The following is a 144179-nucleotide window of genomic DNA, read 5'->3' as shown; positions in this document are numbered from 1 at the left end:
ATGAACAATGTTCAAATGTATGAAATATATAGGCTATGAGGGAACTATTTAGTGCTGTGTAGTCCACAATTCATCCTTGGCAAGACACTATTCAAACACAAAAATGCTACAACCAAACTCACTGCTCAATTGTAAAGTGAGTTGATTAGTATATCTGCCAACTGTATATCCTGTCCTCTATTTTTAATTCCACCACCTGGATGTGGATGTAGATCAGGTGTGAGCCCCATCGCATGGTGATTTTGCGCAACAGAGCTGGTTGCAACAATCTTGCACACCATTTCGGAGGAGTAAACTCGCCCCAAAATTGTCAAGACATCTGAATAGATACTTAAGCGGCACAAAACTACTTTCAGTAATGGCTTTTGTACATATGTGTGTCATACATTACCTCGGTTGAGGTTGTAGTTGGACGTCTGTATGATGTGAGGAGATGGACAGAGAGAGATAGCATACCTGGCATACACCTGCCACCAAGGCATATGATTTTTCTTAAAAGGGGGTTCTCTTCTTAATGTAATACATCATGTCTTTATACATGCAATATCTGCCTACGTAATATGTGCCTATTGTGCTGTAATGAGTGAGCATGTTTGAGATGCAGTAAACCAGATCCATATGTACAGCTAGTTTGAGATGTCCCTACTTTCCAATGAGCCACATGGCTCTGAAATCACCGATAATCAAATGAGGTCCAAGAGGTAAATGACAGAAGATTGAGATGTTGTGTGTGCTTCCAGGAAAGGCAGCACACACATCAGTGAAGCAACACTTGGCATTGCATATGGCTTGCATGTTGACAGAGTGCCATTGGTGTCAGTTTTGACAAATGTTTGCTGTGTAGTGAGGTCGCTGAAGTGGCGCAGGGCTGTAGCATTGGCACCAACCACACAAGGAATGTGGGTAAAGGCATAACATTCATTTGCCACCCTTTGTCTTTCCTCTAGTGACTGTGACATGCTGGTACAGTTGTGCATTCTTATACTAATGCATCTCAGTATCTGATGCAAGCATCAAGATTGGCTTGTCTTTTAGATGCCTACCGTGTCAGAGCTAACCATTTGGAAAGATCCAGTGGCCATGAAATGAAGTACAGCCAGTATTTTGACATAGACGATGAAAGGCCGTGGGGGTGGGCTGTAGGTAAATCACGCACCTGATCGAGTCTTCAACTTCAGATGAGAAGCGGTATCTGGCAATGATTGCTTCCCTATACAACTAAAAGATGTTGGTCCTTTGCCTTTAAACTCCCTCTCTCTCCTTCTCAAATTATTTTTCCACCAAATCAGGGCAGAGCATTAGGTAATGCCAAACCATGTGAGGTGTAAATATGAGAAACATTGGAATTAAACCAGGAAGATATAAGTAAGCTTGGCCACCCTCACTCTGATCCACCCTCCTAATCTGGCATAGTCTCTCACAAGGCGGATGGAAGCATTTCTCTAGGAGTGTGCACATACTAGGGGACACTGACGCATTCTAATGATGCTCTGCTCTGCTTTCCCACCATGTAAAAACATATAAATGAACTCATGTTGACGACAAGGGTGCTTTCTTGTGAATTAAAACAAAGTAGTGTTATTGAACATTTTTGACAAGTGTGCATGCACATTTTTCTGTCAGGCCAGAATTTTGCATGCATGAATGTTATGCATTGGCATTATTCAGGAACATTTTGACGGTTATCTATTTTCTGGAGTACACCCAGAGTTTATGAATCCATTACATTTATACAGTGAATTAAGAACATTAGAAAATATTTAATAACATTCTAGCCTGGGTGAAATGTTCTAATAGCCATAAAACCCTTCTGCGATTGCTATATCAGTTGTTGAAGGCCCTCTCCTTCGTCATAGAACCCCCCCCGCCAGGAGAAAACAGTGCTCTGCTTAGCAGAGCCCAGCATTTCTTTGCACCGGATGGCATTGCTGCATTACCAAACAGCTGTCGGACTGGGTTGGTCCCCTGCCGCTAGGTACCACCTGATTAGTAAAGGTGATAAATACCCGCAAATTAATCAGAAGCATCAGGAAAAATCTGAACTCTCACTTGAATTTTGGGATCCCAAAAATGATTTCCCATTCCAGTGGCAATTGCTGGATTTAGGTGTGGTATGCCAGCTGCATCTGGGTATTCCAGTCCTCCAACATCGCAGAGTAAATCCATTTAACTCACAGTTAGACCTGATCAACATTTTAATTATACTGACTTGAAATGTCCAAATTTTGCATTAAAAAAAACTTGTGAGTTACCTCTAGCAAACTGGTTTGTACAGAAACTGTCTTACCGACAGGCATTTCCTGCTGGTTCCAGTCTCCTACAGGTAGCTCATAAAATGGTTTTTAGAGTGTTTTGAGCTTTTGGCTCCCTGCATTTTTGGTGCATGATCCTATAATCACACCTTAATATAAAATGTGTGTTTTAAAAATGCTTGGTGGTAAAGTTATGTTTTATTGGCTTAATTCGAATCTGACTACCTATATGTATAAAAAAAAGATTTTCCAACTAATTATGTTGAGTTGTGATAGGATATCAGGGCCAGACTGAGAACCAAAAGCGGCCCTGACAAAGTGCTCAGCCGGCCCCTTGGGGGTGCAACCAAGCGCTTTGCTGGGGCCGATTTTCGGCCGATTTTGTTACAGGGACGATTTTGCAGCTATTCTGCAAAAACGGCCCTGTAACAAAAACGGCCCCCAGGGCCCAAAACAGGCCCCCACCCCTGCGGCGCACCAGGGGATTGCCCGGTGCCCTCAATGGCCAGTCCGGGCCTGCAGGATATATGAATGTAAGACCAAGATGCATTTTTTTGTGTTTGAATAAAAGGTTTTACAAGAATTCCCAATCTATTATCATCATACATCTCTTGGACGCGTTGCTTTCTTTCTGGAACATTTATTGCATGTGGAATATACATTAAATGCTTATCGTTCGGATTTCTTCGTGTGAACCTACAGAATTTCTGTGGGAGTTGTCTTTGGAATGGAGGAATTGTTTGTTTCCTGTACTAATTAATAGCAAGTGATAAAATGAGGCGACCAAGGGAATCTGGTTGGTAATAATTAAAGAACTGTTAAAGAAAACGAAATGCTGTTGCAGGTTAATACTTCCCGTTGCCAATGATATAATGGAGAAATCTTCACGTTCTAATTGCAGGCAGACATTAACAAACTGGCCTGTACTCTAATCTGCTGATGGGAACTGGATTTTGTTTTTCTTCAAATAGCATAGCATATACATGACATAATTCCTGAAGATATGTTTACAAGAATCTTCAATTTAGAGAAACTTATATATTAGGGAAAATTAAAATTGATGAAGAGAAAAATCCTACCTTAACCTACCGGACAATACCTCATTCTCCATACCTTTGTACTCACAGAAAATACTATTTTCCGCAGTTCTTTTAAAGTAAATAACCATGTATACTGCCTCCAACCTGCACGAGGCCTTGAAATAAAAATTGCATATTCTGTGGCATGGATTAAAAAAAAAAAACAGACCTGAATTAATGAACATTCTGACAGTGACCAGCTGGAGCCGTGCAATGAAATGAAGTTGTGCTAAGACTTCGCTTGAAAAAAATGATAGAAATTGAACTAAGAGGGAAGAAGAACATTGCAAATGACACGAGTGAATCTATAGGTAATTATGCCTGTAATTTAATCTTTGAGGCATGCTAATTAACCAATGCAAATAACACATTTGGGTTTTGCTGTTCTGCCAAAAAATAAAAACCGGAATTTGATATTTCACAACCTAGACAAAGAGGCCATAAAAGTGCTGCTCAATGAGCAATTAATCTTAAAAAATGGATCTGGTCCAGACTTTGTATAAAGTGTGCTTCATTCTGTTATTTGCTAGAAAAGATAGGGGAGCACACTCCTCCACTGTTTTTCCTTTGCTGCATATTCACCATGTTAAATTAAATATGAGTTTCTGGAACACTAAATAAACCTCATGATGGCTCGTACGTAGGACAGCGGCCTCTCAGTTAATTTTCTGCTAAAATGAAAGTAACATTTCTTTATGCCTGGTGTATAGCAGGATGGCATTGTCTAAATGAAGAGAAAAGACATATGCGAAGTTAATGGTCCTTATAGGAGGACTTTTTCCTTAGTTGTGCTTAATGATTTCTCATGTGTAACCTTGGAAGAAGTGGCCATCATGAGTGGACAGCATGCTCTAATCACATTGTCACTAATTCTGCAGATATCTATTGATTTTTGGGGGCGATAATCTTCTCCTAGAAAATAGCAGAGTTAATTTTGTGAAAAATAATGTTTGCAAAATTATTCGTATCAGCCAAATTAGCAATATAACATAAAGCGTAGGGTAACTGTTGGACATTTGATGAACATGTATGGGTTCTAGTAAGCCTTCGTCAGAAATGCAGCTCCATTTCGAAGAAGAATTTGCCTGCCATTTCTGTCAAAGGCAATTGAAGGGCAAAATCATAGAAGAACGCCAGCTGGACTAAAAATAGCAAATACGTCAAAATTGACACTTCGACGATGTTGGCAAAAATGTCTCTGGTACGATTCCAACCCATCTTTTTTGTCCACTTAAACCTACCTACATTCCCTTGGGCATCGGGTTGTAAGATATGGTTGCCAGCAATTAATTCATATTACCATTGGCACAATTGACTTTATTTCTAAGGTCCTATGATGCTTTTTATGATATTCGAGATAGAAATAAATATTTCTATCCTGCAAGGAGGCGAAGAGGGCTTACTCCTCAAGAGAAACTCAATGATGACCTCGCCCAAGAAGTGATAAGGCCTCAACGACTTATGTTTGTTTTCTATAACAGCAGTGTGGACGTATGGAGGGATGAGTTTGCAGATAAGGACAGGGATGGGGGATCATTGGGCCCTGATGTACCATTGGATGGCAGAGATATTCATTTACAAAAATGTTTCTGTATTTTGTGTATTTAGGAAAGAACAAATGTACTATCAAAACACAGGAGTTAACAAAAGAGTGTATGGTGTGGAATTCCTGTTCTTCATTTATTGAGTCCTGGGTTAGGGAGGCCAGGAAGAATTGATTTGAGATAATTATTCCTTTAAAATGTGTCTTCTTGCGTTATGTTATCTTTGTGGTGTTTTTATAGTGCTCTAATACCCATGAGGGTATCCAGACGCTCTGGAGCAGGTGTGTGAGGCCAGCCCTTGGGGCTTACCTAAAAACACCAGGCCATCAGCTTCTTGCAAAAGTAAAGTACAGAGGGGGAGGTTCTGATGCGTTGTGGAATGTCGATTCAGGCTTTAGGGGTCAGGTACTAGATAGCAGAGCCCCTTGCGAGGCTTTTGTGCATGAGTGGGGTGTGTGCTAGTGAGAGGCTGGCAGAGTGAAGGTACCTGGAAGGTTGGTGGAAGTGAATGCAACTGTTCAGGTAGTCAGGGCCAATGTGTGGAGAGCTTTATAAATGTGGACGAGCAGTGTGAACTGTGAAGGCTTGTGTTTGCGAGCTGGATGGCAATCCCTATATGCAGGGTGTTTCCATATTATAGTCTGCTGGTTCAGCAGGATGTGGGGTGGGCCCAAGTTATGTGCACCACTGAATGGAGTGGCAAGACGTTCTTCACAAATATTAACACCTACTTCTTGAACAAGTTAAATTTAAGGAAATTTAATTTCATCCAGGGTGCCACTTCTGTCACTTTTGTGGTGAAGTTCCATGGTGTTGGATTTTTTTTCAGAGAAGGACAGCATCAGATGTATGTCATTGTCAAAAGTGAGGATGTTTATAATGTGAGCTTGTATGATGTTGGCCAGTGGGCTCATGTAGATGTTGAAGAGCTTTGGGATGAGAGAGAGCCCTTCAGGACTCTAGAAATAAAATTGCATGCTTCAGAGATATAAGGGGGCAAGTTGAAGGGTAGTGTTGTTCCAGTGAGGAAGGTGCAGATGCATATGCAGGAGAGTACCTGAATACCTGCTTCCTGAAGTCACTGGATTAGATTGGGATTGGATTGGATACTGTGTCCAAGATTGCTGATAAGTCTAGAAGGATAAGGGTTGTGTTACCCTCCTGTTGAGGATCATCCAGATGTTATCCATTGCTGCGACAAGGGTAGTTTCTGTGCTGTCTTTGGGTATGTATCCTGATAGTGTGGTGTCTAGAAGGTGGTGCTTGGCAAAGTGTTTGGAGAGACACTTGTTTATGGCTTCTCCCAGGACTTTAGCTGGGCAGGGATGGAAGTATAACAGTTGATAATTGGAGTATTTGGTCAGGTCAGTCATGGGTTTTTTAAGGAGGGCGATGACAGTGGTGTGTTTTCATGATTCTGGAAAGGTTCTTGTATTGGTAGAGGTCTTGAAAATAGGGGTTGAGGGCCTAACTTATTGGGATTGCTCCTTTGTTGAAGGAGTGGTGGGGCGGGGGTCCACTGGGGCCTTGGAGCGAATGGCCCAAAGTGAATGGTCTTCCTGATTGTTGTGGGTTTCTTCTGCGCTAATGGTGTCCCATGTGGTGATTGTGTTGACTTCCTTTGTCTCCTTGGAAGACTTCTGGAGAGGGCCTGGGGGTCCAGTTGCTGGGTTGAAGTTACTGAATATGGTTACGATTTTTCTGCAAAAGACGTTTGAGTCGTTGTTGCACAGACATTGTGAAGGGTTGACGTTTCTAGTGATGTCTGTGGTTGGGGTGAAGTATTTGACAATTGTGAAGATATCTTTGCTGTTGCTGGTGTTTATTCATTTAAGTGAGGCCTTCTTCTTGGTTTCTTGCATGAGCTGGTGGTACCTCCTCTGGGGGGCTTTGAAAGCATCTTTTCGACTTCTCCGTTGCCAATTCTCCATTTCCATTCCAGTTGTTTGCAGTGTCACTTGGTCATTTTGAGCCTCTATGCACCAGCTGCTTTTTGTTCTTTTTTTTTGCAGTGTTGCTTCATTTCATGAAGGCTATAGTTTTTGTCAAGTTGGTGAAGAGATTGATGTCACATGCCACAATACTGGTTGATTCTGGTTTGTTTACCTGTAGGGCAGTCATCCAGTCTGCCTCTGTTACATTGTTCCAGTGTCAGCGTGCTTGGCTCGGCCCACTGTGGGGGTTCTCCTGGGTTGGCCCACTGTGGTCAGTCCACTATGAGGTCTATTCTGGGTTGATGGATGTTGACTGTAAAACTGAATATGGCATAGTCTGTCTAGGTGACAGGTCTTGGGGGTTGATTGCAATGTTGTCAAAAGTTGTGAAGACAGGGACGATGATGTGTCCCGCGAGATGGGTGGGCACTGTGACGCATGTGGACTGACCCAGGATCCTAAGTTTGTCAAGATGGGTGGTTGAATTTAGGTCTCCTATGAGGATGAAAGCGCTGGTGTTGGGGACCAGGGGGTGCTGAAGTCCATCATGTTGTTTGCAAAGTTTGCTTGGGGCCCTGAGAGGCTGTGGGATAGGATCCTACCCAGGGTGATATTTGCTGTAATCTGTAATTGGAAGTTGAGGTTTACATTGTTCCAGCTTCAGCAGAGGCGGAGCAGATGAAGGTGTCTTTGTAGATGATGACTATTCCTCAACCTGGCCTGTTTAGGCAGTCTTGGATGGAGATTTTGTATCCATCAGGGATGGCTGGGGTGATGCCTGGTGTTGAAGCTGTAGTCAACCATGTTTATGCAAGGAAGATTAGGTCCAGGGGGTCATTTTCCAGTAGGTCCTAGATCTCCATTGTGTGCTTGCTGAGTGATTGGGTGTTGAGGAGCATGCATTCTGTTGATTTTTGGGGGGTTTGTTTGTTGATAGGTATTTGAGTGTGTGTGTGGGTGAAGTGGGTGTGGGATGCTCTTTGCTGGTTTTGCAGGGTATGCTAGTGAAGCAGCAGATGGAGCTGGTGAAGGCCCCTTTTGGGTTCTGTGGTGTGGCGCACAAGCAGAGGGTGATGGAGCATTCAGGGTTCAAGGCATGAGAAAGAGCACTGGGGTAGTGGTCGGTCAGGGAAGACCAGGGTTTCTGGTGATGGGTGCATTCCAGGCTTGGGTGGGCACAGACAGGTTTGCCTTTTAAATGCCTGGGCATATTAATTTGTTCATCTGTGCTGTGGCCATCATTAAATAGGTTCTGCAAGGGAGGAGAAGCAGAAGCAATGCAAGCAATGGCACAAAAGCCACAGAGATATAGAGACCAGAGAGAGAGAGCAAGAGGCAGAGAGGGGAGGAAGGTGACTTCAAGGGCTGGAACTGGGTCTGTGAGCGCACTGATTGGTCGGAGGTCTGGTAACAGGTAAGTCTGGGGTACACTGGACCTATGCACCAGCTTAATGGCTCATCCTTGCTGTGGCCACTATTAAGTAGGTCCTGAGGGGAAGGAGCACAGGGATGGTGGTTGAAGCTGAGGAGGAGCCCAACAGCAGTGAAGGAGAGAGCCGCAAAGGAGCAGGTAAAGATTGGGGGGAGGGGAATGGTGGTGTAGAGAGGGCAGGAAAGGTGTGTAGAGAAACTGGAGACATGGCAAAGGTCAAAAACGGAGCACAGGAAATGGTACAAAGAGGCAAAACGAGCAAGAGGCCCTGGAACCTAGTTTGCAAGGTTCTTGACAAGTTGGAGGACTATTCACAGGTAAGTCTAAGAAGGCTGGACCTATGCACCTGCTTAATCCCGCATATTTAAGGGCAACTTGTTTAGCTGTGGATCCTGATTTGAAGGAGGGTGTTTCTCTTATTTGAAGGTATGGTTTTGTGTTCAGAGGTCAGATGAAACTAGGGTGGGTTGCAGGTGCTACATCGCCATGGAACACAGAGACTGTGACAGCCTTATTTATAGTTGTTTGGGTCAGTTCACATCAGTTAAGAGTAGGGATAATAGAAACCAAATGTCTGGATAGGGGCAAATTTAAGCTGGTCAATGTCAGAAAGGCTTAGGATTTGGTCTATCAAGTGATGGAAGCAACTATTATGAGTTAGTGAAGAGACCAACCGTGGGAAAAACCTATAAGGTATTAGGTCTAGGCAAAGCCCCTTGTTTTATGGGAAGGCCAGACCTGTTTCACTTACCATTTTGATGTATTTTATTATAGTTATGATGTTGTTTACCAAATATCCACTAGTACGGTTCTGTTGAAACATACCTACATGTGAAGAGTTGTGATTTTAAGAAGATGAATATGTATTGTATGGCCCACCATTTCTCCCTGTTGGTCGAGTTGCATTAAACATAGAATGATATGGTACCACAATATTGAAGGCAGAATATTGCATGACTAAAGTATGGTGTTCTGAATATAATTTTAAAAAGTTGCCAATTGGAGGTAATAATTGAAACTTTACACCAAGTTGGGCAATATGTTTGTAAACTATATGTAATACTCAATATTTTTTTCACACATTATTTCTAACCACTATGTTCTGACATACAACCACATAGAAGAATCTAGAACCGGATTCCTAACTAGACATACAACTGCATATGTAGTCAGTAGAACTGAAAAATATGCCAGAGATTAGCCCCAGAATTTGACACAATATGCCACACTATGACTCCGGAATGGACGCAGTATGACAAAGGGGCCCACCAGAACTCAGCGTCATACACCAGATGCAGGTTACAAAACTGAACACAATACTAAATATATAGTCCCGAATCTTTATAAAATATTACAGATTTTGCTCTGAGGGGGCTTCAAATCAGATACAATATATTAGATATGGACTCCAGAAAAACATTTCAGATAAAGCATCAATAACTAAACAAGACACATAAGGAGAGATTTTATTGAGTTTTCAGATGTGTGCTCCTTTAATGTACCTACAAAAATAATCTAACCTTGGTCATGTAGAGTTATCCATGGTTAGCTGTTGATTAGACATGCAAAACCACGATTTGACCATGAACTCTAAAGTATGTAAACTTTCAGAAGAATTAGCAGTAAAAATAGCTGACATTCTTTTACAGAGAATGCAAGGATAGAGGTCTGCTGTCTCTTGTAGACCGTAAGTCTGACATTCGTAGACTGATAGGTAGAACTGGCAGATCAAAGCAATGTCTTCACTGTAGAATTCAGAAGTGGCACAAATATTACAGATGATGCATCAAAACCAGATGCACCTCAAGTGAGCTTACCAAAGCTTTGTCTGAGATTTTCAGATATATGTCATTCCAATATAGATCAAAAACAGCCAAACCATGGCCATCTGTGGTTGAATGTTGATCAGTCATGGGTGACTGTGATTCGCACACGAGCTTAAAAGTTTAAGAGAAATGAGCAATAAAAATAAGTATGCATTCTGAAAATGTCAGTTCAGGTACAGTTGCTTGCTGTCACTTGCAGACCTTCACCCTTGTATTAGTTTGATAGGTTGAACTGGTAAGGTGGCAAACATACACAGGGGATGCACTGGAGTCAGCACAAGTTGCAAGATTCCATCATGAGATATGACATTGTGCATGTTCTTAGGATGCTCAACTCACTGTTCTTCTCATTTGGGTACTTTTAGAGTGGCTCACTGTCTTGTCCCACTCCTTCCTCCTTCTTAGCACATTTACATGTTTTATTTTGCTCCATTTGTTTGCAGCTGACATTTTTAAAACATGTTATTCGTTTTGTGCTAGGTGTGACCTTTTTTTGTTTTTTAATTGTACTTATTTTTATTTGATGTTAATGATTTCAGACTTGGTTAAGCATGCTTTAACCCGAACTGTCTCCTGGTGTAGAAGGTTGGAGCTGATCAGCAGGAAAAACTGAAAAGTTGCAGAAGAGGGCCTCTGAAAGCTTGTTGTAGCCTTGTATCCCATATAGGAAGTCAGCCAATTGATCGTTGGAGTCTCTTCCGGGTTGCTGTGTTCGAGGCAAGCAAGACCAATCTTCCTTCAAGCTTCAGAGAACAGGGAAGTCCTTCTTCTGAGTCTCGACAGGTCCAGTAATATTGTGTGTGTGGGGGAAACTCCTTTTTCTAACCCTAAATGTTGGTATGGTCAGTTCTTTGGCACCCATCTGTCTAGTGAAATAAGGCAGGCAGACAGTCCCAGGTGTGGGTTGTATTTGTCAGTGGCAGGGGGCATCTAAAGTCAGGAAGGACCTGGGCACAGTCCTCAGGCTAAACTTTGAAGCACAGGAAGGGGCTGGTTAGAAACTCCCAGGCCATCCTGCTCGGGAGACAACACCCTCTTCATACCAAAGGCCATTTTCCCTCTGTTCCGGAAGGAAAACACATCAAAACACAGGGGAGCCATTGAAAATCATGTGACTCTGACCACTGGCAGAAAAGCACATTTTGTTTGGGCAGGAAAATGGCAGCTTTCTAAAAGTGGAATTTTCAAAATAGTAGTTTAAAATCCAACTTTACTATTATAAAGAGCATTTAAAATAAAAATGTAAAAGTGGAAGCTGCGCCAATACTGAATTTATCACTCATTACCTCAGTTCTAAAGCAGTATGCGGTGAGGCAGAAGGCAACTTCTTCCACAGACCCATCCTTCTACTTGGAAGACAGGAGATTTGTGAGAGGCTCACTCTCCTCCACCTCACAATAATCTGTCACCAAAAGCATAGTGATTTTGGACTTCTCAAAGTGGGGCTTGAAGTGGTTCACATGTATGACACTTACGTTCCTAAATACTTTGATGTCCATCAGGTATGTGACCTCCACTCCTTCACCTCATATGGCCAGGTCCACTGGTTCTTTAAGGCCCGCAGCTCCACAGACTTCATCTCCCATGCCTTCTTACCAGGATGATACTCCACCAGAGTGGCCTTCTGGTCGTAGCAGTGTTTCCTATATTCCTGGCAGACCCACTGGTTCTCAGTGGCCTCTTTCCAGAACCCCATTATCTGAGCCAGGTGGGCCAACATGTAGCTCACTAAATCTTGAGGGGGTTTCTTGCGAGAATGCTCCTGCCTTCCTTTGCAAGACTGAGAGGTCCACACACAGGGCAGCCAAACAGAAGTTCAAAGGAACTAAACCCCCCTCCCTTCTGTATAGCAAGAAGACGTCCCACTTTCACTTCATGAGTTCTGGTAGGCCCATAATGATTTGTATTCAAAATAGGGGGATGGTAGGGCTTTTTCCACTCGCAGGGGAGTGGGAGGTCCAGCATAAACAGGAGCCCCTGTCAAAGTATCAATGATGTGATGTTATGCTGTTCCTCAAGAAGGGGGAGTTAGTGAGTCAACCTGAGGCTGGAAACAACTGAGTCCCAGAGTGATCTACAGTTGGAAATCCATTTGTTGGATTTTAATGCCCTCACACACCCTCTCAGGTGTCATGCTTCATCATATTGGCTGCTCCTCGTTGGGTCGCTGGAAGCCAATCGGCTGACTGGCAATCTCTATCTGATATGAAGTAAGAATGGGTTAAGATCACCCTACATGGTGCGCTCATGGCAGCATACTTTAGGGCAAACATTTCACCAAACGGGCTCATAGTAAAAAAACTTCCCCAGAATTTTTAGGGAGGATGGTCAGTTCAAGGTTGAATGGTCACAAATTTTGTGGAAATGCACCCGTGATCTCCTAATCTTGATCAATAATACAGCCAAGAGACTAGCCGATGAACTACTAACTCGGATTCAAATTGCCAAATGTGCCTTTAAAAATGCACTACCCGGCCCGAGCTTTAAATCTAAACTTACTGATCTCAACAGCGGAACATAAGTAGTACCTTATGAAACAGAAAGTCGTGAAATTACAAGAGGACATCAAACGCTTCAACAAAGAGAACGTATACCCTTACCTGAAGACGGACTATGTCCCACCAGGCACGGGCTACCTATAAGATTCTAGTGCAACTTCCTAGAGGAGAGGCTCCGCCAGTAACAGTGACTCTAGTACAGAAAACTGGAGACCCAATCAACAGAGGGGGAGAGGTGGTAGACAGGGCTACAACACATACCCACCGCCCCACTACCAAGAGCAGGCATTTTGGCAATATCCAATGTTCCCTCAGGTCCCACTCCAGTTTGGACCTCAGTGCCCACTTCAGTTTGGACCCCAAGGCATGAGCCAGCCTTTTTTAGGCAGAGGCTGGGGCAGAGGGCGCGGGCGAAAAAGAGGCAACCAACAGGAGAAAAGAGTGCAATGGGATGAAACTCAGGCACAGGGATGGAAACCAGGGGACGGACCATCAAGAAATGAATCTAGTGGTAAATTTGTCACCATGCCAACTTACTGACACTGACGAAAATGTTCTTCAGAAGGGAATAGGATTTGTCCCTACACCCAAGATTGACAACTTCCTACAGACATGTGAACAGCACCAGTTTTTTCGCAGGATACGCCTCAAAGCGTTCTTCGAGGGCAAGGACTGTGAATCTATTGGGGACTCAGGTCTACACAACCCATCCACCTTTGCCCCACACAGCGGGATGGTCCCGAATGAAGTGCTGACCTATGAACAGGCAGTACTTAAAGATGTGAAAGCCTTGACTGGATTGAAACTTTACAGCAATATCCCAAGAAAGGAGATGCTGGCACTTGAATCCCCAGCCAACGACCCCACCATTACAGTGAAACAAGGTGGTGCCACGGTCATTATGGCTACAACAGACTATGAGATGGAATGCCATACACCCATCCCTATAAACCCCACTGAACGCCTGACTAGAAAAATCACGGGACTAGTTTATTCGACTGAGAGTCAAGGGTGGTTAAGCAAGATGGAAGCTCCCTTCCTCATGAAAAAAGAACCTAAGACCCCCTATTTCTACATACTTCCAAGGATCCATAAGGGGGTCTCACCAGTGCTGGGCCGCCCCATAGTTTCTGGTATAGACTCTGTCCTAGAACCGCTCTCACAATTCTGTGACCATTTTCTACAAACGTTGGTCAAACTGGTTCCTTTATATATACAGGACACCACGGACATTCTAGGACTACTGGACCAGTTCCAAGACACTGACCAGATCTGCTTCCTCATCACCCTAGATGTGGAGGCACTCTACACCAACATCCCACAGAGGGCCACTCTAGAGGTGATTGAGGAGGTATTGAACAATACCCTCTGGGAGTCACCTACCCCACCAGCCTTCATAATGGAATGCGCCACACTGGCCCTGACCGAGTATGTCTTCGAGTTCAGGGGCCAACTTTACTATCATTCACAAGGTACTTCCACCGGGAGTACCTTCGCACCCAGTGTGGCCTGCCTTCTACATGGCAGCATTCGAGGGTCAGCACATTTTCCATGATTCCAACCCATATCGCAATAACATCCGGTTGTGGAAGCGCTTTGTGGATGACAACCTGATCTTTTGGACAGGCGAGAGCAAGTCATATGGGGAATTCTTTAGGTGGATCAACAGCCTCAATCCTTACCTAAATTTCACAATCACAGCATCCCCATCTCAGATAGCTTTCTGGATCTTACAATCAAAATTGATGGCGGCAATCTTTCAACCACTATGTAGAAGAAAAACACTGACCGCAATAGACTCTTACATTTTAATAGCTATCACCTCAAAGCACTGAGAGACAACTTGCCATTTGGATAGTTTTTAAGGGTGAGGAGAAATTGTAGTACCATTGAGGAATACAAAACTGAGTCTACTACACTCTCGAGTAACTTAACCAATAGAGGCTATCCCCACAGGAGCAACTCACTCGCTAGAAAACGAGCCTGCAATAATCACAGAGAAATCCTCCTGGGAGACAACGCATGTGAGCAAACTAACACTGAGCTGATGACTCGTGTAACCACCTTCACATCAGCCTCCAACAAACTGAAAAAGGTACTGAAGAAACATTGGCACATCCTTAATACAGGATTCATGAGCTTTGAACAACCACGTTTTGCATTAAAGCGCTCAAAAAATATCAAAGATATTCTCATCCAAACCAGACCAAAAAAAACCTACGAACCAACAGACGACCCTGTGGCAACTACCTGTGGTCAAAGTGCAGCATGTGTGCCTTTACCACAGTGCACAAAACTATCACACTGAATAACTCCTTTATCTGGGTGATGAGAGGGCATACTAATTGCAATACAGCAAACTGTGTTTACCTCTTGACCTGCATGTGACCTCTACTATCTGGGCCTGACAACCCGCCCAATTTAACTACGCATTTCAGAGCATCGGAGCAACTTTAGATGCAAAAAGACCAATACCAAGATGTGTACCCATTATCTTGAAAAAAATCACTCTCCTGACTCCATGAAATGGCTGGTCCTAGAAGCTAATCCTAGAACATCCAAACAAAACCTTTTCACCAAGGAACAAAGATGAATACACCGCTTATCCTCAGACAGCACTGGCCTCAACAAAGAAATACCTTGGAGTTCCATTAGGACCTGACATGGACTCCTCAATGGTTTTTCTCAAACTCTCTGTAGTTAGCTCCCACGTGCTCTATTCCCCAATACTCTGGGAGAACCTCCCGATGTCTCTTCTAGTCGAATTTCAACTACCATGATTGTCATTGAGTGAACTTACACTGTACATGCCAGAGTAAGCCTCATGGGACAAGGGTTTCTTAATTTGCATACTCGCTCCCCTGTTAAATATCATAAATATTATGACATCAAAACTATACAGTCTGGTGTCAGATTACAATCACTCCCCCGCTTGTTAAATGTTAAGTATTATAAATCAGCAACATTTACCAGCAGGGTCGACCACGCAGGAGTATCTGCAGGACCCAGGTCAACATCATGTACATAGCCCATGTTCATCTACAACTTGAACTGGTAGTACATTCAATGCACATGGACACTCTACGTTAAATCAGAAACGTAGTGTTTACACCTTAACAACAACCCATGCTTGTCCAAAACTTCATTAGAAGTGTAATCAATATACATGGACATAAAGTCGACACACATTCAGCACTGATTACACCACTCCATGATGGCTGCCATCTGCGCCATACTAGCCTGTGAAACTTCCCGCAATTGACACTGCCCCGATCACGTGATGCTCCTTTGTTGTTCAAAACCATGGCCGCCCGCTACCCACTACCTCCTGGACCCGGTGGAGTGGGTAGGTCGTGAAGAGCAACGCAGGGCAGCAAAACATTAGTAATTTGACAACACGCTCCCATTTGAGTGACTTCTGCCGCCTCCTGCCGGGTGCGTTTACCGGCTGCTCTCTTACCTTGATGACCAGCCTGCTGAGTCACTATGAGTCAGCCAGTGCCGTTGCTGGTTAACTGGCACAAGCGGCCGCCCCACACGGGGTCTATTCACCACCGCAGCGCACATTGTAGTACGCCGCTGTTACATGCACCCCCAGGCTACTGGCACCAGTGGTCGCCTCATCAGGGGTCTTCTCACCTCAACAGCGTGCTTGTTACATTGCCACTGATACACATACCCCTAGGCTACACTGCTAGAGCTACACTACAATAGCCGTTTACATAACCAGCATGATCCTGCCTCCGCCAAACCAGCCCTTGCAGGCTTAGTTACGCTGCAAGAGCACTAATTGAGACCAACATGATCTGGCACCCACCGCATCCTGCCCTTGCATACTTCAGTCCACGGCCCCACATGGAGTATTACACTCCGGTTAGTTGTTATTAACCCGTGGGGCGACAAGTGGCCATCTCTATATCTACTGGCACCTTGGTGCGCACACAGAGCTTATTTCTGCAGCTCCAACAGCATCATGTAATAGCATACTTAGGACTCATCGCCCAATGTTTTGAGGACTTAGTAAAGGGTAGAATCCAACACACCACCACACCACTGTCTAGGTCTTTTACCCTCTTCAATGCTAATGACAAGGGTAACTCGTCATGCACTATGCACTGCCCATTTATTTCAATGGAAATCTCATTAGATGGGCCTGATTCCAATAGCGTCCAAGTGGTTAATAACTACATGACATTGGGTTTGCATTGCGCAGGGTGACCCTCTTGAATAGATCTTAAATGGGTTAATGGGCTACAACAGAACGGAGACCTTAAGCTTTTGGTACCAGACACTGCGACAGCAATACCACAATCATCACCATGTATAGCCCTCATATCAAGTTGTTTATCTTTAGTTACCTACTGACTGTTGATTACCTTCATCCCTTCGTGCACAGTCCAACACACATAGGAGGAAAGCCTGATGTGTTGACCATCGGGTACTGTTGAAGCCTGGATACTAGACACGATTAGGTGATTCCAGCCCGTTTTTCTGCTGCAACTTTGAGTTTCCACAGGGGCGTATAACCACCATAGCTCACTGTGGGAGTTCACCATTTGTTTTTACTTAATTTATTGTCCTCAAGCGCAAGTGCGCTCACCAAAACTTATAGACCTGAGTTTGAAGTCACCACATAGGCTATGTCTATTACTGTCTATTCATGTACATACCTGAAATGTAATTCTTCCTTTCCCTCCAACTATAGGCAGTTCCAGATCATTACAGGTATATTGACACATTAGACACTTTTTCTGTTGTGGTTAAAATGAATCACCTATAGTTTTATAGTGTAGATAGTTCCTGTTTTCCGGGTCCTGAAGAATCGCGAGTAAATTAACACAAGTGTGAGAAACATGTTGACCTTTTTCTTTCACAAACAGACACACAAATAGGAGACATTATACTCCAATGAGTGCTGTGTTCACTGTTTTTAATTAGGGTAGGAGACCCCCAGAATAAAATAATCTACGTCAGGTACTCCCAGCCCTATTTTAACTCACCAACACATCTACACTCCTCTGGCCCTACACCCTCACTTCACCATATGGCTCTTGGATAAAAGACCTCCGACAAAGTGCCCCTTTTTAGGTGAGCCCGTTGGGTATTGCACCGCCGACGCAACGTGGAGCAGCCTATATGATGAAGCATGACACCTGAAAGGGTGTGTGAGGGCATTAAAATCCAACATATGGATTTCCAACTGTAGGTCACTCTGGGACTCAGTTGTTTCCAGCCTCCGGTTGACTCACTAACTCCCCCTTCTCGAGGAACACCATAACATCACTTCATTGAGGCCCATAATTATGCCTTTCAGGGTCTTGTTGAACCTTTCATAAAGCCCATTGGACAAGAAGTGGTATGGTGTGGAGAACAGATAGGTTGCCATATGCTCATCCCATGTGGACTTCATGTTGACAGTTGGTGCCCCTGTCCGACACAACCTCCTTGGGGAGACCCACACAAGTAAAGATCCCTATCAGTGCTCTGCCCATTGCAGGCAAAGTCCTTATAGGAATTACCTCATTATGGCAATGTGTTATGGTCCAAAAAGACCAGGATTAATCTGTTGCTCAGGCCCAACAATGTCTATGTCCACCCTCTCAAAGGGTATTCCCACTATGAGGAATGGAAACGGGGGGTCTTGCACTTTGTACCTGACTATCTACTAGTGTGGCAGGTCATGCAAGATTTCCAGAAGGCAAGAGACTGTATCCTCATTGGGGACCAGTAAAAGTGGGTGACCTGTCAGTCAAACATGTTGGCCAGTCACAGATGTCCTGTCAAGAGGATATAATGAGCCATCCTCAGTAGGAAGGCCCTGTACCACTAGGGGTCCAGCAGCACATGGGCTGCTGCAGGCTAAGAGACATTAGGCCCACTACACAGGAGACCATTGTCCCAGTAAATTTCACTTGTCACCACTTGGCAGGGTTTCCATAACTAAAATGGTTGATTTGCCACAATTGTTATTTCAAGCCAAACCTTTGATGAAAAAATATATTTTCTTCACAGAATTGAACAGTTTGTTTTCAAGTTTGGGAGGGAAAGAGAAAAAGGTTGGTGTTTGATAAAATGATGCTTCCAATGCCAAATGGGGGAATGGGAGCACCTAACCTGGAGACATACTATTTTGTAGCACAATTATTGTGCTCATATGCTGATTGGGTGACCCACATTGAAGAGGTGCAAGGGAGATGGAGACTTGCATGGCAGAGATGTCAGAGTTCACATCACTAATGGGGGATGGTAAAATAATCAAGAAACACCCAAAGGAAATTCAAGTACTTCGACACAACTAGCAAAAATATACAGTTAATTTAGGGATTAGGAATGTCTATGCTCCCGAGATCCCATTGTGGATCTTTTGAATCATTATGACAAGAAACTCGAGTGTGACGTGGGTGTGTCTACTGTGGGTGATTTGCTCTCAGGCTGGTGGGGTAATGAAGTCCTTTGATGCTATCTGCGAGAAAACAGGCCTTAACTCTGGAAAGTTTATGGCACATGCAGCCATGGGGGCGACATCTAAATCAACCGAGTCTAGTGATGAACATGAGCCAATGAACTGTAATATGTCCTCAAGCCTTCTTACCCTAGATAATTGCACACATGCCGTAATATTTGTTAATCCTGCCTTGTCCCCTGCCTTTCATGCAAAGAGTACAAGGGTATGACAGATATGGGAGGGACTGCTGTGTTTGAAATTCACAGATGGGAGATCATCTTAGAATATATTTATAATATGTCCAGGAATGCCTGATTTAGATTCAAGCTGGTCGACATTGTTCACCAAAACTACTAAATTGTATATCGGAGCCACAGATTCCTGCCTTAGATGCTTGCAGTCACAAGCACACTTTTATCACATGATTTGGGACTGCATGGACATAAGGGCTTATTGGAGGGAGTATCAGTGGTAATTAAAGAGACCTCATGATATAAAATCCCACAGGAACAGATGCATTGTTTATTAGGCCCGAACAGGTGGGCTAAATCTACTAAACAGAAGGGTACATTCATGGATTTGGAGCTAATAACTGCTAAATAAAATACAGTAATGTCTTGGAATGCACATATTAATACAGAGTTCGGAAGGTGGTTGCAGGATGTTATCAAGCGGATACGGGCTAAATGGAATCAATGTTCTTCTTGAGAGAAATGTTAATATGTCATTGTGCCACCCACAGATGTATGGGATTCAATTGTATTAGTATTAGAAGCTGCATCTGATTATCAGTCTCCTTGAAGGAGTACAATTGCAGATGCAAGATCTTATGGTTTTATAGTGATGTTAGGATCGGAGATGTAATGATGGGGTAAACCTGATAATTTTGTAATCCATGCTAGGCTATTTGTGGGGTTTAATATTATAAGCTAAGGAAACGTGAAACCCTATCTCTCTTCTGTAGGCTCCCCACTGAACTGTTTAACTGGTTATCCTCTTTTCTAACTGACAGATGCCAAGCAGTTTCCTGCCCCCCTCTTTACTCTCAAATAAAAAAAAAATGAATCGTGAAGTTCCTCAAGGTTCTTCCCTCAGTTCCACTTTATTCATGCTGTACATTCAATTATTTACTATCCTGGTTTTTAAGTTTTCTATGTTGTCCTAGACACATGTAACACAAATTGTTGTGTCTTTTCAAAATGTTCTGTGCACTTTTGAGGATAACTTTTGCTCTAGCTTTTAAGGTGTCACTCTGTGGACGCAATACAATCATCTTAAACCTACTGTTGAGAAGATAGAGGTAATTATACAGCAAAGGCCCCCTGTCATATTGACTTTAATGGGTGGCCTCTAGATCTTGAAATGCACCGTGCCTGTACCACATGCAAAAAATATAGGTGTAATCATTGAAAGCAGTTACTCCCTTGGCCAGCAGTTTAATAGGGACTCTTGTTCCGGCTGGTCCTACTTGAAAACTCTGCACTACACTTCCTCTAGCCTACAGGATGACAACCATCCAAGTCGTCATCGTGTCTAGGTTAGAGGACTGCAACTTGTATTGAGCTTTACTGTGAACCGCCTTATCACCTTCAATTGATCCAGAATTCTGCTGTCAGGCTCTTACTCTGTCTTACACCTCACGCCTTGGTATTGTAAAAATATCCTCTTCTTTGGCTTCCAGTGGAGAACAAAGTTATCTTTAAGACTCTTTGTATTTGTCATAAAGCTCTCTATAATTTGGGCACCATTTTCCAACAATGTGTTCTTTCAGTCTCAGAGGAGAGTGTTACACTCACCCACTGCCCATCAAGACCACCCTATGCATATATGAAAAATGCACTAGAAGGTAGACCGTTATGCTTCCTTGCAGCCACCCTCAGGAATGCTCTGCCTCTGCACATTCAGCAGAAGTAGCATCTCTTCTTTTCAGAAAATACCTCCTCATGTCAGTTTTTGGTACTCAATATTTGATTGTTCTGTTTCTCATTGTCTCATTACATCAGACGCCTCCCAATTTCTAATTAAAGAACGTACCTCAGGATTATCACTGCACTCTCCAAATACTATTCATTCATTCATACATTTGGCCCTTCATTCAATTCAATTCAGTTCTTTGTACTACTGTATCATAAAAGGTACATTAAAAAAAAGCATTTTCATCCAAAGGCATTTTCCATAGTGATACAACTTCTTACTGATATAATTTTACAATACTAATTATGGAGGGATGGTAACGAACAAAGTTTTACAATAAATACAATAAATAGTAAAAAGGCACGTATAAAAACTAAAATCATTCAATTTACATTAGATTTACAAAACATTCAGCAGTTATCATCCCCAAGACATAGTTTAAACCCAGCATCCCACATTATTCCCTAGTATCTTTCTTAGGTCTATTTTCAGATTCGCATACATGTTCTAGAACTTCTCTCCTGCCTTTATCCTAATGAAAATTACTGCTAACAAAAATCTACTTACAGCAAAGACAAATACTTGTCAGGTATCTGTTTTTAGTATCCTTTCTGCCTCTTGATGCGATCTCACACCTATATTTCTACACAATGGTTTTATCCATCTTTTCCTTGCCATCCCATAAGCTGGGCAAAAGAAAAGAACATGAGTAATGTCTTCCCTTGTACCCCCTGAGCGCAAAGTACATAAATCGTTACCATCCTTTGTCCATCTTGCCACACATGATTTTAACATTAATATACTATATCTATACTTCAGGTATAATGATTTGGCCAAAGGGGGGTTTACCTAATTTAAAAAGGATTCAAATCTTGGGCAAGCTTTGAACAGAAGAAATTCACTAGTCAGTGATCCATTTACTCTGTCATTCAGTCTATTTTTTTCCATATAAGCCCAGAAAGATGTTTTTAAAATTTTCCTTGAGCTTGATGTCAATGCGAATGGATTTTTCCAAAAATGCGCAAGACCGATCGTCGTCAACCATGTTCTAACATGGTAAAACCATGTGAGCCAATTTGTTTTTGTTCACCTCGAACTCCCTTTTACATGCTGGTCCCCACAACTCTACGCCATATATGGCAGCAGATTGCGCTTTAAACCTAAAAACCTCAAGCGCAGGAAGGACTGCCTTATTGTGACTATTACCATGTTTTTTAGAATTGGTAATGTATTTTGCGTGAGCAAGAGCTTACTCTTTTCAATCTGGGTTTTCCAGGACATTTTTGAATCAATAGAGACACCCAAATACGTAAAATTATAGACATGTTCTATTCTTTGTCAATTTAAAACCATATTACCATTAAAAGACCTATGGGGGTTTATAGCCATATACTTGGTTTTATTGGTGTTGATCTCTAGGCCTTTTTAACTACAGTAAGTTTGAAAGGTATTAAGCAAACATTGCAAACCCTTTGGTGTTTGTGATACTAAGATGGTATCATCCGCAAATAAAAGAGCAGGTATTGTCTCACCTCCCAATTTTGGGGCATCATTACTACAGCCTTTTAAGAAACTGGGGATGTCATTTACAAATAGGGAGAACAAAGTTGGTGCTAAAACACATCCTTGACGGACGCCCCTCTTTATTGGTATTGCACCAGTTTGTTCACCATCTGGTCTCCACCTCACCTTTGCATAATTGTTATGATGTAGTTTAATTAATGTAAAATCCACAGGTGATGGACAGAATGCAGAACAATGTCATACATTCACCCCAGTACAGAGATCTCGGTCCAAATCCATTGTTTTTTTGCACTCCACACCACCCCAGTTCAGACATGGCCATATGCAAATCAGTCTGACCCTGTGCCTCATGGGAAAAGTCCAGCCCGTACTGCCAAGCCATGCCTTCCCTGGACCGGAAACAAGCTTCCGAGGACCGGTTTCTGGCATTCCAGCCTTCTTCAGCCCGGCTTGCTTGAATCCAGTGGTGTGGAGTGCATTAGACTCACGCCTGAGCATACCCATCCCACTCGGGGTGACAAATGCAAAAACCACAGGTGATGGACAGAATGCAGAACAATGTCATACATTCACCCCAGTACAGAGATCTGGGTCCAAATCCATCGATTTTCTGCACTCCACACCACCCCAGTTAAGACATGGCCATATGCAAATCAGTCTGACCCTGTGCCTCATGGGAACAGTCCAGCCCGAACTGCCATGCCATGCCTTCCCTGGACCCGAAACAAGCTTCCGAGGACCTGTTTCTGGCATTCCAGCCTTCTTCAGCCCGGCTTGCTTGAATCCAGTGGTGTGGAGTGCATGGAACTCACGTCTGAGCATACCATCCCACTCAGGGTGACAAATGCAAAAACCACAGGTGATGGACAGAATGCAGAACAATGTCATACATTCACCCCAGTACAGAGATCTGGGCCCAAATCCATCGTTTTTATGCACTCTACACCACCCCAGTTCAGACATGGCCATATGCAAATCAGTCTGACCCTGTGCCTCATGGGAAAAGTCCAGCCCGGACTGCCAAGCCATGCCTTCCCTGGACCGGAAACAAGCTTCCGAGGACCGGTTTCTGGCATTCCATCCTTCTTCAGCCCGGCTTGCTTGAATCCAGTGGTGTGCAGTGCATGGGACTCACGTCTGAGCATACCTATCCCACTCGGGGTGACAAATGCAAAAACCACAGGTGATGGACAGAATGCAGAACAATGTCATACATTCACCCCAGTACAGAGATCTGGGCCCAAATCCATCGTTTTTTTTGCACTCCACACCACCCCAGTTCAGACATGGCCATATGCAAATCAGTCTGACCCTGTGCCTCATGGGAACAGTCCAGCCCGAACTGCCAAGCCATGCCTTCCCTGGACCGGAAACAAGCTTCCGAGGACCGGTTTCTGGCATTCCAGCCTTCTTCAGCCCGGCTTGCTTGAATCCAGTGGTGTGGAGTGCATGGGACTCACGTCTGAGCATACCATCCCACTCGGGGTGACAAATGCAAAAACCACAGGTGATGGACAGAATGCAGAACAATGTCATACATTCACCCCAGTACAGAGATCTGGGCCCAAATCCATCGTTTTTTTTGCACTCCACACCACCCCAGTTCAGACATGGCCATATGCAAATCAGTCTGACCCTGTGCCTCATGGGAACAGTCCAGCCCGAACTGCCAAGCCATGCCTTCCCTGGACCGGAAACATGCTTCCGAGCACCGGTTACTGGCATTCCAGCCCTCTTCAGCCCGACTTGCTTGAATCCAGTGGTGTGGAGTGCATGGGACTCACGTCTGAGCATACCCATCCCACTCGGGATGACAAATGCAAAAACCACAGGTGATCGACAAAATGCAGAACAATGTCATACATTCACCCCAGTACAGAGATCTGGGCCCAAATCCATCGTTTTTTTGCACTCCACACCACCCCAGTTCAGACATGGCCATATGCAAATCAGTCTGACCCTGTGCCTCATGGGAGCAGTCCAGCCCGAACTGCCAAGCCATGCCTTCCCTGGACCGGAAACAAGCTTCCGAGGACCGGTTTCTGGCATTCCAGCCTTCTTCAGCCCGGCTTGCTTGAATCCAGTGGTGTGGAGTGCATGGGACTCACGTCTGAGCATACCATCCCACTCGGGGTGACAAATGCAAAAACTACAGGTGATGGACAGAATGCAGAACAATGTCATACATTCACCCCAGGACAAGAGATCTGGGCCCAAATCCATCGTTTTTTTGCACTCCACACCACCCCAGTTCAGACATGGCCATATGCAAATCAGTCTGACCCTGTGCCTCATGGGAAAAGTCCAGCCCGAACTGCCAAGCCATGCCTTCCCTGGACCGGAAACAAGCTTCCGAGCACCGGTTTCTGGCATTCCAGCCTTCTTCAGCCCGACTTGCTTGAATCCAGTGGTGTGGAGTGCATGGGACTCACGTCTGAGCATAACCATCCCACTCGGGGTGACAAATGCAAAAACCACAGGTGATGGACAGAATGTAGAACATTGTCATACATTCACCCCAGGACAAGAGATCTGGGCCCAAATCCATCGTTTTTTGCACTCCACACCACCCCAGTTCAGACATGGCCATATGCAAATCAGTCTGACCCTGTGCCTCATGGGAACAGTCCAGCCCGAACTGCCAAGCCATGCCTTCCCTGGACCGGAAACAAGCTTCCGAGCACCGGTTTCTGGCATTCCAGCCATCTTCAGCCCGACTTGCTTGAATCCAGTGGTGTGGAGTGCATGGGACTCACGTCTGAGCATATCATCCCGCTCGGGGTGACAAATGCAAAAACCACAGGTGATGGACAGAATGAAGAACAATGTCATACATTCACCCCAGTACAGAGATCTGGGCCCAAATCCATTGTTTTTTGCACTCCACACCACCCCAGTTCAGACATGGCCATATGCAAATCAGTCTGACCCTGTGCCTCATGGGAACAGTCCAGACCGAACTGCCAAGCCATGCCTTCCCTGGACCAGAAACAAGCTTCCGAGGACCGGTTTTTGGCATTCCAGCCTTCTTCCGCCCGGCTTGCTTGAATCCAGTGGTGTGGAGTGCATGGGACTCACGTCTGAGCATACACATCCCACTCGGGGTGACACATGCAAAAACCACAGGTGATGGACAGAATGCAGAACAATGTCATACATTCACCCTAGTACAGAGATATGGGCCCAAATCCATCGTTTTTTTGCACTCCACACCACCCAGTTCAGACATGGCTATATGCAAATCAGTCTGACCCTGTGCCTCATGGGAACAGTCCAGACCGAACTGCCAAGCCATGCCTTCCCTGGACCGGAAACAAGTTTCCGAGGACCGGTTTCTGGCATTCCAGCCTTCTTCCGCCAGGCTTGCTTGAATCCAGTGGTGTGGAGTGCATGGGACTCACGTCTGAACACACCCATCCCACTCGGGGTGACAAATGCAAAAACCACAGGTGATCGACAAAATGCAGAACAATGTCATACATTCACCCCAGTACAGAGATCTGGGCCCAAATCCATCGTTTTTTTGCACTCCACACCACCCCAGTTCAGACATGGCCATATACAAATCAGTCTGACCCTGTGCCTCATGGGAGCAGTCCAGCCCGAACTGCCAAGCCATGCCTTCCCTGGACCGGAAACAAGCTTCCGAGGACCGGTTTCTGGCATTCCAGCCTTCTTCAGCCCGGCTTTCTTTAATCCAGTGGTGTGGAGTGCATGGGACTCACGTCTGAGCATACCATCCCACTCGGGGTGACAAATGCAAAAACCACAGGTGATGGACAGAATGCAGAACAATGTCATACATTCACCCCAGGACAAGAGATCTGGGCCCAAATCCATCGTTTTTTTGCACTCCACACCACCCCAGTTCAGACATGGCCATATGCAAATCAGTCTGACCCTGTGCCTCATGGGAAAAGTCCAGCCCGAACTGCCAAGCCATGCCTTCCCTGGACCGGAAACAAGCTTCCGAGCACCGGTTTCTGGCATTCCAGCCTTCTTCAGCCCGACTTGCTTGAATCCAGTGGTGTGGAGTGCATGGGACTTACGACTGAGCATACCCATCCCACTCGGGGTGACAAATGCAAAAACCACAGGTGATGGACAGAATGAAGAACAATGTCATACATTCACCCCAGTACAGAGATCTGGGCCCAAATCCTTCGTTTTTTTTGCACTCAACACCACCCCAGTTCAGACATGGCCATATGCAAATCAGTCTGACCCTGTGCCTCATGGGAGCAGTTCAGCCCGAACTGCCAAGCCATGCCTTCCCTGGATCGGAAACAAGCTTCCGAGGACCGGTAACTGGCATTCCAGCCTTCTTCAGCCCGGCTTGCTTGAATCCAGTGGTGTGGAGTGCATGGGACTCACGTCTGAGTATACCATCCCACTCGGGGTGACAAATGCAAAAACCACTGGTGATGGACAGAATGCAGAACAATGTCATACATTCACCCCAGGACAAGAGATTTGGGCCCAAATCCATTGTTTTTTGCACTCCACACCACCCCAGTTCAGACATGGCCATATGCAAATCAGTCTGACCCTGTGCCTCATGGGAACAGTCCAGCCCGAACTGCCAAGCCATGCCTTCCCTGGACCGGAAACAAGCTTCCGAGCACCGGTTTCTGGCATTCCAGCCTTCTTCAGCCCGACTTGCTTGAATCCAGTGGTGTGGAGTGCATGGGACTCACGTCTGAGCATACCTATCCCACTCGGGGTGACAAATGCAAAAACCACAGGTGATGGACAGAATGCAGAACAATGTCATACATTCACCCCAGTACAGAGATCTGGGCCTAAATCCATCGTTTTTTTGCACTCCACACCACCCCAGTTCAGACATGGCCATATGCAAATCAGTCTGACCCTGTGCCTCATGGGAACAGTCCAGCCCGAACTGCCAAGCCATGCCTTCCCTGGATCGGAAACAAGCTTCCGAGGACCGGTTTCTGGCATTCCAGCCTTCTTCAGCCCGGCTTGCTTGAATCCAGTGGTGTGGAGTGCATGGGACTCACGTCTGAGCATACCATCTCACTCGGGGCGACAAATGCAAAAACCACAGGTGATGGACAGAATGCAGAACAATGTCATACATTCACCCCAGTACAGAGATCTGGGCCCAAATCCATCGTTTTTTTGGCACTCCACACCACCCCAGTTTAGACATGGCCATATGCAAATCAGTCTGACCCTGTGCCTCATGGGAACAGTCCAGCCCGAACTGCCAAGCCATGCCTTCCCTGGACCGGAAACATGCTTCCGAGCACCAGTTTCTGGCATTCCAGCCCTCTTCAGCCCGACTTGCTTGAATCCAGTGGTGTGGAGTGCATGGGACTCACGTCTGAGCATACCCATCCCACTCGGGGTGACAAATGCAAAAACCACAGGTGATGGACAGAATGCAGAACAATGTCATACATTCACCCTAGTACAGAGATCTGGGCCCAAATCCATCGTTTTTTTGCACTCCACACCACCCCAGTTCAGACATGGCTATATGCAAATCAGTCTGACCCTGTGCCTCATGGGAACAGTCCAGACCGAACTGTCAAGCCATGCCTTCCCTGGACCGGAAACAAGTTTCCGAGGACCGGTTTCTGGCATTCCAGCCTTCTTCCGCCTGGCTTGCTTGAATCCAGTGGTGTGGAGTGCATGGGACTCACGTCTGAACATACCCATCCCACTCGGGGTGACAAATGCAAAAACCACAGGTGATCGACAAAATGCAGAACAATGTCATACATTCACCCCAGTACAGAGATCTGGGCCCAAATCCATCGTTTTTTTGCTCTCCACACCACCCCAGTTCAGACATGGCCATATGCAAATCAGTCTGACCCTGTGCCTCATGGGAGCAGTCCAGCCCGAACTGCCAAGCCATGCCTTCCCTGGACCGGAAACAAGCTTCCGAGGACCGGTTTCTGGCATTCCAGCCTTCTTCAGCCCGGCTTGCTTGAATCCAGTGGTGTGGAGTGCATGGGACTCACGTCTGAGCATACCATCCCACTCGGGGTGACAAATGCAAAAACCACAGGTGATGGACAAAATGCAGAACAATGTCATACATTCACCCCAGGACAAGAGATCTGGGCCCAAATCCATCGTTTTTTTGCACTCCACACCACCCCAGTTCAGACATGGCCATATGCAAATCAGTCTGACCCTGTGCCTCATGGGAAAAGTCCAGCCCGAACTGCCAAGCCATGCCTTCCCTGGACCGGAAACAAGCTTCCGAGCACCGGTTTCTGGCATTACAGCCTTCTTCAGCCCGACTTGCTTGAATCCAGTGGTGTGGAGTGCATGGGACTCACGTCTGAGCATACCCATCCCACTCGGGGTGACAAATGCAAAAACCAAAGGTGATGGACAGAATGTAAAACAATGTCATACATTCACCCCAGGACAAGAGATCTGGGCCCAAATCCATCGTTTTTTTGCACTCCACACCACCCCAGTTCAGACATGGCTATATGCAAATCAGTCTGACCCTGTGCCTCATGGGAACAGTCCAGACCGAACTGCCAAGCCATGCCTTCCCTGGACCAGAAACAAGCTTCCGAGCACCGGTTTCTGGCATTCCAGCCTTCTTCAGCCCGACTTGCTTGAATCCAGTGGTGTGGAGTGCATGGGACTCACGTCTGAGGATATCATCCCACTCGGGGTGACAAATGCAAAAACCACAGGTGATGGACAGAATGAAGAACAATGTCATACATTCACCCCAGTACAGTGATCTGGGCCCAAATCCATCGTTTTTTTGCACTCCACACCACCCCAGTTCAGACATGGCCATATGCAAATCAGTCTGACCCTGTGCCTCATGGGAACAGTCCAGCCCGAACTGCCAAGCCATGCCTTCCCTGGACCGGAAACAAGCTTCCGAGCACCGGTTTCTGGCATTACAGCCTTCTTCAGCCCGACTTGCTTGAATCCAGTGGTGTGGAGTGCATGGGACTCACGTCTGAGCATACCCATCCCACTCGGGGTGACAAATGCAAAAACCAAAGGTGATGGACAGAATGTAAAACAATGTCATACATTCACCCTAGTACAGAGATCTGGGCCCAAATCCATCGTTTTTTTGCACTCCACACCACCCCAGTTCAGACATGGCTATATGCAAATCAGTCTGACCCTGTGCCTCATGGGAACAGTCCAGACCGAACTGCCAAGCCATGCCTTCCCTGGACCAGAAACAAGCTTCCGAGCACCGGTTTCTGGCATTCCAGCCTTCTTCAGCCCGACTTGCTTGAATCCAGTGGTGTGGAGTGCATGGGACTCACGTCTGAGGATATCATCCCACTCGGGGTGACAAATGCAAAAACCACAGGTGATGGACAGAATGAAGAACAATGTCATACATTCACCCCAGTACAGTGATCTGGGCCCAAATCCATCGTTTTTTTGCACTCCACACCACCCCAGTTCAGACATGGCCATATGCAAATCAGTCTGACCCTGTGCCTCATGGGAACAGTCCAGCCCGAACTGCCAAGCCATGCCTTCCCTGGACCGGAAACAAGCTTCCGAGCACCGGTTTCTGGCATTCCAGCCTTCTTCAGCCCGACTTGCTTGAATCCAGTGGTGTGGAGTGCATGGGACTCACGTCTGAGCATACCCATCCCACTCGGGGTGACAAATGCAAAAACCACAGGTGATGGACAGAATGCAGAACAATGTCATACATTCACCCTAGTACAGAGATCTGGGCCCAAATCCATCGTTTTTTTTTGGACTCCACACCACCCCAGTTCAGACATGGCTATATGCAAATCAGTCTGACCCTGTGCCTCATGGGAACAGTCCAGACCGAACTGCCAAGCCATGCCTTCCCTGGACCGGAAACAAGCTTCCGAGGACCGGTTTTTGGTATTCCAGCCTTCTTCCGCCCGGCTTGCTTGAATCCAGTGGTGTGGAGTGCATGTGACTCACATCTGAACATACCCATCCCTCTCGGGGTGACAAATGCAAAAACCACAGGTGATGGACAGAATGAAGAACAATGTCATACATTCACCCCAGTACAGAGATCTGGGCCTAAATCCATCGTTTTTTTGCACTCCACACCACCCCAGTTCAGACATGGCCATATGCAAATCAGTCTGACCCTGTGCCTCATGGGAGCAGTCCAGCCCGAACTGCCAAGCCATGCCTTCCCTGGATAAGAAACAAGCTTCCGAGGACCGGTTTCTGGCATTCCAGCCTTCTTCAGCCCGGCTTGCTTGAATCCAGTGGTGTGGAGTGCATGGGACTCACGTCTGAGCATACCATCCCACTCGGGGTGACAAATGCAAAAACCACAGGTGATGGACAGAATGCAGAACAATGTCATACATTCACCCAAGGACAAGAGATCTGGGCCCAAATCCATCGTTTTTTGCACTCCACACCACCCCAGTTCAGACATGGCCATATGCAAATCAGTCTGACCCTGTGCCTCATGGGAACAGTCCAGCCCGAACTGCCAAGCCATGCCTTCCCTGGACCGGAAACAAGCTTCCGAGCACCGGTTTCTGGCATTCCAGCCTTCTTCAGCCCGACTTGCTTGAATCCAGTGGTGTGGAGTGTATGGGACTCACGTCTGAGTATATCATCCCACTCGGGGTGACAAATGCAAAAACCACAGGTGATGGACAGAATGAAGAACAATGTCATACATTCACTCCAGTACAGAGATCTGGGCCCAAATCCATCGTTTTTTTGCACTCCACACCACCCCAGTTCAGACATGGCCATATGCAAATCAGTCTGACCCTGTGCCTCATGGGAACAGTCCAGCCCGAACTGCCAAGCCATGCCTTCCCTGGACCGGAAACAAGCTTCCGAGGACCGGTTTCTGGCATTCCAGCCTTCTTCAGCCCGGCTTGCTTGAATCCAGTGGTGTGGAGTGCATGGGACTCACGTCTGAGCATACCATCCCACTCAGGGTGACAAATGCAAAAACCACAGGTGATGGACAGAATGCAGAACAATGTCATACATTCACCCCAGTACATAGATCTGGGCCCAAATCCATCGTTTTTTTGCACTCCACACCACCCCAGTTCAGACATGGCCATATGCAAATCAGTCTGACCCTGTGCCTCATGGGAACAGTCTAGCCCGAACTGCCAAGCCATGCCTTTCCTGGACCGGAAACAAGCTTCCGAGCACCGGTTTCTGGCAATTCCAGCCTTCTTCAGCCCGACTTGCTTGAATCCAGTGGTGTGGAGTGCATGGGACTCACGTCTGAGCATACCCATCCCACTCGGGGTGACAAATGCAAAAACCACAGGTGATGGACAGAATGCAGAACAATGTCATACATTCACCCTAGTACAGAGATCTGGGCCCAAATCCATCGTTTTTTTGGACTCCACACCACCCCAGTTCAGACATGGCTATATGCAAATCAGTCTGACCCTGTGCCTCATGGGAACAGTCCAGACCGAACTGCCAAGCCATGCCTTCCCTGGACCGGAAACAAGCTTCCGAGGACCGGTTTTTGGCATTCCAGCCTTCTTCCGCCCGGCTTGCTTGAATCCAGTGGTGTGGAGTGCATGTGACTCACGTCTGAACATACCCATCCCACTCGGGGTGACAAATGCAAAAACCACAGGTTATGGACAAAATGCAGAACAATGTCATACATTCACCCCAGTACAGAGATCTGGGCCCAAATCCATCGTTTTTTTGCACTACACACTACCCCAGTTCAGACATGGCCATATGCAAATCAGTCTGACCCTGTGCCTCATGGGAGCAGTCCAGCCCGAACTGCCAAGCCATGCCTTCCTTGGACCGGAAACAAGCTTCCGAGGACCGGTTTCTGGCATTCCAGCCTTCTTCAGCCCGGCTTGCTTGAATCCAGTGGTGTGGAGTGCATGGGACTCACTGCTGAGCATACCCATCCCACTCGGGGTGACAAATTAATTAATTAATAGCTCCAGGAGGTTGGCCGGTAGTCCCTGACTATGAAGAGCTTCCCATAATAAATGTCTCGGGATAACATCAAATGCTGCTCTTAAGTCAACAAATGCCACATATAAGTGGCCCTTCTTTAAGTTAACGTATTTCCAGCACATGCAAGCGAATCTGAACACCTGATCTATAGTGCTGGTTTTGGCTCTGAATCCTGCCTGAAATTTACTTAAAATCTGCTCGTCATCAATCCAGAGATTAATGCGATTTAAATGTGTCTTGCGTATATTTATTGTAAAATATCAATTAGACTTATCGGGCGGTAGTTCCCAGGATCACTCCTATCGCCCTTTTTAAAATTACAAATAATTTCCGCACCCCTCCAAGTTTCAGGAATTTCTGCTCCGGCTGCTATAGAGTTAAATAGGTAGTTGATGTAAGGGTCAAGTCAAGTCAAGTCATAAAATTTGTATAGCGCACTACATACCCAGAGGGTTTCAAGGCGCTTAGGAAGGGGAGGAGGATTATTTGTCAAATATCCACGTTTTAAGCTGCTTTCTGAACGCTAGGTGGTTCTGGGTGAGGCGAAGGTAAGCGGGGAGTGAGTTCCATGTTTTAGCAGCCAGGTATGAAAAGGATCTGCCTCCCATGGTGGTCTTGTTGATGCGAGGTACAGTGGCGAAGGCTTGGCTGGAAGAACGTAGTTGGCGGGAGGGGGTGTAGAAGGACAGACGAGAGTTGAGGCAATCTGGTCCGATGTCGTAGAGTGATTTGTGTGCGTGGGTAAGCAGTCGGAAAGTTATCCTCTTATTGACGGGTAGCCAGTGGAGGTCTTTAAGGTGCCCAGAGATGTGTTCGTTGCGTGGGATGTCTAATATGAGCCTGGCTGAGGCGTTTTGGATTCGTTGGAGTTTCTTCTGGAGTTTAGCGGTGGTACCTGCGTAGAGGGTGTTTCCGTAGTCCAGTCGGCTCGTGACCAGAGCGTGGGTGACTGTTTTCCTTGTTTCGGAGGGGATCCAGCGAAATGTTTTTCTGAGCATGCGAAGAATGTTGAAGCAGGAAGAGGATACGGCGCTGACTTGTCTGTTCATTGAGAGTGAAGAATCCAGGATGACGCCAAGGTTCCGTGCGTGGTCTGTCGGGATGGGTGCTTTTCCGAGGGCTTCCGGCCACCAGGAGTCGTCCCAGGCAGAGGGGGATGTACCTAAGATGAGGACTTCTGTTTTGTCTGAGTTCAGTTTCAGACGGCTTTGTTTCATCCATTCGGCGACTTCTTTCATTTCTTCGCGTAGGTTAGTTTTGGCGGTGTTGGGGTCATTGGTGAGAGAAAGGATCAGTTGAGTGTCATCCGCGTAAGAGATGATGTTGAGGTTGTGTTGGCGTGCGATGGCCGCGAGGGGGCTCATGTATACGTTGAAGAGGGTGGGACTGAGTGAGGATCCTTGAGGTACGCCGCAGATGACTTCAGAGGCCTCGGACTTGAATGGAGGGAGGCGGACTCTCTGAGTTCTTCCGGTGAGGAACGAGGTGATCCATTCAAGTGCTTTTCCTTGAATTCCGATGTTATTGAGGCGTTGTAGAAGGGTGCTGTGGCAGACTGTGTCGAATGCTGCAGAGAGGTCGAGGAGGATGAGGGCGACTGTGTCTCCATTGTCCAGTAGAGTTCGAATGTCGTCTGTTGCTGCGATGAGGGCGGTCTCAGTGCTGTGTTTTGCTCGGAAGCCAGATTGTGAGGGGTCGAGGGATTTGTTGGCTTCGAGGAAGGCGGCGAGTTGGTTGTTGACGGCTTTCTCGATGACTTTGGCCGGGAATGGAAGAAGCGAGATGGGGCGGTAATTTTTGAGTTCGGTGGGGTCCGCTGTTGGTTTTTTCAGAAGGGCGGTGAGTTCAGCGTGTTTCCAGTCTTCTGGGAAGGTAGCGGAGTTGAAGGAGCAGTTGATGACGTCTCGGAGGTGCGGTGCTATGACGGAGTCTGCTTTGTTGAAGATGTGGTGAGGGCATGGGTCTGTGGGGGATCCAGAATGGATGGAATTCATCAGGCGGATGGTTTCCTCAGTGGAGATTGGGTTCCAGGCGTTAAGGGTGTTTACGGGGGGAAGATGGTCAGCAGATGGTAGGGTGGGTTGGTTTCCGGGTTGGTTGTCAAAGCTGTTGTGGATGTCTGCAATCTTGTTGTGGAAGAATGAGGCTAGGGAGTCGCAGAGGGCTTGAGAGGGGGTGATGTCGTTGGAGTTGGCCGAGGGGTTGGAAAATTCCTTGACGATGTTGAAAAGTTCCTTGCTGTTGTGGGCGTTGTTGTCAAGTCGATCCTTGAATGCTGTTTTCTTGGCTTTTCGGATCAGTTGGTGGTGAGTGCGGGTGGCGCTTTTGAAGGCGTCCTTGGTGCTGGTGGATGGGTCTTTTTTCCAGGCCTTTTCAAGGGAGCGGCAGAGTTTCTTGGACTTCTTAAGGTCATCGTTGAACCATGAGGCCTTCTTGCTGCCAGGTTTGCTTTGACGTTTTTTCAGTGGTGCTAAGGTGTCGGCGGTGTTGGATAACCATAGGGTGAGGTTGGCGGCGGCTTCGTTGGCGTTAGAAGAGAGGGCTGGGGAGTTTCGAAGGAGCGATGCGGAGATTTGGTCCGTGGTGATTTTGTTCCAGTTTCTTTGCAGGGTAGGTTGGGAGTGGTTGATGGGTTTCGGCTTGTTGTAGGTGAAGTGAACGCAGCTGTGGTCGGTCCATAGGAGATCCGTAGTGTGGCTGAAGGAGACATGATTGCTGGAAGTGAAGATGGGGTCGAGTGTGTGACCTGCGATGTGGGTGGGGGAAGTGACTAGTTGTTTAAGTCCGAGGTTGGTGAGGTTGTCCACGAGGGTGGCGGTGTTGTGGTCGTTTATCTTTTCAAGGTGAAAGTTGAGGTCTCCCAGAAGAATATAGTCTTTGGAGGGGAGCGCGTGTGGAGAGATGAAGTCCGTGATGTCTTCACTGAATTTTGCGCGGGGTCCTGGTGGTCTGTAGAGGAGAGTGCCTCTGAGTGTGGTTTTGGGGTCGATGTGGATCTGGAAGTGAAGGTGTTCGGAGTTGGTGAGGTTGGTGTCAGAGCTGGTTGAGATGCGGATAGATTTCTTATGGACGATGGCGATTCCTCCTCCTGTGTGGCTGGTACGGTCTTTGCGAGTGATTTTATAGTCTTCAGGGATGGCAATGGTGATGTCTGGTGCGGAGGAAGAGTTCATCCATGTTTCCGTTAGGAAGGCGACGTCTGGAGAGAAGGTGTCTAGTAGGTTCCATAGGTCAATGGCGTGCCTGTGCACCGATCGGGTGTTGAGAAGGATGCATTGTAGGTGGTTGGGGTCGGGAATCTGTGGTGTAGTCGTAGCGGAGATGTTGTCGGTGCCGCTGAATTTGCAGGAGTAGCAGGAGAAAGGTCCATGGGTGTGTCCGGGAGCGGCTTGGACGCAGTTGGGGGCGCGACCGGGGTTAAGGGCTAGGAGGGTGGCGGCATCGTAGGTAACGCGGGGGGGCTGGGTAGCGCGAGGGGCAGGGGGTCTGGCGCTGGGCGCGGTCCAGGCGCGGACGGGCGTAGACGGGCTTACCTTTGGCGCACCTTCGGCGCGGGTTGGGCGCGGTGGCTGCGCGTGAACGCTGCGCGCGGGAACTCCTGTCAAATATGGATGGTGGAGGGGGAGGGGCGAGGGCGTCTCAGCTGGGAGGCGGGGCGGGCTACGGAGGACAACAATCACCAAAATGGAGGCGGAGGGGTCTGAGCGCCGATAGCGCTTGGGGGAGAACGCAAATGCTGGGATAAACTTGGCAAATTATAGACAATGCAGATAACGCTGGCAAATTAACATGAAAGATAGGCAAAGCGGCGGACAAAACACACAGCTGGCAGTAGTTATGGGCAAAGCGCTGCTAGTACGATACCACGGTCTCAGGGGAGCGACCACTCTGCTGGGAAGCGGAGATCGAGTCACGGCGCTTCCAGGTGCTGGAGCGCTGTTTGTTGTCTGTGGGAGGGCGTCTCAGCTGGGAGGCGGGGCGGGCTACGGAGGACAACCATCACCAAAATGGAGGCGGAGGGGTCTGAGCGCCGATAGCGCTTGGGGGAGAACGCAAATGCTGGGATAAACTTGGCAAATTATAGACAATGCAGATAACGCTGGCAAATTAACATGAAAGATAGGCCCAATACGCTAGTATCATCTTTATATAGATCTCCCGGGATCTTATCTAGTCATGGGGCTTTGCTAGCTTTGACTGATTTAATGGTCATAATTGTTTCTTGTAGGGTAAATTTGATTTTACCTACACTCAAGTTTAGTACTAGTCCATCACTTTCAAAACTACCTATTTCCGGAGCTGAATATAATTTAGTAAACTGATCTATCCAAGTTGTTTCATACAAGTAAACTTCCCTGGAGTCCCTTTCTTTCCTATTTCCATTAGCAACAATATTCCAGAAAGTCCTATGGTCCCTATTTTTCGCTGCCTCCAACATTCCTGTCCATATTTATTCATCCCAGGTTGATTTAGCATACTCTAATGCTTTCTTGTATCTAGTCCTGGCTTCTCTAACTATCTGACCTTTATGCTTAATAGATTGTACTAGTTCAGTTTTGGAAATACGACAATCTTTGTTATACCATGCTTTTCCATTCGATATTTGGCTCTCATTTTCTTTCACTTTTTTGGCTGTTCTTGTTGTCATTCGGACAATTGCCTTAGAGTAGCTCTTATGTAATTCCATAAATTTATCCCTATTCTCATGTTCCAAGCTATATGGACCGAAGGTATCCGCCAGAGTGTCATAAATTTGTGCCAACATCTCACCACTCTCCAAAATATGCGCTATTTGATTAGAAGGAATGCTCATGCTGTTCAGTGGACTGAAATATTTACAACAAGGGGTGGTGAGGGACAGAGTCTCTGAATTAAGCAGAAAGCTCTCACCCAGTCAAGAGATCAGGGCTAGATCCAACACCGTTTTTTAGCTCACTGCACCATCCCAGTTTCAGAACCTGGCTGTATGCAAATTAGTCTGTTCCTGTCCCAGTGCATGATGGGAACAGGGCAAACCAAACTACAAAAGCCAATTCTTACACTGGGAAGGAAACAAGCTCCCAGGGACCGGTTTCTGGCATTACAGCCGTCTTCGGCCCGGTTTGCTTGAATCCTGATGGTGCAATGAGCAAGGGTCTCACATCTGAGAATACCCTTCCACGCTTAGGGTGGACAAAAATATTTACAAGGGGTGGTGAGGGACAGAGTCTCTGAATTAAGCAGAAAGCTCTCACCCAGTCAAGATATCAGGGCTAGATCCAACACCGTTTTTTAGCTCACTGCACCATCCCAGTTTCAGAACCTGGCTGTATGCAAATTAGTCTGTTCCTGTCCCAGTGCATGATGGGAACAGGGCAAACCAAACTACAAAAGCCAATTCTTACACTGGGAAGGAAACAAGCTCCCGGGGACCGGTTTCTGGCATTACAGCCGTCTTCGGCCCGGTTTGCTTGAATCCTGATGGTGCAATGAGCAAGGGTCTCACATCTGAGAATACCCTTCCACGCTTAGGGTGGACAAAAATATTTACAACAAGGGGTGGTGAGGGACAGAGTCTCTGAATTAAGCAGAAAGCTCTCACCCAGTCAAGAGATCAGGGCTAGATCCAACACCGACATGAGTCCCTTTCTCACTGCTCCATCAGGATTCAAGCAAGCCGGGCCGAAGAAGGCTGAAATGCCAGAAACCGGTCCCCGGTAGCTTGTCTCCTTTCTGGTGAAGAATTGGCTTGGTAGTTTAGTCTGCCCTGTTCCCATGATGCACTGGGCCAGGGACAGACTGATTTGCATATAGCCAGGTTCTGAGCTGGGATGGGGCAGTGAGATGAATAACGGTGATGGATCAAGCCCTGATCTTTGGACTGGGTAAGAGTGGTCTGTTTAACTCAGACACTCTGTTCATCACCACCCCCTTTTCTAAATCGTTCAGTGGACTGGGCATCAACCCACCGTATAAAACAAGTGTAAGCGGGCGATGATCACTCTCCATCCTTGAATCAATTGCAAAATCAGCAGCATATGGCCATATGTCATAGGATAACATTATATAATCTATTTTGGTTTGGGTGTGGCCTCTACTGAATGTGGGATGTTTTCCCACATCTGAGGGAAGACGGCCATTACATGCCCTTAAGCCATGTGTCACAGTTAGTCTCAATATTTGCAGGGCTAGAGCAGCGCAGGGGACACATTTTGTACTTGATAGAACAGGGATTTTGTTGGCTTCTTCTTCTAGGATCATATCGAGCCCATTAATGGGTTAGAAATTACAGTTAAGTTTTCCACAGATTACTATTCCTACACCTAAGTCTACTGAGTTTAATATAATATGCAGCTGCCCTATTGTCTTTGACTCCTTTGACCCAGGCCCTGGTCGATTATAAGCATTATAAATGTGCATTATCCTATTTGCCCTAGTCGTTATTATTATACCTAGGATGTCTAGGGAGTCAGTCACTATTTGTTTTATACTAATTCTTAGGCTGACTTTCACCCAGATTACTAGGCCACCAGAGGGTCTTCCTCTTATTGACGGTACAGCTGGTAAAAAAAACTTTTATAACCCACTCTATGTAGGGTCTTAGTTGACCAAGTTTCCTGTAGTGTACATATATCGCTTGTATCGATAAAACTATTCAACTCAGGGTTCCTGGTATTCCTTTTTAGCCCTGCTATATTCCATGAAATAATTTTTAAATTTGCTCGCTCTTTATTATTTGGAACTCTCGTGGAATCTTCAAAAGTTTTTTGGTTACTGCTATTTAATATTAAAAGATTGTGTACATTTTCACGACTGTTTATGTCCTCCCCACCCCTGTTATCCATAATCCCTGGTAGTTCATTACCCGACATCGTCAACTCCCTAGCATTTGCTGTAGATACACCTGTCCCTTGCAGTCAATCTACTTCTTCAAGTAGGGATAATCCCTGGAATCTATTATGTGTTTCTGGGACACTGGATTTGTTTATTACTTTGTTCATTCCTTGTTCTAGGGGTTTGTAGAAGTATCCCAATGGTAGAGCGCATATATTTGTTTTCCACGTTAGGGTTGCATCATGTGCTCGCAAAAGGGAATTGATTGCATGGGGGTATCTAAAGTTCACAACAATGCAGTCTCCCTGTATGTTTTTCTGCAAGCTTCCCACCCACCCTACCCTGCTTACCTTCAGGATTTCGTTTGATTTATTGGGCGGAAATTTTTTGTGTTTGGGCAACCAATCTACCACCTTATTCTTAAAATGTTGCCAGGTTTCTTTTTCGTCCCTTCTTAATACCGGGACACCAACTAAGACTAGGACATATGGGCACGTAGCAGGGGGCAAATTTAAAATATCTAAATTAGGGATAAGATCTGTCTCATTCGAGCTATATGTCCTTTCCCTCTGGGTGGGGGGTTCTGAATTAGATGTAATACTGTTGTGATTAACATGGCCCCTCTCCCCACATTCATATGCCCCTGCAGCTTCTTCCCCATTGCATACGTGTACCCTACCTAAACGTCCTGGTCTTTTTGTATCGGGTATTGTTCCCCACCATAATAAGCCATGTTGGCCCTTTTTGTTGCTTTCAGATCGACTATAAGTTTTTCACCTTCTGCAATAAGACCATTGCCTTCTAGTTATGATCTTACTTAGGTGGTGCACCATATCACTTAATTGGGCAATCTCAGTGTCCAAATCCCTTAGTTTACTATCCATGCAGTCATTTATTTGTATCTGAATGGAAGCCAGGGCAGTTTTAAAAATATCGGCCACTGTTTGCTCAATGGCACCTATTACCTCTTGGTCCCTACTAACACCAATTTGATCGATAATATCTGTTTGTACCCCTATTGTTCTCATACTGGTACCTTTCTTTCCTAGTGCAGTAGGGTGCCCATTACAGAGACTCCCTGTTTCCCCTGCTTTTCCTTTCTTTGGCTGATTTTTCTTTCCCTTCTGTGTTTTTTCGCTTTTTTCTCCACTTGGTGGGCCCACTATCCCTGTCGTTTTTTGTACTCTTAGTCTTCTTGCAATCCCTGGGCTTGACTGTGCATTTTCCCTCAGTTGTCCCATTGTACCGTTTGCTGGGTTATTAACAGGTTACAAATAGCTTGCTGAGTTTCAGTGCCAGAGCTAGGACCCTGAGGATTTGCTTGGGATTGCCCTCCTGTTGCTATGTATGTGGGTAATTTGGAGGGGTCTAGCGAAAGTCTCCTTTGTGCGATTTCTATCTCGCGGGTCAGAACAATCTCTGCCCGCGTGATAAATTTGTCCAAGGTCCCAGCGGTTCCCTTCCTTTTGCTTGTCGTAGTAGACATAGCTATTGTAATTTATTTCACAGACAAAAAAACAGCAGAAATACACTACTGCTATTATATATACTCGTGTGAATACCCTCCAACCGAGTTATGCTATTGCCAACTAATTCTTAGAAAAGGTAGAGCCCTTTACATTTAACATACACAACAATCTGTCTCTACAGCAATGATTGTCCAGTAGCATTCAATTGTCCCAAGTATATATCAAGACTACCTTATTCTAAGCGAAGACTAAGAGAGAAGGCCTGGCCTCATCTGACCTCGGACAGCCGCAGACGGCCCCGCCCTTGTCCCGGGCTTCTCCCGGCGCCCGCCCGTGCGCGTCCCTCGCAGCGAGTACCGCAAGCTCCTTTATCCCGGCTGATTGGCAAATTCAGGGCAGGTGAGGGAGGTGACAAGGCTCCTGGGATCGCTAGTCCTTCGGGAGCAGCAGAGATTCCAGCACCACAACACGCGTAGCGGGACCCGCACAGCGGGTACCACGAGCTCCTTCATCCCGGCTGATTGGCAAATTCAGGGCAGGTGAGGGCGGTGACAAGGCTCCTGGGATCGGTAGTCCTTCGGGAGCAGCAAAGATTCCAGCACCACTACACGCGAAGCGGGACCCGCGCACCGGGTACCGTGAGCTCCTTTATCCCGGCTGTTTGGCAAATTCAGGGCAGGTGAGGGCGGTGACAAGGCTCCTGGGATCGGTAGTCCTTTGGGAGCATCAGAGATTCCATCACCACAACACGCGAAGTGGGACCCGCGAAGCGGGACCCGCGCAGTGGGTACTGTGAGCTCCTTTTTTCTGGCTGATTGGCAAATTCAGGGCAGGTGAGGGTGGTGACAAGGCTCCTGGGATCGGTAGTCCTTCGGGAGCTGCAGAGATTCCAGCACCGCAACACGCGAAGCGGTACCATCTTTGGTATCGCTTTCTTTGCCCAAAGTTGGAAGGGTATGCCCAGACATGGGTCCCTTGCTCACTTTGCCACTGGATTCAAGATAGCCTTGCTGATGAGGGTTATGAACCCAAACCGGTCCCAGGATGCTTGTTACCGGTCCAGGGAAGATATGGCTTGGCAGTTCGGGCTGGAGTGTTCCCATGAGGCACAGGGTCAGACTGATTTGCATATAGCCATGTCTGAACAGGGGTGGTGGAGTGAGCTAAAGAATGATGATGGATTAAACCCAGATCAGTTGACTGGGGGTGAGTGTTCGATTTGCTCAAGCGCTCCGTCCATCATCTTCTTTGGTAATACTTAAGGAATTAAGCAGAATTTAAAAGTGTCGAGTTTGTCTTCTACTCGGGTGTCTGCACTTATAGGGCACACTTAGTGAAAAAGAGTCCATAATTTCATTCAGCCATCCTCTCACCAAAACCTGGGGTTTTGTGGCAACTATCGAGGTTCCAGGGCTGAGATGTGAGTTGGGGACATATATTGTACATATATAGGCCCAGTCAAACCAATTTTAGACAGCTTCTCTTTACCCTGCCACATTACGGATGGCGGGAAAACTTGAAAGGCAAATAATTATCCTGATTATGTTTGCATCCTTGAAATAGAACATGTTGAGAATCTTGTATTTCATAAAGGTACTTTATATTTATCTAAGCATTTCTGACATTTACTGAGAAAACAGAGACTAAGAAGCCAGTCTTGATTAATTTCTCAGGAACCCTCTACCCCGTTCGAGGGACCAATTTCCATTAAAAGTATACACACCAAAGCAATATTCTGCTTGCATGTATACAACAATTATCAACTGCACCTCCCAAAGAATACCTACATGCAGCAGCCTGAGTAGTCTAGAATACAAAAAACGTAGGCTGTATCACCCCAAGCAATCACAGTCTGTTTCTAGAAGCCCACATGAACTTCAAAATGGCCAGCAACACCACAAAGTCATCCATGCCAGCCTTCTCTCTTTCCTCTGAAACAAACTGTATATAAGGGGATCCCAGAAAGAAAGTTCACAAGACCTCCTGTTTCAAATCCCTAAATCGAAGTAAACTAAACACATCAATCTAGCCTTCTCCTAACAGGCCGCCAACATTGAAACCTAATCTATGATGCCCTCAGATTGTACTTTCTATCATTTAGGAAAGACCTCAAGAATATTTTTTGCAAAAAACATTGTATGGTCATATTTCCCATCTTTTCAGACCAGCCCCCCCCCCCATTCCACACATATATGCTGTACGCATAAATCACTGCAAAACTGGCAGCATTGACATGAATCCCTGTCATGGTGGTACCTCTCAATGATTTCACTGTTTGGGGTAGGGCTCCATAAGCATGATGAAGAAGCTCCACTCCAAACAGTTTTCTTTTCCAAATTAAAATCCCAAAACAAGATTTTCTTTTAGAAAATAAAAATGACACCACTACCCTCGCAATGGGAGTCCTTTTCCATGGCAAGGGGAGCATTGTGCAGTTTTTACTACCCCCTACTGCTGTGGTTTTCCTGGCGGTGAGGGGCAGTGAAAAGTGACCTCAAATTCTGTTAATCTAAATTGGATGAATTGGATTACAAATATGCCTCTTACTCTGTCGGGCCATCAGAGGGCTTGAATCATGGCAGAGATGGAGCAGTGTCTTCCGTAAATAAAGTTATGATCCACCTGCATATAAATATGGTGGCCAGACCATTATCTTAGTGGTATGTATACTCCATTCCCATTGCAACAGAGTATACATTTTTTCATTCATTTATAGTTTTAATAGCGCAAACATGACCCACAAGGGTATCAGAGCGCTTTACAATAAAAGAACATAAATGGATGAGGTGGTATACACACAATCAAATTTGCCAATTTGTAAAATGGAATTATGAAATATATACATAACAAACATAGAGGACCGAGCTTCTGTAGGATGACAGTTACTGAAGGTTAGGAGATTGTGCCATCAAACATACATATGATAACTCTTAACAATTAGAGTAGATATATAAAAATAACTCCAAGTTATAAATTGGACCCCTAGTCCTGCACATGGAAAATTAGGGAGATTACATTTAATTTATATTTTTGTGTTATAAAAAAATGTTTTTAGTACTAAATTGCTGTTAACATTCTAAATTAAGTTTGATGATTTTTACATAGATTTTTAATTTTTTTTAACCCATATCACGTTTTAGGAATTTCTGCTTTGGGGACACCATTGTAGTGGACTGGAGGTTTACTCCTTCCCCTTAGTAATCAAAAAATAGCTTTATAAATTCATATATCTTACATCACACATAACATTAATATCATTTTTGACTATTGTAAGTAGTAGAAGTTAATGATTCACACATGGTTATTACAGAATTAACATTATTTTTTTCAGTACTGTAAAATGCATATCTTGAATCCAATGAAGCTGATCTTCCACTCCTTGCACTCACAAAGGCCTATTACAAAGAGGGAAATATTATAGTTTGATATTACATAAATACATAGGAAAGCATTAAATAAGTAACAGATTCAAATCTGTATCAAACCTGTGGACACTTCCTCCTAGAACACAGTGACACTAAAATTGGCACATCAAAGCAACAGAATGGTAATTTGCAAACAGTACACAATTCTAGAAAAATTAGATCTAAAATTAATTAAAATCAGTAATAATATCTGAGGGCATAGATATGGACATTAGGAGGCCCATGCTAAGCAAAATTGACAAACTTTTGGACAAAGAAATGTATGTGGCCTACATACAACATTAGCAGCACTTACACACAAGACAAATTTGCAATTGGGAACAATTATCAATAATATCTAGGGAGCAGTGCAAGAACAGTGAGAATGGCAAAAATAAAATAAAATTGATACCATCATATCTGAACCCCACAAGGCCTATAATCGCAGAGGATATCAACAATGCAACGGTAAAAAATCTATTAAAATGAGAATAATATCAGTGAACTTCAGCTTTCTACCCCAGATCTTGAACAACCTCTGGAACTTTGCAGGATGTTGGGAAAATATGAATAACATTGGAAAAATTATGTGTGGAATCCAAGAGATCCCTAACTTGCATTAAAGCCCCCAAAGTAGCCTATAAATGTAGCATAATATTCTGAAACATAATAAACAGGCACTCACAGATACACACACTACAGGAATAATTGGGCAGAAACATTTGGCAACCTCTGACTGAAATTACATTTTTGGGAAATTCCTAAAAATTCCAAGTACTACAATTTCTAGGTATACCACTGGGACTGTCTTGTGGCAGATCTTTCTGTCTCCTATTTGTGCTCTGTGGAACTCTAGGGAGCATAGATTACCACACAGGAGGAGTGGAGCCCCCATTGCAGAGGCACTTTTATTTTATTTTCTCTCTGAGTAAGACAAAGTTGATCCATTAGACTCCAATCAAATGTAGGGTGATACATTCTAATCCCCATTCTCAAGGCTGAGTTGTTCAAACCTATGACTGGAGTTAGTGCCTGATTAGGAGTTCAGTGGTCCTACTGCCGAACATTGTGCCTCTAGAAGATTGCATATTCCGACTTGACCGCGGTGTCCACTTTGTGGCTGTGGAGGTCCAGTGGTGGTGGGGTATTTTTTACCATATATATATTGATGCATGTGTGATCATTTCAATAGGATAGGTATCAAATACACACACCTGCATGACAAATGCGAAAAAATCCCACCTACCCATTGTCAGAGTCTTGCCTATACGTGGACAGTACAGGTAATGGGTATATGGTACAAAAAGGACTTACCTGTAGATTGCCGCAAACAGGATCAAAGTTTTCTGAGTGATGATGCTGCTGTGAAGGGGTACCTGGAGAAAGGGAGCCATGTCAAACTCTGCCTGGAAGAACAGAAAAATGGTGAGTATGCACCCCAAGTCCTTTGTTTCCACTGGCTCCAAGCCAGTGGTCCCACCGCTGTGGTCGGCTCGCCGTAATGCCAACTTGTTATACGGACAGTGGTGGAACTCCTATGAGCCGCCCTATGGCAGATGTATTTCCAACCATGACTTCAGTGGCCTGCAGTGTGGTTGCGCAGTCTGCAGTTTAGCCGTGATCTTTGGAAAGGCAAACCATCCATCCCATAATACAGCGGTTGAACTGCGGAGCTTGCAGCGGTCAGACCGTGACCACAAGTACATTGGTTCACATCCAAAATCTGGACCAATGTTTACATGTAGGTTTAATATAGGTGAAGTGTGTACATTCAGGAAGACATTCCTGGGTGCCCAACTCAAATTAGCACACCCTAGAACAATTAACATTTTGTGCTGTTTGGCAATAGCATTAATGGACGGTCTTAGACAATTAGTGCTCGGTACATAATTTGTTAATGGCCAAGCAACAGGAATGCTGGATAACTACTATATGTGAGAAATTGAGTTGTTGGTTGAGGGGGTGACACACTACTCAAGCAACAACCACAATGATTGTCAGGGTAAACCACAGAAAGTCACTAAATTAATTAATAATAAACAAATTAATCTGTGTTTAACCCTGTAGTAGCTTGGCACAAACGCAGTCTGGCTCAACTTAAAGGCAATGTTTAAAGTATTTATGCAGCATTAAACAGTACCAAAGTGCAAACACAACGAAAGAACAATCCCACACGAATTAAGAAAAATAGAGTACATTTAAATAAATATTTGGCACCCAAACTACAGAATTCCAATCAGTGGAACTGGAGATATGTAATTTTAAATATTTCTGTAAAAATAGCGCTTAAAAACACATAGGGCCAACTATGGTTATCTGGGCGCACCAGGCAAGAGAAAAGTCACAAGTTCACTGAAATGGAGCATGGGGCAGATCCAGGGTCCAGGTTATGCCTTCTGAGATTGTTCTTTTTTATTTAATGCCGGGCATTGTCTAGCAGCGTTTCTGAGGAGTGATGCATGGTCCTGTGTCGAGATGAGACATGCAGCGTCGATTCAATGAGTGATGTGGGATAGTTCATTGAGCTGCGTCGTGCTGCGTTGGTTTACATGAGGAGCAGTGAGGGATGCAATGTGTCTTTACATTAAAACTGGTTTTAAATTGCAATTCCTGGAACACCAGACATGACATTCCTACCTGCTCCCAATCAAAAGTTGTCACTTATTTGCTGGAAGAAGATACCCCAATGTTATCCTATGGGAGAGGTAGGCCTCATAGTAGTGAAAAAAAAAGCTTTTTTTTACAACCAGGACATGTAAAACTTAAAAGTACATGCCCAACTTTTTATTACAATGCACCCTGCCCTATGGGATCTTTAGGGGAGACGTATGTGTCATAAAAATAGATTCTTAGGCTTGGCAAAGGGGATATTTTCAAACGTTGAGTTGGTAGTTTAAAAGTGCCATCAGGCTAAATTGACAAGACTGGTACATGTTTTAAAAGGCTAATTAAGTGGGTGGCACAATGAGGGCTCTAGGCTCACAAGTAGCATTTAATTTACATTTTTCTGGGTGCAAGTAGTAGTATTTTACTAGGGACTTAAAAGTAAATTGAATGTGGCAATTGGGTGAAAGTCAATTTTACCATGTTTAAAGCAGAGGCACAATCGCTCTAGCAGTGGTAAAGTGTGCAGAGTCCTAGAGCCAACAAAAACTAATTCAGCAAAAGAAGAGAGGAGGCAAAACGTTTGTGGGTTGAGATGAGTCATGCAGCGTCGATTCAATGAGCGATGTGGGATACTGCGTTGAGCTGCATTGGTTTACATGAGGAGCAGTGAGGGATGCAATGTGTCTTTACATTAAAACTGGTTTTAAATTTAAATTCCTGGGACACCAGCCATGACTTTCCTACCTGCTCCCAATCAAAAGTTGTCACTTATTTGCTCTAAGAATATAACACAATGTTATCCTATGGGAGAGGTAGGCCTCATAGTAGTGAAAAATAAATTTGAGCTTGTTTTTTACAACCAGGACATGTAAAACTTAAAAGTACATGGCCAACTTTTTATTTACAATGCACCCTGCCCTATGGGATCTTTAGGGGAGACGTATATGTCATAAAAATAGAGTCTTAGGCTTGGCAAAGGGGATATTTTCAAACATTGAGTTGGTAGTTTAAAAGTGCCATCAGGCTGAATTGACAAGCCTGGTACATGTTTTTTACTCCATTTTTAAGACGCGACCGGCCCTATGGGGTTTTAGGCGGCTTGCTGTGTTTAATACTTGAAGACTTGTTATTGTCCTTGAGCTGCTTGCATAAATGCACTTTCTTTGGCCGTTGTAGGCAACTTTTGTTTGTGATCACTGTTTCTGCATATTGTCAATAAAACAGATGTAATACTAAAATGCTAATTAAGTGGGTGGCACAATGAGGGCTCTAGGCTCACAAGTAGGATTTAATTTACATTTTCCTGGGTTCATGTAGTACCATTTTACTAGGGACTTCCAAGTAAATTAAATGTGGCAATTGGGTGAAAGTCAATTTTACCATGTTTAAAGCAGGGACACATTCACTTTAGCACTAGTTAGCAGTGGTAAAGTGTGCAGAGTCCTAGAGCCAACAAAAACTAATTCAGCGAAAGAGGAGAGAAGGCAAAACGTTTGTGGTTGACGCTGCAAGACGAAAAGGGACAGATCCAAGACAATCATTGAAGGAATCTATATTCAATTGTGACAGTAAGTTTGCACCCAAAATAGAATTAGCCCCTAAAAGTACCAGGGCTTAGGTGGCTGTAGAAAATATAGGCAAGCATATAGGAGGAAAGAACGCATGCAAAACAAAGACACGATCGCCAACATCCCACCCACCACTATCAAAAAGCTCAAATATGGCACAAAATCTACACCCATCAACAAACACCTACCCCCTTCAGGGCATCAGAAGTGAGACTATGAAAAACTGATTAAAATTGGGAATCCAATCTATTGCTTATAGACTATTACACCAAGAGAAAAACACCAGAAAAGCAATAGCAGCAAGCTTCGACAAAATCAAGAGAAACTAGGAACAATTTCTTTTGGCCTCCTCCATCCAAAGACTTTAAAACATTCCCATTGCCAATACTGTACACAAAGCAGTTTTCCATTTCCAACTCCTGCACACATCCTATTTCCTAGCTCCTACAGCAATAAACACAGCAAACATACTTAAATAAAAAATAAACACTGATTGGTGGTATCCCTAATGTCACCCCAGCCATCAAACAGGAATGTCTTGCAAAAACAGAAAAAAAGTTCTTATTTTGCTACATAATTTAAGGGAGGACTCAGACAAAGGGTCACAATTGAGATATGTGGAGTGTTGCAAGATTTCTGAAAATATGAGAAATAAGTATTATAAAGCAATTGCCTGAATCCTTCAAACTAAGGGCCTCATTAGGATGGCGGTGAATCCGCATCCTCCAGGCCGGCGGAAGCCACCGCCGGCCTGGAGGATGCGGATTCACGGCAGCGGCCACATAAAACACCCACCGCCAGATTAGGATGGTGGTGGGACTGCGGTGGGACCAGCGGCGGATGGCAGGTCCATCCGCCACTGATCAGTGGGTTTTGGAGGGCTATTTGGTGGCGGTGTCTGCAAGACACCGTCAGCCAAATTAGGAAGCATTTGTAGACATGCTTTTCCGCGTCGCTTTTTCTGCTGTGGAAAAGCATGTGGACCTTTGCTTCTGGGGGGCCCTGCGCGGGCCCCCAGAGTGAAGGGGGGTGGGGGTGCACATGGGGGTACCTACCCCCTTGCATTTGCATGCACAAAGCGGCAGGCACCGCGCGGTGCCTGGCGCTTTGTGCATGCAAATGCAATGCATGCATTTTTAACATTGAGGCGGACGCCGCTTGAAGCAGCACCCGCCACAATGTTAAGGATAGAGGATGTGACCGCCAGGCGGTCACATCCTAATTTGCATGAAGGGACCATCGCTGCCCATGCGGACGGTCCCTCTAACTCGGGGTGGCGGACGGACGCAGGTCCATCCTCCATCCTAATGACCCCCTTAATCTATACTACTATTATAAAGAGAGAACTGTGTCCTTTGAGCCAGGTAAACTCGAAAAGTACACCACCAATACATACACCCAATACATCTTTAAAAACGTCAGGGCAAGCAGAAGGACATAGGCTATATAATATAAAAAATATAAGTTAGAAGGGAAAAGTAATTTTTAAGGAAAAGTAGTCCCTTGGAAGTAGCTCTAGCTAATGACGTGCGTGCTGACATCACGGGGGAGCGCGGAAGCCGGAAGCAACACTCTGCGAGGAGTGGACAGGAGAAAGGAAGCGACACCCTCCAAGGCCTGGAGCGTGTAGAGGAGCGTCGACATGCCCAGGGGAGCGCGGAGTAAGAGCAGACAGGAGCGTCGGCAGAAGCGGCCAGGACCAAGAAAACGAGCGCAGAGAAACAGCGGACACGAGCGTGGGAAGAAGCGGCCTGGACCAACAAAACGGGAGCAAGGAAACACTGTAAGTACGCTCTGCTGCTCCCGGCCGCTCTGCTGCTCCTCTCCTGCTGCGATGCTGCCCCCAGCCCCCTTCTGCCCCGGGCAACGCCGGGGCGGGCTGCTAGTTCCTCCATAAAGTTATTTGCATAATCCAACAAAATCCTCTTTGGATACTTTCAAATGCTTTTAAATTCTTTGTCAAAATTGAATAATTAATCTAAGAAACAGTAAAAATTGCATTATTCTTGTAAGAAATAGCTAACCTGTCTCACAAAAGGTCCTTTTGAATCAGGATACCTTAATCAATTCAATTTAAGCTTTATTTCGACAAAAATTTAATAAAAGCGACAAAATAAAAATAACATTACTATTGTTTCAAAAAGAGAGTAAAAATATACAGCGTATTTGATCAGCATGAACGTTGGTGCAGCCAGCTAATGATTGGCACCTTTAGTCTGAAATACATATGCAGGTTAAGAATATTGATATAAAGAGAATAACGCTGGTAGATAAATACATAATTGTCCTAAAAACAATCAATATTTCATCATTACAGGTAGGCAGTGATACAATACTTAACCCGCCGCGGTGCGGGCATTCGACATTGTGTTACAGGGCTGCGTCAGCCAATGGTCGTGCACAGCACCCGGGAGGTAGTGCTCGCGTCAGCCAACATCCGACACGAGCACGCAACTGATTAAAAAGGCTTTAAATTTGCTTAGTCTGACAACGGTAATTTAAAAAGTAAAGTGCTTGTGCATAATAATTCTAACAACAATACTGTTGTGACCTTAAAATCCCTGCTGTCCTGTATACAATGAAAACTGTATCTATCTTGAGAGGGCTTTCCACCTTATGAGTCAGGCTTGACCCAAGAACTTCGCTACGCAGCAGGAAAAGAAGGGCCTGGAGTCAGACTTGAGAATACGTAGTGCTGTTTAGTGGTCCTGTGTGACAAGCTGCTGGCAAAGCGGTTTCAGCCATTTAGCCTGTGGTGTTTTATACGCCGGGCAAGCAAACAGTAAGTGGGCAATACTTTCTGTCGGAGCCTTGCAGCTTGGGCAATTTTTCTCGTTGCTTACAGTCCATTTTGCTGTCACTTCGCGAACAGGGAGGAATCTATACCTAAAGTGCATATACAGTATTCTATCTCTTGGCACCTTGATTAAGTCAAGATAGGGCTCATAATGTCTGGTTTGTTTGTGGGAGTAGAATTATGTTGTCAGTTTTCCCACATTGGGTCTGCTGATCTCTCGTTAGTCCACCCATTCCCAGATACCCTAATCATTATATATAGAATGCATCTTTTTGTTTCACTTCATATTGAACTTATTATTGCAGGTATGTTTCTTGGGCCCTAATACGCAGTCCTTTTTCTCTTGTAATGCATCTTCATCTGCATGGTATTGAACACACAAAGGATGTTTGATGCTTTTCTTCCAGTGTACAAATCCAAAATGGTGAGGCAGTTCTAACTTCCTTGATACAATTGGGCCTGAGAAAAATTTAAATGTTGCTGTTGTTACTTTTTATAAACTCAGGAATGTCACATTTTGCTTGTTGTGCAGAATTACTGAAATTATGCTCTTCCATCACATAAAAATGTACTACAAATGCACAAAAACAACAAAGGCTGTCGTTCTAAGTGTTTTTGTTTTTTGCACCATTTACCAAAGCTAAATGTGTTCTCACATCAAAGGTTGAAGCAAAGATAAATTTGGCAGTGAAATGTAGTGCAAAATAACGAATTTGAATTTTGTATAATTACGTCTAATTTTGTATAATATTGTCAAACTTTTGCACTGTTAAACAAAAGCATATTATGCGAATTCCACTCATACCTAATTATAAGTGCATCATATCCTATAACACTTGTAAAAACGCAGACAGGCTATATATAACGTTTGTGATGCAGTACTCCTCCAAAAATCTCTAAACAGGAATAAGTCTCTGAAATGTTGAATTCCTTCAGCGGGGCAAGGCTGATGGCTAAATTTAGCAAAGTCCTTTTGAAGTCAGATAGCTGATGGAAGAGGTCATGCTGAAACCATTGGTTTTGGTTGGAAAATTCAGAGAATAACAAATCAAATTTCACACCTGCCTTGATTTTCAGATACTTTTCGCAACATTGCCAAGCAAAGTTTTTTACCTTCAGACTTAGGGGTTGATTTATACATTGGCGAAAAGGGTACTCCATTGCAACAGCGACGTAGTACCTTTTGACCAACCTGAAGCTCTTTCCACTTCATTTAGAGTCAGACAGACCTTCTGTAGACAGCAGAGACTACTCCATCTCTACTGCCTAGACACACCTCCAATTGCCAAATGGAGTAAGGGTCATCAGAGGTTTGGCCATGTGTCTGCTCACCTGATTTTGAGTGAACAGACACATGGTTGGTTTACACATACCGCTGTAAAACCGTGGTGGTGAGAGGTGGCAAAAACTTTTAAATTACCCCACACTACGGGAGACTGCTTACCACGGTGAGGGGTCATTTTTTTTTTCAAAAAGGAAATCCTGCTTTGGGATTTTCTTTTTGAAAATATAATAAGTTGTACATTTGACGTACTGCTCCGTTATTTTGATGGAGCCGTCTGTCAAACTTACAATTAATTTCCAGGAACCACTGTGATGGTGATTACTGGAAATGCAAGAGGTGTCTACATGGGTAGAAGACCTCTGTAAATATGAGGAGAATCCTACCCTTGCCATGGCAGCAGTACATTACTCTGCCATGGTGATAGTAATCACTCCGTCCCATAATCTCTTTTTTTTAGCTCAAAATCCTCTACAGTAAGCCTGAACACTATCCAGCAAGTGCTTTAGAAGTCAGACAAGTTTGTCACAAGGTACTGCTGGTGCTTCAGAGGTCTTGAAAGTCCAAACATTTTCTAAGTCTCAACTTTTCAGACTTTCTGAAGCAATTCCTCTTGGTCTCTTTTAAAACTTCCAGGTCCTCGGGCACAGTTTGCAGGGGCCAGGATTCTCAGCAAAAGGATTCATTCCAGGTCAGCAGGTCGATCCAGGACAAACGCCTGTTGCAGTTTGTTGTTTGCCTGTAGCCCTTCAAGAGGTCAGCCAACTGACCCTTACAGTCCACTTCTCAGTAAAAGGTACAGGTAGTACCAGGTCCAGCCCCTCAATTCATCAAACAAGTCACAGATAGCCAGTCCAGTAAGATTCTATTCTTACACACACATGTTTTAATGAGCTGTCGATGAGGTGACACTTTTGTAGAATTCACTAGCTAGTGGGTCAGGGTAACTCCTGGATACTCACTAACTAATGAGAAAGAAAAATGGCCTGGCTATGGAGGTTTCTGAGAACCCAGTCAGAGATGTGTTAAGGGGAATAAACAGTCCTCTCCCTCTCAACCATTCCAAACTGGTTCTGGGACCAGCTCCCCTTCCCACTGGGCTTATGCCAAACAGGCTGTAGATGGCCTAGGGAACATAGGCTCCTCTACCCCAGGTCTTACTTAAATATTCAAAAAGCCAAAATACCCTCTCACACTGAGAGGTGGGGGTTGCGTTTGCAAGAGTACAATTATACAACTGTGTGTTAGCCAGGGAAGAACCAACCCCCTGAAGATCATTTCTCATGAGTACCGCTAGAGCTGCACAGCTCAACAACAAAAACCAAGGAGAAACATCAAATTCATTGTAAGGTACAGCACATCAGCAGCTTTATTCATTGAACATTGTTGCTGTTACAAATGCAGATAAAGACATGGGTGTCTTTAAATATGCTAGGAGGCTGTTTGAAGGGAAGGCCTGGTGTTGTGATAGTTGTCTTGCACATTGCAATTTATAATGTTGGTTGGTAAAATTAGACACATGCTCTGGGCTACTGCTTATCTCCCTAAATGCCATTAAAAGGTATGTGAAAATGGGATTGGGTTCTATTTTGCACTTTATATTGTCCTGGTTGGCGAAATGAGTGCTGGCTTATGATAATACATTCCTCCCTTCCAAGAAAGTATTATGCTGATCATTGCACTTTACAATCTTTCCTTTCCTTAAATCAATTATGCTTCTTGAGGTATTATGATATCTGAAATGTTTTTAATTGGTATAAGTTGATATTGTGATCCTTGATTAAGTATGGCTCTGCACCTTGCATTTTATCATGCTTTCCCTCCTCAATTGTCATGGATTATTGTGATACCTTAAATGTTCTTAATTGGTATGAGTTGATAATGTGATCTGTGATTGAGTTTTTTTAATTTTAAGAAGTTTAAAATCTTATAGTGTATGTTTTAAATCAAGCTGACAACAAGTGTTGATGGATTAATTAAATTAAGTGTTGTAAGAGTTTTATGATCTTTGTATTTATGTACGTTAATGAAGCCTATGTAATATTTCTTCAAGACTTTTTTCCTAAAAATAAAGGATTTTGACTGAATAGCTGAGTCCCCTTAAAAGATCATTTCAGCATGTCATGGATACTGAGTATTCGACCTCTGAGTGACAATGTTAAATTTCAAAAGTATTGAAACATGCAAGATGAACTGTTTGTCACTAAAGAAGGCATTGTGCTGCGAAGCTCCAGCATTGTCATACCCAAAAGTTTGAAACAGAAAGTCATTGAACTCGCTAATGAAGGACATTGTGGCATTGTCACCACCCAAGAGTAAGGAGAGATCAAGTGTGGTTCCCTCAATAGAATGAGAGATTTGAAAGGGAATTAAAGGAGTATCACTAATGCAATTGCCTTTCTCCTAAAGTGACCCAGGATCGACTAACCATTTCTGATCTTCCTGCAAGTGCATGGAAAAGAGTGTCCGTAGACTTTTTTGGGGCACCTAGTGAATGGCAATCACCTGATGGTGATCATTGACGAGTATTCCCATTTTCCTCTGTTGGAGGAAACGGAGAAACATACTTTACAATGCATGTGTTAGAAGACATACCATTACCCCGTATTCTTTACTCCGCAAAATCTTTTACCATGCAGGGCTTTACATCCCAAACCATTACACCGCATTCCCCAAAGTAATGCCCCAGTGAAGTTTGAATGGTAAATTGCATTGTAATGGGGAAGGAGTTGTAATGGAATGCATTGTAAAGCTCTGCATCGTAAAAGATTTTGCGGAGTAAAAAATGTGGGCTAATGGCATGCGTTGTAAAAGCGTGTGGGGTAAAGGGTCCTATTCAAGGAAATGTCATCAACAACCCATGACCAAGACATTGAGCAACTGGATGATATATTTGCAGTGGGAGGAACACCAGACATTCCCAATTCTGACAATAGTATATCATACATTAGCAAGGAATTTAAGTAGTTTCTGACGAGACTCGCTGTCAAGCATTAAAAAAGTACATCCGTTTGGCCTCAGGCTAACGGTGTCATGGAACATATTATGGGGCTCCTCACTCCACCACAGGGGAGAGCCATGCCACCCTAATGTTTTGGAGAGCTATAAAAACCAAACTACCACAGTGGATTACTGAACAAACTCAGCATGATGAAGAGATTTGTGCCACTGATGTTGCTTGAAAATGTCAGATGAAGATGTATGCTGATTAATGTCAGCAAACTCAGGAAATCGTTTTTGACAAAGGTGCATGGGTTCTTGTCTAAAAAAAACAGAAGTGAAAAACAAATCCTCAATTTGCTGTTTTACCTCTGAAAGTTGTGACGTGGAAGGGACACATGATAATGGATCAACATCTTGGTAAGTCCATCACAAGGAACAAGTTACATTTCAGACATCAGCCCCTGTAATCCCTGATGGAGCTGCCCAACCTGAAGACACAGACCAGACATTAGATCATGTACCCTCGGTGTCAACTCCAGGTACAGTTCAACTACCTCATAGCACGCGCTCCGGCCAAACTGTGCAAGGACTTCGACGAATTATCGAACAAATATGATGCAGCTGTTGTTTATACCTTTTAATTTAACATGGGGGAAATGAAGTGTCTTAGGACTGTGAGCATTAGGACCCCACAGCTGTAGGTGAACTCTATGAAAGAATTACGTAATAATTTGGGAGGTGTTAAGGGGTGATTATTAACGGTTATGACATAATGAGAAGTTCAGTTTGAATGTTGTGCGCTGATGCATAAAGACGTTAGTTACAAGCTCCGTTTGTGGCATAACCTTGAGCATGCTCCCGGGCTGGGGAGGATGCGACAGTCACAAGCTGCATGACCAAACATTTTGGCCCACAGGCTAGCCCCTTCAAGCCGTCTATCTGGAGTTACAGAGTTCCTGAAAGGCCAGTGCAACACTGAATTATGATATTGTGATGGCTTGATTGCCTATTGTCTGTTAAGTGATCACAACAATGTTTGTATGGAAGTTAAAACTTATGTGAAAAAAAGGAAATGACATGTTTTGCGAAGGAAAAAAAAACAACATCTCTCAAGGGAAACATTTGGAAAATAGAAAATATTTTCACAATGATTTACAACCCAGCAGTTTATTAGTCAGTTAAACAAACAAAATGAAAATACAGAGAGGAGCAGTTGATAAACAACAATTCGTGCTGTGCTGTAGAAGCTGCAGGAACGCTGCACATGCTGGGCTAAAATTACATTTATTTGATGTTAATGAGAAGCAGAAATTTCTCTTCATCTGGTCCTGGGTGTTAAAAATGAAACAAGTATCTCAATGCAAATCTTCCAGCGGAACATAACTACTGATAATAGTATTCTGGCCTCTCTGCTTCGTGAACATGGTAGCATGCAATGAACAAAGGATTACCAACCATATACATGCTTTAGAATGCTAAATAGAAATACAAAGCTTAGAACTCTTGATTAAAGAAACACTAATAACTGGCTCTAATATGTTTAAAGGAAATAATATACTGTGATTTGTCTGTTCTCATGGTAGAACTAGAAACACCAAGAATGTTTACGATAACATGGGACTGTTTTGCTGTAGCAATGAGTTCCCAAATTATATATATATATATATATATATATATATATATATATATATATATATATATATATATATATATATATATGTTCATACAAATACCAAACAAACCGCCAAACTCCTTACGTGACGGGTGCCTCCTTCGTGCATTTGGCTTGCACGTAGTTAATTCTTTACAATTGTCCCTTCACCCAGGAACGTTGCAGGAGCACACGCAGGCTTGATTTCTTAACCATTTATTTCATCTCGCATGACGCGTTTCAGCCACCAGGCTTTTATCAAATGCTATGTGATGAAAACCGATTGTCAATGTTCCACGGTTTTAAATAGCTCCAGAAGCTCAACTTCTATTTCATGGCAAGCAAGAGAGGACTGCATTTGCATCGTGGTTCTGTTTGATGTTTTGTCGGCGCCATCATTGAGAGTGAATGAATGTATTTAAGTTTCATTTATAGTGTTGTTTTATTTATATTATCAACTTTGGAATTCGATTTCCTCCCTCGTGATGGATTAATTGTTCATGCCTCCCACAATTCTCCGATATTTTGGGCCATTGTCAATCTCTCTCCAATTACTGTTGTTTTTTGAAGCTATTGGTGTAACATGCCTTTCGTCAGCCACTGAGTGCACTTTTGAATTTCTGTTCCTGAAAGTGCTGATGTAAGTAAACAGCGCTTATACATGTCGTCATGTCCCAACTCCAGGTCAGCAGGCACATCATTCATATTGCTCGGGTGGTTCAAGCAGTTTTCCATTATGTTCATACAAATACCAAACAAACCGCCGAACTCCTTACGTGACGGGTGCCTCCTTCGTGCATTTGGCTTGCACGTAGTTAATTCTTTACAATTGTCCCTTCACCCAGGAACGTTGCAGGAGCACACGCAGGCTTGATTTCTTAACCATTTATTTCATCTCGCATGACGCGTTTCAGCCACCAGGCCTTTATCAAATGCTATGTGATGAAAACCGATTGTCAATGTTCCACGGTTTTCAATAGCTCCAGAAGCTCAACTTCTATTTCATGGCAAGCAAGAGAGGACTGCATTTGCATCGTGGTTCTGTTTGTTGTTTTGTCGGCGCCATCATTGAGAGTGAATGAATGTATTTAAGTTCCATTTATAGTGTTGTTTTATTTATATTATCAACTTTGGAATTCAATTTCCTCCCTCGTGATGGATTAATTGTTCATGCCTCCCACAATTCTCCGATATTTTGGGCCATTGTCAATCTCTCTCCAATTTCTGTTGTTTTTTGAAGCTATTGGTGTAACATGCCTTTCGTCAGCCACTGAGTGCACTTTTGAATTTCTGTTCCTGAAAGTGCTGATGTAAGTAAACAGCGCTTATACATGTCGTCATGTCCCAACTCCAGGTCAGCAGGCACATCATTCATATTGCTCGGGTGGTTCAAGCAGTTTTCCATTATGTTCATACAAATACCAAACAAACCGCCGAACTCCTTACGTGACGGGTGCCTCCTTCGTGCATTTGGCTTGCACGTAGTTAATTCTTTACAATTGTCCCTTCACCCAGGAACGTTGCAGGAGCACACGCAGGCTTGATTTCGTAACCATTTATTTCATCTCGCATGACGCGTTTCAGCCACCAGGCCTTTATCAAATGCTATGTGATGAAAACTGATTGTCAATGTTCCACGGTTTTAAATAGCTCCAGAAGCTCAACTTCTATTTCATGGCAAGCAAGAGAGGACTGCATTTGCATCGTGGTTCTGTTTGTTGTTTTGTCGGCGCCATCATTGAGAGTGAATGAATGTATTTAAGTTCCATTTATAGTGTTGTTTTATTTATATTATCAACTTTGGAATTCAATTTCCTCCCTCGTGATGGATTAATTGTTCATGCCTCCCACAATTCTCCGATATTTTGGGCCATTGTCAATCTCTCTCCAATTACTGTTGTTTTTTGAAGCTATTGGTGTAACATGCCTTTCGTCAGCCACTCAGTGCACTTTTGAATTTCTGTTCCTGAAAGTGCTGATGTAAGTAAACAGCGCTTATACATGTCGTCATGTCCCAACTCTAGGTCAGCAGGCACATCATTCATATTGCTCGGGTGGTTCAAGCAGTTTTCCATTATGTTCATACAAATACCAAACAAACCGCCGAACTCCTTACGTGACGGGTGCCTCCTTCGTGCATTTGGCTTGCACGTAGTTAATTCTTTACAATTGTCCCTTCACCCAGGAACGTTGCAGGAGCACACGCAGGCTTGATATATATATATCCACACTGGTTTCGAAAAACACAATGCTACAGTCTCAATCCCGCCGTGGCACCGCCAAGAAACAGGAGACCCAGATTTCCGTGAGCAATTATTTATTTTCTGCAATGGACAGCATAACGTTTCAGCCTCCCAGAGGCCTTGGTCACATGGCGCCATAGAGGGCGGGGGCAGAAATTTAAAATGCAAGTGCAAATGAAATAACCAATTACAAAGGGTGTCAGTTTAAAGCACAAGGAACATAGTAAACATACTACACATTTTCCCTTGATTTTCTATGTGCTTCTTAAACAGAAGACAGAGTATTGTGATCAATCCCTATAAACTTGCTGTTGCACATAAATCGACATGATGGATTGGGTCGCATAACACTAATAATCTGGTGCGCGCTGACCTCGTGGTTAAACACAGTTTTGGGATAAATCCCTAACCATAACATTTCCTATATCCAAATAATATAAATCAATAAACATAATGTTTTTGAAACCTGACTCAGGATCACAATTGTTAGTATTGATAAATAATCCGGGCATTATTGTACACGTCATCATAGAATAAATAGGTGTTTTACTATAAATAATTATATATATATATATATATATATATATATATATATATATATATATATATATATATAAAATCACATATAAATGCTTGGCATGTGTTAAAAAATAACCTAAAATCCAACTCTCTATATACATGAAGAATGAATAAACATCAATACTGTAACATCAATTGATTCACCGATGCATATATATTATATCTATGTGCAAATACGCAAATTTATATCCTGTATCATGACACCCCCATGAATGAATGAGTGAAGAAAATTATAAAGTGCTTGATAATGTGTGCAATGGATGGTAAGGATATGTGATCAATGAAAATCATCACTTTTAGAAGAAACACACCCACCAATACCTAATTGCATTTTTTTTAAAAAACCTTTTTTTTGTTTTCTACTAAAAAGAATTTTTTTTTGTTGACATTTATTTGTGTTACGCGGATGAGATGTTATTCAGACTGGTCCCAGTCTGACAGCCTAACACAACTGATGGCAAATTACGAAAAACAATTGGATAGCTTAAACACAACTATAGGTAAGAGTACAAACTTACACCAACCAGTTGGTATTACAGTGGGTTGTATCCATTTAGCTTGTAAGCTGATTTTTACAGGATAGTATTACAAACACAGGCTACCTAACATTTGAATACCTACATGGCATGGTTTGGAGATAGTATTTGCCTCAGAGACAGGTGTAAAAGTCTTCTGAAGCATTAAGCCCCTGTGGTGCCTTACTGTCCAACATCAGAATATACCTAGTTTCTAATTTTCTGAGTGCTGCGTCCCTATCGCCTCCTCTTCTAAGAGGTGCTACTGAATCAATGGCATAGTACTTCAACAGAGTACTGTTGCTGTTATGATACTCCTTGTAGTGTCTAGCCACTGGATATGCAGAGTCGTTAGAATTAATAGCCCTCAGGTGTTGGAGGACCCGTTTGTGGACTTGCAGCTTAGAGCTGCCCACATATCTCAAGCCACACGGGCACTCCAACACGTATACTGCAAATTCACTCTTGCAGGTTAGTTTTTTGTTTATCTTGCATGGGACCGCTGAGAAAGGGTAAGGTATTCTGTTCTATTTACCCCATGGGAACATGCCTTGCATGTAGAGCATTTTCTAAACCCTCTACTGCCAACCAGCCAATCTTTAGGTGTTTCTAATTCTGGGCTAGATTTCACCAAAGCATCCTGTAAGGAGTAGGCCCTTCTGTAAGTGATAGCTGGTTTTCTTGGCATGGATTCACCGATGACTGGATCACATCTCACTAGATCCCAGTATTTGTTAACTATCTTTCTGAGTGCCCCATGCTGGCTATTGAACGACCATATTATCTGATAGGTTGCTGCATAGGCATGACAGTTGGAGCTTGGGATTTCTTGTGAAGTAAAGCTATTTCACGGGGAAGAGCATTGGCTTTGCGTATTGCAGCCGCCACCAGGGGCGTAACAAACGCCCCTGCAGCCCCCGCAGTGCGGGGGGGCCTCACTTTCTACAGTTAATGAAGGGGGCCCCCAGGGGGCCCGGCCCCCTCAGCTCTTCTGAGGGCTGTGAGAGAGGCCTGCGCTGAAGCAAGCCTCTCTCCCTCTGTGTCTGAAGCAGGTGCAGCCTGCTCCGTTCCCCTCACCCCCTCCCTCTGACTAAAGAGAAACAAACTTAACAAAGTATCAACATTGTTTCTCTTGAGTCAGAGCCGGAGACAGGCCCGGGACAAGGACGGGGCCCCAGAGACAGCAGTCCACTGCTCCTCTGAGGCAGCACAGAGCCCGGCCCCCCACTCTCTCCTCTCGATAAGCAAAGCCCACCCCACAAGAGAAGAGACAGGGACATGGAGGGGGTGGGGCCCCACCCCACAAGAGAAGAGAAGAGACAAGGACAAGGATTGGGTGGGGGCCCGGCCCACCCCACAAGAGAAGAGAAGAGACAGGGACAAGATGGGGTGGGTGCCCCATCCCACAAGAGAAGAGACAGGGACAGGCCCCCACCGAGAAGAGACAGGGACAAGGATTGGGTGGGGGCCACACCCCACAAGAGAAGAGAAGAGACAGGGACAAGGATGGGGTGGGGGCCCCATCCCACAAGAGAAGAGACAGGGACAGGCCCCCACCGAGAAGAGACAGGGAGAAGGATTGGGTGGGGGCCCCACCCCACAAGAGAAGAGAAGAGACAGGGACAAAGATGGGGTGGGGGCCCCATCCCACAAGAGAAGAGACAGGGACAGGCCCCACCCGAGAAGAGACAGGGACAAGGATGGGCTGGGGGCCCCATCCCACAAGAGAAGAGAAAAGACAGGGACAAGGATGGGGTGGGGTGAGGGCCCCAGAGACAGCACTCTCCACTTCCCCTCTGAGGCAGCTCAGAGCCCGGCCCCAACGCTCTCCTCTCCATAAGCAAAGCCCACCCCACAAGAGAAGAGAAGAGACAGGGACAAGGATGGGGTGGGGGCCTCAGAGAGCAGGAGACAGCACAGAGCAGTGCTCGGGACCCTGACAAGGGTGGGAGTGGGGGCCCCCAGAGAGAGCATTCTCCAGGGCAAAGCTCACATGAGAAGGGACGAGGCAGCAAAATGGTGCCCTCAGGTAAGCCCTCTTGTTAGAACACACCATGGGCATCCGCAGGAGGGGAGGAGGGGGGCCGAGAAGGGTGCAAGGCAGAGGGGGAAAAGGGTGCAAGGCAGAGGGGGAGAAGGATGCAAGGTAGAGAAGGGTGCAAGGCGGAGGGGAGAAGGTTGTAAGGCAGAGGGGAGAAGGGTGCAAGGCCGAGGGCAGAAGGGTGCAAGGTGGAGGGGAGAAGGGTGCAAGGCAGAGGGGTAAAGTGTGCAAGGCAGAGAAGAGAAGGGTGCAAGGCAAAGAGGAGAAGGGTGCAAGGAAGAGAGGAGAAGGGTGCAAGGTAGAGAAGGGTGCAAGGCGGAGGGGGAGAAGGGTGCAGGGTAGAGGGGAGAAGGGTGCAAGGCAGAGAAGAGAAGGGTGCAAGGCGGAGGGGAGAAGGGTGCAAGGCGGTGGGGAGAAGGGTGCAAGGCAGAGGGGAGAAGGGTGCAAGGCAGAGGGGAGAAGGGTGCAAGGCAGAGAGGAGAAGGGTGCAAGGTAGAGAAGGGTGCAAGGCGGAGGGGGAGAAGGGTGCAAGTTGGAGGGGGAGAAGGGTGCAAGGCAGAGGGGAGAAGGGTGCAAGGCAGAGGGGAGAAGGGTGCAAGGCAGAGAGGAGAAGGGTGCAAGGAAGAGAGGAGAAGGGTGCAAGGTAGAGAAGGGTGCAAGGCGGAGGGGGAGAAGAGTGCATGGCAGAGGGGAGAAGGGTGCAAGGCAGAGGGGAGAAGGGTGCAAGGAAGAGAGGAGAAGGGTGCAAGGAAGAGAGGAGAAGGGTGCAAGGCAGCGAGGAGAAGGGTGCAAGGCAGAGAGGAGATGGGTGCAAGGTAGAGAAGGGTGCAAGGCGGAGGGGGAGACGGGTGCAAGGCAGAGGGGAGACGGGTGCAAGGCAGAGGGGAGAAGGGTGCAAGGCGGAGGGGAGAAGGGTGCAAGGCGGAGGGGAGAAGGGTGCAAGGCGGAGGGGAGAAGGGTGCAAGGCAGAGGGGAGAATGGTGCAAGGCAGAGGGGAGAAGGGTGCAAGGCAGAGGGGAGAAGGGTGCAAGGCAGAGAGGAGAAGGGTGCAAGGAAGAGAGGAGAAGGGTGCAAGGTAGAGAAGGGTGCAAGGTAGAGGGGGAGAAGGGTGCATGGCAGAGGGGAGAAGGGTGCAAGGAAGAGAGGAGAAGGGTGCAAGGAAGAGAGGAGAAGGGTGCAAGGCGGAGGGGGAGAAGGGTGCAAGGCAGAGGGGAGAAAGGTGCAAGGCAGAGGGGAGAAGGGTGCAAGGCAAAGGGGAGAAGGGTGCAAGGCAAAGGGGAGAAGGGTGCAAGACAGAGGGGAGAAGGGTGCAAGGCAGAGAGGAGAAGGGTGCAAGGCAGAGGGGGAGAAGGGTGCAAGGCATAGAGGAAAAGGATGCAAGGTAGAGAAGGGTGCAAGGCGGAGGGGGAGAAGGGTGCAAGGTGGAGGGGGAGAAGGGTTCAAGGCAGAGGGGAGAAGGGTGCAAGGCAGAGGGAGAATGGTGCAAGGTAGAAAAGGGTTCAAGGTGGAGGTGGACTAGGGTACAAGGGGAGGGGGAGAAGGATACAAGGAGGAGTGGGGAAAGGTGCAAGAAGGAGGGCAAGAAGGGTGCAAGGCAGAGGAGAGAAGGGTGCAAGGGGGATGGTGATGAAGTTAAAAATGTGCCCTTCCTGGAAACATTTCTGCGGACACCCATGGAACGCACACTACGTTGTGAGGGAGAGTGGGAGAGAGTGGAGAGAAAGAGAGTGGAGAGAAACAGTGGAGAGAAACAGTGGAGAGAGAGAGTGGCTAGAGAGAGAGAGAGAGAGAGGAGAGAGACAGTGGAGAGAGAGTAGACAGTGGAGAGAGAGTAGAGATAGACAGTGGAGAGAAAGAGAGTGGAGAGGAAGTGGAGAGAGCATGGAGAGACACTGGAGAGAGTGGAGAAAGAGAGAGTGGAGAGAGAGAGTGGAGAGAGAGAGAGAGTGGAGAGAGAGAGAGAGAGTGGAGAGAGAGAGTGGAGAGAGAGAGTGGAGAGAGATAGAGTGGAGAGTGGAGAGAGAGAGAGAGAGTGGAGAGAGAGAGTGTGGAGAGAGAGAGAGAGTGTGGAGAGAAAGAGAGAGTGGAGAGAGAGAGAGAATGGAGAGAGAGAGAGTGAAGAGAGAGAGAGAGTGGAGAGAGAGTGGAGAGAGAGTGGAGAGTAGAGAGAGACAGTGGAGAGAGAGAGACAGTGGAGAGAGAGACAGTGGAGAGAGAGACAGTGGAGGGAGAGACAGTGGAGGGAGACAGCAGAGAGAGAGTGGGTGGAGAGAGAGTGAGTGGAGAGAGAGTGAGTGGAGAGAGAGTGAGTGGAGAGAGTGAGTGGAGAGAGTGAGTGGAGAGAGTGAGTGGAGAGAGAGAGTGGAGAGAGAGAGTGGAGAGAGAGTGGAGAGAGATTGGAGAGAAAGTAGAGAGAGAGAAGGGGGAGAGGGTGGAGAGAGTGGGAGTAGAGGGAGACAGTGGAAGGAGACAGTGGAGGGAGACAGTGGAGGGAGACAGTGGAGAGAGAGATAGTGAGAGAGTGGAGAGAGAAAGTGGAGAGAGAGACAGAGGATAGACCGTGGAGAGAGAGACAGTAGAGATAGAGTGGACAGAGTTGAGAGAGAGAATGGAGAGAGAGTAGAGACTGACTGACTGAGAAACTGACTGAGAGAGAGAGTGACTGACTGACAGAGAGAGAGAGACTGATTGAGAGTGAGACTGACTGACTGACAGAGACTGACTAAGGTAGAGAGAAACTGACTGAGAAAGAGAGACTGAGAGAGAGAGGCAGAGACTGACTGACAGAGAGATAGACTGATTGACTGTGAGAGAGACTGACTGACAGAGAGACTGACAGAGAGAGACTGACTTGGAGAGAGACTGACTGAGAGAGAGACTGACTGAGTGAGAGAGCCTGACTGACAGAGACTGACTGACAGAGCGATAGAGAGACTGACTGACTGGGGTAAAGAGAGAATGACTGACAGAGAGACTGACTGACTGGGAGAGAGAGAGACTGACTGGGAGAGAGAGAGACTGGCTGACTGAGAGAGAGATTGACTGACAGAGAGGGAGACTGACTGACAAAGACTGACAGAGAGAGAAAGAGACTGAGAGACTGACAGAGAAAGAGAGACTGACTAACAGAGAGAGAGAGAGAGTGACTGACAGAGAGAGACTGACTGACAGAGAGAGAGACTGACTAAGAGAGAGAAACTGACAGACTGAGAGAGACTGATTGAGAGAGATTGACTGAGAGAGAGAGACTGACTGACAGAGAGAGAGAGAGACTGAGACTGACAGAGAGAGAGAGGCTGACTGACAGAGAGAGAGACTGACTAAGAGAGACTGACTGAGAGAGACTGACTGAGAGAGACTGACTGAGAGAGACTGACTGAGAGAGACTGACTGAGAGAGACTGACAAAGAGAGACTGACAGAGAGAGACTGACTGACAGACAGATAGAGAGCGAGAGACTGACTGACTGACTGAGAGACACTGACTGAGAGAGACTGAATGACAGAGAGTGATAGACTGACTGACAGAGAGAGAGACTGACTGACAGAGAGGGACTGACTGACAGACTGACAGAGAGAGACAGAGAGAGAGAGAGAGAGAGAGAGAAAGACTGACTGACTGAGAGTGACTGACTAAGAGAGACTGAATGACAGAGAGAGATACTGACTGACAGAGAGAGAGAGACTGTGATGGAATTGGGGTCAAAGTGTGTATGAATCTATGCAATGCCTCTTAAAATTGCTATTGTCTAATAAAAATAAAAATGTATTATCAAAATGTGCTCTTTGTAGTTATATCTGCTTTTGAAATACTGCATTGTCGCTTTGTCCAATGTTTTAAAACGGAAACGGGAAGGAGCAGTGAATGCACTTTTGTCAAAACTAAACGATGAGTGGGCCCGATGTTGTATATCATGACAGGAGTCTGCATCAGGAAACCCACCTAAAATTGGGCAAGCTTCCCCGGCCTACTGATGGCAGGGACCCTGTAATGAATGGACCACCACCTATGACAGCCTGCTGGCAGACTAAGCCCAACCTTTAACTCCACCATCCAGTGTTACTATTAACGGCTGCATTGGTGACAGTGGCGTAACAATCGCCCGCATCCCCTGCAGTATGGCGGGTCGCTGGCCTGAGAGCTCTAGACAGGCATGGAGGATGGGAGGGGGGCCCCCTCCATGTAGTTTGCAGGGGGGCCCCCTCATGTTTCGTTACGTCACTGGCCGCCACTATGTTCTCACTATATCCTCGGGCCAGAAACCTAAGTTTGCTGGCCTGCTGTGCTGCACTGCATTGAGACTCAGTACTGCAAACCCTTCTAATCCTGAGCATCTCCCCATAAGGGATGCTCCTGATTAAATGCGGCGGATGGTGACTCTGGGCGTGCAGTACTGTGTTCCCCGCCGTAGGCTTCCTGAACAACGCTGTTTCCAGATGGCCATTGATTATCTCAATTGAAACATCCAGGAAAGTTGCGTGATGTGGATATATATATATATAATTCTGTGCAGTTTTGCAGAAGTACTATGGTACATAGCAATGGCTCATTATTAGGTGACTGGCTAATCGCTGCATTTACCAAAGTTATAAGCAGCAATGTTGTTTCTAGGTACACTATGGCTATGTTCTGTGTTTCGCCCTTAGATATAGATAAGTATTAGGTTTGATATTCATCCCCTGCCAATTACCACTTTATCGAAGTGGTAATAGGTAGGAAAAATAGTTATATGTTTCTATATATTTAGAAACAAAATGTAATGAGTTCCATGGTACTGCTTCACTGCACAACACTATATTTTACCAATATTTTGTACTACAGTGTATGATATTTAAATCTTGACAAATAAGTCTATGGAGTGCCACACTGATACCTAGAAATGACTGTGCTTCTTGCAAAAATGAATTTTAAAAAAGCGCAGATCTGTTTAAAGTGCTGGGATAATATATGGGTTATTATAAATACATTTCTCTAACTAATATTAACTATGAAGTGGTAGTAGGTAGGGGATTACAATACTTAGGGGCATTTTACCAAGGCGGCAATATGAAATTATCGCCGCTTTTGCGGCCGTTTTCGGCCGAAAAGCGGCGATAATTTCATCGCCTTATCAGCAAAGACACGCTATCGCGTGTTTTGATGAGTTAGCGCCACTTTCAACAACGCGATTCAGAAAAGGGGGTGGTGATGAACAGAGTGTCTGAATTAAGCAGACCACTCTTACCCAGTCCAAAGATCAGGGCTTGATCCATCACCGTTTTTTAGCTCACTGCACCATCCCAGCTCAGAACTTGGCTATATGCAAATTAGTCTGACCCTGGCCCAGTGCATCATGGGAACAGGGCAGACCAAACTACCAAGCCAATTCTTATACTGGGAAGGAAACAAGCTACCGGGGACCGGTTTCTGGCATTTCAGCCGTCTTCGGCCCGGCTTGCTTGAATCCTGATGGTGCAATGAGCTAGGGACTCACATCTGAGTATACCCTTCCACGCTTATGGTGGACAAACATGATTCAGAAAAGGGGGTGGTGATGAATAGAGTGTCTGAATTAAGCAGACCACTCTTACCCAGTCCAAAGATCAGGACTTGATCCATCACCGTTTTTTTGCTCACTGCACCATCCCAGTTCAGAACTTGGCTATATGCAAATTAGTCTGACCCTGGCCCAGTGCATCATGGGAACAGGGCAGACCAAACTACCAAGCCAATTCTTATACTGGGAAGGAAACAAGCTACCGGGGACCGGTTTCTGGCATTTCAGCCGTCTTCGGCCCGGCTTGCTTGAATCCTGATGGTGCAATGAGCTAGGGACTCACATCTGAGTATACCCTTCCACGCTTATGGTGGACAAAAATGATTCAGAAAAGGGGGTGGTGATGAACAGAGTGTCTGAATTAAGCAGACCACTCTTACCCAGTCCAAAGATCAGGGCTTGATCCATCACCGTTTTTTAGCTCACTGCACCATCCCAGCTCAGAACTTGGCTATATGCAAATTAGTCTGACCCTGGCCCAGTGCATCATGGGAACAGGGCAGACCAAACTACCAAGCCAATTCTTATACTGGGAAGGAAACAAGCTACCGGGGACCGGTTTCTGGCATTTCAGCCGTCTTCGGCCCAGCTTGCTTGAATCCTGATGGTGCAATGAGCTAGGGACTCACATCTGAGTATACCCTTCCACGCTTGTGGTGGACAAAAATGATTCAGAAAAGGGGGTGGTGATGAACAGAGTGTCTGAATTAAGCAGACCACTCTTACCCAGTCCAAAGATCAGGGCTTGATCCATCACCGTTTTTAGCTCACTGCACCATCCCAGCTCAGAACTTGGCTATATGCAAATTAGTCTGACCCTGGCCCAGTGCATCATGGGAACAGGGCAGACCAAACTACCAAGCCAATTCTTATACTGGGAAGGAAACAAGCTACCGGGGACCGGTTTCTGGCATTTCAGCCGTCTTCGGCCCGGCTTGCTTGAATCCTGATGGTGCAATGAGCTAGGGACTCACATCTGAGTATACCCTTCCACGCTTATGGTGGACAAAAATGATTCAGAAAAGGGGGTGGTGATGAACAGAGTGTCTGAATTAAGCAGACCACTCTTACCCAGTCCAAAGATCAGGGCTTGATCCATCACCGTTTTTTAGCTCACTGCACCATCCCAGCTCAGAACTTGGCTAAATGCAAATTAGTCTGACCCTGGCCCAGTGCATCATGGGAACAGGGCAGACCAAACTACCAAGGCAATTCTTATACTGGGAAGGAAACAAGCTACCGGGGACCGATTTCTGGCATTTCAGCCGTCTTCGGCCCGGCTTGCTTGAATCCTGATGGTGCAATGCGCTAGGGACTCACATCTGAATATACCCTTCCACGCTTATGGTGGACAAAAATGATTCAGAAAAGGGGGTGGTGATGAACAGAGTGTCTGAATTAAGCTGACCACTCTTACCCAGTCCAAAGATCAGGGCTTGATCCATCACCGTTTTTTAGCTCACTGCACCATCCCAGCTCAGAACTTGGCTATATGCAAATTAGTCTGACCCTGGCCCAGTGCATCATGGGAACAGGGCAGACCAAACTACCAAGCCAATTCTTATACTGGGAAGGAAACAAGCTACCGGGACAGACTGATTTGCATATAGCCAGGTTCTGAGCTGGGATGGGGCAGTGAGATAAATAACGGTGATGGATCAAGCCCTGATCTTTGGACTGGGTAAGAGTGGTCTGCTCAATTCAGACACTCTGTTCATCACCACCCCCTTTTCTGAATCGTTTTTGGCCACTATAGGTGTGGCAGGGTATACTCAGACATGAGTCCCTTTCTCACTGCTTCATCAGGATTCAAGCAAGCCGGGCCGAAGACGGCTGAAATGCCAGAAACCGGTCCCCAGTAGCTTGTCTCCTTTCTGGTGAAGAATTGGCTTGGTAGTTTAGTCTGCCCTGTTCCCATGATGCACTGGGCCAGGGACAGACTGATTTGCATATAGCCAGGTTCTGAGCTGGGATGGGGCAGTGAGATAAATAACGGTGATGGATCAAGCCCTGATCTTTGGACTGGGTAAGAGTGGTCTGCTCAATTCAGACACTCTGTTCATCACCACCCCCTTTTCTGAATCACTTTCAACAACGCCCAGCTTTGCATCTCTAATAAGATGCAAAGTGGGCGTTCCGTGCCAAAATAATTGGAGAAATGTCGCTAACCGATATTTCTCCAATTATCAAGCTGCACGCTAACTAGCAGAGCGTTTAGAAAAGTAGCGCTAACCACAGTTAACGCTACTTTCCTAACGCCTGCTTATGACCTGATTTAGCCATGCAATCCAATGGCAGGTGGATTACATGGCTAAGATCACCCTGCCCTATCAGCAAGGTTTCTCTGGTAGCGTAGCAGTGTGATTATCGCTATATTTCCAGCGATAATCAAACTTTTTTCCAGCTAACGCACGGATTCATATCTCATTGGAGATATGTTTTTCTGATAGCACGCTATCTCTGTGATAGAATTCAGCGTTAGCCTGCGATAATTATCCTCGCGCTAAAAGCGCAGAACGATAATTATTGCAGGAGATTGCTAATATGCCCCTTAAAACTTACCTATATATATGGCTCTAGCCCAGAACATAGCAAAAGAGCCCTGAAAACTACATGGCAGCTGTTAGAAATGGAGTCTCTATTTGACAGAGGTATGCACCTTGTGCAAGTAGGGACCCCCACTCTATCCAGGGTAAGTGTAGTACACACTAAAGGTTTACCTACTTTCACCCTCTGGAAGCTTGGCACAGAGCGGTCAGGTTAGACTAAAATGGCAATGTGTAAAGTATTTGTGCACAGACACACACACACACACACACAGTAACACAGTGAAAAGACCATACAAAGTAAACCACACCACTTTAGAACAATAGCCAATCCTGTGTACGTTTTCTGGCTGAATGAATGAAGACAAAGCCATTACCATGTGCACCAGAACTTTAAGACTGATTGTTCAATTGGGGGCTTGTTGATCCTCAGTTCCCAAACTTCAGCATTCATCCCTTGCCACCCCATTATGACCACCATGTTATGTTACTGCTTCCTAATCAATCAGCCTATATACAGTATCCTGGATCTTGGTGGAGACCATAATCACTTCACACAGTGTGCTTCATCGTTGGGACAATTAACTTGCTCATCCTTCATCTGGACAATCCTTCCTTTGAACTGACTTTCAACTTCATCAAACAAAACCTTACAGCACAGTCACCATCCAGGTTCAAGACATTGCCACATATGTATGTATGTAAGTGTAACTTTAGAGTAGACTTAGCTGAAGCGAAAAGGAGCCTTGAATCGGTGCAGGGGATAAGATTCAGGATAGAATACAGAGAACCAGAGTATTATAGAGATGTTATTTCTATCATTTGTAGATGTATTGATTGTGAGAGTGACTGGGCAGGTGATATGTTGACAGGAATGATGCTCCAGATTGTAGAAGAATCAAAGTAGTCCTATATTCTCATTCTCATTTGTGCAGCATTTTGTTTTCAGTTTGCCCATGTCTTGGCTTTTAGTTTGACACTGTTTACATGAGATAGTTAATTTCTTGACCAAAAAAGAATGGATGAGTTTTCTTACAGTCTTGATAGTTAGGCACCTCATCTTGAAGATTATGTGGGATGTTATGGGAGGTAATGAAGTAGGGGAACTACTACCATCAGGCTGTTCTCCTGCCTCCACTGCCACCAGACACTCACCGCCACCCCGGCCTCCAACACCACCACGCCAGCACTGGTGACACCCTAAAATGCATCCTCCTCGATGTACGCCCCGTACACAAACACGCCATGGAAATCTGGAACCTATTCGACTCTCTCTCACCCGACATCGCCTTCTTCACAGAGACCTGGACCAATGCATCCTCCGCCCCCAACATCAGCACCGCCATCCCAGATGGATACAACAGCCAGAGGAAAGACCGCCCCAACCACCCGGGATGGGGCCTCGCCATAATCCACAAGAGCACCCTCCACCTCACCACCTCCAGCGAAACCTTCCCCTCTGCCGAACACCTGCACTTCCAGATGCAGACCACCCCCAAAGCCACACTCCGAGGAACCCTAGTCTACAGACCTCCCGACCCGAACTCCCTTCATCATCACCGACTTCATCGCACCCCACGGCATCGCCTCAACAAACTACATACTCATTGGAGACATGAATTTCCACCTCGACAACCCCAGTGACCCCAACTGCACCATCCTTCATAACAACCTCACCAGCATTGGACTTACACAACTTGTCAACACACCGACTCACAGAGCAGGGCACACCCTCGACCCCATCTTTGCAGCTGGAAACAGCATCCAATTCAGTCACACAACGCAGCCGCCATGGATCGACCAGCACTGCGTACACTTCGTCATCAAAAAACCCAAGGCACCCAAACCAGTCCCATGCCCCCCCATGAAGGAAGTGGAGCAAAGTTACCAATGAGCAACTAAACTCCACCCTCACCCGAGACAACCACACCTGGGCACCCGATGCAAACGATGCAGCCAGAGAACTCCACACCTGGATCTCCGACTGTGCAGACGAGCTCGCCCAGCTGCGCAACCCCAACAGACAGCGCCCCAGGAAAGCTCCCTGGTTCACTATCATTCTCCAAGAAGCCAGTCACACCTGCAGACGCCTGGAGAAGAACCGGAGAAACACCAAGAGAACCAAAAACCACCCCACCTATAAGGACGCCCTGACGGACTACCACAACCAGATCAGAGCCACCAAGAGGAACTTCATCCACAACAAAATCCAGACCAACTCCACCAACTCCAAGGAACTTTTCAATGTCATTAAAAAATCCACCAACCCACGCAGCAAAGCCACAGACATCACCCCATCCCAAGACCTCTGCGACAAGTTTGGAACCTATTTCCACCTCAAGATCAAAATCCTCTACGACAACTAGTGGGGGCAGGTGCCACAGATGCCCCCCTCCCCAGAAACACCAGCCAGTTCACAATCTTCGAACTGGACACCAATCACGGCCGAAGACACCGCCTCGACCATGAAAAGCATCCACCTGGGGGGCCCCACCAACCCCTGCCTCCTCACATCTACCACAGAGCCACGCCCACCACCACACCTAAACTACAATGTACTATCAACACCACCTTCAAAACAGGCAACTTTCCAGATGACTGGAATGCGCAGAAGTCAGACCTCTGCTCAAGAAGCTCACAACTGACCCCACCGACCTCAAGAACTATTGACCCATCTCGCTCCTCCCCTTTGCAGCCAAAGGTGCATAGAAAACAGTCAACAGGAAACTGACATGATTCATTGAAGAGAACGCCATCCTCAACCCAACCCAATCCGGATTCCGAAGCAACCACAGCACAGAGACTGCCCTACTTGCCGCCACAGATGACATCCAAACCCTCCTGGACCAAGGCCACTCCGCAGCCCTCATCCTACTCGACCTATCAGCGGCCTTTGACACCGTCTCCCACCGCACACTAGTCACCAGACTACACGATGCAGGCATACAAGGAACAGCCCTGGACTGGATCCGATCATTCCACACCGAAAGAAGCCAAAGGATTAGACTACCACCCTTCCTCTCCGACCCCATGAAAATCACCTGCGGAGTCCCACCGGGTTCATCCCTGAGCCCCACCCTCTTCAACATCTACATGGCAACCCCTCGAAACCATCGTCAAACAACACAGCATCAACATTGTATCCTACGCCGACGACACCCAGCTCATCCTCTCCCTCACCAAAGACCCCACCACTGCCAAACTCAACTTCCAGAAAGGAATGAAAGACGTCGCAGTCTGGAAGACCAACAGCTGCCTGAAGCTCAACACAGAGAAGACAGAAGTCCTCGTCCTCTGAACCACTCTTTCTGATTGGGACAGCACCTGGTGACCGACCACCCTCGGAAGCCCACCTACACCCTCAGACAGCATCAAGAACCTCAGCATCATTCTCGACTCATCACTCACCATGAAACGACAGGTCAACGCGTCACCTCCATCAGCTTCAACACCCTTCCGAATCCTCTGCAAGACCTTCAAGTGGATCCCCCCTGAGTCAAGGAAGACAGTCACACACGCACTCATCACCAGCAGCCTGGACTATGGAAATGCACTCTACGCTGGCACAGTGGGGAAAAAAATGATGGCCTGTAATGTGGCACTGAGCGATCACCAGTGGCTGAGATTAATTCAAGCTGTCATTCCATCACCTTGTTTTTGTGTTATATAGGATTATGTCAATTTATCATTGTTTGGCATTTTGGTTTTCATTATTGTTTTTAGGTTTCCTTGGTTTTAATGTGTAGGTGATATTTGTTATTTCTTTATTTTTGTTTAAGATATTTTTATATTTTTTTTAAAACCTGCAACATTTCTGTCTGTTGGTTTTCTGGATATAGTGTCATACACACCTTTGAAGGATCTTTCTGCTTTTCAGAATGGTATGGCAGCTTTGCATGAAGATGTATTTGAGGTAAACAAAATATCACTTTGGTGATGTATGATGCTTCATCCATGCTTTTGAAAATAGTTCTTCCATGTAGATTGTTTAGTGGGAGCCCATTGATTAACACTTTGGGAGAAGTTCCTTAGAGGCACCTTCGGTATGCAGGGTCTGTGGTAGGGAATGGAAATGGATCCAGAAGTAAGTAGAACAACATGGGCATCGATTGAGACAACGGAACTGATCTTCTCCACTAGAAAGACCTTTGCAACTTGGAGCATAATAATATCATATCCACCGTTAATTAAATACCCATTCCCGCTAATAAATGACGAGGCTTCTGGGTTTCTGAAAACAAAGGGAAATTCTTCTACAGTACTAAAAGGAGCCAGAATTACATCACCAAATCAAGAGACATGCAGTGTAGCCGGCGTGCAAATTATTACAGATAGGCAAACAGCCACCCAGTCAGAGGGAAATCATGACTGGTCCTGGCTAGCCCTCAACTTGAACTCACATCGATTCTGAAGATAATAGCACAGTAAGGGGGGAACAAAACAATAAGGCTGTAAATAAAAATGAGAAAAAGACCATGATCTGCTCCTGGAACGTTCATGGTTTTAAAGAAATGCAACAAGATCAAGAAACCCTCACCTATTTAATAACTTTAAAGTAATATTGCTACAAGAAACTTGGAACACTTCACCAAAACACTTGGAAGGTTACGAAGGTTTCCACATAATGGCAGAAAAAACCTCCAAGTATGGGCACCCAAGAGGGGGTTTGTCCACATATACTGCAATAGAAAATGATTGGAAAATGAAGGAAATGGATTTCGGAGATAACAGGATCCAAATAATAAAAGTGGAAGAAAATCCCCGTGCACAAGGAAAAGGAGTGGGAGATAAGCTCATAATCCTCAACATATATATCCACCCTGCAAAGAACAAAAAAGAAGAGAAACTGTCAATTTTAACAAACTTAATAAAAACACTACAGGCCACACACCAATATCACAAAATGATTATATCAGGGGACTTTAATTATAATCTGATAGGAGGAAAGACGAATAAGGAGAAGAATAAAAATCAAAATACATGAAATGAGCTGAAAAAACTAGGCCTGGTCATCCTAAATGGAAATATGGAGGGAGATCAACCGGCCTGTATCACCTTTACCAGTGGGAAAAAACAATCAACTATCGATTATACGATAATAAGTAAAGAGCTAATGCCCCGGGTAGACAATTTCTGTATCTCAACACGACCTGAGAGCGATCATTTCCCTCAGGAGACAGTATTATACTAAACACCAAGCAAAAGGAGTGTGTAGCATCATTAAACACATGGCCTGAAATATACAACTTACGGAAGCTTAAATGGAGAGGAAACATCATGGAAGAGATAATGAACATGGTGAATGAACTCATAGAGAAGGCTGAGGAGTCAGAAGGACAACTATTAAGTAACTGGGAAAATCTATGTGAAGCGCGCCTGGACAAATTTCCAGCAAAACCAATAAGTAAAGGTATTCATGGGGCTATTAAAGAGCCATGGTACACAACACAGTTGAGAAACAAAAAAAGAAATATTGCCAAAGAGGTAAGACAAAAAGCGCAAGCAATTAAAATGGGAAAAATAATAGACAGGGGAAAAATTCAAAAAATGAGAAAAGACTATAAGGTGGAATGTAGAGCGGAAAAAAGGAAATACAGAGAAAAATTATGGGAAGATCTGCTGTGGGCAAGCAAACTACCAAACAGTAAAGAATTTTGGGGTATAATCAATAAATTAACGAAAGGCTACGGAAAGCAAAATAACATCGGAATAAGTGAAAACACCTGGTTAGAATACATTGACAAATTGTACAACCCCAAACTAGGATTAGAAAAGGCGGATGCAGTAAGGAAACTGAACGAAAAGGAAAAAGAATCTCACCTCGAGTCAACTAGTACTACTATAGAAAGTGGAAAAATCCAGTCTAGCTGGGAAGCAGATGATCAAACCCTGACAACCGTTAAACGCATAAAAACACTGAGAAAAAATTTGAAAGCGGAAGGAGCAGCAGGCCCAAATGGGCTACCTAATGCCCTGTTCAAACGAGATCTGGACGTTTGGGCAAAATTTTAACACCTCTTTTTAACCAGGTCTTCCGAGACAACAAGATCCCACAGTCCTGGAGCGGTAACCTGTTCCACCCAATTTATAAGAGCGGCATCAGAACAGAACCTGGGAATTACAGGCTGATCGCCCTGATCGATATAGAGGCCAAACTCTATGCTTCATGCATTTTGGAACACCTACAAGAGTGGACAGAGGAAAACAACATTATCCCTAAACTCCAAACAGGCTTCAGACGGGGAATGGGCACCATCACAAATCTAACAGCCTTGACAATTCTTATGGAAAAAGCTGAAAGGAAAAAGGGAGTTCTAGTGGCTTGCTACATCGACCTAAAAGCGGCTTTCGATAGAGTGCCGCGGGACCGTTTGTGGAAGAAATTGAAAGCATGGGGATTGTCACAGCCACTGATAAATGCAATACAATCATTATACAGTGAAACTTGGGCCACAGTTAAACTTGGGGACCGACAAAGAGTCTCTTAAAAAATGATCATAACAAATGGTCTAAAACAGGGCTGCGTCCTTTCGCCATGCTTATTTAATTTATACTTAGCAGATTTGCACAGTCACTTAGAACAAATAAATGGACACCCACCGAATCTGGCAAAGGAGCCGGTTCAATACTTACAGTATGCAGATGATATTGTCCTGGTAAGTCAAACTCCGATAGGGCTGCAAAGGACAATAAACAAACTGATAGACTACCTGGATGCCCAAGGTTTAGAATTGAATAAATCCAAAACCAAGTTGGTAAGATTAGCGGGCCCAAGACAAGGAAACTACAAATGGTATGCAAAGAACTGTCAAATAGAGGAAACAAGAGTTTATAAATACTTGGGCATCAGAATGGCAAGAAATCTGTCAATGTTTGAGCAGAAAAAGGAGATCACAGCAAAAGCTCAATCCTTAATATTTGCCTACAATCAATTGTCCAAGAAACTGGAAAGCCCTTCACATGGGCATCTTTTAAAAAACATGGCAGCCCAATTGCTACCAACCCTGTCCTACGGTCTGGAAACCTGGCATGGCCAAGAAGGTAACATCTTAAACAAATTACAAACCAAGGTTTATAAATCAGTATTCAATCTGTTTAAACGTTCCTCGCCAGCACAAATTCGCTTGGAATTCGGATTACAGAACCAGGAATTCCAAAGGAAGGCAACCATGGTAAACCTATGCTGGAAACTCAGAGCAGCAGAGTCAGGAACTTTGAATAACTTATGCTGGTTGGAAATAAAACAACAACTAGAGCAAAGAATCCCAAATACGTGGGGGGACCAACTGCGGATAGCACTGGAAGAATTTGAGATCAATGGGCTCTGGAACAGCAAGATGGAAAAGTCTACATTTAAAAAAGCTTGCAAAAACAAAGCAAAAGCATTATCCTTTGTGGAGGATAAAAGGGGATTACTAAGATGCCGCCACGCATGGGTCATAATAAATTCTTACACTCGGCTAAGACTGCAACCCTATCAAGCAGCTCACTTCCGATTGTCTTTGAAAAGGAGATTCATGGCATACAGATTTGGAGATCATTGTTCATTAGACTTGGCGCCCACCTGGAAAAATAAGCATCAAACAAAGGCATGCCGTTTATGCGGTTATCACGTTGAAACTTTGACCCACCTGCTGTGTGTCTGCGAATCTGTGAAATCAGAAAGAAGGAAACTGCTGAGAAGGGTTTTTAACGATTTAAATATCCGCACCTGCAGACAGGCGGCGACAAGTTGGATGGGAGCCGCATCAAACATTTTAATATGTAGGGGGATAAAATTTATGATAGGGGTAGAAAGCTTACTTATAAAAATGGGCAAAGACTGAAGGCTCTGTGCCACAAAGGAACTAAGTAGAATTTTTATGAACTGAAAAAGTTTTTTATAAGAAATATGTTTTATATGCTTTATGGTTTGTGAATACCAAATAAAGTTATTTTTTGACTGACTGACTGTGGTAGGGAATGTAGCTGATTAGGCTATTGGTTCAGGAGTTTTGTTCTTCCCACATATATATGTGCATTTCACAGCATGCTTTCTGGGTTGGTTCATGACACAAGTGTTCTAGAAATTATTTATGAATGTCCCCTTTTTGAACTGTGCTTCTGGGATCAGTGGAGAAGTGGCCTAGAACAAAGTGTTTATAGTATACTGATCTGTGAGATATGGAAAGTTTGAGGTAGATGGAGGTAGGTATTCTTTGTGTGGGTGCAGCTTCAATGCCAGTAGGTGCCTTGTATGTGTATGTTACATTTTTATTGGAATCTTAAGTATCTTGTTGTGGAATAGAAATGCAAGTTTTGGGCCTGGGCTTCATCGGTTTAAGATTCCTATGAGTGCTCTTTCTTTCTTTAGTGAGGATACATCTTGCATGGGAATGGATGTACATTCAGGTTGGTGGGAATGAAATGTACTTTTTCAGATTATTCCACACTTGTTGCTTAGAAGTCCACTGTAGTACATTACTTTTTGCCTGCCGGGAATCCCTTTGTGAATTCCTTGCAGGAGTAAAAAAGGTTTTGTTAGTTGTAAACTTACCCAATTTGCCTTTGTGAATAGCGCTCAGAATGCTTAAAAAAAACTAGGCAAGGCCGGACTGTCCATAACAGGCATCAGTCATTTTTCCGGTAGGCTGGAAAGATGAGGAGCCACTTTTATTAATAGGTGCCCACTCTGTAGCATTGCAGTCGTTTTAAAAGCACTGCTTTTAATAAAATATACTGCTCTTTGTATATCCAACGGTATGCAGGCACAGGCAACAATAAAAGTGCCAAGATAACTCTGGTGATTAATGTACCTGTTGTACAGAAATCAGACTGTTGTCTAGTGTCCGTTTTGGCTCATCTAAGGTAGCTAAATTGGTTCATTTTCTTGCTGCATAGCACGTGTACTATGCCGATCACAGAACATATTTTATGTGCATAGCTCAGTGGTTAATGCTTTTTTCACAGAGATTCTTTTTTTCCTGTGCAGTTCATGATTTACAATTGTAATCTAGGTTAGGAAGTTACTTTTTTCCCCGAGTCTTTCATTATCCTAATGTTGCTCAAAAAGTTTGTTTGAGTAGGAATACATTCTTAATTGTAAAGTCAAACCCAACCACTGTGTTAAGTTCTGAATCCTCAGTCTTTTGTTTCTCAGACCAAGGACTCTCAAACAATGCCTCCATGTATGGATAGCATGTGAATCCTACCCTTTGTAGTCCCCTCTGTCTCTTGTAACATTTTCTATACACTGATTTACGCACGTATGATTCATTGTCTCTGTGTGTGTGTGATGTAAAGTGCTCTAACATCCTACACTGGTATGAGAGGAATTATTAAACAGATGAAATTCATGTGAGAGAGGGGCTATGAAGAAATGAGAGCCATTGTTGGAGGGTGATTGTGAGTGAATCAAACAGCCCCTATAAAGATTGTTGTATCCTGATGCACTTTAAGGTCAACATTTACTATGCTTTAAAATGAATACAAGTGAATGCTTGATGAAAAATGTGTTGTGGAATGCATCATTTTCCCCAACATCTTGGGAGGAGAAGCCCACCCTAGCCCCATTTGCAGTGGTCAGGCTTGCTTGCTGCGTTCGTTCGGTATGCACTGTATAGTGGCTAGTCTGACAAACTTGCCAGGGCTTCTTTGGGTTCCCAGTCAGGCCCTGAAACCAGGTTTGCTGGTAGTTGATTAATATACTCTTCATACATTTGACCACACAGTTTGGATATGCATGTGTACTTATTGAAATCAGCCTATATCTGGATATAACATCCAGCATGCACAAGTGACAAAGGTATGATCTATTTGCAAGCACGATAGGTACTCTGATGGTCTATCTTATTACACCTTCTGTCTGTACAGAGTGGCAGGAGTGCATCCTGTATGGACTTGTGCAAAAATACAGTAAATACAAACATACTCCAAGAACAAATGCGCCTGACCTTTAATTCTTTGTACAGCACCCCTATTAACTTTAGAAGCACCCAGGGAAACTTTGGCTCTTGCCTATGTAATGGAAGAATAATTAGAAAAATAACTGAAGATTGCTAGGTCAAACATTTAAAGGACTTATGTATTACATTTTTTTTCATCACACTAATGAACTCGTTTTACTCCATTTGGGACCACTGGTATTGTATTTGGCAGGAAATTAATTCTGGTAGCGAACAGTAACGTTAAGCAGAGTGAAGAACTTAATTATCAACATTGCCTCTTGCTCTACAGAAGTCGATGCGAAAATAAAGAAACGAAAATATTTCATCTCCTGTCTGTGTTTTGTATGGAGAGAATTGTTTAATTTTTCTTTAGCTGCAGTTTCTGAGGCATTCCATTAGACTACCTTTTTTTACAGCAGTTTTGATTGCAATCTGACACTTTGCATGACATGGCCTTATTGGCCAGATCTTGCTGAAAATATATTTCACGAAGACGTTTTAGAATGTTATAAATACATCTTAGCATGTTATAGTGTTTTAATGCTGGCACTGACCAACCTCCGTACTGCTCTTTGGAACTCACTGCAAGACAGAGACAAAATATGTAAATATTTCCACACATAACACAAATACGTTAAAAAAAAAACAATATGTGGTATACTTGTTAAGCTGTCTGCAAGAAACCCTGCAAGAATATTATATTGCGAGGAATGCCGTCATATTTATGAGTGAATACATATACCTTGCCCCGGAAGTTCTCTGAAAGCAACTCTATGATCAGACAGATCGACTGGTGTGCCCTGGAGCTTTGCTCTATGAAATGCTCTATGGCCTGCCCTGAAGAAGCTTTGGGTGAATTGTTTTGGATATCCATTGATGTTGCAACAATAAAGAGAAGAATTTCAACTACTCCTGGAACATTGTAGATATACTTGGAGATAGAATTAGGATTGTGGAAGTGGTGCGCCTCTGTTTGCTTTGTTTATCTGTTTTTGCACAACAGCAACAGGCAATGGGCCAAACTGATACCGCACTCACAACTGATATCTCCCAAAACCAAAATTCTTGAGTCAAGCAATTTGAATATGACGTGCATTTACTGTAAGCACCCACTACCCAATGAGTAGCAACCTAAGTTAGGTGAAGACAGATAAACTGAGCAAACAGAGGACTTCTTCAGGGCAGGCCATAGAGCATTTTGTAGAGCACAGCTCCAAGGCACAACCAGTCGACTGTCTGATCATAGGGTTGCATGTGGAGAACTTCCAGGGCAAGATACTCTGGTGTGCTGCATGAGGTGGATGTTGTGCTACTCTGTTCAATGTTTTCTTTACACAGTCAAACATCTGTCTGCAAATCAGCACAACCTCTCTCATCCATCTGCAAATCAGCACTACCTCTTTCATCCCTCATGGATGAGAGAGCTTATTTTGATTTTCAGATGGACCATAGACTTGAAGCCAGAGAACATACTTTTCGACTCTCAGGGCCACATCGTCTTGACTGACTTTGGTTTCTAGACCTTTTATTAATGGTCTTCCCCATCCTTAACCAGCAGTGAGCAGCAGAAGAGAAGAGAATTTTAGTTACTGCATCGTAGAAGCATGCAGACAAAGATATAGACTAGATTATATCATTCGTACGAGTAATGTAGAATGTGCTTTAATAATTTGAAGAGTATTATTTTCATTAACGTGTGGTAGAAACATGTAAATGATAAACTCTCAGATTTACCCCTAATCATTATTATTTTCATATACATATATGCATAACTGATAAGAATTTAGTAAATGTTATGAATAACCCTAGTTATGAAGATACACCTTACTCAAACTTGCCATGTATGTGTGCACACGACTGCTCCAAAATGATAGTAAGAAAAGTAGGTGTTACACATTCCTAATTAATTATGCTTCCATGAAAGTTTCATAGATTATATTGTATTTCATACATGTAATGTTATACTTTTTAACGAAGTCTCAAAAATGTAATTTGAAATATTTTTAGACGTTAGTACTTTTGATGTAGTAATGCATCATACTGACACATATTATTTGTAACCACACTAAATGATTTTAACTGCATCAGAGTTATACTAGAATCATGACATACTTATATTTCCTATGAATGTATGCTTAATATTAATGGATGTATGACGGTACAACGCGTACCGTCACAACGCATCCCTTTACCACGCATCCCTTACAACGCAAGCCGTTACCACGACTTGCGTTGGGGGTGCGGATTTCGAATAGTATAATTTACTATTATAACACCAGTCCACGTGGACCCTAGGGAAGGTGTTGGGATAGTAAATTTACTATTTGTAATCCTTTAGCGCCCTCTAGCGCAAGTCGTGGTAATGGTACTGCGTTGTAAAAACCTCGTGGTAAACGAAGTTTACCAATAATAATAGGTATATTTTACGTTATAAAAACATTGTTTAATGCGGCCCAAACTGCATACGTAAAGTTTCTTGACTTGCTGAATCTATTGCTCATGAGAGAATTCCTCAAAATAACAAATAACGTGAAACAGCATTTTCGTTCCTGAGTCTCATGTACTGAATAAAATACTTTGCTACATTTTCTAACACAATCCAAACAACTGCCTGGGAAACTGTGCTCTTGGACTTGCTCATGTGCTCTTGCATTGTCCCAACGTTTCACTTACTGGATTGCTTAAGAACTAGGTAATGGTACCACCTATTTCACTACAATTAGTGTCTTCTTCATGTCGCCTGGCACCAATCCTGTAAGAATTGACCAATGGATTGAGTTGTCTGACCAAATGAGTGGATTCTAGGAGGTGTCACCCCGGAACTTTAAGAATATAATATCACCTGATGAGAGAGTAGTGAGATGAGTTGGAGGTGTGTGCGACAAGAGAGAATCTTTGCAGACTGGTGAACTGACTCGCTGGCAAACACACTGGGACTGTTGAATGAACTGCCAGTAATTTCCTTACTATTGCTGATGGAGAGTTGTGAAACTTACATTGCATTTTTTACTTACCTGATGCTGATTCACCTGGCTTCCTTTCCGAACTGATTCATATGCATATGCGCTTAGTGGTCTCTTCCTGTCTTCCTGTCTGGGAGACTGCTTGAACAGGCCTATTTCATGTCCCTTCCTGAACTCTTGAGCTTTGGTATATCTACTTTGACTCTGGAAATTTGTCAATGCATTTAAATGTACGTAACTCTTGATAAACTATACTAAATATCTTTATTCTGTCCAAACTATTTCAATTATTTCTATCCAAACCAATGTACATTCTGAAATTTGGTTAATCAATGATCAGAAAGGATCCTATTATAGAGAATACTGAGCATCAAATTCTAATGTCATTATTCTGTATAGCTTTAACTGAGCTTGTAGTGTGCATGATTTTGGCTCTCCTACGTTTCTTCAGGAGATTTGGGTTTTCTGTGAAAATTCTTTATCTTCATTATATTAAGATTAATGTACATGAGCTCTTTTCTAGTTCGTAGTTTGGTTATCCAATTCCTTGTCCTGATTGGATAACTGGTGGCTCCCTTATATCCAATCCCTCTCGGCGCAAAACAAGGCCCATCAGAGTAACAAAGAGTGGCAAGCTCATTTGAGATATGTGCTGCTGCTGACAGAGAAAAACAACATAAATATTCTAGTTATCTAGTACGCTTTAATAGCATTACAATGCTTTGTGTGTGCCCTTGTAAATTGCAGCTTTGATAGCTCGATAAATAACATGATCACATCTGTGTGGAGGCTAATCACTTCTTTAGTGGGAGCACAAACTTAAGCCTGATCAAAACATGTACTCCTGGATCCCAGCATATGGCCAGAGCCAATTCCCTTCTCTCATGTTGCTCACATAATTGTCTAGTGACAGCTTTGAGCTCAAGCCAGACCATAAAAAGGAAAAAAAAATCCCCATAATCATGGATGTTGATTTACTACGATGTATGCATAGCAGAAGTGACATCAGACAAACTTCTTTGACTTCTAATGACAGCAATGATGTGACTTCTTGTCCTACCCTTAGTCCCCTAAAAGCCTCATATTTCCTTGGGAGGTGCTATGGAAAGGGCAGGATCAAAACCACAAAAAGAAAACAGAGATCTCCGAGCCTACTGTACTTAATGCCCTTGCTGCTGCTTTCCTAAACCCAGTAACAAGGAGTAGCAATGGGTAGCAAAGGATAACAATGTACAACCCAACAATTGCATTTGATAACCCTTTCAACCGCTATGTGCGTCAACATCCACAACCTATTGTTGGCAGTGACCACAGCCCTTAGTAGCCTGGAAGTATGGATGCACCAATATAACCGAAGTTGTTATCTAGACATACTTGAAAGTAACTATATTCTGAGAGATAGTTACTAAGTGCACATGTGTCTTTTTAACCCCTTGCATGCTCATGACGTCCCCCGGCCATCATGCGTCATGGTGGGCGTGTGCAGAGGACGGCCGGGGGCCGTCCGAATTCTGTCCACTTTTAAAAATGCCCGCACTGCGTGAAAATTCACTGTGCATGGAAGGGGTTAAGCTGCGTGTCTGGTCAGAATGCTAAATCTATACATTGTCCATGTTCTTCGACAAAAAGACTTTGTAAAATATATATAAATATATCAATAATAAAAAAAATATTGAATCGAAGCAATGGGGTTTATTATATTCAGAATTTAATTGAATGCCAACCTATGCCTATTAAGTAAATACTATGTTAAATAAACTGCTTCAAAAGTTGTTATGATTTTGAATGTCATTTTGCATTCAAAATATCTAGCAAATATCTGTATTTCATTAAAAATAATAGAATTAAAGCGACAAGGAAGATCTAGGGATATACAAAAAAATTCTGGTGCAAATGGGTTTTAGACCCTTTAGCGACCGCAAAAAACGCGTGGCCAATGAACTTATCCTATTTTGCGAGTCACAAATCAATTTGCCACTCGCAAAATAGGATTAGCGACTCGCTATTAGGAAGGGGCGTTCCAAGGGCTTCCCTTCCTAATAGCGCCTTCTGAAGCTATGTATTACTGTTTTGCGACCGCAAAACAGTCCCAGTTTATCACCCTTCACAGAACGGTGGTAAAACGCTCGCAAACAGGAACAGGTCCCCAGGGGACCCCTTCCCCTTTGTGAGTGGCTCTCATATTTTTTATATGCATTCCGTTTTCCTTTAAGGAAAATGGCTGCATTAAAAAAAACTGCTTCATTTAAAAGCAGTTCCAGACATGGTGGTCTGATGACCCCAGCAACCCACCATCCCTGGGAGTGCCAACCATTCTCAATGGGATCGCAAATTGTGACAGCCTCATTAATATGCACGAGGCATTCAATTTGCGACCCTATTGGAAATCGCAAACAGTGTCACAGACACTGTTGTGCATCCCAACTTGTGATTCACAAATTGTGGGTCGCAAATGCGACGCAATTTGCGACTACCAAATTGGTGGGTCATACATCTGGCCCCTAGTCTTCATACCCCTTACTAAAGAAGTTTGTCAAATGCTACCTTTTCTAATGCATCTTACTTTTTGTACCAGAGTAGATTCATGTCCTGTTTGGTTTGATATGTTTGGTGTTCTCTTATAAACGTCCATGGGTTTTCTGTATATCTGTGGCTGTTTTTTAAAGTTATTATGTCACTAATATTTGGTTGTTAAGTATTTTAATAATCAGTGCTAATGAAAGAGCAATCAACATACTGCAGCATGTCCAATTTTCAGATTTTTTTATTATATCAGGCTTTTGGGTCATTCGTAAAGAATGGTGCTTTCACTGGATCCAGGATTTACATATATATACGTCAGGAACAGTGTTATTGATTATGTGATGCAAATGCATGGCTGGGGAGGTACACAAGGCCCAGGAGTCTCTGCTGGTAACTGTGGTGGAAGGCTGAGAGGTGGAGCACACTGCCCTAGTGCTTTTAGGGGCATATTTACAATAAAGTGGCAAAGCGTGTCGTTAAGCCAAGAAGGCTAACAACACGCTTCGTCACTTTAGAAATGCAGATATGAACCATATTTACTAGAATATGGAGCAGCACTGCATTTCCCTCTGTGCTGGAGCTACTTTTTGCTGCCTAGCACCAACGCAGGCACCCTTGAACCATAGTGCAAGGCTAACTGTGTTGAGGGGAATATTGTTTATGTGCAGGAAGTTTCCCCTTCCTGCATACACAATCTTTAAATGACGTTTTGTGACTTTTATGTGTGCTGCTTATTGTAGCACACATAGAAGTTGCAAAGCATCATTTTTTTTAAATGAGTGTTTACATGCGGGAAGAGGGAGGTTCCTGCACATAAGCAATCATAGGCAATTTGCTGTTTCTATGTGGGCTGTCCAAGGCAGAACACATGGAAATAGCAAAAATATGGAGAAATAAAGAATTTCTCCTAGTTTCCCTTGTTTAACACCAAGGGGCATATTTATAAGCCCCTAACACCATGTTCAGTGATGTTGTTATGGCGAAAGGGGCCTCGCCTTATTTACAAGGCATTGGTGAGCCACGTAACATGGCTTAACACTGCCTTGTAAATTAGGCATCCTTTCATGCTGTATTTAGAGTGAAAGGGGAGGGCAATGGGTGTCGCGTGGGCGTTCTACCACAACACCCATTGATGTTGACACTGCCTCGTATTTATAAGGGCAGTGTAAATAGGAGGCAGTGCCAAAATCAGGATCAGGGAAAACCTGTTCTTAAACAGGCAAAACGAGGAGAAATGCTTTATATCTGCTCCTTTTTGCTGTTTCCATGTGTGCTGCCTTGTGCAGTACACATAGCAAAATTGCCTATTACTGTTTATGTGCAATAAGGTACCCCTTCCTGCACATAAGTAATCATTTTAAAAAATGCCTTTTTGCAACTTCTATGCATGCTACACATAAACAATCTTCCCCTCTACACAGGCACCCTTGCACTATGGTGCAAGGGTGCCTGCGCTAGCGCTAGGCAACTAAAGTTAGCGCCAGCGCAGGGGGTAAGGCAGGGCTGCACCATATTCTAGTAAATATGGTGCATCCCTTTGTTTCTAGTGACGAAGTGTGTCGTTAGCCTTCTTGGCTTAACGACATGCTTCACCACTTTATTGTAAATATGCCCCCCGGTTTTCCCTGCTCTTAATTTTGCCACTGCCTCCTATTTACACTGCCCTTGTAAATAGGAGGCAGTGTCAAAATCAATGGGTGTTTCCCTCCCCTCTCACGCTAAATACAGCGTGAAAGGGTGCTTTATTTACAAGGCAGCATTAAGCCACGTTAAGTGGCTTAAAGCTGCCTTGTAAATAAGGCGTGGACCCTATTGCCATGACAAGGTAACTGAAAGTGATGTTGTGGTGGTAATAGGGGCTTGTACATATGCTCCTTAGTGCTTTGTCTACACATTCAGCACGGGACACAAACCCAGGGTCAGGGTGGACTGCAAGGCCCAGGAGTTTCTGTCAGTTATGGCGGTGGGGCCTGAGGGGAGGGGGTATAGGCGGCTCCTCAGTAATTGACTATATTTTTACCTCCAGATGCCTGATTTATTACTTAGATCACAAAGCTATATTAGCACCAACTTTTGGCAATCACAATCTTCTAGAAGTATCACTGTCACTGCCCATAATGAAGGCAAAGAATGTATTGTTGTTATCAGCTGGCCACAACCCTCCCCCGATGGCCTTAGGCTGGTGTAGAAACTCCAAAATCCCACCCAATTTCTTGAATCACTGATGAAGGGTAACAGAGAGGTGTTTCAGAGCTGCCTGGAGACCGAGGGAGGGACACAGTTGTACACTTGTTTGCTGATCTCTGTAATCGCATAAAACATGCCCTTTTCAAACCTATCAGTAATAACTGTGTTACCACTATTTGGTTTCATGATAACTAGTCTTCTGTTAACAGGCAGTTACGTATAGCTCTTAATGCCAGCCCCAGAGACTCTGAAGAAGTAGCTGTCCTGCGCAAATGATATAAAGCAGTTGTCACAAAAAGGTGGACTGAGGTCATTACTCAACATTGGGAAAAGTCAGTACAAGCAGCTTATACCAAAGATTCAAAGACTTTCTGGTCAACAGTAACCACTATACAAACGCTAAGCTGTTCTGTGGCTTTGACAAGCTGTGATATTTCAAGTTCAGCTTGGGTGGACCATTTTTGAAGAACTTACTCCTCCAATCTTCCGGCTGAGGAGTTTTCTTTCCATCACAAATCCCAGTCGCATTTGTCATTTTCGTTATGCCAGGTTGTTGAGTTTATTCAGCAGGCCTCTGGCCGAGACAGAGTCTCAATAAAAGTAGATTATAATCACGATTTCTGGATGCCAAGTTTGACAAACGTTCATTATAGTTTTGCACATTTATCTTTAGCCAGTTCGCAGTCCACTTGGATTAGTACCCCGATATTTCAAATGGTAATTTTCTGAACCTAGCTGACACCTCTGTTAACATTTTCTAGAGAGATAACAACAGGATTTGTGATTGGCCCACAGAAACAAAATAACCTTCACAGCTGTCAATATGGTTTTAGAAATGTTTGGGGACCATAGAGCAGTGTTTAAATTTGAATATAATTGTTAGTAAGTACGCTATTGCTAAATGCTGTGCACTTTATCTTGCTTTCTTGGATTTGTCTAAAGCCTTTGACTATGTAAACTGTTAGAAGCTATAGACGTTTTTCGTGGTTATGGCGATGGATGAGGCACTTGTCCAGTTTTTAGTAGCCCCACGTGAGAACATGACAGCAAAAATTAGATATTGGGGTAATTGAGAACTTTCAAACAAATTTGAAATTTCTTGTGGTCCTAAGCAAGGTTTGGTCTTGGCAAACCTTTTTGTTATACTTAATATGAATAAGTTAAGCCTTTTTTTAAAGCAATATATGCCCAGATGTCCTTAGGATTGATGGAGCACCTGTCCCAACCCTGCTTTATGTTGATGACGTGGTCCTAATGGCTTGCACCCCAAAAGCTCTGCGTTTGTTATTTAGCTCTTTTTTCCAGTTCATGCCCAACCTAGATATACTCACTAATTTTTCAAAATCATATATTATGGCATGCAGTCCAAAATTACTCATTGTGTCTTCCCTTGTAGTGGGCAATAAGCTTTTAGAAAGCACTATTTAGTTTTCCTATCTTGGGATTACTTTTGACTCTTCGGGCTCTGGACACCTTCTATGATGCACTGTAGGCTAAAATGTTCCTGAGCAGTAGGGTCTCTTCATATTATCCCCTGCCTCCAAGGGGAAAATTACTGTTGCAGCTTCTACAAATGTATAAATCTCAGGGGCATATTTACAAGCCCCTATCGCCACCAAAACGCCAGTTTCACTGATGTTGTGATAGCGATGGGGGCCTTGCCTTATTTGCAAGGCAACATTAAGCCATTTAACATGGCTTAACACTGTCTTGTAAATAAATCACCCTTTCACGCTGTATTCAGTGTGATAGGAGAGAGCAATGGGTGTTGCGGTGGGTGTTTCACCGCAACACCCATTGATTTTGATGCTGCCTTCTATCTACATGAGCAGTGTAAATAGGAGGCAGCTCCAAAATTAAGACCAGGGAAAACCTGGTCTTAAACAGGCAAAATGAGGAGAAGTGCTTTATTTCTCCTTGTTTTTGCTGTTTCCTTGTGTGCTGTATTGTGCAGCGCACATAGAAACAGCAAACTGCCATTGATTGTTTATGAGTAGGAAGGCCCCCCTTCTTGCACATAAACAATAATTTAAAAAAAAAGTAGTTTCCAACTGCTATGTGTGCTGCATTAAGCAGCACACATAGACGTTAATAAACTGCATTTTAAAATTCCTTATGTGCAGGAAGGGGAACTTCCTGCACATAAACAATCTTCCCATCAACACAGGCACCCTTGGATAACCCTTGTGTTTTTAAATTCTGAATTCAGCACTCCAAATCTCTAGCTGTTCCCAATTGATAGTAACACTTGTAAAATGTTACAAGGCAAATCCAATGATAGCCTATAGAAGAGCTAGTCCTAGCAATAGTGAAAGACAAATGCACAGTTTTTGGCCATTGTGACATGTAAAACAAACCAGTGCATGTCCTATCTTTGACATTCACTGCACCCTGCCCATGAGGGTAACTTGGACATACCTTAGGGATAACTTACATGTAAGAAAAGGGAATGATAGGGCCTGGCAAGTAGATGCATCTGCCAGGTTGACATGGCAGTTAAAAACTGTGCATGCAGACACTGCAGGCCAAGGTTTTAGACAGATTTGAAAGGCTCCTGGTGTGGGTGGCACGCTCAGTGCTGCAGACCCACTAGTAGCAATTGATTTACAGGCCCTGGGCACAAACAGTGCACTTGACCAGGGGCCTACCAGTAAATCATATTTGCCAATCATGGATAACCAACCATAATCACAATTTACAATGAGAGCATATGCACATTAGCACATACCAGGAGTGGTTATGTGCCCAGAGTCCTAAAGCCAATACAAACAGGTTAGAAAAAAATAGGACGAATGAAGAAAAAGGTTTAGGGATAGCCCTGCAAAATTGGCCAGGCCAACACTTATCTACTTTGTTTACCATTGGGGCACCTTAAAGCTGTAATTGTCTATCCTTGTGTGTGTGCAAGAGTATACACTCAGTCTCTGTTCCATTATTCTTTTTTTGTAAATTCTATTTAAAGTATATCAAACAATTTATAATCCAGCTCTTTAAGAAAAGCAATCTGTGGCAGTGCAGACCAGCCTTGTATTATCTCCAACTGCTGGCAGACACTGAATGCCGCTTTTCTGTTGGGTCTTCCTTAAAACTAGCAGTTCGCTCACCAAGCACTATGCATTTTAATTGATATATGAATTACTGGGTAAATATTTATTCTCTCCAGCTAAATTTTGTTTTCATTTTTTACTTAGCCTTTCACGTTACTTAGTGCTGTTTTAACGATGTTTTGTATCATATTATCATTGGTGAACAATTCTAGATATCAGTTTTAATTGTATGACTTGTACTTTTATGGACGCTTTGCGAATAAAGGATTGATTTATTGAAGTGTCACTTCCTTGTTCACTGCCAACATGATGTGGCAGAGTCACACTCAAGAAAAATATATAGTTCCAAATTGCGTTCTTTTTTGGTAGAGAAAAACAAGCACATTGTTGCTATATGCAGGGAATGTCCGGCCAAATGGGACTTATGCATTTCTAGGATAATGACTCCCCTTGACATATTGAACAATACAGCTGGTACAATCACATCACACGCAATTGCAGTGGCGTGTGACGTTTCTTTGTGTAATAACTTCCTTTTAACCTCCTCCATATCAACTAATTTGTTTTTCATGAGTTATTGGGAGGTTTTTAGAAATGGGACATCTTATCTAGCAAGATATAGTCTGTTAATCTCAGCAATTAGTTAATTAGCGTATTATTCAATGTCGTTTGAGACTCCCTGACCATCTCTACAAATAGTTTGGGATCATTTGAACATGTTTCCTAATTAGAGGCTTATCTTTCTTGTCAGTGATTCTTTGAGGATGATTTAAATCATGCACTTCCCAAGAACAAAGCACGTGGTCCTGCGGAAATAAAGGCCCAAATGAATTAGTTCCATTGAGGTCAATGTAAAACAAAACAAAAAATTGAATTGTGTTTCTAGGCATGCATGAGTCACCGTGGTCTGAACATGATTATCCGTGATTCAGTATTATGAATCAATTACTTATGCTCCCGATTGCTGCTTGCCCCACCACAAACTGTAGCCTGCATGCGCTGCCATGTCTGAAAAACCGCAAAGGTGATGAAGCCATCAACAACAATACAATTCTATGTCAGGACCGGAGGCTTCAGATTATGCTTATATCTTCCTTTGCTTTATTCCATTATAAAAAACACAGCAGCTCAGGAAAAAACGTTCAACACAATGCTCAAAGGAACAAAGAGCATATAAAATAAGCTTTCTAAGTCCCAAGAACTACAAGTCCCATGAGGTTAGCCTTGGTCATCCAAACGTAGTCCTTCCACTATGTCCGCCAGCAGGTAGAAAGCCAGTCCTTTCTTGAACTTCCTCCTCTTTCTTCGCTGCTCACGCAGCCAGTTAAGTGCTCTTTATGTTTTTTCCAGTTGTTCGATTTGTTATTTACTGTTAGAGTGTGTAATGCTCTAGCGCTTGTTGGGGACTTATTGCGTCGTTGTTTGCCTTACAGAGCCCCGACCAGGGGAGCGTTTTTTTGATCCTTTCGCGTTTTTTTCCCCGAGTGTTGTTGCGGTGCGGAAGACGCCCGCCAGAGGGCGCTCGAATGTCTCGCTGGCTCCTCGGCGCTCTCCTCACCCTGTGAGAGGCACGGAGGAGTCAGACAGCATCGGAGCCTTGCCCTCGCCACCCCTTCACGCCCGGTAAAGCCGAGTCTGTATTACTGGCCTGAAAGTACTTGACGCCCTCTTAAGGGTCCGTATAGCGGCTATTGACCGCGTGAAACGCCGGAAGGCGAGTTTTGCACTGGGATTTTACCGTGTGTGGTGAACGCGCTGTGGGGGTGGTTTAGACCCAGTCCTTTGAGAGGGTCTGCGCGTTTGGGGGTCACAGTGCAGCCCCGATTGCCAGATACCTTGGCCCATAATTTCATTGCAGCCCTTGGGACTGCCCATATTCTGCCCTCAGACACCCGGTGGGGTAAGGCAGCAGTGTAATCCTCCCTAGTTTGTTTAAGAAGGCTATTATGGAGGAGGATGGCTATTTTGAGGAGTCTCACTCCTACCTCCAGGATGATGAATTTCATCAAGCAGTTGACAATTCAATCTACCGCTGCGTGACTGAGGTGGTGGGGCCCATGGAGGACCGCCTCTCAGCACGTATTGTAGAGGAGTGCCAAAAGTTAGCATCTGCCCATTTACAAGGTCCTTCTAACCTCCCGGGGCCCTCGTCTGAGGGACCACCGGCCCCCAAAAAGCAGTGCAAGGAGGGGGCTCCGTCGGGGGCACAGGGGGTGGACAGAGACGCATTCGAGCGTCTCAGGGATGCTTTTCTGGCTAAAGTGTCTTCTGCCTCTCCTGCGCCGCTTTCGGGCCCTGACCCTTCATTGGACACGGGGACCGCTCCCCCGTCTCCGGGGCTATCCTCCCCCGATACGGACGAAGATGGGGAGTCTGAGCGCTCTTGGCGCCCCTCGGGCTCAACCATGGACTTACCACGGGATGTTTCGGGCATGTTGGACCCGGATGAGATCGTGCACCCGCGGCTTGGACACCGGGTGAGACCGTGGCGAAGTTCGTGGCGGGGCGCCTGCGCAAACCCTTAGAGAAAGAAGCTAGGGGTTGCCTGCGAGGTGAATGTCCGAGGCCCACTCTAGAAGGCAAGGTGGCCCTGACGCCTGAGTTAGATGCGAAAATGGCCACTTTCTTAGCAAAGTTTATGAAAGACCCGCGCAAAGGCATTGACCACTCTTGGCGGTCATGCCAGGATAAGCTACTTGACGCGGTCGGGCCCGCCACAAAGATTCTTGACATGGCGGAGGAGGCGAAAGCCAACGGTACCGTCATTTCCCCTGAGGTTTTGTCTAACTGGGCCCAGAGAGTAATAATTTTCCTTGGAAATGCTAATTGCGCCCTTTCCACAGAGCGTAGGCGGTCCCTACTCATCAAACTGGACCCCAAGTTGGGAGACTTGGCTTCGTCAGAAGCGGGTGCGGTAGCCCAGGGTGGCCTCTTTGGGGAACCCTTCATCAGGGAGCTAGGTAAATTTGTGTCCACGTTTACCTCGTTGGACAAGGCGCAGTCCAGCATTAAACGCGTTTTTCAACAGCGTTTTTCTGGAGGGGCCGATCACGGCAGGGGCTGCGCGACCAGCCGTGGGCAGAATGCCAATAACAGAGGTCAAGGCTCCGGCAGAGGGCAATACCAGACCTCTGCCAACTTCAACAATTTCTATCCCACAAGAGGGCAGCGCTTTGGTGGCAGAGGCTTCCGCAGGAATCCAGGACCCAACATTACCAACGGTGAGTGTCCTTTCTTTGGATCACGTCCCCATAGGTGGGAGACTGGCAACCTGTTATGAGGAATGGGCGTCGCTTACTGCCGACGCATGGGTGTTGCAAACCGTCCGTGGGTTTCACAGTTCTACGATCAGCCATTTCAGGAATGTTTACCACGGCCGATTGTGTTTTCAGAACCCGACGCGCTCTTGATCAACGGAGAGGTCGAAGACTTGCTACGCAAGGGGGCCATCTGTCGATCAACGCGCCACCCCGCTGGTTTCATCAGCAATGTGTTCCTGGTGGACAAGACGGATGGGGGCAAACGCCCGGTGATCAACCTCAGGGAATTCAACGGGTGGTTGGTCTACCGGCATTTCAAGATGGAAGGGATCCACCTCCTTCGAGACGTGCTTCTCCCTCTGGATTGGATGGTGAGTTTGGACCTCAAGGATGCCTACTTGGTGATTCCTATCCATCCTCCGCACCGTCGTTTCCTACAGTTTTGCTGGAGGGACTCAGTGTTCAAATTCACCGCCCTTCCATTCGGGCTTTCCTTGGCCCGGTGGTGCTTCACGAAGGTGTTGCACCCGGTGGTGGAGTACCTGCGAGGCAAGGGTATTCGGATGTTGGTGTACTTAGACGACATCCTTTTGATGGGCCAGTGTCCGGTGGTCTTGACGGGACAGCTTCGGCAAACCGTCTCGCTCCTGCAACGGCTGGGGTTCGTGGTCAACGGCTCCAAGTCGGCTCTGGTTCCCACTCAAAAACGTACCTTTCTAGGTTTCGTCATAGACTCAGTCGAGGCTGCCCTCAGTCTCCCCTCCAGGAAAATCGCCAAGATCAGACATTTGTTGTGGCAGACGATCGCGAAGGATCGGACGTCGTTGCGACAAATAGCCAGGGTGGTGGGGCTCCGGTCGTCCTCCATCCAGGCGATCTTCCCGGGGCCGTTACACTACAGAGCGCTTCAGCGCCTCAAGGCCCACCACCTGCGATGGGGTATGACCTACGACCAGATGGTGCCCCTTACGGAGGAGGTGAAAGAGGAAATGTCTTGGTGGCTTACTCACATGGAGGCGTGGAATGGGCGTGCGATCTTCAGATCGGTCCCAGATTTGGTCATCGAGTCCGACGCCAGCAGGTCGGGCTGGGGAGCCCGCTGCGGGGACTTCTCCACCGGCGGCGCCTGGTCTTCCGACGAGCAACAGTTACATATCAACTGTTTGGAGCTCCTAGCGGGGTCATTTGCGGTGCGTTGCTGGACCAAGGATTCGGCGACGGCCTGCGTCCTACTGAAAATGGACAACGTCTCGGCGGTCCGCTACGTGAACCATCCGGGAGGTCCGCGCTCTTGAGCGTTGGCGAATTTGGCAAAGACTTTCTGGGACTATTGTCTCTCCCGACACATTTCGGTGACGGCGGAATACTTGCCGGGCCACGTCAATCAAGTGGCGGATTGGCATTCCAGACATCTGCGGGACTCCAGCCAATGGATGTTGGACCCCCAAGTGTTTCAATGGATCACCGATCTGTGGGGTCCGTTTACGGTGGATCTGTTTGCGTCCCGCCTGGATCACCAGCTCCCGCGGTTCTACAGTTGGAGCCGGATTCCCTGGCGGAGGCCACGGACGCCTTCCTGCAGGATTGGAGTCGGGATCGGCCTTATGCTTTCCCCCCATTCTCGATGGTGGTCCGGACGGCGGCCCAGCTGCGCCGTCAGGGAGCGGACTTGGTGTTGATCACTCCACTTTGGAGATCTCAAGTCTGGTTTCCAGTTCTTCTGGAACTTTCTTGGGATTTTCCAATCCTACTCCCCCAGTTTCCTCACCTCCTGCTGAATCCGAGTCAGGAGCCGCATCCTCTCATCACTCAGAGTTCACTCCGCCTCATGGCGTGGAGGCTTTCCAGAGCCGTTGGTCGCTCCCGGGCCTTTCGGGATCAGCTGAGAGCCTCCTGTCAAAAGCCTGGGCTGATAGCACGACGAAGCGATACAAATCCGCTTGGCTTAGGTGGATGCGTTTGTGTCTTCGAAGGGACCTGGATCCCCTGGTCGCAGGCCTTGTTCCCATTTTGAATTTCTTAGCTGAATTGGCGACTAAGGGCCTGGCATATAGAACGATCAATGCTATGCGTTCTGCAATATCTGCGGGACACCAACCGGTGGAGAATTCCCCGGTGGGGGAGCATCCTTTTGTTTTTCGGCTCCTGTGAGGTATCCGCCTTGCGTTGCCTCCGGAACCCAGGTATTCAGTTCTTTGGGATGTCAACGTGGTTTTGAATTTGTTTCTTTCCTGGCCGGCTAATCGTTACTTGTCCTTGAAGGAACTTTCGGCTAAATTGGCCATGCTTCTATGCCTGGTCTCTTGCAGGCGGGTATCAGACGTACACGCATTGGACGTTTCCGCGCGTGTTTTTTTCCCCGATGGGGTTACTTTCACAGTGGGGCATCGCACGAAGTCCGCAACTCGATCCATCTCGTACCCGGCTTTCGTGGACACCCCGAAATTGTGTGTTGTACATTGCTTGAAAGCCTAGGAAGACATCACTTTGGACATTCGCCCGGCGGGCGAAAGACAATTACTAATTGCCTTGCGTAAACCACACAAAGCAGTCTCCTCCCCCACTATTGCAAGGTGGGTGCATTGGGTCATGCAAGAAGCAGGCATTGATACGAAACGTTTTGGAGCTCACTCGGCCAGGGGGACCATGGCCTCTAAGGCTTTTTCAGTGGGAGCTCAGTTAGAGGATCTCATGCGAGCAGCAGATTGGTCCTCGGATTCCACGTTTAAAAGGTTCTATTTCAAACCAGTAGTGGATCTGGCCCAGTTGGTGGTGAGTAAGCTTTGAACTAGCATAATCTGAAGCCTCCGGTCCTGACATAGGATCGAAATTTGCCTAGCTTACGTAACGGTAAGTTTCAATTCTATTAAGGACATGGAGGCGAGGATTATCCCACCCATTAACCCTCCATGGTTGGTACCCACCGGTATGACAGTAAGTAAAGCGTTTACGAACAGTTCTACGTCATAGCTATGTTATGCCAGTCTTATGATGCTCCTCCGTTGCATGCGGTCGGTAGCTTGTAGCACCCGGTTTACGCTGTTGTTTTTCTGCTAGGAAACGATGGCGCCAAACAGGATCAGTGAGATGAAGGAGTAACCTACGCGAAGAAAGAGGAGGAAGTTCAAGGAAGGACTGGCTTTCTACCTGGTAGCGGACATAGTGGAAGGACTACGTTTGGATGACCAAGGCTTTCCTCATGGGACTTGTAGTTCCTGGGACTTAGAAAGCTTATTCTATATGCTCTTTGTTCCTTTGAGCATTGTGTTAAACGTTTTTTCCTGAGCTGCTGTGTTTTTTATAATGGAATAAAGCGAAGGAAGATATAAACATAATCCTCGCCTCTGTGTCCTTAATAGAATTGAAACTTACCGTTACGTAAGCTAGGCAAATTTCGATTCCTGCCCTTATAGGTTTAAGCATCTTTACAGAAATAGCTACATGTTTACATTAATGTAAATATCACTATAGTACCTAGGAATATTTAGTGCTACATGTTCAACTGTGTTACTGCATTAATGTGATGTTTTTTTCAATTGGATGAATGTACTCTCTTTACAGCTCCTAATGAGACTCGACAGTGGTTACTTTTTAATACAACTGAATAAAAGTGGTTGCTAGATATGCGTATCAGTTCATATTTCCATAGAAAATATGATTATCTGTTGAGATATCTTAGTGTCAAATTTTTTGCTGTTGAGAACTGCGAGTGCAACCTGCAGCCCAAACTTCCCATCCTTTTCTCATACAAATGGCAATTAAAATAGGATACAATCCAATTGCTTAATCGGGAGACATATTTTTTGTATGGGGAGAAAACTCACTGTTTAGCTTGCCCTTCATTTATTTTGTCAAATGTCCTGCAGTCTGTAAATGGGGCAAACTTTTATTTTAAACACAGAGTAAATAATATGTAATTTTTTGTTATCTTATGGGTATCTTAACTACCCATGTGCCACAGGGTTCAGTGGGACTCGCCAATATATCCTTCCGCGGTTCAGCTTTAGTCACCATCACATGTTATGCTTATGTAGAAAAAGTAAATGCTTTTCATTTTTTCCCGAACATCTCTTTGTGCAGGAGGAATCAAATGTAAACGGGAAGGGCACTTGAAATTTGAGGGACTCGGTCCGTAAATTATCTGGATCTATCTCCTTTGCACTTGCTTGTGAAGAATGGAACCTGTAGGAAGAAAGATATGGACGATCTTATGGATCTAACTAGAAATTAGTCCGTCATCTCCTTGGGTCTCATTTAGAGCTTAACCGACAGGGGACGGAAGCTCCTGTCACACCAAACCTATTGTTTCAACCTAATTTCGTGGTGAAAACAATAAGTTTCCAATGCTCTGCTGTCTCTGCTTTTGTAAAGCTATGAAATGACACCCCATGTATCACAGCCCTGTCAAGACAATATGCTGTGAGGTCTGCTAGGCTAAGGACGGCACTTCTGATGCTTATTAGGTCGAGCCTATCAGCATTCATGCGGTGTCTGAAAGACCTGTGTTCTTCCATAAACTACTATGCTTCCGGCTGCTGCTTGCCTTTGGTTAAGGCCAGTGTCACTCTTCTTTTCTGCCTCCTAACTGGTTCATAACCACAAACAGTTGTTCCAGTGGAAAAATGTAGGCAATAAGCAATATTGATAGGTACAATGGCAATAAACAGGGGTAAGGAGGATGTCCAAATGAGATGTAAGAACATATACAATGAGATACTGGAATCTACAAAACAGTGTGTGATATTTTGTGACATATAGAAATAGTTTCCATTAACCCCTTAACTGCTGCCGTCGGCCAACGGTCGTCACAAGCACTACCTCCCCAGTGCTGCGCACGACCGTTGGCCGACGGGCCAGCATTCGTTATCCGAACGTTCAGCACTGGGCGCTGAACGTTCAACGCTCTGATGAGGTTAAGATAAAGTCGACCATCAAGTTAGTGCGTAATGAAAACAACCTTCTAATATGATAATAGAGACTGGTGAATGGTTCTCTTGAAATACTGTCAACTGCGTTTTGACCCCGTTAACAGTCGGGGATCTCTTCAGGACCTAGCACTGCAGGGGCATCTGTAAGATGATGATAAAATAGAATAAATCAGGGTGGGGCCAAACACATGCAAAGGGCTGTTACTATTTGCTAATGAACAATTAAACCAGTACCTGGACAAGGAATATGATGTCAAAGTGATAGTAGTGCACCCCAAGGAAGTGAAAGTATTGGAAGGGTACTCACGTAAGACCCAACCGGGAACTAACAAAAATGAGAAAGAGGGGGTAATGAGACCTCATATTAAAACTACTGTGGTAGAAAAGTGAATACTGATGATAAAAACCAAAATCATGATGGTAAAGGGAGACTTACCCCAGTGAGGGGAAGGGCAGTCTTGGTATGTGTTATGTACAATAACCAGCACACATTTTCATAAAACTGATAATCCGTGTGGTAGATAGGTAATTAGGCATGAGTAAACACATAATGCGTGTAGGTTAGGCGTGTTTCTGCAAAAGTAATGAATACCAATGTAGCCAAGTACTCCTCCCCTAGACTACTGCCCACACTTAGGGGCCCATTAGGATGGCGGGCAAACTTAGTCCGCCCGCCATCCGATCGTAACTGGGGACCGCCCACCATAAGGACGGGGGTCCCGTGACTGGTATTAGGATGTGCCCGCCCACAGTGGTGGGCACATCCTGCATTGTTAGCATTGTGGTGGGCGGAGCACTCAGCACCGCCCGCCACAATGCTAACAATGGAATGCAGCATTTGCATATACAAAATGACAGGCACCGCGCTGTACCTGCCGCCTTGAATATGCAGATGCAGGGGGGTACCACAGGTACCCCCCCGTGTGCCCGCCCCACCTCACCTTCACTCTGGGGGCCCGCAGGGAGCCCCCAGAGTGAAGACCGCATGCCTTTCTGTGGCGGCATCGCCGCAGCGGAAAGGCATTCCAAAATGCCCATCATAATATGGCTGGCGGTGTCTATTAGACACCGCCACCATAATAAACCTTTTCTGCCCCGGCCGCAAGGCGACCGGGGCAGAAAAGTGGCGGATGGTCTTTCCGTCCGCCTAGGTCCCTCGCCATACTAATATGGCGGGGGGAAATTGAGTGTGGATGTCGGGCATATTGCCCCCACCAGGCTGGCGGTGGCTACCGGCAGCCTGGCGGGGGCAATCCGGGCAACATCGTAATGGGCCCCTTAGCCTCATCTATACTTCTTGATACCAATCACCATAACTCACAACTAAAAAACAATGCCTCCTTGCTTAACTTCCATCCTGTAACGGAGCATCTAGGGGCAGATTTACAAGCCCCTTATTCCACATTTGCACCGCCGTTGCATCACTTTTGTGCCATGCTGCGGGGTATTTACAACGTGACGCATCTGGGAGATGCGTCACGTTGTAAAGCCCTGCGCCACATGTGGGCGTTCCGGCACATTCGCCTCGGAAAAGTGGCTGAGTGAAATCTACAAGATTTCACGTAGTCACTTTTACAGCCATGCTGCGTCAAAACCTTGCGCCTGCTTGAAGCAGGCGTAAGGATTGACCAACACTCGGGTTTACCCAGTCACAACTAACAACCTTGATTCCTCCGCCAACACTCACCCCCGAAAAGTGCATGCTCCCACCTGGACATCTTTATCACTCAGTAACAATGAGATCCACTAAAGCCTTCGCAACTTGACCAATTTCTCAGCAACTAATGAGAACCACAGAAGTCTTTGCAAAGTTTCCCGTACCCAGAGAACATCATCAACTAATTACTCAGCCGACACTCCACCCCTTCACAAGGCAGCCCCTAAGCATCCCACTGAGATCATCTTCAATTTTAGTCCTAACGACACCATCCCATAACACACTGATCCCCTCTCCCTTGTACCCAAATCTCATGGCGTCTCCCCACACCCTATTGCGGGCTGCTCCTCCAAATCTCTTGCACAGATTCTGAACAGAATGAATCTTAAACTCAACTCTTTCACGATGGACTTAGCACACCTTAGATAGGATCTCTTAAACCAGAACATATTTGTCCACTCTCACACTTATGAAACTTCACCTATAGGTTACTTGAATTCCCTGCAATTCCCCCTTTGGCCTACCATTCCCCTGTGCCGGCGGGCTCACAGGCAACACCATGCACACTGCCCTATCTCAGTTCTGGAAGCAAATCCTCTAAGTTATTCCTACCTCCTTAAGAACCAGACAGCTGCTAATTTCCCCACCCTCCTCTATCCCAGTTATTGTGGGCTTAACTAGAATCCACATTTTCCTAACTCACCCAAACCGTCAGCACAATACCCTTAAATCTGCTAAGGACAATCCCTGCCCTCTTTCTTGAATGCTTATCAATTGTAGATCAGCAGCACAACATGCTATAGAGATAGCTGAAACCATCCTTAGTGATGGAAGTGACATTGCTTTCCTTACATAATCTTGGCTCAATGACCACTTGAGGGCCATTCTTGACCTATTAATTCCCCCTGGGTTCTCCAGCAATAGACATGACAGGACTGAAAGAACAGGTAGAGGTCTAGCCCTAATCCACAAAAGAGAAATCCAACTTTCCATGCTAAAGATTGCTGATACGCGACCTTTGAATACCTTGGCGTTATACTTAACAGCAAAGGCTCCCCATCCATAAAACTACACACTATCCACACCCCACCTGGTGATCGCCCACTCTTCACAGAAGAGTTCTCTGACTTACTCACTCAGTTCTCCCTTTCAGACTCAAAGAATGTGTTTTTGGGAGATTTTAACATTCACTGGAACAACACAGAAGACTCCACAGTCAGGTGCCTCCCGAACCTTCTTGAGATTAATTACCTAAAGCAACTCTGCAATAAACCAACCCACCTCAAAGGCACTACCCTAGAACTGATCTCCCTTAATGACATCGTCCCCATTGACTGGTCTGACCACCATCTCATACTATTCAACATCAAGAATATCGCAAAACCTCATGCGGACTCTACTAACAAACTTATGCTGTGGAGCAGAAACCTCAATCATGTCCATTCAATGGAAATTGAATCAAAGATTAGTGAACAACTTCAACGTCTCCAGCACTCGCAAAATGCAAATGAGCTCACTGACTACTTCAAAAAGGGTGTAACAGAAGTTGTTGACCAAGTGGCACCACTCAAACTCAAACAACAAAGGTCAACTACATTGAAATCATGGTTTAAATCTGATCCTAACAATGAAAGAAAACAACTCAGACTAGTAGAGAGTACATGGAGACAAAAACTCCTCATCATTACAGCTAACTCGCCTCAGAGCTGCTCGGCTAGCCTATTAGATGCACATTTACAGAGAAAAAGCCTCCTTCTTTCGTATACAACTAGAAAGTACAAAGAACAGGCCCAGAGAGCCATTTAGCATAGTCAAATGACTGACCTCTTCTGCTTCACACAAAATAACAGCCTCCAAAGAAAGATGTGATGAAATTGCCAACTTCTTCACGGATAAAATCGCTAAAAGTGATCAATCCTTCCTTCATGTCATCTCCCTTTCAATTCCCTTAACCACTTGCACCAACCTCCCTCCCTCCTCATCAGACCATCCACCCGAACCTTCCCATAATCAATGAACATTGATTGATACGTACGACAATCCTTCCAACACACAATTGAAAAACAGTGCCAATTGGTCAGATTTCAAACCCATGAATAAACGGGAAGTCTTTAATATAATTGAGAAATTAAAGCCGACTCCACACACCAAATTTCCTCTTCCTGCTAAAATAGTGCACAACCTAAACAATATTATCGCCCAATGTTGGGCAAAAATTATTAATACCACCCTCGCCACTGGAAGTGTACCGGATTCTCTCCAACTTGGTCAAATCACACCTGGTCTCAAAAACCCTGAGGCCGACCCTAATGATCTCAACAATCTCCGACCTATCTCTAACCTCCCGTTCGTAGCAAAAACCATGGAGAAATGCATTTTACGACAACTCGACAAACACATAAAAGAATACAACCTACTTGACTCCTTCCAATCCGGTTTCAGGAAAGGCTGTAGCACAGAAACCGCCATCCTCAACATTACTGATGACATTCTTCGAGCCTTAGAGAATGGAGATGCCTGCCTTCTGATCCTACTGGACTTCTCAGTGGCTTTCCATACAGTCAACCGTGCATCTTTATTGGAACCGCTGAAGTTATGCTCCAGTTTCAATGCCGCAGTTTTAAAATCTTCTTACCTCCAACATCGAACACAACAAATCAAAATCATACTTGCCTCTCAAAACTCTCACCTGTCTCTCTTGGTGTCCCCCAGGGCTCAATACTCTCCCCCTCACTTTTCAACCTCTTTATGGAACCGCTTAACGTCATCCTGAAACAAGCAGGAATCAAATATCACCTCTATGCAGATGGCACGCAACTCTACTATAACATCAAATCACACAGAGACATCCGACATCTCAACACTACTTTGAGCAAGATCTAACACCTGGTTTTACTCCAACCATCTAAAATTAAACCCCAACAAAACAGAAGTCATTCTATTCTCCGCCAAAAGTAACCTCCTTCCAATGCAAAACTGGATCAGTGACCTGAAGGTCCTAAACAGTTTGCTCACTCTATCCAACTCGGCAAAGTCCTTAGTCTTCACCCTGGAAATACATTTGTCACTGAAAGATCATATCAATACCTCAGCCAAAGGAGCACTTTTCACACTTAAACACCTTAAATAAATGAAACCTTTTATTCTATCGAACGATTTCAATGGGGTTGTGCAATGTCTAGTCCTCTCTAAACTTGATTAGGGGAATGCTATCTTCAGTGGGACCCTGAAAACTCACCTCACCCCCTCAGATCAGTTCTTAACATGGTGGCTCGGCTTATCACAGACCTCAAGCGATATGACCACATCACGCCAGCACTCAAGTCCTAAAACTGTCTTCCCATCGAAGGAAGATGCATCTACAATAATGCCTGCATCACCCACAAAGTACTTCATTCTCATTCCCCCGACTATTTAGAAAATAAACTCACTACATCTGGAATGTCCAAACCTTTGAAAAGCTCCACCATTCTTCCTCTCGTGCCACCAAAACTAAATAGGAAAATTACCCAGACTCGCAATTTTTCATGAAATGCTTCCAGCATTTGGAACTCTCTCCCTAGGGACCTTCACTGCAACACATCCTTCCCTGGCTTCAAAAAAGACCTGAAACGGCATCTCCTCAACAAATACTGGAGCTGTTGTATCAAACTGAATCTGGTTCAACTAGGTTAACGTGTTCAGTTCATACCTCTGTTGCTTTGTTGGATATATTCATCCTCTGTGCTCATCCTTTTTTGTGCATATGATGTCCCTCCCCGCCTTTGCCCCATTTGTTTTTTACTGGACCACATTTCAGTTATTCTCATCCTTAATGCCTTTACATTTGTTTCAATTTCTACTTTATTACATGCTCCTCTGTAAAATTAGTTCCCTGTTTTTGTTTTATATTGCAATTCTTGTACCTTTGATGATTATCTTACTCTTGAGTTTGTAGAGCACTCTGATACCTCAGGGTCCAGCCGGCGCTATATAAAACCTATAAAATAAATAACTAAATAAATACTTTAATTACTCCCTGAGAGCCCATCACGAAATGACATTTTGAGCTGACCAATGCCCATTTCTGTAGCTGCTCCCTGAGTCATCTATGAAAAAGCCACTTTACAATCCAATTCATAACTTATTTACTTCAATTTGATCCCTGTAGCAAACCACTATTTTATCCCTAAGTAACTGAGACTGCTCCCAACCTTGCTTCTGTAATCACCTGATAAATATAGACACCCTTCATGGGGTAACTCACTGGAGGATATGCTGGTGATTCCATGGGCTCCTATGCTGTGAAGCCCAAATTGAACAGAAAACAGCATCTTATGGAAGATCACCAAATATAACCAGAAAAGGGTATTCCAAAAGGTGTGCAAATTTGAGATGTTTTTATAAGCTCTGTTCCAAATGTTTTGCCACAAGGATTCTGACTTGACATTGAACTAAGCAGCAGTCTTTGTCTCAGGCATAGCCACAAACAAGATGGAGATTACAGCTCACAAGTGGTACCTGCCCAGATCCTGGGAAAGAAGGTTAAATTGGTAATGTCAGATGAAGCAGCAGGAGGAAACTGAAAGTTATGTCTGACATAACTTAGATATGATCCATGTTTGGAAGCATCCTAACATTAAACGTACAAAAAACAATTCCTATTATACCGCTCAAAAAATCAAAAGCAGATTTGAATCAGCAGTGCTTAGTGAGTAGTTCTAGAAATCTTATCTCTGAAACTGTCCCTGAAGGTAAAACTTACCAAATCACCAAGGTTTTATTTGCATTCCTTAAAAAACAGACATTTTTATCTCCATGTTAATTGAAAATAGCAGTGAATGCCCTCGTTATCTAATAATTAGACTTCTACAATGCCATTCTGACCCTCATTTGATAGTCATACATCACTGTACTGGAAGCTGTCTTGCAATCAAGATCCACTCTCATCAAGGCCCAAAGCAAAATAGATCAAATGTACCCTGTCATCATTGACTAACATTGGTTACTCCTGGAAAAGAAAAGGTTATAATTATCTGGGGCCACTACTAACCTTTGGAACTATTTCTCCATACAGATGTACACTCAACACAACCTCCCTTCATTCAGTAAACAACTAAAAACACACCTTATCTGCATGCCCTTTAACTAAGTTACAGGTCAATACTTACATTTATGTTTAAAAGACTTTATTCAAAACACTAGCGTACAGCAAAATCTATACACAATTATGTTAAAGCAATAAATACCAATGAACATACCATGCTGGAAATCCACAGTAACACCCCAAATCTTCAATTTTTGGGGGCAAAGAGGGTCAGGAGAGTGAAAATAAAAAGTCATGCAAGAGAAAAGATAACATTTATATATATATAAGAAGAATGCCCCCATCAATGATATAAATAAATTAAGAAATGACAATATATAGTTAATAATTGTAATCAAAGCTGTAAATTAAAAAAAATAATAACAGAGAGTCTATAGTAAATAAATAGTAAGGGAGAGGAAATGTGTTCACTTAGGGTGCAATTTTTAAGACCTTGCACAATTAGTAGATAAAACACATTTTCCACCATGATGAAGAAATGTAGTCAGTGGCAACCATAACTTTTGGACATTATGAGAAGGAGAGGGCTGAGAAGTATAAGTAGTATCCAACTTATGATGTGAGCAAACTCAATCCCACCAAATCTTGTACGACAGTTCCGATAAGGATTTCCAATTAAAGGTAATTTGTTGAAAGGCTATCTCCAATAAAGTATCTATTAGTTTAGCCTTAGGAAAAGACGGGACAAAATGACTAGGTAGAGTACCTAAAAAAAAATATGACGGACATTGAAAGTTTGTTTTACATTGAAAGATTTTTTCATTTGGGACCAAACTTTTTGCCAAAAGGAAATTGTATTAGGACAATTAAACAATATTTGTATAAGGTCACTCTTAGGAAAATCACAAGGCCAACATTTAGATGAAGCTTCTAGGGAAAATGTAGAACATTGTATAGGGGTAAAGTATAATTTGTGATATAGAAAAAATAAGCATTGTTTATTAATGGCTGATCCAGAGATTTTATAAATAAGTGACCAAACCTTATTCCAAAAAGAGAAGTACCAAACCACGCAAAGATCTTTTTCCCATAAAAGGTCTGTTTTAGTCTTGGTTCGAGAAGGATCAGGGAAGGAGATGGATTAGAAATAGAAGAAGCGTAAGGGCAGGTTTTAACAAGATTTGTTAAGTCAGATGAGAGCAGAGCAGAAATACAAGTATGCTGTAGTGAGAAATAAACATCTAAGACAACATATAGAAGTAACACAAAGCGAGAATGAAAGGATTGAGGACAACAGAAAACATGTCAAAACTGGGAGAAAGAGATAGGCGCATCACTTTCAAACAGTGGAGCATTGTACATGATATACTTATTCTTCCAAGGATGGCAGGAGATCAGTCTATTTTTTTAATTTAATAAGGTTGCAAGGAAGGAGTTAAAATAATACGAGTGTATGTAGATTTAACCAAAGAAACAGTATGGTGGAAAATAGAAGAGTTAAAAAGTGGAGATACAAAGGAGAAAGATAAGACTTTCTTTGGAGAAAATGGATGTAGAAGAGCTGTTTCTGCATCAAACCATGAAGGAGAAAAAGGAGAGAGCGAGTCTGAAGTCCAAAAAGAAAACTTGGCGCAAGCCAAACCCTTTATGATAATGATATAAATCTGGGAACTTTACTCCCATTTCTGGTTTAGATTTTTGTAGAAAGCCAAAGATATTCTCGTTTTTTTATCATTCCTTAGGAATTTAATAAGCATGGCATTTATTTTTTCCTAAATCACTTTTGGGAATGTGAACTGATAGCATGGAGAGGAAATAAAGTAAAAGGGGGAGGTCATCATTTTAATATTATCCAAGTGACCCCACCAAGTTAGAAATAAGGGATTCCAAGATAAAAGGATATTCTGAATTTTAGTGAAAAGTTCTTTAAAATTGATTTAATGGGTTCTGAGATCGAATTTGTAAAGCAAACACCAAAATATTTAATTTGAGATAAAGTAGCCCATTGAATTCCTGTACATATAAAGCACTGTCATAAGTTATATTTGTTAAGAGGTAGAATTCTTAATCTTATACCTAGAAACAGCAGGGAAGAGGATTATTTCCTGAAGTAAAGCAGGTAAAGAAGTTTCTGGGAAGTGAACAAAAAGGAGAACATGATCTGCATAAGCTGCTAGTTTCAAATGTTGATCTCCATGGCTCAAGCCAGATATAGATGGATTATGATTAATACGGGACAGGTAAGGATCAAGCTCTAGTACAAATAATAAAGGGAAAAGCAGGCAATCCTATCTAACACCACGTTGAAGGGGAAGATAAGAAGAACCCTTACCATTAACATGAACAGGTGAGGTATCATTTTAGAACCAAATTTGTTCCAGGCTAATACTTTGAACATGAAATCCCAATGTATTCTATCAAATTCTTTCTCTCTATATATATTGTTATTGCTGTAAGTGGAGAGTTGAGAATGGGAGATTTGCTGAGTATATTAAGAAATAGTCTGGTGCTATTCGATGCCAGTCTACCCTTGATACCAGACTATTCTTTCCCGATGAAATGAGGGAGAAAAGTTTCCAAACAGAGGGCTAGAAGTTTAGTATAAACTTTATAGTCTACAGTCAACAATGAGATCCATCTATACATTTTAAAAGGGGTAGGGTCTTTTCCATCCTTATGGATAAGACATATAGTAGCTTTTTGAAAAGTACCAGATGTTGAACGAGAATCAACAAAATGCGGAAATAAGGAATGTAAATAAGGAAGAAGAATGTTAGAGAACTGAAGATAAAACTCTACAATAAATCCATCAGGACGTAGTGTTTTCCCTAATTTTAATGCTTTCAGTACTTGAGAAATTTCATCAGGGTTTAGGTTCAATGCCAATTAATCAAAATCTCAATCTAAGTGGATAGAATGAGGAGTATGAAGTAAATACTCCTCAATATCGGAGTAATGGACTGGTGTTTCAGAAGTATATAAAGTTTCACAAAATGTAACAAATTCTTTCAAAATATTGTGATGATTTGTAATCGAGGTTCCCTGTGTAGTCAATAGTAAATCTATAGTATGTCTTTGTTTCCTTACTTTCAGGTATTTAGGAAGCAATTTACTGACCTTATTTTTTGCCATAAAATTGTGCTTTCTTTTTGAGTAAGATAGAATTAGCCTCATTCGTAGATATAGTATTACAGTTTTATTTGGCTTTGATTGCATTTTGGAAATCAGATGCTGATTTAGAGGAGAATTGAGAATCTCTTATTAGGGAATTGTTAAATCTCCACCTATGTGAATCAGACTGAATCCAAATCCATAGCGTCTATTGCATGACCGGTAAGTAGAATGGGACTTATGTGGAAATGTAAGATGAGTTAGAAAGAAAGATGTTGTCAAGTCCTGTAAGTGTACCATGTGAGGTTGAGTAAAATGTATAATCTTGAGATGTAGCATTGAAAATCTCCAAGAATCAACCAAAGCACCCCGAGAGATAGTAGAAAAAAAATGCTTGTGTGTTTTATGAGATAGAATTGAACCGGGGGCTGTCTAAATAAGAGAGGGTCCAGGACTTAATTACAGTCACCTCTTAAAATAAAGTATGAATTATGGTATTGTGTGCATTTGTTTGCTATTAGAGGCCAAAAGGTGTGATCAGGTTGAGTGGGGGCATAAACATTCAAAATCATTAGAGGAATAATATCCATTATAAAAGCAATAACAATCCATCTATCCATGACATTTTTTTCTTGCAATAGCACAACAAGATTTAAAGATTTTTTTACATAGGACACTAACTCCATTCTTTTTATTGTGTGAAGGAGACACAAATACAGAACCTACCCACCTGCATTTAATGTTTTAAGGTTGCAGATTCAGTAAGGTGAGTTTCTTTGAATATAAACCAAATCAGGATTAGATTTCCTCAAATGGGATAGTACTCTTTGTCTTTTAACTGGATTAATATATCCTTCCAAGTAATGACTCTGAATTTTTCACCATTTGTAAAAAATAAAACTCATGATGTCAATTCAATAGAGAAAGGAAATACAATAAGACTCACAAGGTGAATGTACTGATAGAAAGCAATGCATAAAAAAATAAGGTAGTGATGAAGGGGGGAAAGGAAAAAAAGGAGAAAGACTGAGGAATACCAAAGGAGATAACATGAAACAAGAAGAGACAGTACATGTCAAAAAATGACAACTGAAAAAACATACCTGAATAAATGACAAAAGGATAGAATGGGGAGGAGAATGGCGCATCAAAAAGCACGGGCTACGCACCACAGCAAAATGATATACAAGCACGGGGTAACCATACAAGGTAAACATATGTTACGGATCTGTAAAAGTAATAAGGAAGAAAAAGATAATAACAAATATAGACCAACATCATAATTAACATTTCATATGTAATAATAATTCAGGAACATAGCAAATCAATACTAGAGAAAACATTTAGGGCCTCAATTGCGATGTCAGCCGGAAAGGCTCCGAACGGCATTTAGATTTTCCTAACCCGTGTCAGAACTCATGTTTCTGACTAGCTCAGAAACATTTCCAGCCGACCTATAGTGATGAAAGGTAACCTTTTGGTCATTCCAAATCTGTTCCAACTGGCATTCAGAGAATCCGAGTCATTCAGAGCCGAATCGTACAGCTCTATGTACTTTGTTTACGACAACATATTAGGATGTTGGATTTAGACAGCCTTTCCGAATCGGTCTGTCCGACATAGAATGGCTGTTGTAGACTGACTTTGGGGGCCCGTAGCAGGTCCCTCTTCACCCAGAGGCCTTTGGTTGGGGCCAGCGGGTCTACTCTTTTCAACCATTCACAGTGTGGCAGGCACCATGGGGTGTCTGCGACAGGGTGCAAGGATTTCCGCAACCACCCCTTTTTTTCAATGAGAACCTGTGTTGTCGGTCGGAACACAGGCTCCCATTGAAGTCAATTGGAGTCGGACTGAACGGTGTTCAGAAACAGTGTAATCGGTCGGTCGGACTGTCCGAACCCAAGTCGTTTGGAACCGATTCCCACATGGAATCGGTCGGATTGCTTTCCGACTGACATTGTAATAAGGCCCTTAGAGCACAGATGGACCATCTGTGTCCATGTTGACTGTTGTATGAATGTTTATAATTTTTTTAAGTTCACCTTGAACTTTATATGAGGGGGTATTATTTTGAAAAGGGACTTGAGACAAGGATGAAAAAGACCACAGCGGGCACCCAAGTTCCTAATGCAGGGCAAAGGCTGAGAAATTGTTTTTGTCTATTGGCTGTGGCATTGTATACATTTTGCAATAAGAGGATATTTCTACCGAACCACATAATTTGTTATTTAGACTTGGCAGCATTGAGAACCTTCAATAATTCAGTGAATTCCAGGAAAAGGGTGATAACATCTCGTGGTTTGTCAGATAACACAGAGGTGGAGAGACGTACCCAGTCTGTGAGCTCGCTGGATATTGAGTGTGCTAGAAGAAGGTAAACCAACAACTTTGAAATAAAAGAGACAAAAAAGCAGACAGGGTCATGAAGGCCATAAATGCGGTGCAGTTTTAAAGATAACATCTCATGGCAAGTAAGGAATAATCAATATTCCCATTTGACTTCATAGTGTGGTTAAAAACCACAAAGGATTTGTAATAGGTAATGTCCAGAAGTCTATGGACCTTGAAGGAAGAAGACTTGGAGGAAAGAATTGAAAATAATATGGTCCATGCTGATGTGAAGTACCTTGTGAGGCAAAAAGAAGCAGGACAGAATTCAAAATGGTGGGGGCGATCGGAGCGGGAGGCGCATTGCTGATAAACAAACCAGGAAATGCTTTATTTGAGCCAAAAATTCCGGAATCTCCAGTAGATCCCCTGCTTAAGGAGCCAGTAGCCTCATTAGAAGAGGGTCACAAAACACACGAAAGGCATCAAAGGGTCATGCGTGTGGTGGAGCTCCCATTTCAGGTGACCATTTTAGGTGGCGCCAAAGCCACACCCCCATCAATACTCACATTGAAGAGAACCCTCACCTCCCCAAAGCCAAAAAGTATAATCAAAAGCGTCTCACTTCTATGTTGGTACCTTTTATTTTGCAGTTTTCACCCCATCCTGTTTTTACCACATTATAACGTTGTCTACCTCTGAGTTACAATTGTTTGGCTATGATTCTTTGTAAAGCACACTAATACCCCAGGGTAACATTTGGGCCACAGAAAGCTGTTGAAGAAATAACTACACAAATGTTTCTACTTTTTTCCACAGAATACTTTATTCAGTGATTTATCTCATAGTATTATCGTTTTTGGTTGCTCTGAGCATCAGAAACAGTTCCACAACATGAATTTTCATTGAGAATCAGAGACCAGTATGAATGAGAAAATGTGAGAAACAAATTAAGAATATGACAATTTTAGAATAAAAAGATGAGAGTAGCTATCCATATTGTTCCTTTAACTACTTCATAATCAAATTGTTAGAGAGATGACTGATGTCAAAAGAGACAAAAATAATAATTTGGGAAAGAGTGTTTTGAAATACAAAATCCTAATTTACTAATTTCATCAGTGCAAAAATGCAATTTTCACACCTTCTTAAGTCATAAAACAAATGCTATTAAGTAATTAGAAGCCAAAGGTATCATAATACTGGTTGCAAAAATGTATCTACATTTTTTACAACTATTTTAGCGATCAGTATGGAATTTGGTGAACAGGCCAGTGAAATTCCAATATGGAATGGGTTGCAACATGATTAAATTGTGACTCACTCCAATTGGGTACGTTCACACAGATGGAGGCTTGCAAGAGTTCGCAGGCCATCATGTTTGCTATTGCATTTAAATGAAGAAACTTTTTTTAAAGCACCGCAGTTTCCTTAAAGAAACAGGACTGCTTTACTTTTTTTTCAAATTGTTTTTACAGAGTTTGGACAACTGTGTACTAACTAGGGCTGAGCGTAGTTTGCGAAATAGCGCTATGCGAAGCTATGCAAAGGGCACTTCGCACTACGCCAACTATGCGTAGCACTACGCGAACTGCGAGTACCCTGTTCGCACTTTCCAAAATGCCGTTTTCAATGATTGCACAGTGCGGACAAGTGCTTGGCACTGTGCAATCATTGAAAACGGCATCTTGCACACTGCAAGTTGTAGTTTTCTGCAGCTCGAGTAGATTTTTACTCGAGCTGCAGCTTTCTCAACGCTGACTGGTAGTTTCTCATCGCGAGCGGTCGCGAGCATAAACAACCGCTCACCATGAGAAACCTGAACTCCACGCGTTGAGAATCTTGCCAGGAGGTTTATTTTCCACGCTCCCGATCGGCAACTTTATGTTGCTGATCACGAACGAGGAAAACGTCTGGCCGGGATGTCATTTTGCTTGCTCGCGGTTGCCAACTTGACGTTGAGGACCACGAGCAAGCAAAAAATGACCACTGCACTACGCTATGCTACGCGTGTTTTCACTGTGCTACATGCAGTTCGCGTAGTGCGAAGTAGCTCAAACTTCGCAAACTACGCAAGCGTAGCGTAGTGCTTTGCCCAGGGTTAGTACTAACCCAGAAGCATTTTCTGCATTTAGACCACTAGATGTTTGAGATTTTGTAAATCTCTCATTTACCGCAAAATCAGATGCAGTTGATCAGTATATATATATATCTCAAAGCAATCCTGGCCGCTGTCAGCACGGGCTAAAGCAGGCACGGACCTCTTCTCCTTGCAATAAATTCAAGCTTTATGAATAAAGCGCCATCACACCGTTAGTTGTATTAGCAGTTGGTGATTTTAATATTGGCAATCACAGAGCGAGTGCTCTCCTCGACGCGTTTCGCTCCGCAGGCGGAGCTTGGTCACATGAAGCGCCAAAAGTAGGTGTTGCAATATAAAGTGTTTTAAAAGCTCAATCACCCATAAAAAAAGGATGAAATGCAGAAATAAGAAAAATGGCATAGTAAAGACTGTTGAAACGATCATGATTGGTTGTATAAAGTACAAACATGAAAAAGTGCAAAACAGCAATAAGAGCATAGTGCTCCTGTCTCAATTAGATGAAGTGGCCAAAAAGAATTATCTCATGATGGCAAGTGCCTGGTCCCTGAGATTAACAAAATCAGAAATAACAGTAACAAGTTAATAGCAGTACACATAAATTGTAACAAGAATAAAGTGCAAGTGCAATATTCAATAGAAATGTACAAAAGATACGCTAAAAACAGTGTTCATCAAAAGGTAAAGTGCAGATGCATTCACTGTGGTCACAAAACGTCATATATGAATTGCTGATAGAAAATGATGCACAACAGGTGTCAATCACAGTCTGCTACATGCCAATTTAACTAAAGTGCTAGTGTCTAATGGGTGGAAAAATAGTTAACTGTATAAAAAAGTGACTATGACGGCTGAGATACAATCTTATTAAACCTACAAATTCATCACAGGTTGTATGGGACTTAATATCAACGAATTCAAAGAATTTTTTCTTTCATTATCAAGAATAACCATTAAAAGGAGATTAAACCACAGGAACAGAATAACTAAAACAGAGATGTCTTATTTATAAAAAGTTATGCAATTCATCTATTCTATTCAATCCATTAGGTGCCCTAGTATCTAGCAGGAAAATGAAATCAGTCTCTTTTTGTCTGAGAAGTTTTTCTCGGTCACCTCCCGTCCGGGGTTGGGGACCGAACCCAAAAGTGTATAATGCAGGCCTTTCAATTTGTTGTCATGGACAGCTTTGAAGTGGCGAGCCACTGGATAGTTGCTGTCCGAGTTGACTATGGCTCACACATGTTGCAGGATACATTGGTTACCTGGCAACTTAGTGCTGCCAATGTAGGATAGATTGCATGTACATGCCAATTTATAGATGACAAACTCACTGCGACAAGTAAGATATTCATTAATGGCGATAGGTTTGTCACTAAACGCTGATTTGTAATGCGTGCCATTTTTTGCAAAAGTACATGCGCGGCATGACGTGCACTTAATAAACCTGTTTTGGGTAGCCAAGTGCGGTTGGGTGTTAACTCAGGTTGGGTCTTATCCAGTGCATCCTTCATGGAGGGAGCCCTCCTAAAGGTGATTGCAGGTAACTTGGGCAAGATGGGACCTAAAATTACATCTGTTAGAATGATAGGCCATTCAGAATTGATGATTCGTCTCAATTTGCGTTCCTGTAAACAGTAGGTGGTGATCAGTCGGACAGAACCAACAGAAGTAGAGTCTGATATGGCCACATTTTTAGGAGTCAGTAATTCATCTCTCGAGCGAGATGAAGCTCTCAAAAGTGCACGGTTCAAAAGATCTACCTTGTAGCCGCGCTGAAGAAACCTTTGAACTGACTCCACTAAGCACTGGTTAGAGGTAGTTGGATTGCTGCAGATTCTTTTAATGTGAATAAATTCACCAAAGGGTATACGGTTTATGGTGTGGGATGGGTGGGCACTACGGGCGCAGAGAATCGAATTCCCAGCCGTTGCCTTCCTGTGAAGCTTTGTATACAACTTGCCCTGCTCAATGTAAATATGTACATCTAAAATCTCAAGCGTCCGGCACTGTGCAATCATTGAAAACGGCATCTTGCACAGTGCGAGCTGTAGTTTTCTGCAGCTCGAGTAGATTTTTACTCGAGCTACAGCTTTCTCAACGCTGACTGGTAGTTTCTCATCGCGAGCGGTCGCGAGCATACACGACCGCTCGCAATGAGAAACCTGAACTCCCCGCGTTGAAAATCTTGCCAGGAGGTTTATTTTCCACGCTCGCGATCAGCAACTTGATGTTGCTGATCGCGAACGAGGAAAACGTCTCGCCGGGATGTCATTTTGCTTGCTCGCGGTCGCCAACTTGATGTTGAGGACCACGAGCAAGCAAAAAATTACCACTGCACTACGCTATTCAACGTGTGTTTTCACTGTGCTACATGCAGTTCGCGTAGTGCGAAGTAGCTCAAACTTCACAAACTACGCATGCGTAGCGTAGTGCTTTGCCCAGGGTTAGTACTAACCCAGAAGCATTTTCTGCATTTAGACCACTAGATGTTTAAGATTTTGTAAATCTCTCATTTACCGCAAAATCAGTTGATCAGTATATATATACATATATATATATATATATATATATATATATATATATATATATATATATATATATATATATATATATACACACACACATACGCACACACACCCACACACATACACACACACACACACACACATACATATACATATGCATACTTTTTTTTCCTTAGGAGTTTTGTTATATGTATGCTGCCTATTGCCTCTGCATGCTGAACCTTGTGACATGTTTGACATAAAGATAACAGAGCAGTGTCTCTTATTGCTGCCTCACTGATCGAAGACGTTTCTCCTAACTATACTGGTATGTTACATTTTAATACGGCCCTCTCCGACTCCTCCTCCCCTCACTGCCTTTGGATGAGCCTCAGGAGCGGTGATAGAGAGGAAGCTGGCCACAATGTTTTCCACCTGTAGAACACTTTGCGGTAATTCAGTTATATAAACATATGGCCAATAAAAGAATTCCTCACATGACAAAGTGGCAGGAATATGGAAAGACACCTTTTCATTAAAGAAGATACTCTGGTTGTTTCCAGTGAGTGCTGGGACTGCAGTGTTAGAAATGCATAAACAAAGTATGTGAACTGTGTTCCTGAGTGTTGTGGTAATGAGTCCAGTTAATGTGGAGGCAGTGTAAGATATGTGGGTAAAAAGAATAAAATATTCTAAAACCATTTGTTGTTTTTTTACATTCAGTTTGCAGTGTATAAAAAACACAGACATGTTGAATAAAAAATTAGGGCAATTTAAAAGCAAATGCACTCTTTTATATATTAAAAATGTAGCGCCTGATTTAGATCTCGGAGGACAGGTTACTTCGTCACAATGGGACAGATATCCCATCCACTGAAAGTTAAATCCCATAGGATATAACAGTCGTTTTTTAGCAATTAATGCTCAACAAAGATGTGGCGGCAGAGTGTAGGTTATGATACCCGGGGGGGGGGTGGGGCAGGGTGGTGGAACATATAATATTTAGTAGGAGGGGTGCATGCCCCCATAACAAGCCTCTAAGAGGTCCTGCAGAGCCCATCCCCTGGGCTGTTATTTTAATTAGGGGAAGGGGGCACACGGCCTCCATCCCTGAGGTGAGGTTGATAAGGCCCCAAGGTTGCTATCCCCAGCTTAGGGATGGTGTCCTGGGGAGCCCACCGCTGGGACAGCATCTATTTCCTTGCCGGCATGGTGGGAGCACAAAGCTATTCCCTGTCCATGGTCTCAGGCAGGGAAATACAGTGAATTGCTCCCGCCAGATGGGAGCAGAAAAAACTGCTCCCCCACAGCACCTGGAAAGGATGCATGTGGGGAGCAGGTGAGGCTGTGGAGGCCCTGGCCCCTGGTTAGCCACCCCACTTTAAAACATGTTCTAACCTGGTGTGGGATATTGTTTGTGGTGTTTTCAATTTTTTGCTGTTTGAAGTGTTGCATAAGTAGTTTACATATTGCCTCTAAATTTGGTCTGCCAAGCTTCAAGGGGATTCAGCACAGGTCAATTTGGGGTTTGGTTATGCCCGACCCTGCCTAGGATTGTGGTTGCTGCTTGACCAGGGCTCACATCCCAGTCAACTAGTAACCCAATTTCTAACACACAGCATATGTGTGTTCCAGTGTGATAAATGACTGTATTGGGAACAGTATACCTAACAGGAAGTCCAATGCTTTCCCCACTGGTTATTAGACTGGAGTTGAAATGGTACATCTAACCTCTCCCAGTCCAACTTTTCCCTATTGTTGCAAATAAAGGAGTGGGAATAATAAATCTAACCCGTCCAAAGTCCAACGTTTTCCCACTGTTGCTGAGAGAGGATTCTTTATATTATTTATTTATATATTTTTAGGTTTAGAAATCTTTATATTTATTTAGAGTAATGTTTTTGTATGTCTTTCTATTTACTATTTTAGCTCAGTTGATAATTTTTCACAAAAGCATAAAGTTAGAGGCAATTTCAATTTCAATTTATAATCTTTATTCGGTTCTTAAAAAGACACCATAAAAGCACAGATACAGAGTACACACATAAAAATGTCTTTAAAGAAAAACGTCAATAAATTTTCCATAAAAAAGATATAAATGTTAAAATTATTTTACACTCTAAAAATATATGGGAATCATTGATTTGAATGTTCGTGCATTTTAAATCGTCAGGGGAACGAGCAGGTGATAGGGGTCAGTTTTCTCTGGTATTTCTTAGTCTTATTGCTACACGGATAAAGTTTATGGTGCAAAAGAGAGTGTAAGCATCCTCCGCTTCCTGTAAGAATCTCAAGGTCGATCTTGCATGTTTGAATTTTAAGTCTTTCAAGATCCCCACCAGGAACTTGCGTCTTGGCATGGTATAAAATGGCCACAATAAGACAAAGTGAAGGGTATCCTGCGGAGACCTGTGGTCGCAGCCGCAGGTACCCTTCTCCGCCAGTGTGTGGGTGAACCCAGCCGGGACCGCGAGGATATGATGCAGCATGTTTAGTCTGAAACGTGTCATGACAAAGCGGTCCTGGGCATTAAACATGACCCTTAAGTAAGGTTCCATGCCATGCTTTGCTGTAAGTTCATTATAGGTGGAATTTGTAGGTTTGCGGTTTTCTTTTTCTACTCTTGTTAGCTTAAGCTGTGCCAAGAAGAGATTCTTCACCAATGTCTTGCTCTCGGGTGTTATGGAGTCTGGGGATGTGAAAAAGTTAGTGCAATTGATTTCGGCTAGAGATTTCTTCACATATTTCAGCCAAGGGATGGTATCACCTTTATCTTTTTTGAGGCAGTCCCCAATGATTTGTCTTGTGAGGGCGGCCTCTGGATTAGTCCATATTTTAACCCATGCCAGGAGAGGTTTAATTTTGATTTTATCTTCTATGAAGAGTTCTCTTAGTTCTTCATGGATAATGTGGGCCGATACACTCTGTGGGACTTTCAAAATTCTCCTCAAGAATTTATTTTCTTCAGTCTGTATCTGCTGAGCTTTATTATCCAGAAAGCCCCACACTTCTGCACCATAGGAGACTTTCGCACAGCAGATTGACCTATACAAGTTCAAGATTTGTTCCGGAGACCATTTTCCCAGTCTTTGCCCGTATCCCATGATGGCTCCCACTGAGGCTGCAAGTTTCGTGGAATGCTTTTCAACCAGGGGTTTAAAAGTAAGGTGATGGTCGAATAGTACCCCCAAGTATGAAAAAGTCTGGACCTTGTCGATTTTGTGTGACCCGATGTGAAAGGAAAAGGATCCTTTTGTTAATTTTCCAGTTGACATAATGTAAGATTTTTCCAGATTGGTTGCCAGGTCCAGTTTATCCATGAACCTGACAAACCCGTCAATCAGTTTTTGTAGACCTAGGGGGGTTCTAGCGAGCAAAACCGCGTCATCGGCGTACAGTAGTACAGGTACAGCACGATGACCGATTTGAGGTAAATCCACCTTGAGTTTAAGCAGGTCTTTTTCCAGCGAGTTGATGTAAATGGAGAACAGAAAGGGCGCGAGGATACATCCTTGCCTTACTCCACTCGTGCAAGTGAAGGGGTCGGTTTTTTACCCTCTTGGCTGTACCTCACACTTGCAGTGGTGTTCCGGTGGAGATTTTGCAAGGTGTCCACTTGCAAGGTGTCCACTAGAGGCAAAAGATGTGAGTCTCTCTCACAGGGTAGCAAAGCAGAGCACTCGAAAGCCTACTCAGAGGAGGTGGTGTGGCTAGTACCCTCAGATCTCTAGTAGTCAACAATGACACTGAATATATCATTGTGCAGTCCTTATTTTTTCTTAGAAAAAGAAAAAGTATTTTTCTTTCACAACACTTCTAAATCCTACACATTAATTACAGATATTCACAATCGGGCAGATACTAATACCTTGGTGATACCCTCAGAACAATTCCCATCCCCCCACATGCCCTTCACCTATAAACACAATCCCACAATACTAGATACAATATCAAACTATAATGGGGTATTATTGTCATTAAAGTGGATATTTTGTAAATTGTCAGGGTGTCACCAAATTTGTACAAGCAGAAAACATGCTATAATCCACAGGTACAATACAATTGAAATCAATAGGGATAGAACAACATCCAATGCTCTTCAATTATATTGAAAACCCTTGCAATGTCAAACACCAACATTGTCAATAAAGCATTGTACAAGGAACAAATTGTTGGCTCAGAACCTCTCTTCACTTCATCAGAGTGAACAATTGGCCATCTTCTGCATTTACACAGAGCATCCAAAGGACTAGAGGCTTTCCTGTCTTCCTTGCACAAAAAACAAGTGTGGGTTGACCAGAGCATGTCTTCACTGGTTCCAAACAGACTCCAGATGCTGATGGTATGTGACCTCTCACATTCTATCCTCGATGATGCATTGCAGGAAGCTATCTCTTCATGCGATAAATCAGTAAGATGATATACCATGTAAACAGTCCAAGGTTTCCATTATGAGTAGAGAGGGGCATGCTATGCAATCTCAAAGTGCTCTATTAGGGGGTGGAGTGGTCGAGCAGCCTTAGATTTAACACAAAGGAGTGCAAGACATTTGCAAAATACACACGATGATTAAAAAATGACAACACAAATCAACAAGGAGACCCACACCAATTTTAAAAAAAATACAAAGTACCTTTATATTGCATTACAGAAAGTCATCCAGGTAAGTACGTTTTTAAATATAAATTATTTTCACTTTAAAAAGTGGACACATTGCAAAATCTGAATTCTGCTATGTTATCCTATGGAAGAAGAACAAGGTCTGCAAACAGGTACCCGTACATCGACTTACAGGACCATTCTCCAGCAGTTAAGAGTCCAGGGGTTCCCTTATGAGTAGACAGGGGCTTGCTATGTAATCCCAAAGTGCTCTGTTAGAGGATTGTGTGGTCGAGCAGCCTTTGGCTTAACACAGAGGAGTGCAAGATATTTGCAAAATACACACAATGATTAATAAATGACAACACGACTCAACAAGGAGACCCACACCAATATATGAAAAAAACACCAAGTCCCTTTTTTATATGATTTGGCATTAGAGAAAAGTCATCCAGCTAAGTACTTTCTTAAATATAATATTTTTTGGCACTTTAAAAAGTGGACACAGTGCAGTATCTGAGTTCTGCAATATTATTCAATGGAAGGAAGAACAAGTTCTGCAAACTGGTACGGTACATTGACTTACAGGATCATTCTCCAGCAGTTAAGGTGGGGTGTGGGCAAGGCCAAGGCAGCACCAACAGTGCACTACCAGCAGCCCAAGGGCCGTTGGGCGCAATGTGAAAATCAAAGTCAAAGTCAAAGTCAAAAAGCTTTATTTCGATAAAACAATTATCATAAAAGCAGCTCAGTAGATCAAATAGTACAAATAAAAACAGTAATAGATTAAAAAGATATTTTTGTCTATGTACAAAACATTAAAAAAGACAATAGTTTCAGTAATAATTGTTTGTACAATCAAAAACTAGCCAATTAATTGATTGAGTTTTTACAGATTTCTTAATCACGAAAAAGTGGCAGTTCATTCAGTTAAGACATTTTATAAAAATAGGATTAAACAGTTAGTTTTAGCCTTTTGGCTCGGATAGCCCAAGCCCATGATAGGAATTTGGCTAGGGCACAAGCATAGGGTACACTACTATCGGATATGAGTATCCTAATTGCCACGTCATGGCTCCTAGTCCCCAACTGGCGGCATAGGTTTTTGAGCCAGACCCTCCTTGGAGTTGCATACTCGCTGCACTCGAACATGAAGTGTGCCAGTGATTCCGGTTTGGCAAGACAGGCTGGGCATAACTCGGACATTGCCATGTGGGATTTCCATCTTGCGGTAAAAGAATTAAGTGGAAGGGTTCCCACTCTGAACCTGAAGTACAAGGCCCTATCAAAGGGTTTTCCAATTGCATCAAGGTACAGTTCCGGTCTAGGGCAATCTTTAAACCTCAAGAAATCCTCTGTAAGCCTGCCCAAGGTGGTACTAGAATTTCTTTGTGTGCAGATCCAGTCCCAGTAAAGCTTTTTGAGGACTAGCTTCGGGGGTGAAGTTCTATTCGACCATGATTCAACTTGGCCCAACTTAGTTAGTAAGCTCTTCATGTCTCTTACCCATTTGATTTTATGCCAACTTGGCGATGACATGATTTCTGCTAGGCCTCTGGCATATCCACTTAGTTCTTCCACCCGCCAGATGCGTGCCCATAGTAATAATGGACGGAATTTTGCAATATCGTCAATCTGGGGGCAGCCTAGGTCCAGCATTAAAGGAAGTGTAGGGGTGCCTTGTGGGAGGGACATAATTGCTCTACAGAATTTGTTTTCAGATCTCTGCAGAGCATCAATGGTGGATGAACCCCAAAGTTCAGCCCCATAGAGGGCAGAGCTAACACCTTTAGCTGAATAAATCTCGAGGACTGTAGCTATAGGCCTTGTTGTACTGGATCGTTGCTCTTTCAAAAGGGCTCCTGTAATCCTTTTGTGACTCAACAACATTTTATCTAAGTGTGGGGTCCAGTCCATTTTGTGCGATAGGCGTATCCCAAGATAGTCAAAGACCTTTACCCTTTCCAGGAGCTCGGCATTCAGGGTGGGAGAGCGCACATGTTGCTTCGGTGGATTCAGCACAAGGTACTTTGTTTTATTTGTGTTTATTACCAGACCTCGTTTGGTGCAAAAGGATTGGAAGTTGTCCAAAAGTCTTTGGAGTCCCATTGGAGATTTAGAAATTAAAAGCGTATCATCCGCGAAGAGGAGGGTCGGTATGCGTTCACCAGCCAGGGATGGTTCATCAGAAGGATGTTTGAGGAGATGCTCAACCACCCCGTTGATGTAAAGAGAGAAAAGGGTGGGAGCCAGAACACATCCCTGGCAGACGGTATTCACCTGTTACAACGCATTTTTTACTCCGCACTACCACTACAACGCAGGCATTACAACGCATACCGTTACAACGCATTGCGCTGGGGGGCGCTCTAGGATAAGAGGTAAGTTTAATTTACTATCCAACACCTTCCCTAGGGTCCACGGGGACTGGAGTTAGAATAGTAAATTATACTTACCACTATCCAGCACCCCAAAGCGCTATGCGTTGTAGCGGTGTGCGTTGTAAATACCGCGTTGTAATGGTACGCGGAGTAAAAGTATGCGTTGTAACGACAAACATCCCTGGCGGACACCTCTCTCAACCGGAATACTACCCGTTTTCTCCCCTCCAGGGCCCCACCTGACTTGGGCAAAGCTATCTTGGTGCAACCTAACTAGTAGGGACAGCAAATAGTGGGGCAGCCCCATATCAGCGAGTACTTTCCATAGTGTTTCCCTAGGTACAAGGTCAAAGGCAGTCTTTAAATCGATAAACACGAGATAAAGACTGCCCTTGCCTATAACCACCACCTTCCAGTACACCATCATGAGCCTGAAGGCTTGCTCGATCGCCCCAGTACCTACTCTGAAACCTGCCTGAAAGTCAGAAAGAATTTTGTTTTCTTCTACCCAATTTAGAATTCTAACTAACAGGACTTTGCCGACAACTTTTTGGCCAATGTCTAACAAGCTGATCGGCCTGTAGTTGGATGGATCATCCCTTGATCCTTTCTTGTAAATAGGGACCACCTCGGCCCCTTTCCACGATGAGGGAATAGGGGCACCTTTACAAATGGCAACAAGGAGGGAATGAATCAATTTACCCCATTTTGCACTATCAGACTTTAAGAGGTCACCAGGAATGCCATCGGGACCAGCCGCTTTTTGTGGAATAATAGTGCTTATTGCATATTCCACTTCCTTGATCGTAAAATCAAAGTCAATATGACAGATTTCTTGATTTGGAGTGAACGAAGGTAGACCCACCCCACCCTCATCTAAATCATCATGACAAGTATAAAGTTTAGAGAAATGATCAACCCACGCCTGGCTTGGGATATTACAAGTTATCAGATCACTATCTGGTCTATTGCGAGCTCTTATGGTATCCCAGAACCATTTTGAGTCTTTTTTAGATCTAGCTTCTTTGAGAGTTGACCAGTAGGCGTCTTCCCACTCCCTTTTCGCTAGCCCCAAAGCTCTTTTGTGTTCTCGCCTTGCCGTCTGTATTAGTGATTGGGACTTCCCTTTGACTGCCTCAATTAGGCGTGTTTTGGCTTTCCTACATGATGCAGAGTACCAGTCGTGTCTCCCTTTGGTTTTGCTTTGAGGCATGGTTTTCCCTGCAGTCGCTTTTACCCAGAAAACGTCCCCTATTGTTTTTACGGCTGCTTCATAAATAGGTGTTACCCTATCTGCTGCCATGAGTGGGTCTGTGGAACTGATTTCTTCTTGTGAGCCTTTAAGCACTTCTTCGATAGTGGAGAGTTTATCAACATTACTCGAGATTTTATTCCACTTAAGGCGTCTTCCACAAGAGGAGACAGTAACCCCCTGTGGATAGTTCGGTGGTGCTAACGGGACTCCGGGGCACCAGGGATTCATTATGGATAAAGAAAGTGAATTATGGTCACTCTCTATGGTCGGAATAATAGCCATATCAATGACCGAGCTCCAAAGCCCCCGGTCCAACAGAATATAGTCAATCCTCGAGGAATGACCAACTCTGTTGAATGTTGGGGCACCCATCTGATCAGAAGATGTGCGGCCATTAGCTGCTCTTAGTCCGAACTCTAGAGTCAATGCGTTAAGCTGTATTGCACTACGAGTCCAGCGCTTAATAGGAGGGATAGAGAGCATAGGAATACCCCATCTACTGTCCTCTTCTCCTAGATCAGGTATTCCTTCTAGGGGAAGTGGCTCATATGTGCAGTTAAAATCTCCTGCTATTATAATATGATCAGGTTCTCTATGATCCCCAAGTTGGGCCTCAAGCTCGGATATTACGGGTGAAATACACCCATTTTTGGAACCTCTAGCATAGACATCGTAGAGATCTACTGTTAGTCCCCCACGATGGCCAGATAGAGAAATGCCAAGGATATCTGGGTTACCTGTCCGCTTAATGGTTATTCGACAATTGAGCGAGATGCTTACCCAAATGATAAGCCCCCCTGATGGACGCCCCTTCCTTTGCTTAGGTTTTTCAGCTGGTGCAAAGATGGTAACAAACCCAACTCAATACAGTGGCTCGGTGCTCCAGGTCTCCTGGAATACACAGATCTTGTGAGCTTCAATCAGGACGTTCCACTCAGGCAGACCTAATTTCCTAGTAATCCCCGCAAGGTTCCAACTAAGAATTTTTATTTCACCATGTGTTAAATTACCTCCAATATTGGTAGTAGTTTTGGGGTTAGTTAGATCTTCACAATCCCTAGTTGGAGCATGGGATAGTGGTATAACAGGTGCCACTATTGGAGATTCGGGACAGATAAGATGAGGGATGGCTAAGGGAACATCCTCCATGTCCCTATTGGTATCAGAGTTAAGGGCTGGAGCTTCCATGGGGTCGAGTCAATCTACCTCATCTAACACACAAAATCTATTTGGATGAGCAAACTGTGAAAAAAAGGGATCAAAGGGAGGGGACAATCCTTGCCACGGCTGTTGCCACTGATGGTTTACAAGTTGTGTGGGCTGAAGGGGTTGCTGCCACTGCTGAGCAGGATGATGAAGGGGTTGTGGAGGTTGAAAAGGTTGTTGCCACTGAAGAGTAGTATGCTGTGGAGGTTGTGGGAAACGTAGAGGTTGCTGCCATTGTTTAGTGGTATGTTGTGGAGGATACACAAACCCTCTGCTATTTGGGAGAACAGGCCGATGAGAATTTAGTCTTGGGGGCATGGGAAGAAAATAGGACAAGGGGAGTGGATTGATTTGGGTAGCAGGTCCACTGTTGGGTGTGTTACATATATAACTTGCTGCCCCTATATCCCTGAAGTTAACTGTAATTACATCGCCTGCTATAGTCTTCGTATTCCTGCCCACCCAATCCCCTCTACGCACAGTAAGAATTTCACCACTCATATGGCTAGGTAGAGGTTTATGTAACTGGAGCCACTGGGCGCATTTATTTCTTAGCTCTACAAAAGTTTCTTTTACTCCCTCCTTCAGTGGCAGAACAGCTGTCAACACAACCACGAAGGGAGAGACTTCCGGTGGCAGGCTAATTGTCTTAAAGCGCGCCTGTTTTGACTTAGAACCTTGAGGCTTGTTTGAGGAAGAAGGTACTGTTGGGTTGGCGGAATTCCCATTTGGGTCTTTGGCTTGTGAGTTGTCTGCTTTAGTTAGACCAGTAGATGTTTGTAATGCTGGAGTAGAGCTCACCACATTGGGGGTAGATAAGGGTAAGGGTAAAGCAGGATTGTTCCCTGTTTGGGTCAAGTGTAGTATAGCTGGATCCTTAGTAGCTAATAAAGTATTAGCCTTGATGGATGGGTCTTTTACGTGCTTAGTGCAAGGTATATTCTTGGGAAGTGCTTCTTTTGTCCCTTGCGGCTGAGTGGGCCCAACCCCACTTGTCTTATTAGCACACTTCGAATTTATTAGCGACGTTAGTTTATCAAGTTTGGAAATTAAGGGCTTGATTTGCGCTGCTATTGTAGCTTCAAGGTCCAGTTTTAAATCTATTACCATATTTTCGACCCAACAGGGTATGCCTGATGCAGAGTGCGGGGTCGGCGATATCAGGTTGTGATTCCTAGTTTTAGCTTTAGGTTTTTCCTTAGTCTTGGTCTTAGGCGCAACCTTTGTAGGAATAGTGTCCCTTCTCCCTGGGTCGATCAATACAGGAGCTGCTCCTATGACAGGTTGCCTATCTGCACTCAGTTCTGGCTTATCGGATGGCTGACAGGCTTCTAAATCTGGAGTGGCCTCAAGGTCAACATAAGACGGATCGGAGTCAGATTGAGTCACTGATAGATCGACAGCGTTCGGGACTGTGAACGAGCCGGCAGTAGTTAGGGGTAGGGGTAGAGAACAATTGTTCGAGGCTTGCTGGGAGGGAGAGTTTACAGTTGCGAGAGAGCCCAAAGACGAGCGCTTAGCGTTCATGAGGTCCAAGGAAACTCTTTTTTCCAGCAAAATGATACTCTTGTCGATGGTTTCATTTACCCGTGAAATTAAATGATCTATAGGTCCAGTCACTTGTGCTACGGCCATAGCTTTTTTAGTGCTACTTCTGGTTCTATTGCGCATGGTTGACATCTGCGCTGCGGGGCCAGATACAGCAAAGTGGCCCTCAGAAACAGTAAATATTAGATCTAGTAGGCGGCCACTCTATACTGGTAGAAGGGATAAGAATCGAAGTGCCGCCTACCTTGCCGATGGATAGAAGGCGGTGATGCAGGGGTTCAGGGCCAGGGCCGTCCTCTGCCGTCCTCGAACAGCCTCAAACGGCCCGCTCTTAGCCCGGTCTTCGCCCCGAGGCTGCGTCCCGCGCTGCGGGAGAGCAAGCAGCGTTTATAGTGTTTGAGGAAGGGCGTGGGGCGGAGCTCCAGGGAGAGCGGACCGGAAGCTGACCACGGTCTCGCAGGGACACCTGGGTAAGGTAGTCCCTGCACGCTCGCAGCCCTGGGGTTCCTAAGTTCACCCAAAGTCACCTCCACCGGAGGCGGGCAGAGTCAGCACCAGCAAGGGATCCCTCGACGAAGCGGCACCCGCGGAGCGGGTGCGGCGAGCAGCGAAGCAGGAAACAAACGGTGAGGTGAGCGCAGATCCACAAGTGCGCTTGGCAGCAAAACGATGTGTCCCAAAGGACAGGAGCAAGCCCAGGTGATTTTAACTGCCTTCTGATGGGCGGGGGCGGAGCTCCAGGGAGAGCGGACCGGAAGCTGACCACGGTCTCGCAGGGACACCTGGGTAAGGTAGTCCCTGCACGCTCGCAGCCCTGGGGTTCCTAAGTTCACCCAAAGTCACCCCCACCGGAGGCGGGCAGAGTCAGCACCAGCAAGGGATCCCTCGACGAAGCGGCACCCGCGGGTGCGGCGAGCAGCAAAGCAGGAAACAAACGGTGAGGTGAGCGCAGATCCACAAGTGCGCTTGGCAGCAAAACGATGTGTCCCAAAGGACAGGAGCAAGCCCAGCTGATTTTAACTGCCTTCTGATGGGCGGGGGGCGGAGCTCCAGGGAGAGCGGACCGGAAGCTGACCACGGTCTCGCAGGGACACCTGGGTAAGGTAGTCCCTGCACACTCGCAGCCCTGGGGTTCCTAAGTTCACCCAAAGTCACCCCCACCGGAGGCGGGCAGAGTCAGCACCAGCAAGGGATCCCTCGACGAAGCGGCACCCGCGGAGCGGGTGCGGCGAGCAGCAAAGCAGGAAACAAACGGTGAGGTGAGCGCGGATCCACAAGTGCGCTTGGCAGCAAAACGATGTGTCCCATCAGCATTGGCAGCCCAATGTGTTTCCATGGTCATTGTAAAAAGAGCCTGCAGGCTCTGGCTAGGAAGCTGCTGAAAAAGGAAACGGGTTTTAGTGGGAAGGAAGTGGTGGCGCTCTAGCAATATTAACGTTCCATCAATGATCGGTGCAATGTGTTGGAGTGCTGCTGTCAGGGAGGGGAGACCCTTAGAACATTTGAAGAGCAAAAAGTAGCTTGTGGATATCCTCACGTGTGCACGTTGTGTAAAACAGTGTCAAGAGATACCGGCTGGAGACAGATTGAAACAGAAATTGTCTCACTGCATACTGATATTTTATTGAGACTTTTCTTTACACAAGGCATGTGCTTGCTTGAAAATGCTATGACAAATGTAATGTAACATTTTGTAAACTTTTGGGGCATTTACAAATTTTGCTAGTGTAATGAAATGTTTTCTAGGTGTAGTCATTGTTTTCATCCAAAGAGCGTCTCTGCCATGGAATTCCCAGTGACTCTGCAAGTTTTCCACAGTTCAGAAAAATACACTGGAATTGGTCTTCCCTATGTGTTTGACAATTTGTATAACATTCTCCAAAATTGCGATGAAATACTCAGCATGACGTTTTCCTTGGACTGCAATAGAGTTATCTTGCTATGGCAGAACACCATGTACTCTGCAAAGTTACAGACTTTTTTAATTGAACTGCAGTCAATTGTTTGATGAGTATATGGAAATATTCCTTCATGACACTAAGCAGATGTTGACCCAGGGAATATGATCAGAGATATATTTGCCCGCATACTACAGCCGACTGCGGGAACATCTGGAATGGTTCGGAAGTACTGTTTTTCTCACACACTTTAATTGTGACGAATAATAATTTCTTCTACCAGCTGTTCAAAAGAAATCTACCACACTTCGGTTGTAACTGTCTTTAAGTCACCACAATCCCATATGACTCCCAGGCACCGTTATGACAACCCACTTCCTCGGATACTGGAGAATTATCAGGCAGGTTTGTTCCGGCAGAAGCTTGGACTGAGGTACAGCCAAACTGTTAATCATTTTCACTCTTTTAAGACCCCTCCGACACTGAAAAATCAATAAGTCTAATAGCAGCAATGGGTATCCAGTCAGAATTGATGGCACGAATGAAGCCTTTTTCATCCAGCTCCACTGAATGTGCTGGTTGGACCTATACGCACAGATACTGCTTTGTAATTGGCAGCTCCAATAAGGAATGGGTTAATGAGGAGTCAGAAAAACAATCAACTGGTTCTGGTGTTTCACAGGTCCACGCACTACTCGGAAGCAATAGTTTTGGTGTTGAAGACAACATCTTTCAATTACAGGTGCATTTTTGACGAGAATCGTCACTAGGTCTTTGTTGCCATTGAGAAATGTGAAAGATTTCAAATACAAGGATTAACGAAAATGCTCACAGATCCATAACACAGTGTGAGACTCCTTCTCAGCCTGGAGTATCACAGTTACAGCTTATTGAGGGTGCAACTAGCGTAAGTGATGATTTTCCCAAGTGCATCACAGTCTCTCTTTTGGTGCCAGGATGGCACCCTAACACACTGAGATGCCATCCACAATGACCTCAGTTCGTAGAGATGTGCCAACGCAGGCAGTGTCTCCCGTCATTGCAATGTGGCACTTAGTAACGTAAAATGGTTCTGACTTTCATGGAACTAAAGGGGCTCAAACCATTTTTCAGTCATTTCCTTTAGGGAGGGCACTGAAGTTGGAAAAATATCAGATGTAAGTGGTAAAGACGCTGACCATGCCCAAAAGGATTGCAGGGAAGAAAAATTGAAAGGTTTTGCACTAAAGTGAAGCCTGTCACTATGTTTGGGTCAGGTTTCCTGTGTTTGCAAGAATATGATTGTTTGAAATTTGCCCTTTCTACAAGGTCTCCTCAGTAGGTCACAGTGCCCATTTTTGCGGGCCATAGCACTCTGCACACTGTAATCCAGTGGTAATGTGCTTGGCTCTAACCATGTTAGAATTGACATACATCTAATTGTCATATTTAATTGTATGCGCCTTGTAAATAGTACTATGGGCCTGTGCATTTGATTAAACTAGTGGGCTGCAGCACTCATTTTGCATCCTTCAATGCTTTTGCAATAGCTCACTTGGCGATTTTAAGGCTGAAACAAAGCAAGGTCTGCTTTTGTCTGTTCCTATCTACCCCATCTGTGATTTGCATATAGGCGCACTGCGGGGTCCTTGACATTGTCAATCCTAACACTCCCTCCTAGCAATCAAAGACCCCTCCCCAGAAGGGACCTGAGACAACTCAGTTCCACACAATGTGCTGGAAATCACCTGTCTCGATCAGAAATTGCAATCATCTGGCAGATACAAATGGCCCCCTTCTCCACAGTTCTCCCTTGTGAAATGGACCCTGTGTCAATAATGCAGCTATATAAGGCGTTATTGGGAGGAGATGGCCGCCTCGCATGGAGATGCCAGCGCTTCCCTCCAGTCCTCATTCACAAAGGAAACTAAGTCTCGAGTCCAAGTTTACCAAAGGGGCCCAATCAAATCTAGGGCGTTAACAGGTAAGGACCGATAGATGTAGGAAGCCTTGTGATGTGGCATGTTCGTCATAACTATTTTACCTTCCAGTGGTCTGAACTCTGAGATATCATCCCAATGTGTGATATAGGGTGTGACAGATTTGCAGATATTTGCAAAGTTGGGCCCAGTTGAACCCAAAGTGTGTCACCCAGCCGACAGATGCCTATAAGGTCCCAGTGCTGGAACACCTGCCGCCCAGCCACCCAGCAAAAGGTCACTACCTGCCCAAAGGGAAGTCTCCTGCCCCTCCACAGATGTATTGCTTCCCTCCAGACAATAAGGTTCACACAGGTGGCTGTGGGGAGGTGTGGGGGCCGTCCCCCATATAGCAAGTGTAGGAGAGACATTGCACCAAGTGCCCACCTCTCACATGCATAGACCAGGTTTCTGACTCCCCAAATCACCAGTCATTCAGGGCGGTCAACTGGGAAGCCCTATAATAGGACCGCACATCTGGTGTGGCGATGCCACTATCATAGGTCGACTGGCAACACTTAGGGCAATTTGAGGTAGACCATATTTCCACAGGAAGCCCTACATGAGTGAGTCGATGCATGTGAAGAGGTATGTGGGTACAGGGAACGGGAAATTCTGAAGCTGGTATAACAGGTGGGGAGAGTCACCATCTTGAAGACAACAGATCTCTCCAGAAGGGAGAGAGGAAGAAAAGCCCAGAACTTCAATTCCACCACATACTTGTCCACCTGCAACTGTATGTTCAGGGCCCATTCCCGAGCTGCGTGGGTAGTAATGTGAACTCCCAGATAGAAAAAGCCTTGTTGGTGAACCGTGAGCTCTGTTTCCCACAACTACTCTGGCTTACCATCTCCTACTCTATGAACAGAGGACTTGCTGAGGGGTTTATGGAGCCCTGAGAAGTCTCCAAATAGCTCCATCCATAGTGCATGCTGCATGCTGCCCTAAATGGTGGAGGTCCGTTAGGAATAGGAGAATGTCATCAGCATACAACACAATCCTCTCCTCTGCCCCTGGCAGTCACTCAAACCCCCTCCTCTGAGCATCCACACTGGCCCCTTCTGTCAATGGCTCAATAACCAGGGGAAAGAGGAGCAGGGAAGAGGGCACCCCTGATGTGTCCCTCGTTCAACATGGAATAGTGCGGATGTGGCCCTCCCCAACTGCACTTGAACAAAAAGTTCCATATAGAGGAGTTTCACATTGCTAATGTACCAGGTCGAAAATACATTTTGGCCTGGAGAGAAAACAAGAGCGCCCACCCAAGTGGAAGCCTTTTGGAAATCTATCTGCAACAGTGCACTCTCAGTTTGGTAGTGCTTCAACAATGCTATCGCATTATTCACCCTTCAGATGTTGTGACGAGTGGCCCCTCGTAGCATAGAGCCGGACTGGTCTAGGTAGATCAAGGTATCTATAACTTTGAGTAAGCGGTTATCCAGGGCCTTGGCCCACACTTTGACCTCAATGTTAAGCAGTGAGATCTGCCAATACAAGTCACCAAGCTCCGGTGTCTGATGCTGCTTCAGGATGACAACAATATCTGCAGTTCTAAAATTCAGAGGGAGCAGTTTGACCCCCAGTGCCTTCTGAGAGAGTATCAACAGGTGGGGCCCTGTGAGTGCCCAAGTGGCCCATTGAAACTCAGTCGGGAGGCTGTCAGGTCAGAAAGTTTTCCCTGGTTGAAGCTGTGCCAACACCCCCCAGGTCTTCTACAGTGATGGCTAAGTCTAAACTGGCCCTGTCCTCATCTGAAAGAGTACGGGTCGGGATATCTCATAAAAAACCCTCTACCTCAGCCTGTGTCTCGGAGTCATGGCGGGCATAGACTGCTCCATAGCAAGTAGTGAAAGTATAAGCAATGAGTAACTCTCCCACCACTTTCTCCCCATGAGCATTCATAACATGTGAAATGGGCTCATGGGAGGACATAATCGAACACAGTCAATGTAGGGTTTTGCTAGACTTGTCACCCCATTGATAAATGTGACTCTGAGTCCCCATCCAGGTCAACCATGCATCCTCCATAAGAGTTTGACAAAGAACGGAGCCAGTATGCAGTGAGTCTCGAAGAATTTCTGGGTCCAGTGACTCTAAACAACAGGACTCCAATTCAAGGAGTCTTAACTCTAGATCTTCCACTCTAGCATTCACCTGGCTACGTTGAATCATGCAGTAGCTGTTAATGAAGCCATGAGTAGTGGCCTTCAACGTTTCCCAGATGGTCCCAAGGGAGAGAACTACATTGTGGTGCACATATTCACAGGTTGCGTTGTGTAGGGCTGCCTTAAACTCAACACTTATAACAGTCCAATGACTTAAACGCCATTGGGCCGGGCCCTCCTACTTCCTCAACCCCGCCAGCAACTCAACAGGCATGTGATCAGAAAGTCTGTGTGCCAGTATTCATGCCTCACATATCCTGTACCCATAGGGCCTGGGGAGAAGAAAATAGTTAATCTTGAAAAGGTCTTATGCACCCCCAAAAAGAATGTAAAGCCCCTTTCCGTGGAGTGACAAAACCACCAAGCATCCAATAAACCCATCTTATCCATGCAGTGGGACAACTCTGTCAGGGACAGAGAGGACCCCGGGACAATAAAGGAGTGATCCATTTGTGTGTTAGCAACATAGTCCATGTCCCCACCCAGAATCCATCAACCCGTTGTGAACTTCAAGATGACAGTGCATAGAGTAAGTAAAAATGCCTCTGATAAAGAGGGGCTGCATATAGATTCAGTGGGGAAAATGGTTTCTCATGAAGAAGGACAGATTTTGACACAAAGCACCCAGTTTTCCTGCCAAGTCTTAGTGTGTTGGGACAGAGCATGCCCTTTCAGTAGTATGGCATGCCCTCTGGACACACTCTCATGAACCCCATTCAACCTAAGAAGGGCATGTGTTACATATAAGATGGGTTTCCTGCAAAAGCAGGATGTCTGGACCCGCGTTGCGGCCAGACCTCAGAACTGCGCCGCATTTGATCTTATCTTACAGCATATTGATATTTCAGGTGAGGAGCTACAGGGACCTGGGACCCAGTGTGTTTCTTATCTGCCATGAACACCACAGAACATGATAGAGGAATGGCAAGGATGGTGAGAAGGAGCATTGATCATGAGTATAGCAGTGGGCACCACCAATAAAATGTAAATAGTGAAATAATAACAAGCAGTTAATCCTAACACTAACCCCCTCACCCTATACTAATAAAACTGAAAGTACCTGTCATAGTACCAACATCAGGGTGTCGCTAACTGAGCATAATGGAGTCCATTCTTCCTCCCAAATGTTTGACAGCGTTTACCCTAGCAGAAACACCCCCCATGAAGCAAGGAGCAAGGTCCAGTAGCCCTTAGTCTCTCTGTTAGAGCTGTATACTGTGAGGGAATGACATATTAAGCAGCAGTTATCAATAATTTTGCTAAGCAAGCAAGAAGCTTGTGGACTGGAAAAACGTTTTTTGTTGTTGCCTGAAAGGGCTCAGGAGGACTTGGGGACCCACCCAGACTCAGCAGAAGATTGAGTAATTAGTGGAGCATCGCCATCGGAGGCATCGGACAATCAAAGATCTCAGTCCCCCCAGACCACGAGAGCCACGTCCATGTCAGATCCTCCTGGTGCCACGGCCAGAGCTGTTACCCTTCCATAGGAGCCTCCTGGTCTGGAAAGAAATCCCTTCTGGCCTGCGCAGAGTCAAGATGAGGCTCTCCTCCACCCATTCCCATGCAGCCTCAGGCGTTCCAACAAAAAACAGGGATTTGCCTCCAAACAATACTTTGAGGCAAGCAGGAAATAACAACATATATTGGATGCCCAGGGCCCTTAATTTCTGTTTAAAACTTTGAAAGGAGCAGTGTTGTTGCTGCCCCTTAAATTAAAGGTGAAGTAGGGAAAGATCATAACTCGTGATGGTTCCAAGTCTCTTTTTCGGAACCTTTTGCATAGCATCGTGGTCTGCATAGTTCAATATGTGGGTGCGATTATGGGCCTTGAACTCCTGTGTTCAAGGATCTGTGGACACATTCCACTGTGAAATACGAGGAAACTGAGTCTGGTCGTAGCCAAGTTTTAATCCAGGTTGCAATAAAAATGGGTGGATTTGGGCCTTTCATCCGTTCCGGAATTCACATTTCTTAAATGCTGCTCCATCTTAATCGGCTCTCTGCATCTTCTGCTCGTGCCTTTAACAGGGCTAGTGTTAATCTCAGGGTCCTCACCTCAGACTGTCAGACATGTAAAGAGTCTACTGCTTTGGATATCCTGCTCTCTGTTGCTTTGACTCTGCCCATGGTATTGCATAGATCGTGACGTATGAGTTATAGGCTGTTCGGTGTTAAGAATTTTCACTTCAACGTAGGAGTCAAGCCCCTGGATGTCTGGTAAGATAGGAGATACATCTGACAGGTGAGGGCCACTTCCCTGCATGCCAGCATGTCCAGGTGAGGGCTCTGCCGAGCAGGTGGGCTTTCTGAATTTATTAATTTTGCTCTTCAGCAAGGGCTGAGATTTTTTATCTTTTCCCATGGTTCCCGCTCGTGGATGAAGTCCATAGCTGTCCAGCCCACACCCATACATACTGCTGTCCTGGTGTTCAGCACCCCTAGCAGGGCGCAAGTGAGGCCGCTCCAGCACAAATGTTTTGGCCACTGGATAACTTTGAGGCAGATGATATGATGCCAAGCCTCTATTAATTTAGGCCCTGCACAATACCCCGTTGTCACTGCGCTTGCTGTTGACCAAAATGACCCCAAGTGGCCACCTTCTGTTCTTCCCTATTCGGGAATTTCCAAGCTCACCTCCTGTGGGCCGATGCAGCCACCAATCCCACTGGAATAAGGAGGGGCGGCCAGGCCCCGCCAGCCTCCTCACACAAGGACCACTGACCTCTCAGACACAGTCGAAGTCAGTCTCTCGACCAAGGATTGACCTCCTTGCCCCCTCATTCAGACTTTGCATCCCCCCTCTTGTGACACCACAGCCTCTGCAGTTTGGGGGGATGACATGAGGAAACCCTGGCACCTCAAGCAGAGGAGATCCAGGCTCATGCTCCGTGACCCAGTGCAGCGTCCGACTCCATCAATGCCAGGAGGGCAAATGGCCAGCCTTCCCCCCACTCCACCCCACCCGCTCAAGAAACACTGGCTCTGGAGGCAAAGGTTTTCCTTATGGGAGGCCCAGGGCCAGTCGAAGGATGCAGCTGCCCTGGTGCTAAAGCCCAGCGACTCACCAACTGATGCGTATCTCTGTGGTTCAAACTGGTCACCGCCTCTCCTTCACCATGGGCCTTCACTCTGTCATCCTCTGCTGAGGCAGCCCAATCTGACCACTGGGTATCTTGCGAAGAGGGGCCCTTCTACCGATGTGGGGAGCGTCGAGATTGCTCATCCTAGCATCAGGGATGCCTGCAGACACCAGCCACTCTTCTCTGTGTGGTGCTGCCACTGCACCAGCTCCGCATGGTCCAGGGCAACAGACACCGCGGGTTACAACCTCAACAAGCAGCTTCCTCCTTCGCTTTTCTTTTATTGAGGAGCCATTCTCGTGCTCCACCAGTTTTACTGGGTGGCAACTCCTCCGGGCAACTCTGCTCCACTGCAGCCATCACCCACAGCCCGCAGAATGTAAGTATGTTGCAGGGCGCTCAGTATTGTGCCAGCACCCCCTGCTCAACTGCTTGGCAGGCCACGCTACCTGTGCCACCAACGTTGCTTCAGGCATCAGGGAACAGTTGTATTAGATGTCTGTGATTCTTGACAAATAGAAAAACCTTGACAAGTTAACACATATATTTGACCTTTTTGTTACCTAAAATCAGTGGGATGAAGTAATTAGTAGGAATTCATATCTGTTTAAAGTGACAGAACTACTGCATTTATAGTAATTTATCAAGAGTCCATGTTTGTGAAAGGTGGTGAATGGATTGATCCTTTTCAATGTATGATGATCCTATATTACAAATACGTGATTATGTCTACCTTGTTTATTCCTTTATAATATGTATGAAGGCGAACGTGAAGAGCGTGAAAGCTGATGCCCATATGTTCACAGTAATCATACTGTAGTTTTCCAATTTATAGATGACTGGAGGATGACTCTGATAATGAAGAAGTTGAGCTCCCATCCTCCATTGCACTCCACACTCCCTCTAGGTCACTGGGTTCCTCTGTGTCTGTACTCTCGTGAACTGGAACCACTGTGACCAACTGCGTCCCCAACAATGTTAGTTCCTTCTCATTTGCTTGCCCTGGATGAATCTGAAAATATTTACAAAATTGGTTAAGTGCAACTGTGTTACCACACCTCACCATCAGATGCCAGCACAGAAGATTTTTAAAGTGCACAGATCACACCAGCTTCATGGTTCACTACATAGGCTTCAACATTAGCACGAGCATTTGCATGCATGCTTCATGACCTGTAAACAGTTGCTCACAGTGTAGTCATAACCACAGACTGCTCCAATTGTATGATTGAAGTTTTCCGATCTCCATCCTAATGTATCTAGTAGGATATGTTATCACCCTGTAAAGGTTGGCCCTTGAAGTATACCTTAATAGCCTGGTGTCATCAAACAGGATGTCAAAGACAAATTAATTCCTACAGATTCCACACAAGGTCCTGCAATCAGCAAATGATCATATAAGTAATATTCCATCATGATAACATTTATGGTCAACTAATACAGCTATCTTGCACCAATATGTACGGTAGCCAGAAGAAGGTGACATGGAATGGCTCATTTCACACTGTTGACTCCCTAATAGAAGCTTCCTCATATGTTCACTGTTAGAATAGTCTCATGAAAGCTGTACTTAAGTAGCTTTGCTAATTATCACATGTAACACAGAAAAGTAGCCTGGAGACAATCTTTCCCATATATCTGTCTACAAATATCCACAGAATAATTATTCAGCTAGGCTTAAGGACATCCCCAGTCCAGATTGGTACTGGTGCGAACACCATTCTTGCATTGCATACCTAAAAGTCAATAGACCATTGAAGGTTGTTGAGGCTGAGGGAATCGCCATTACATGGGGGAGAGGTTTAACCTGGGGCCTAATGGGAAGGCACATCACAGTACCTTTTTTGTTTCCCAATCATAAATTCAATTGTTTTACTGAGTGTTGACACTCATATATGTTCTCCACATTTCGGCATGTTGCTCCCTGATGCATGGCACTAGTCAGTGAATGAACGTTGACAAATCCACATGTGCAATTGACATAAATGAATACTACAACAGAGTATGTCAAAGATACCAGACATATAATAAACTTAGTAGAGGATATATCCTTTTGTCCCTCGACACAACACTTGGTGACTATGGATATAGAAGCTCTTTACAGCAATGTCCCCATCATAGGAACATTGGAAGCTGTGAAATGGTTCATTAATCTGTATAGCATTTAATGCCCCACCATAATTGTATTGGAATGCTTGAAAATAGTGTTGGAACATAATGTGTTTGAGTTCAATACCCAACTATTTAAATAAAAAGAAGGCGTAAGCATGGGGCCTTCATGCGCACCGATGGTGGCAGTTATATATATGTCCTGTTTGAAAATCTTTTATCTACAATGAGGTGGCACGGTTCTATGAATCTGTAACTAATTGGTGTAGATTCATAGATGGTGGAGACGCATCGAGGTGGTGTTGCGCTGAAGGAGGAATGCGGGACCAGCGTGGTGAGGACTCTCCGCCCCAGGAGGCAGCAGGGTGACCAGCGGAGCCTCAGCCCCTCCCCCTGACACCGGGGGCTTGTAAATACGTCTCGCGCCTCCTGCTTCACGGGAGATGCATCAAGGTGGTGTTGCGCTGAAGGAGGAAGCCGGGACCAGCGTGGTGAGGACTCTCCGCCACAGGAGGAGGCAGGGCGACCAGCGGAGCCTCAGCCCCTCCCCCTTGACACTAGGAGGGAATTTAATCGACAAGCCTTTCCCGCACCGTGGGACGTGCACGGGCAGGCGCCGGGCGAAGCCCGAGCAAAGGGCAGGCCCTCTGTGGCCATCCGAGGACGGAAGAGGACGGAATGGGCTACCCCTCTGACATCTGAGAGCAGCAAAGGGTAAGAGAAAAAAACGATGCCCTGGGGTGCATGAGGGGAATCATGCTAAGGTGGCTAGAAAATCAGAGTCAATCATTACATATCTGATATCGGCAGTGGGGGTATTATCGGAGGAAATTGCTAATGCCGAGAAAGAACTGGGCTATTAAACCGCTAATTTACCACCTGTACTAGCAAACAATCAGACCCCTTCCGTACCCTTGGAGCCGAACATTGTGATTACGAAAGGCCCCACTGGGGTGGAGCCTTGTCTAGGTCTGACAGATACACTGGTGGTGCCAGAGTCACAGGAGACACTGGGGGACAAAAGCTGTGATGGACACTTAGACAATTACCCCCTAAGCAGAGGGCTGCGAAAAAGACTATGAGATGGCAAAAACCTGTAGACGCGACCCCGTGCTCAGACCCTAGCTCCAGAGAATATCTCGGGAAAATGGTGGAGGAGCTGTTCATAGCGCGATTGGAACCAGCTTTAGTTGCTATCACCAAAGACATTGTGGACACCTTAAATACATGTGTTGCAGGACTGCTAAAAAATGCGAAAAAATTGATTTATTTATTAACCAGCACACATGTCACGTGGGATGTTCGCTCCAAACTCATGCCATTAGTGGGAACAGGGAAGGGCCGATATATCGAAGGGGGAGCCTCAGGCTCCAAGGGGGGAAAAGCCCAGAAAAGTCTAAGGGATGTTTGCTGCCTGTTACCTTCATGGAGGGGGGTATCCCAATTCCGGAGCGAGTACCATCAAGAGCAATATTAGGAGACCGGGCCCAGATAGAAATGGGCCGACTATTCAGCAGGGCTTGACCTTGGAGTTACCACCAGAGACTGCCCCTTTAGTGGCTGTTTTTACAGGGGTTTCCCCATTAAAGCACGGCTCAAATGAATCTACCCATGATCTTATGAAACAAGTCAGTCACTGGTGCGCACAACACAGTAGCGGAGGCACAGCCATATCAGGATCTATTATTATGGCAAGGAGGGTCAATTGGGTTGGGCAGGGCCCAAAAAGTATCCAGGGAGATTGTGTGGTGGTAAATTTCAATAGTCGGGCATGTGCGGAAAGATTATTCTGGGACGCCTCAGAGGTTGATAATAAAGGCATTAGACCACTCCCTTTGGGATATTTCTATCCCCCGGCGAAGCATATGGTACAATATCCGATTCCAACTCGGGTTCGGCATAGTCGATGTAGCCCACAAATGACCCCATACCCAAACGATGATACTACACAGCCTAGACCAATAGGGAGATTGCTTCAGAGGGCTGATAGGGTCTTCACGCCAATAACACCTGCTCCACCCCCACAGCATCAGATAAACGCAGACGTGGCTCTCACAAATCGCTTTTCCCCTCTGTCTCACATGGAGTCCAATGATTGACAACCCGCCAGTTCTTCAGGGTAAGGTATCACAGCGAGAGGGCCTAACCCCACAGCTGCATGTAAGAGTTTGAGCTGGAATGTGTCAGGCAACAGAGCTCAACGAACTGATGCTATCTGGGTGGATTTTGTTAGACAGCATGATATTATTGCCATGCAGGAAACCTGGGACCCGCACTCAGTTTTAATTTGAATGGGTACGTAAGTTTCGTTACTCCAGGGGTTGTAGGGAAGCCGGGGAGACCGAAGGGTGGTCTTCTCTTCCTCTTTTCGCTTAACCTTACAGCTGTCTTCAAAAAACTTGAGGCAGACTCTGGTAACCTTTTGATAGTTGAATGGAGCGGTATTGACCAGCAGAATTATTTGCTAATTAATTTTTATATTTCTAATGAAGGCTCATGTCAGATTTTAAACTTAAACAGAATTACGCACCAGAAGTGATCCTTCTGGGAGACTTTAACATACATTCCGCTTTGTGATTGGCGTGTATCTACAGCGTTTGAGCAAGAGCTCCGCTGTTTCTCCGCTCTGCCGCCTGTGTTTGGAAGACCACTAACCTCCGCTCTGCTGCCGCTGGTCCTGCTCCGTAGTCCCCCCGCCGCCGCTACCACAATCAAGCGGCCGCCGAGTGGGGGACTACCTTCCCCAGCAGGCAGTGCGGCAGTGACGTCAGGCACGCGCCAGGAGGCGCCATAAATCACTGTCATCGCCGGTGGTGCGGGTGTTCCGCTTTGTGATTGCCGTGTATCTACAGCGTTTGAGCAGGAGCTCCGCTGTTTCTCCTCTCTGCCGCCTGTGTTTAGAAGACCACTAACCTCCGCTCTACTGCCGCTGGTCCTGCTCCGTAGTCCCCCCGCCGCCGCTACCACAATCAAGCGGCCGCCGAGTGGGCGACTACCTTCCCCAGCAGGCAGTGCGGCAGTGACGTCAGGCACGCGCCAGGAGGTGCCATAAATCACTGTCATCACCCGCGTCGCGGGAGCGCGCGGGAGTGCGCGGGCTAAGCCCGGGCAAAGGGCGGGCCCTCTGTGGCCCTCGCTGACTGAGGTAGGCTGGGCTGGGCCAAGTTATTGACATTTTCCATTCAAACAATTGCAAAGATATGTTTTGAAGCTGCACTCTGTGTGGTAAAAATCGACGGATTGAACATTAGACTCTGGCAGGATTACTTCTCCAGATACACCTTCATTGTTTCATTTTTCTTATGGACTAAGCCTATTTTTAATTTCATTCTTTGTGGTATTTAAGTTGCAAATTGTTTATTTTTATAAATTGTTAAGGATGATGGCAAAGAAACTCCGCTCTGGAAGAATATTGGGGGGAAGGTCCTGCGTAAAAACAAGATCCAACCCCCTGAGAAATAAGTCTGCCAATAACTTTCTATTGAAGGGTCAATGCCAGCTTTTGAAATTGTGGGAAAACCCCATTGATAAGGTTTTGCCAGTTGACGCAACCGTAGGCTCTGATATAGTTCCACCTGTGGGTCCTGCAATGGTGGTAGATAATATGGATTCCTCTCTGATTGTGAAGCATTCCTCCCATGCAGGGTCTGTTGTGAAGACTTGCCTTGTGCACTCTATAATTCATAGTGATATTAAGCACTCTGAACCAAATTCTGAGGGAGAGCTATATAATAATACATCAGCTCTTAAAGTTATTGTGCCTAATGTTCCGACTGGAGGTGATTCTTCTTTGTCAAGTATTGACCTAGAGCTTTGTGGTCGTTACTTGGATGGTGGTAGCCTGAAACTACCAGAGGCTATCAAGTCTCCAGCGGGCGCTACTCCCTCTGGACTATTGTTGTACAGTAGTACTCCCTCTATAAACGCGCACAACATGTCTTCACTGCTTAATGTCTCTAGGAGCCCTGTGCTTAATTTGTCCGGCATTTGTCCTCTTGTTCCTTCGGGTGAAAAACCTATTTCTGAATCCTTGATTGCTCTGGAACACTTATTGGCTTCTATACTATTACTATTGGGTAAATTCGCAGGAAGCTCTGATTGTATTCTGGATTCAGTTACACAAATATTAAATGCTATGTTGCTAAAAGCCCCGGAAAAGATTTCTGATCCTGCTTCTGAGGCGGGCTCGCAGAGGGCAACGGTGTGTGGTAAAGCTTCTGCGGGAAATCTAGGTATAAATATTCCAGTGGTAGTCCAAGAAAACGATTCCACCGGAACTACTATTTCTGCCGCAGGTAATTGTGTAAAGGTTTCTGACCTCGAAATAGAGGAAGAAAATATGATTGTTCCAGATTTAAAAGCTGGAAATGAGTTATTCCCAATTTTTGTACCATAAAAAAGGGGCCTCAGGATGAAGAAAAAGAAAAAGAAAAAGAAAAAAGTGGTAGACATAGAAATAACAAAGGAAAAAAAAGTAAACCAGTGCGTAAATATAGGAAAAAAAGACAGAGGCAAATAATCTTTCAAGATCCTAATGCTTTAACTGGTAACAATGATATTGTTAGTGAGTCTATAACTGGGTCCCTGAGTCCAGATGTTGATACCCTCGCCTCTGCTTTTGGAGAAAAGGTTCTTTCTAATGCTCCTCTCGCTTCTGTGGGAGTCCTTCCCCCTGACGGTGGAGGAAGGTTGATTTTTCCTCCAATGGCAGAGGTGATAAGACCTATCCCGGTTGTATCAGGGGCTCGTAACCCTCTAGCTCCTCCTTATTTGTTACCAGAAGATGTTGATGTATGCTCCCAACACTCTCTGACAAAAGTATCAAAGACTTATGTTGACACTCTGATTGTGGACTTTTTGCCATTGTTTGATTCTGACCTGCATTTAAATAGGACATGGTTAGTCAATTGTTTCAAAGATCTAGAGAGTTTAAAACGTATTCAATCGAGTGATATTGAGTTGGTTACTTTGTTAGGTGGAGACAGCGTGTCACGTATAAGGGTAAAATTTAACTCCAAAATTATCCAAATTATACTACAACAGGCTGAGAATTTCCAATGTAGAGGAATCGATGTCTTACCTATCTTCTCTTTAGGAAAGGTTAATTTGCCTCAAAATGGGTTTCCTCAAAGGGGAAATGGGCAAGATGGGACCCTTCCTTCTTTCAATGATTTAAAGATTTGGGTTTCAAAAGGCAAGCCTTTGGTTTCCCAGGTCTTGCCTCCTCCGTTAAATCAGAATTCTCTTCCTTTAGAGGACAATCAACAGTGGAATTGGCTTCCTGGTGCCCTGTCAAATAAAATTGCAGACAACCCCAAATTGTTTCAACATCTTTAACAATAAATTGAAAATGATATCTTGGAATGCAGCCGGGATACATAATAGCCCAGAGAAAATAGAGTTTTTGTTTTCTCTGGAGGCTAACGTGATTTGCATCCAAGAAACATGGTGCATTAATAATTTATGTGTAGTGAAAGACTACTTTGTGCTTGAGGCTGCGGCCTCCCCCTCAAAGAAAGGGCACGCTAAAGGGGGAATTGCTTGTCTTTTGTCTAATAGATTGCAGTGGAGATTTTCTCATTATGTTGATTCAAGTAATCTCTTCCAAGCAATAACAATAGGTAGTCTTGCTAGTACTGGCAATAAGCATTCTGTCGTAATTATTAATGCTTACATTCCCCCCGAAGAATGTTTTAATATTTTACTGAAGCAAGTGTTTCTTTATATTAAGCAGATTAAAGAGGTATATCCACCACCCAAAGTAATATTAGTTGGGGATCTGAACTGTAAAGTTTCTAATTCAAGTATAGATTTATTTAGAAATAGATCTAAAGAAGAGGCCTACCTCATTTCACAATCACTCTTCCCAGATAAAATGAAAACTAACAAAAGAGGGAAGATATTGCTGGAAGGACTGTCTGCGGTTGAGGGGCTTATTTTAAACGGGAGGCTCCCCTCTGATATTCCTGCTAAATTTACCCATAGGTCCGCTCATAGCGAGTCAATTCTAGATTACGTGATTTCTG

This window comes from Lissotriton vulgaris, chromosome 5 (genome assembly GCF_964263255.1).
Source record: "Lissotriton vulgaris chromosome 5, aLisVul1.2, whole genome shotgun sequence".
Lineage (NCBI taxonomy): Eukaryota > Metazoa > Chordata > Amphibia > Caudata > Salamandridae > Lissotriton > Lissotriton vulgaris.
This window is presented reverse-complemented; position numbering follows the sequence as displayed.